Source organism: Mesocricetus auratus, unplaced genomic scaffold (genome assembly GCF_017639785.1).
Source record: "Mesocricetus auratus isolate SY011 unplaced genomic scaffold, BCM_Maur_2.0 Super-Scaffold_100008, whole genome shotgun sequence".
In the NCBI taxonomy this organism is placed as follows: Eukaryota; Metazoa; Chordata; class Mammalia; order Rodentia; family Cricetidae; genus Mesocricetus; species Mesocricetus auratus.
In genome coordinates this window covers 1,542,998-1,682,447 of record NW_024429192.1, presented here as the reverse complement: position 1 = coordinate 1,682,447, position 139,450 = coordinate 1,542,998, and the positions used below count along the sequence as shown (strand labels likewise).

The window sequence follows — 139,450 nt, the reverse complement described above, 5'->3', positions numbered from 1 at the left end:
CACCTCGTTCAGAAGGAGGACTTTGCAGATCCAGGCGAGTGAAGACCAGGAGGCCGTGCTGGAGGAGGGGTGGGCTGGCTTTCCAGCCTATGTTCCTGGCATCCTGAGGAGAAGACAGTGGGAAGACCCACCCAGGAGAAGCTGTGTGATTGCAGAGGCAGGGACAGGAGTCAGGGAGCTACAAAGCCCAGACACACTCATTATGGTGGTTTAAATGAGAGATGTCCTACACAGGCTCATGTATTCCAATACATGGTCCCCAGCTGGCTGTTTTAAGAGGTTATGGAACCTTCAGAAGGTGGAGCCTCGCCGGAGGACTTGCGTCCCTGGGAGTGGGGCTTTGAGAGTGTATAGCCTCATCCCATTTCCAGTTTGATCTCTGGGCTGTGCATTTGCAGTTGGTCTCTCAGTTTCTGGCTCTGGCCGTCGGCTGCAGCGCCTCCCACCGTGGACTCTCCCTCTGGAACCACAAGCCAAAATGACCCTTCTCTTCCATAAGTTGCTTTTAATCTTGGTGCTTATTCACAGCAGCAAGAAATGCATTAAGTGTGGCAGCTGCGTGTCAACCTGGTGGGATTTAGAGCCATCTAGGAGGGACGCCACTAGGTGTGGGTTGAGGATTTTTACCGAGATCGTACACTGAGGAGGGAAGGCTCCCCTGAGAATGGACAGCACCTTCCAGCCGGCGGCCGGATTACAAAGAGGATGGGGTAACCAAGAGACCTAACCCAGTGGCTCTCACAGAGGAAATGCATCTCGAGGAGGCTGCAAGTCACGGATCCGGGTGTCAGCAGCCAAACACACTCCAAAGCAGCCACACACGCACTCAACAGCTGCAGAGGAAGGGTTATTCTGGGCATCTTCAGGCTTCTGGTGACACAGACCTTCTTTCTAGTCTCTGTCTAGAGAAAAGCCACTGCCTGGCTTTTCTGGGGGGTCTCCCCACATGGTCTTTCCTATTCGTGTCTCCGAGGCTTGCCCTAATAACCTCGTTTGAACTCGACTAGTGGGGAATGGTTCCATTCCCAAAAAAGGAGACATCCACAGGTACTAGAGTGGTTTGTCCTATTTGAGGAGTTGTATTTCAACCCAGAACGGTCTGCTTGATGGATAACCCTGTCTGAAGCCAAAGTAAATGCAATTCTCCTCCCCAGAAACAAGAAGAGTCCCTGGGAAGCTAAGGAAAACATCTGGGGAATTTTGTTTCCTCGGCAACTAGTGGCTCTGGTGCAAGTACCTAAGGCCATAAAAGGATGGCATGCTTACTTCTCGGCCTGCATACCTGTGCAGTGGCAGTCAATGGTGTCATGCCCCAGGCAGGGTTCAACCGTAAAAAAATAGAACAGAATAAACCAGACTAGGAGGACCCAAAGGCAACTTCTGCCCCTCTCTCCTTTTGCTTTCAAAACACGTTTTGCCTTTGAAAAACCTCATGTTCTCAATTGTCAACTCTCATTTTGCTTTTTGACAAGTGTTAAGGGTATGGACTGGGTGACTTTCAGGGTAACTACCTAACGAGGGAGCTCCTGGTGTAGGGTCCCGGGGGACAGGCAGAAGTCCCCCCAAACGTAATGCATTCTCTTGGAAGACCTGGGACAAAACATAACTGCTGCTTGAACTTTTCCCCCAGAGAGGCAAAAGCAAACACCCATTCCCAAGGCGTCAGTGATAAACTAGGTGTGACTGTGCCAAATCCAACTCTGGGGAGGCCAATGAGTTCCCTGCTTACAGAGCCCAGGTGTAGGATCATCTATGCACAGGGTGACTCGCTCCACAGCAATCTCACAAAAACTCTCACCCAGCAAGGATGATGGATGGCTTCCTCCCAGGGATGACGGCTGGCCTCAAACGCAAAGATGATGTGCCTGCCTCTGCCTCCTGAGTGCTGGAGTTAAAGGCACGCGCCACCACCACCTGCCTAAATTCTTATAAGACCCTGTCTTAGTTGTGGTTACTACTGCTTCGATGATAGACCATGACCAAAAGCGACTTGGGAGGAAAGAGTTTATTTGGCTTACACTTCCACAGCCCTGTTCATCACTGAAGGAAGTCAGGGTAGGAACTCAAACAGGGCAGGACCTGGAGGCAGGAGCTGATGGACTGGACACGGAGGGTGCTGCTCACTGGCTTGCTCCTCATGGCTTGTTCAGCCTGTTTTCTTACAGAACCCAGGACCACTAGCTTAGGGATGGCACCGCCCACGATAGGCTGGGCCCGCCTCCTTCAATCACTAATTAAGGACATGTCATATGTAAAGAGCTGCGAAATGCCGCACCCTTAAGATGGTGCTGGCTTCCACCTCTGCTAGCCCGATAGCAAGTGCTCTCTGTGATAAACAACTCCTTATTTGGTCAAGGCTGGATATCAGGCTTGCTTCCTCGTATGTGGACCTATCTGCTGTCGCCACATGGCTTACCGGGGTTGGCCGCCCAAGGGCCTTTTTAAGCTGTGGGCGGGCACTCCCTGGAGTCAGAAGATTTTGTTCAAGGTCCTGAATAAAACTGCTTGTGAGAAGGATTCCTGAGTCGCGTCTTCCTTGCTGGTCGAGGTGGTCGTGACAGTCATACAGCTGGATCTTACGGAGGCATTTTTCTCAGTTGAGATGCTCTCCTTTCAGATAACTCTCGCTTGTGTTAAGTTGACATAAGACCAGCCAGCACTGACTCTGAGCGGAGGACCGAGCCACGCCAGCCTAGACTTCTGACCCCCAGAACTCGAAGCCACTGACTGGGAACTTCTGTAGCCTGGCACATTTGTGGTAGTTTGTTACCTGGCAACAGAAAACTGGGTCTGCAATGTGGAAGTCTAGCAGCTTCTACTTCATGGCTCTTAGAAGCAGGCCCTAGAGACCCAGATTCGTGCTGAGAGGGAGCTCCTGCAACCTCATGGAAGGGTCCACAAGGACAGGAACCAAGGCCCTCAGGTCACCGTAACTAAGCTTCTTGGTTGCACCAGGCTGGCTATAGTGCAATTTTTGAATGCAAACAGCTCCCATAGGCTCATATAGCTGAATGTTTGGTTCCTAGTTGGTGGAACTGTTTGGGAAGGACTACACAGTGTGGCCTTGCTGGAGGAGGTGTGTCACAGGGAGTAAGCTTTGACATTTCAAAAGCCCAAGCCAAGCCTGGCTGCAACTTCTGGATCAGACGTGTGAGCTCTCAGCTACTGCTCCAATGCCACACCCTGCCTGTCTACTGCCACCGTGTTCCCTGCCATGATGGTCATGGATTAACCCTCTGAAATGGTGGGCAAGCCCCCCCCCGCAGTTATATGCTTCCTTTTATAAACTGCCTTGGGTGTGGTCTCTTCACAGCAGCAGAAGAGCATCGAAGACACTGACACTTCAACCCCGTGACTGAGCCTCCTTAGAAATGACCCCATCCGGCACGGAAGGACATCAAGGAGTTGTCTGACGGTTGGGTTTTGATCGCCCATTTGGGAGAATTTAGAATGACTCTGAACTCCCTCCCCACTCCGTCTAGGCATACATCTGTAAAAAATCCTTTCAAGAGATTAGCCTATTGGGGAAGACCCTCCCTCCAAGCAGGCACCTTCTAATGGGTAACCTAGAGGCAAAGCGGTCCAATGAGAGAGCAGTGTGGGTCTAACTGCCCGTGCTTCTCTTGGACTTGGCCGACCTCCGACGCAGCTGTGGAGTCCATCTTCTCTGGCCTTTTTTGTTGGGTCCCATCCCCCCACGGATCTCTGCGCATTGCTTGTCAGCCAATAACCATAGGTGCATCCTGCTCTCTAGTCCTGGCTTACAGCCCCAGCCTTGCCCCACCGACATAACTCTAACACGAGGAAGACACGGACTCTCACACCCGGGGTTTCTCCACTGTGCTGTAAGTCTTTATATAAGGCTGCTCCTTCCTTGCAACAGGGACATGCACACACGCATGCATTCTCGTAGCACAAACGGCTGGACATCTTGTCTTTCATTTTAATCTCCAGGCTTTTGCTACATCTTAAGCCAGCAGTGATGTGCTGGGCTGTGTCTTCTGAGACACTACCGGGCCATTTGCTAATACAGTGGACCTCACAGTGATCAATGAAAAAATAAAATCAATTTTAGGGCTGTGGCTGTGGCTGTGGCTCAGTTGGCAGAGTGCTTGCCTAGCGAGCGTGAAGCCTGTGCTCAAACCACATAAAAGCTGGGTGGAGAGATGGAGGAGCAAGGTCGTTCCTGGCTACAAAGTCAGTTTGAGGCTAGTGTAGGCTACTGTGTGATACCCTACCTAAGAAAACCAAAAATAATCATTATTAATGGCAATAAGTTTTACGTTTTAAAACGAGTGGCTTTAGGTTCCCAGGCAAATTGAGCAAATGGCGTTGAGAGTCATAGATCTCTGTCCCCTTCACGTGCAGTTCCCACCACTGCCCTCTGAAACAGTGGGCCTGTGTGTTAGCAGCCAGTGACCCTGCATTGACTCTGATACTCACCCTGTTTACTCCAGGCCTCACTCTGGCTGTGGGACACTCTGGGTTTGGGCAAACACCTGTACTGTGTCCTGCATTCAAATTGCACCCTCCCACGGAGCAGGGAGCCCCAGTCCCAAAACCCTCCATGCTTTGCCAATTCGGCTCTCTCCAGGATCCCATCAGCTACTGAGTTTTCTATCAGCTTTGCAGCATGGGCGGCATCCCCCCCCACCCCAGAACTGACCCTACAGAAATCACTCCACTCACCTTCCTCTTTGAGATTCACTTCTTACAAGGTTCAACACCCACACAGATAAAAACTGTGAGTAAGCTGGGTGTGGTGAGTGTTAGAACTCACACTGACATCATAGGAGAGTTCCAGCCACTGGACTTTCGGGGAGAAAGTCCAGCCACTGGAACCTATGCCACTTGGACTAGCCTTGCTGCCTCTAGAGGGCAGGGTGTGCTCAATCGTTAAGAATAAGGCATTTGAGCCTGGCCAGTTGTGGACCTGTAATTCCTGTTTTACTCAGCTGGCTGAGGTTGGAAGAATCCAAGTCCAAAGTCAGCCTGGGCAACTTACAGTCTATTTAAAAATGAAAGGAAAGGAAAGGGTGGCATCACATCCCCCTCGGATCAGATGGTTGTGAGCGGCCGGGAATTGAACCCCGGGTACCTGGGTCCTCTGGAAGAGCAGCCAGTGCTAACAGCCAAACCATCTCTCCAGCTCCTGGATTATGATATGTTAAAGGGTTAGGATCTGGCCACTAAGTCACTACACCATTACATTAAAAAATATGCTGGGCTATTCATAGTGCTTTGTCAAGTGTGGTGGTCTTAATTCTGTCTCAAAAATCTCCTTCGTGGGCCAGTGATATGGCATGGTGGGTAAAGGGGCTTCTGCTAAACACAAGGACGTGAGTTCAAGCCCCAGAACCCGTGTGGTAGAAGCAGAGAAGTGACTACTACAAGTTGTCTTCTGACCTACACACACGCGCGCGCACGCACACACACACACACACACACACATACTAACTCACACTCACACACTATAAAAGAGTTTTCTTTTTTTGCTTTCATGTATTTTCTTATTTTTCTAGTATTCATTTATTTTTTTTCAAGAGAGTTTCTCTGTGTAGCCCTGGCCATCCTGGAACTCTCTGGAAACACGGCTGGCCTTGAACTTACAGAGATCCCCCTGCCTCTGCCTCCTGAGTGCTGGGATTAACAGCATGCACTGCCACTGCCTGGCTCTTTTCTTATTTTCTATAGTAAATATGTATCGCCTTTTTAATAAGGAAAATACTTAAGGCTTCTCATTAAAAATTCACGGCGCTCATTTATGTGGGGTGGAGAGAACGCTTTCACTTTCTTCTTTACATGACGTTGAGTCTGATATAAAAATTGCTGTTTCTGGGAGCTGGGGAGAGAGCTCAGTGGCTAAGAACACCTGCTACTATCATAGAGGACCTGGGTTTGGTTCCCAGCATTTTCAAGGCAGTTTACAACCAACCATCCATAATTCCTGTCCAGGGGAACTGGCTCCTTTTTCTGGCCTCTGTGGAGGGTGCAGGAGTATAGTCTACATGCAGACATGTAGGCAAACACTCATACACATAAAATTTAAAAAATGGTATTTCTGGAGGCAGGATAGAGTTGAATATTGGCTCACTTATTTAATATTTTCTAAATCTCTCCAGTGGGATCTATCTATCTATCTATCTATCTATCTATCTATCTATCTATCTATCTACCTACCTACCTACCTACCTACCTACCTATCTACCTCAAAAAAAAAAAAAAGATAAAACGATGGTTGTCTTGAAAGTCTAGAGTGGAACACATGTTGAAGATTTTATTTAACGTACCAGTTCATAAGGGAACCAGCATGATGTTGGAGCAGAGTCACCAGAGCGTTCAAAGAATGCTTGCTATTCTTGCTGTCGTCATAGATATGGTCACTGTCCTGCAGGTCTTCCTAAGAACTCAGACACCCCTACACTCCTTTCCCAGTCCAAGGTTCTCACAGTTTTGTGCCACGCGCCTCTGAATAGCCGGTTACAGAAACCAAGCCTGGCTAGGCCTGCGGGAACCCTCTGTGGGTACGTCTAAGCCCACCCCAGCTCTGCCTCTTCGCAGCCAGGGCCTTCTAACCTCTTCAGGTTCCACGGAGTCCCTGGCGTCCTGTCATTGCATGCTGCCTGATGAACATTTGTCCCTCTGCCTGAGGACTGACTGGTTGTCCCATCAGTCCAGCTGCCTCCCCTGACCATCTAGCACGTCCATATCCATCTGAACTCAGTCCTGGTTTCCTGGGGGCTTCCCTGGCGTCCCTCTATGCCTCATTTTCCTTCAGAGCCTCCCTGCCGTCGGGATTGCCTCATGAATATGAGTTATGCAGATTTGAACTTTGTGAATCTAAAAATAGCAAAGGCTAAAAATATCAGTAAAGTTTCTCTTTGGGCTCAAACTTAGGAAAGATGCAAACCTCCCAAACACGCACGACGCCTAGGGGCGGCAAACCTTCGGAGACACAGAGACGCGTTTTAAAGACCATAGATAGTGTTTTCTCGAAGGGGGGGCTCTCTGTGGGTGTATAAAGAGGTCACATGGGGGCTGTAGGAATGAGGATCACAGTCCGAATCCAGTCTTCCGGGGGGCTGGCAGGAGTGGGGGATTCTCAGTCCAGGCTCAGTCCTCTAGGGGCTGAAAGGAATAGGGTTCAACAGCGGTCCAAGTTCCTTTCTTCAGGGGCTGCTGAGGATCCTGCCTGCAGTGGTTCATTTGTACTTTGTTCTCAGACAAATGCTCCCAAGGAGAATGAGGTCTACAGGGAAAGACATCTCGAGTTCCACATCGAGTAGGGGACAGTTTATCCTGAGCCAAATGCGAGTGTCCCCTGCCCAGGAAACCAGATTCAGTTTTCCCAGGATGGCAGTTTCCATGGCAGAAGTGGCATGAACTTTTTGTAAATCATAGAACAAAAGGCATCATGGGTCAGACACACCGGTGGGACATCGGGAAGGCAGGCTAGTTGCTGCGACGCTGAAGTCTCTGTTACACGTTTCAGGTCCTACCTGGACAACACTCCCAGGTCTTAGTTTGGCGGGAGCAACGTCCGTTCTGCTGTTAATAATTCCAAAGGCTTTTGTTTGGTTTTGTTTTTTAACTTGATAAGCCAAGAGGATGTTACAGACACAGAGATGGGCGATAAGCGGGTACCAAGGGAACTAAAGGCAGCCCAAGGTAAGCTGGGTTTGGGACCTATAACACTCTCGCTTCTACAACCAGGAATTCCCTCTCTGCCAGTCAATCTGTGGTCTTCAAGGGGACGATGTCTCCAGGAACTTCAGCTCACACTCCTAAAGGATGTGAGGTCCAGCTCACCCACCCCGCTAGGACTTTTGTCTTCTCCCCAAGGCTTTGCTTCTCTGGCTGTCCTGGTTGCTTGGGGGAGGGAACCGGTTTCACCAGACCTTGGGCCTCAGCTAGAGGCAGGTGGATGGCCAGGACAAGGTATTTTGGTTCAGCCTTTGGGGACTGATGGAACCCTGCCAGACTCCAGCAGGTGGCAAAGGACCTGGGCAGCCGTGACCTCCACCCCCTCCACCCCCCAAGGACTGGAAAAGGCTCCCACTGGGAAGAGTAGAGGCTCCTCCTCTGTTTCTTCGCCTGGGCCTGGACTTCCTGTGTTTGGACTGGCTAATGGTTAACAGGGGAATGTCCCCGCAGCTAGGGGCGCTGGCACCATTCTGCACCTCCAGGTTTATAGCTTGGGCCACTGACAGGACAGGGCCACTTGGCGAGAAACTTCCTGTTGCCGGCCGGGGAGTGTCCAGTCAGAAGTGTTCCTGCGTTTGCCAGGAGTGCAGACAGCAACCAGGAAGGCCTGGGTGAATGGAATACAGAGGTTGACCTGCCTGAGGTAAGGGGGCGGGGGGGGCAGGCAAGCCCAGTGCGGCTCTCCTGGAATGAGCCCCTTTTCCGGTGGGTTTCTTCTCAGGGATCCGTGGGGTGCCTGGTAGGCCACTGGTGGGGGCTCTCCACAAACATGCCTGGAGTGTTTGCCTTCCGGCTTCCACCGGGTTGAAAATTAAACAGGGAGGCTGATCTCAAGGTTCAGAAATCCCAGTAATTTATCAATGAGCTTCCTTCTCTCACAGAGCTGTTGTAGGGGGGAGGAATTCAGAGGAGGGTCTGTCTCAGAGTCACAAGCTTTGGGAAGGCAGTCTCCTCAACTCCTCGGGCAAACTTGTAAACTGACATCATCTCCCCCGATGAGTATCTTCATTGGGGTGCCATTGGAGGTTCTGAAGAGGGCAGGGTACTAGGGAAGGCAGGGCCCCTGTCAGTGAGGAGGCAGGATCCTAGTGAGGTGAGAGAGACCCCTGGGTGGGGGGGGGAGTGGGGCCCAGGGGCACCGCAGCAAGGGAGCAGTTCCGAATGCAGGTGCACAGAGGCAGGCTCCAAAGTGTAGCAGAAACCCCGGGCCTCGCGCCGGAGGCCTGTCGGAGGAAGCCGCTTGCTCAGCTTTGCGCCGGCCAATTCTGCTGCTCCCCGAGACCGCTCTGCCTGAAACAGCACGGTTAGACCCTTTTTGGAAGGTCCAGTGTGGAATATTTCCAGCAGCTCAGTAACAAGGAGCAAGCCCGTTATGAGACAGCTACTGGGGAGACCTGTCAGGTTTTCTGAGTGTGTGTGTGTGTTCTCTCCTTGTCAGGCCAGTGAGGAGTGGGTAGGATGTTCACAAAACATAGTAAGACGTACGTCTTTGAAGAGACGTCAGGTTTTGTTTTTTATTTTCTCCCCAACTAGAAGTAGGTCATTCAAAGCATTCTTCAGCAAAATGAGAAGTTGAGTCTCAGCTTTGGGTGCAGTTTTTTTCTTTCTCTTTGCTCTTTGGGGTGGGGGATCTGCGACCCAGCTCCGAAATAATATACACGGAGACTTACTCTTACTTATGAATGCCCAGCCTTAGCTTGGCTTGTTTCTAGCCAGCTTTTCTTAAATTATCCCATCTACCTTTTGCCTCTGGGATTTTACATTTCTTTATTCTACACACCGTTCTTTACTTCTTACTACGTACGTGGTTGTGTGGCTGAGTGGCTGGGCCCCTCCTGCTTCTCTTTTTCCCATTCCTTCCTCTTTTCTCTTTCTTCTCTCTGCCTGGCAGCCCTGCCTCTCCCTCTCCTGCCTCACTATTGGCTGTCAAGCTCTTTATGAGAACCAATCAGGTGCTTTAGATAGGCAAAGCAACACAGCTTCACAGAGCTAAACAAATGCAACACCATCTTTGCATCATATATATCATATATATATAATATATGTATATTATATATATCTTGGTTTTTCGAGACAGGGTTTCTCTGTATTGTTTTGGAGGCTGTCCTGGAACTCGCTCTGTAGACCAGGCCGGCCTTGAACTCACAGAGATCCACCTGTCTCTGCCTCCCTCGTGCTGGGATTAGAGGCGTGCGCCACCAACGCCTGGCTTTGCATCGTATTTCTAAAAAAAAAAAAAATCAATGTTCTACACCACGCGAATGTAGCACATCTTAAAATAACGTTCCACAACATTTGGGCAGCCACCCTCCCCCACAGAGGTATTAGCTAAAGATTTCTGTCCCAAGTCCATATTTAATTAAGTCACAAGTGTCACGTCGGCCATCCCGTAAGTGTCCGGTTTTTCGATGACGTCACCGGCTGCCCACGCTCTCAGATGCCACGTCCATATGCCTTACGCCCTGTGGCAGCGGCCTCTCTGCCGGCTCCTGGACTCTGCTGCTGGCCTGGGAAAGCCATGGGGCAGCTGAGATGCGGCAGAGTGATACTTCCTGGGTTGAGGGATGCGCGCCCTTACTCTGTAGCCGAGCCACCGTATTTATTTATCAGTGGCTGGAGCATTTCCTCCATAGCCTTTGCTCGTCCCTCACCCCAGCTTCGCTAGTGATCAGGGGCCTCCAGTAAAGCATGCAACTTTCAGGCCTCGAATAACAGCACACACCTGTAATCTCAGCACCTGGGAGATGGAAGTAGGAGGGTCAGGAGACGGAGAACATCCTTTGCCCCACAGTGACTCTGAGTCCAGCCTGGGCTACACAAGACCCTATCCTAAAACAAGCAAACAACGAAAACAAAAAACCCAAACAAACAAACAAAACAAAACCAAAACCAAAAGTCAACCCACCAAAACAAAACAATAAAACATGCAGTGTCCAGACCTGGGCTGCTCAGTTCCCCTCCTGTTCTGCCGGCCGGACATTCCAGGTGACTGATAGAGCAATTTCCTTGCAAACTTGTGTTAATTGACCTTGAAAATTAGCAAATGATTTATTCCCCGCTTTGTAAGGCTGGATCTGGGCTCAGGGCTCAGGCTAGGAAGGTTGTGCACCTTCAAGCGGCTGTTGTGACTGCCAGATGACCCCTGTGGAGGGAGGGGGCATTTTCCAGTTCTGCCCAGTGCTTCAGGCCCAGAGCGGGGCAGAACCTTAGTGGAGGTGTTCTAACCCCGAGTAAGGTATAGGATTGTGGGTAGTTAAGGCTCAGCACGTGTGCTGAGGTTTGGAAGGTATCAGAGAGATAAAGGGGGGTAAGACAGGTACCTGGCTCCCCTTTCCTGAGCTGGGGTACCTGGGGATGAGTTTAGGTGTGAAGTCACAGGGCTCAGCATCTTCGCTGCCCAGGAATGGAAACTCACACTCTCATTTCTGGGAGGGAGTCATCTCCTCTGCGGGTTTGGACCCTTTGCTGGCTGTGGTGCTTCTGAGCCCAGCAGAGAAGGAAGGAGAGCAGAGGGCTGGACAGGTGTGTCCGCATGCTACGAAATCCCACGGCGGGGATTCAGCACCTGCTCAGCTTAGAGGGACCACCGCAGCGCAGCGCGCATGCGCGCGCGTGTGTGTGTGTGTGTGTGTGTGTGTGCGCGCGCGCGCGCGTGCGTGCGTGCGTGGGGGTGTCAGCAGGCTGTGGGGTCTGTGGAGGCCACGGTGGGCGGAAGCTCCCTGCGTGGTCTCTGCTCTGCAAACGCGTGCCGGGAAAGAATCTGGGAAACAAATCCTGTCCCCAGGGCAGGAGCTATGCTTTTGCAGGTGGCTCACGATGCTTCAGCGAGCAGCCAGTCAGTGCCACGCTCTCCAGTGGGACCCACCATGCCGGGGGTGGGGGGGAGGGAAAACAAAAGGAAACACTGAAGGATGGGGGGTGGGGTGCGGTGCGGAGCCGAGCATGAGGTCATCAGAGAAGCAGGGGTTGGAAGGAGGGTGGGACCCAAGGGGAACCCGTGGTGCCGCCAAACGGCCAACGGGAGCTCACTGCATCTGCCTCAGCCTTACCCCTGCCACTCCTCACCCCTCACCCGACCCGGGACCCTCTCCGTAGTTCCTCAGACACGCCCAGCGTGGTTCTAGCCCGGGCCCTTTGCACCTGCCATTCCCACTGCTCTTCTTCCTTCGGCTGGCTAGCAAGCACGCGTGCTCGCACATGGCTGCCGTCCACAACCTACCTGCTTGCCGTGGTGACCAACACACCCGTGCCCCACGCCTTCCTGGCTCCATTCCTCTCCCCATGCCTTGCCGCCTTCCAGTCGCCTCCGCGAGGGCATCTGCTTGCCCGAGTCCCACCTTCCCTCGTGAGGTTGTGAGCTCATGACGGGCAGGGGGGAGGTGGAAACGAGGAGCAGGCAGCCACTCCCAGTCAACTCTGAGCCAGGCCGTCCAGCACTGCTGGAGTCCTGTCAGCTGTGCATGCACGGGCTTGAGGTCAGGTCAGGTCGTGCGCTTCAGGGCTTCTCTGAGGTGAGCTGCGCCGGAGTTCTCTTGGAGCCAGAGTTCTTCTCTTGGAGGTCCGTGTGAACACAGCGACGGGGCCAGGTCCAGTTTCACACACACACACACACACACACACACACACACACACACACACACACACACACACACACACACACACCTTCTGAGGGAACACTGCCTGCCCAGATGGCGACGCTCCAGAGGTGTCTAAAGTGTCTGGGTGGTGCCGTCGACCCTTTTGGCTCTAAACATCACCTGCTCCCTTGTCTTTCAGGTAAGGAAGATCATGCTGAGATGGAGGGCAGTAGGAGAGGTGTCCTGGCTCTGCTGGTCATCCTGGCTGGGCTGACAGGTAGGTGCCGAGGGTGGGTGGACTGTTGTTTACAGGCTTCAAAAGGCAGGGCGGGAGGGAGGAAGGGTGAGCAGGAGATGCAGCAGTGTAGGCTCCAGGTGGTCTTCCTCAGGCACTCCCTCCAGATGGTCCTCCTCAGACACTCCCTCCAGGTGGTCCTCCTCAGACACTCCCCTGAATCTCTATCTCATAGTTACCCTTTCAAGATCTCTCATTCCTGTTATTGTAACTCTACCCCAAGAAGGTCCCCTCAGCGCCTCTGACCCCACATAGCTCCCATTAGGACTTTTCCTCTGATGCGGAAGTCCTGTGTATATGTCAATAAAGCACTGTTGGCCAATAGGGAACCAAGATAGGTGGGACTAGGAGTCCAGGAGGACTCTGAGTAGCAGAAACACAGGGAGTCATGATGTAGCCCGCCAGAGAAATAAGATGTCTGGAACTTTGCTCCGGTAAGAGAAATACTTAGATTAACAATTATGGGATAAATACTTAAGTCAGAGCTAGCCAGTAAGAAACAAGCAAGGCCAACAGCTTCATAATTAATACAGCCTCCTGTGTGTTTATTTGGGACTGATGCGGCTCTAGAACCAGGCTGGCAGGAAGGCTTCTCTTTACATTCCTCCTTACCCCATTAGGTACCTGAGGTCGTCACATGAGTTGTTTCACTGTTTGAGACGTCTTTCCCACTCGCTTCTGCCCTCTTCCGTCTCTCTGTATCTTTCAAGGAAAGGCTGGCTCAGGTGTCTCCTGTCCGTGTCTGCTTGACTTGGGTGATGTCTGTGGTGTGATCCCCAAGCCTCAGAAGGTGGCCCCTCTTTTCTCACCACAGCCTTGCCGACAGAAGTCCTTCAGGGCACCAGCTGGGGTGGACTCCATGTGGAGTGGGCTGGGCTGACTCTGAAGGTCTGGCAGTCCTTGGCGTCTGTTGGGTTTAATTAGTTCTGGGGCCAGGCTTCTCATGTCTCTGTTTCTCCTATTATGGCAACTCGAAGGCTTGCTGTAGCTGCAGAGTAGAAGTAATGCCGGGACACTTGCAGGCCAAGGTACCCTGGGCAGCTTGTCACAAACCCAGTCATCCTTGTGATCAACCTGGGGACAAGAACACCCGATGAACAGCTCTACCTGTCCCTCCTCTCTGCCAACCGTGTGTCGGTGGCCATGTTCAGAAGCTTGTGTGCTCTGTTCTGCATGGATAGACACCGAGCTTTAAAAGCCTGGCCGTGACAGTGTTAATGGAAGTGAAACAGACTAGGAAGCAGCAAGATATCGGATGGGCAGGCTTGTGAAGTCCCATTTTTGGGTGTACTTGCATGGGAAGTCTAGGAATACCTGACTGAGGAGTCCAGAGGTGAAGGTCTAACGGCACGCAGTTAGAAGCTTACTGCTGGGGCCCACTGGACACTGCTCAGTAGAGTGGAGAGGAAAATCAGGTCTGGGAACAGTTTAGGGACTGGGCCTGGGTCTGATGGGCCACCCTTAATCCACACTTTAGGGGCACTTTGAGGTTACAAAGATCTTTTAAAGACTGGAGAGAATTGAATGATATATATATATATATATATATAAAGTCAGAAATAGATATATAATCATTATATATATATTTATGGATATTGAGCATTAAGTACTGGTCTGAGTCAAGATGGATCTGGCTTGAAGTTCGAAGATGACTGCAGCAAGAGGCAGAGTATCATGGGCTAGTTTTAGAGTTCCCAGGGATAATTTGTGATGATACTGAACCCTTTAGATATTTCATCCAGGAAAGTCCTTGTGACTAGTTGAATCGTCGTCACTTACAGACTTAGCTCTACATGCTCACAGGGTTCTTCCAAGCCTTTTCCTCTTCTCCTCTCCTCTCCTTTCTCATCCCCTCCTTTCTGCTCCCTACCTTGCCCATAATCTCATGACTTACATAGGTCTTGGTTCCCTCTTTTATTTGCTCAGAAAATGTCTGTTGAACCCCTGTTATATGTCACATAGTTGAGGCATAGGCACCAGAGCTTAGAGCCTAGGAGGACAAACAAGCATTGAGTGAGGACAAGACAAACATAAAGCAAAAAAAGTCACTATTGTGACAGTTAGTTGCTTTGAACCCCCAGGGCATATGACTCGGCTAGGAATTTAGGAGCAAGTGAGACTAGATTCCAAACTGTTCATGTGCAAAGGCCCTGGGCCAGAAAGACAATAAATTTGGTGCTTTGAGAAGGTTCAGTGGCCCCAGGGTAGAGTTGGGATAAACTGAGGGCAGAGAAAGTTGCTGGGGGGTTGGGGGGGGATGAGTGCAAAGGGATATCTGGTCTACCTGGAGTGTGGAGGCAGGGTGGGGATGGCATACACAAACAGTTACCTGCTTTGCGATGCTCCTCTAGGCTACATGTGCAGAGATGTTTTTGGTGCAGCTGATGGCCCAGAAAGTGACATTGGCTTTTTCTGTCACCCTCCCAGAAGCTCAGCAGACAGTTCAGACCTGCCTGGCCACTCTTCTCAGGATCTCCTCTTTCTGACTCTACTCTTCCTCAGTGGGTCCCAGCACGTAACATGGTTGATTCTCTCTCCGTCTGAAGGCCCATCGCCGAGGCAGTTCTCTCTGCCTTCTTCTCTCCATCCCTTGTTTCTCTTTCCAGCTTTAGCCGGGCGTCCAGCCTGCTTTCCCGTTCACTACAAAGGGCCAAGTAAGAAAGAGGCAGCTGTAGAATGATGTGAAGAGAAGAGAGTGAGGGGAGCCACACTGGACTAGGAAAACGGAGAGGCGGTGATTATAGACTGTGAAGTTTCTTACGTCAAGGGGATTGCTTCCATCACGCGTGTTTGTGTGGGGGTGCATGCGTGTGCATGTGCGTGGAGGTCATGCTGGGGGGTGCCATTCTCCAGGATGTTATCCACCTTGTCTTCTGGAGACTCAAAGTGTCTCGGTTTTACCTGGGTCTTGCTGCTTTGGGTAGGCTGCCTGGCCAGTGAGCTCCAGGGAAACTTCCTGTCTCCACCTCCTCAATGCAGGAACTACAAACATGAACTGTCATACTATGTGGGTTCTGGGGGTTAAACCCAGACCCTCATGCTTGTATAGCAAGTGCCGTCCTGACTGAACTGCATCCTCAGCTCAAGGGTCAGTTTCAGAGGCTCAGCATGAGGTCGTCTAGCCCCGTTCCACATGAGCCATTAAAACTGCATTAACGCCCGGTGGTGGTGGCGCACACCTTTAATCCCAGCACTCAGGAGGCAGAGGCAGGTCGATCGCTGTGAGTTCGAGGCCAGGCTGGACCGACAGCCTCCAAAACAATACAGAGAAACCCTGTCTTGTAAAACCAAACCAAAACCAAACCAAACCAAACAAAACAAAACTGCAGTAACGTCAGGTTAGGGAGTGGGAAGAAAAGCCTCCCCCCTTCCCCCCGCTCAAGTTCAAGGGTGGCAGGGCAGTTACAGACACACTCTGGAGGGCAGCTCTGCCAGCTGAAGAGGGGCGGGTCCCATAAGCCTTATAGGAAAGGAAACTCCTCAAGGAATCTTGCAGACAGCAGATACCCCGGGATCGTTGTGTAACCCCTACAGAAAACTTCCAGGTGGGGGACACCCTGACTTTTCTCTGCATCCCATCCCATTATCCTCTCCAGGAAAAGAGAGAGTGGAGGAGAGGGGAGTGAGAGCGGAGGTTATGTGGCTGACCGAGTAGAGGTGTATCTTCAAGGGTTTTTCTCGCGTTTGCTTTGTGTGGGGCAAGGTCACCCGTGGCCTCCACAACTGATGGATCGCCGAGGAAGGACCAAGGTACCGTGGCTACCTGCTCCTTGTTATAGGTGCAGCTGAGCACGGTTGGTGGATCCAGAGCGAGCTGCACTTGGCAGGGGACCGTGCTTAAGGCTCACTGTCTCCTGCTTCAATGAAAGGTCAGGTGGTAGAGTGCTCACCCAGCATGCATATGTCCCCAGGTTTGTTTCCCAGAACCACACGCTGGGGTGTGGTGGCTCATGCTTGTTAATTCTGGTACCCAGGAGCTGGAGGCAGGAGGAGCAGAAGTTGTTTATTTTCTCCCTCAATATATGTTTTTATTTAAATTAGAAACGTGAATGCTTCACATGTCCATCCCAGCTCCCTCTCCTACCCCTCCTCCCTTGTCCCTCCACCAGCCCTCCCAACCCCCCCCAATCCCCACATCATTCCCCAGGGAGGGTAAGGCCCTCCTTGGGGGGGGGGATCTCCAAAGTCTGTCATTTCATCCAGGGCAGGACCTAGGCCCTTCCCCATGAGTCCAGGCTGAGAGAGCATCCTCAATTTGGAATGGGCTCCTAAAGATCATTCATACAGTGGTGCATGCAAAATCCTTCTCTCCATCTGTGAGTTCCTGAACAAGGAAGCTCTGACTCACAATTCACTCTGGGTGATCGTGAGGTGCTGTTTTTGGCTCATGCCCCGGGAACGTTCAGGACACTAATCAGTTTCCTTTAGGGACCGTCTCACCTTTATCGGTTTCCTTTAGGGACTGTCTCCCATTTGCCTTTCAATGTGAGAAGAGGAGAATGGCTGTCATTTGCTCCCTCCCCTCCCGTACATGGAGGGCTAGCATGTTGACCCACAGGGATTGTAGAACACCAAGGTAACCCATCCTGACCGATGGGCTGGAGTAAACAGAAACCAGGGCATGTGTTGTTTCCGTGGGTCTCCTGAGTGACGGGAGCCAGGGAAGAGTCTACCACTCAGGGCAGCAAGGCCCAATCTTGGGTCTGAGTCCTACTGCTGTGGCAATAAGTCCTGAGTGTCCCGTGAACGGGACAGGTCCCCTTTGGAGGCTATGGAGGAGACTTGGATTCCCTATCTGCTTCAAGGGGTTCTTTGTCCCGACTGGTCCTGCCACCCTTCAGCCTCAAATGAACACACAGATGCTATGTTAGTTATAAAACTGTTGGCAGTGGCTTGGGCTTCTTATTGGCTAGCTCTGTCTTAACTGTTAACCCATTTCTGTTAATCTATGTATTTCCACGTGGTCTTGACTTACCGGTGTGCCCTCTCTTCCCAGTATCTGCCTACCTTTCCCAGAATTCTCCTCATCTCCTAGTCCCACCTGTCTTCCTGCGTTATTGGCCAACAGTGTTTTATTCGCCAGCCAATAAGAGAAACATATACACGGAAGGTCACCTATCTTTGCTTGCTGGCTATGGCAACCCTTGGCGTTATTTTCTCCATGCACGAGACATCACCTGAGTCCCAGTTCCCATCTTCACATGGAGTTTCCCGCCGTGTGTGTCCCTGTCATCTCAGACTCCTCTGCCTTTGTCTTTTTATAAAAAGAACATGGGCTTGAACTTGAGGTCCATCCTGCATCCAGGATGATTTCATGTTAGGACCCTTGACAAGGTAGGTCTGTAGAAACTCTGTTTTAGATGCCACATTTTGTGGCGTTGGGTGACTGGGAACTTCTAGGCAATGGTGTTCAAGTTAGTGCTGCCCATGTAGAGGCAGAGTGGAAGGGTGAGTCGATTGGCCATGCATCTACCAGCAGCCCTGGCCCCAGACCTCAGGACCAACATGACACAGAGGCTGAGCCTTCAGATGGACACCGAGAGCGTGACAGTTGGCAAGAAGGGTTGGATGACGTCATTGACGTATGCCAGCTAGTTGATTTACTGCCCTGAAAATCTGGTTGCCTTCTAGCTCCTGGATCCAGTTATGAGATCACAGAAGGTCCTCAGAATGTGACAGTCCTGCAGGGCTCGGAGGCTCGCTTCAACTGCACCGTGACCCATGGCTGGAAGCTTATCATGTGGTCCCTCAACGGTGTTGTGGAGCTGAGTATCACTTCCCAGGAAACCATCATCACCAACGAGCGCTTCACCTCCGTCAATTACAACGGGAGCGACAGCTTCATTTCCGAGATGATCATCCACGATGTGCAGCCCAGCGACTCGGGGCTTGTGCAGTGTAGCCTGCAGAACAGCAACGTGGTTCGATCTGCCTTCCTCTCAGTGCAAGGTGAGCCAGCCGGGGGTCCCTCTGAGGCTCACAGCTGTGTCATGACACTTGGGGTCCACCTTCAGGTATGGTGGTACCTATTGCGATTCTTAACTGATGGCAGCTTTGTGCTTTTTTTGTTAAGTTCCCTCCATCCCTGCGTCCTGCTTGCATGCAAAGTCTAGACTTCGTTGTTCTGAACATTCCGAGAGAATGCTGCCTTAGCTTATGACTCCCTCCTCCCCACCTCTCTCCTCCCCTCCCTCCCTCTCTTCTCCCCTCCCTCCCTCTGTCCTTCCCTCCCTCTCCTTCTCTACCTCCCTTCCTCTCCTTTGCTTATATCCCCTACCTTCTTTGCTGTTAGGTTCTCTTTACTTGTCTGCTCCTCTCCCACTGTGAGACGGGTTTTGCTTCCCCATCTAATCTGCTCTGGTGTCTAGGTGTGTAAATTGCCTTTCTGAAACCATCTCCTGGAGCTCTTCTTCGGACGTAGATGGATCTTTTTTTTTTTTGCCCTGGTGATCATAGCTGTTACAGTCAAATACACCATGCCTTTGAGAGGAAAGGGTAGACACTAGGCTATACTACCCTAACATTTTTTTTCATCTGTAAAGGTAATTTGGTCTCCCGAAGATCATTACACAATAAGAAAGGCAAAAGGATGTGTTTTATGATGCTTTAGAGAGTTTTACCCAAATCACAACTCCTTTATACTTTTTGAAAGTGAGTTTATATATTATTGATAGGGGTTGTGATTAGTGGATTACAATTTCCTATCAGGGTGTGTTTTTTTTCTTTTTCCCTGGTGTTGGGGATCAAGCCCAGGTCCATGTGGTCTCTATCCAGGGCTCTCCCTTTGAGTTGAGCCTTGTCCCCAGCTTTATGGAGTTCTTATTTCTGTGACAGCATTTCTCTTGAGGACAAGTTATGCTTTTGAGATTATTTACTTATATCTACATACTTCCTCACCTCAGTGAAATCCCAGATTCTGTCTGTTGTCAAATCAAATGTGATACTATTTGGTGGGAAAAGCATGTCTACAAATTTGTGTTTAAACATTATTTTCTACTTTAGAAATTGAATTAAACTGGCGATTCTTTACTTTGGGGGTATCTCTAATTTTTGCAGTTTAATTAATGGTATAGTGATATTACCTAGAACTCTTGGCCCAGTTTGCACGCCCAGGTTCTCTGATAGTAATTCAGTTATAATGGGAAGAACACAGGACATGAGTTCTTCTTTTGCCTCTGTCAGTTGTCAGCCAGGGAAATCCCCTGCACTGGTTTCTTCCTTGCTCTGTAAGGTGGGAGGAGGCTCCTCTGCTTAGCTCACACATTTGCTGTGAGGATCAGATGACAAAACCACCAAAAACTCCAAAGCTTTGTTCCATTTAGCTTGGTGTGTATCCAGCCGGGCATCCAGAGTGGCCCAGAAGGGAGGGCTTGGGAACCTGGCTGACTGGGTTTCCATTCTGTCTTTGTTGTTCAGAGTTGCATGATCTTAGCAAAGCACACAATGACTTTGGCTCTGGGTTGCTCATCCAAAGGCTGTTGTAGCATGGGGTGAGTGGGTCAATAGAAAGCCTTTACCATAGTGTCTGGCTCATAGAAATTACCACACAAACTCTTTTTCCCCTTCAAATTCCTGGAAAAAGGATGCTATTCTAGGTACTCAGTAGGACCCGGAGATGAATAGAAGAGGGCTGGCTCAGTTGGTGAAGCGTTTGCTATGCAAACATGAGAGTGTGAGTTTGATTCCCGCCCCCCCCCCAGAACCCAAGTGGGAAATCTGGGTGTGGTTGTGCACTCTGTAATTCCAGCCGGTGGAGGCAGGCGGGTCCTTGGGGCTTGCTGGACAGCCAGACTAATCAAGTTGGTGAGCTCTAGGCTCAGTGGGAGACTCTTGTCTCAAAAAAAATAAAATGAAGAATGGTTAAGGAAGACACCTAATATTGGCCTCTACACACACACACACACACACACACACACACACACACACACACACACACACACACACATGCACGCCCACAGGCATCCCACACAGCTTCAGGACAGCAGATCATCAGAGAGAGACATTTACTTTATGAGCGTTGATGCTTTGCCTGCATATGTGTCCTGTGAGGGTGTCAGGTCCCATGAAAAACTGCAGTTACAGACAGTTGTGGGCTGCCATGGTTGGTGCTGGGAATTGAACCTGGGTCCTCTGAAAGAGCAGCCAGTGCTCTCAACCGCTGAGCCATCTCTCCAGCCCCTCAGAGACACACTTTTAAAGACCATAGATAGTGTTTTCTTGATGTGTGTGTGTGGGCATCTCTGAGAGAGTAGAAAAAGGCCATTCGGGGGCTGTAAGAGAGGGGCTTCGTACTCCTGGGCTCATGGCATGCACAGTTGAAAACTGCACACAGTTCTGAAGTGTTTCCCAGAGCCCTAAGCCCGCACATCTGTCAGAATACCTCTGGCATGCTCTCGATGCAGTTGTGGTTATAGAAGCTTTTGGTTTAATATGGAGAGAAGACCAAGCGTCCAGGGCATTGAAGCTTTCTCCGGGGTCCTGCATAAGGACAGGAGTGGGGGCAGAGCCACACTGTTGTCCCAGGAACACTAAGCGCACCTTCCCCAGGAACACAATCTTGGAGAAGGAGGGAATGCCCACAAATTATCCAAGGCCCACTTTTCCTTCCCGACTTTCAACAGAGCAGATGCAACTCCAGCGTGAGTCCTCTCACACCCATGTGGCTGTTCTAGTGACTGCTTTGGATGATGTGTTGGTCACGTTAGCGGATAAGCCAGCTAAAGCCTCCTCCACTGCGGGGAAGAGAGGCTGGGAAAAGCTGAACCCTAGCTGCACACACAGAAAACCCTCCACACGGCTACACTGGTCCAGTTGCTGCCCAACCTGCCATTGACACATGCGTACGATGCACTCTTGCTTTCGGGGGGCCAGAAGGACCTGAGCTCACGCCCCTCTGCCGTTATCTGAGGCAGCTCCATCCCTCCTAGGCCCTGCCATCATGCACACATGAGCCACAGTGTGTTTATGATCGAAAGATAACTTGTGGGAGTTGGTTCACCCTTCCCACCACGTGAGTCTCAGGTCTCAAACTCATGGTACTAGGCTTGGCAGCAAGTGACTACCTACGGAGGCGTCTGGAGGGCTAGCCACGTTCCTAGAGCTCCCATCTCCCTGTGAGTAACCTCCTGTATTCAATAAATAATCTTAGACCTCCTCCTCAGACAGCGCTCTTCCTTGTCACAAGAGTGCTCAGGTTAGCACAGACACCTTACTTGTTCTAAGATAGCATCCAGGAAGTATGACGGTTCGGAGTGAGTCACAGCAGAGCTACTCTGGTCCTCCCCAGACTCCAGGGCATGGCTTCTTGTAATGGCCTGAGAGGAGGCTGACGTGCTGGAGACCTCTCCAGTTCCATTCTCCTGCGTGCACAGGGAGCTTCGTGCTGCACACTGGAAAGATCTTCTAAGCCACAGGCCAGCACGGCCCACGTGCTCGAGTATAGAGATAGAAACAATCACACAAGGGCAAACATCCAGCCAAGTGCCAGGTAGGACCATGGTCTAGATAGAGGGAAAGCCCTCATTGTGGTTTCAGGTTCTACAGTGAGCTTACCTTCAAGAAAACACTCCTGTTTGAGTTTTGGCCTGGTGTCAAAGTGCTGTTGTAGCTGCACTTCTGTGGGAGGTCAGAGATCTTTCCATACCCTTCAAACAAAGCAATCAATCCCGTAGCATACAAATGAAGCTGCCTGCTTGGAAATCTAGCTTAACATGACAGAGAGTTGCATAGGTAAACATCGCCACTTGGTTTTTTTTTTTTAATTAGCTTAAAAATACAGTTTAACAGAAATGTGTTCATTACATCAACGTGTGATGAGCTACGGTTGTTATTTTTAAGTAAATATTTTGGAACAACTTACGTAGCTACTATCCACACAAAGGAAGTTCTTTGGAGTCTCTGGTGGCCTTGGAAGAGGAATTGAAGCTGAAGTGTTTGAAGATCATGTATTCTGGCCAAATTATCCCCTTTAGAGACAGAAAATGCAGAGACCCCAAGTTTCAGTGATTTCCTCTGAGTGTTGGAGTTGTGCTGAGGAGAGCCATGAATGAGAGCAGAATTTTCCATTCTCAGTCCTGTGTTCTTTCCATTATCTCAAGCGGCTGGGGGCGGTGCCCCCGTAGCATGTTTGAATTTGAACATTTGAATGTATATGAATGTCACTAAGGCTGTGTCTTTGCCGGGGCCAACCTTCAGGTTACTTTGGTAATGTCAGCACAAGTGAACATCATTTTCGGATGACTTCCTTGCAGTGCAAATGCTGCTGCTGGCAAGGTGGGGGGGCTCTTTAAGGAAATGTTGATCAAAGTCAATAATTCTGAAACTTGATTGGGTTAATTCAGTTCATAATTGATTTAATTTTGACGTAATTTGTAACTAGAAATGGATTTTAACGGAATATCCAAGGCAGTTCTTCTTTGAAAGTTTACTACTGGGTGCACGTGCCTGTCTTCTCTGCCCTTGGGAGCTGGAGGCAAGAGGATCTGGCGTCCGAAGCCACCTTTGGGTCCAGCTTGGGCTACATGAGACTTTGTCTCAAAACAAAACAAAAGACAAAAAAAAAGTTCATGACTCCAAATTATAAAATGAAGGTGATTGGCTCGAAGTTAAGGGAAGAGATTTGCTATTTATGAGTCTCTGGGAAAAGAATACAGATTGTTTCTTGCTTTGCTTCTGTTTCCAGGACTGCCTAAGAGAATCCTTTAGCTCCATGCTAGAGGTCATTGACTTTTATTTCTCATTATTCCCGGGAGACACATCACCTCCTTGTTATAACCCAGCATGCACATAGAGATACGGCATATGAAATCTGAACTGCGGTTTCCTGGGACAGACACAGCCTTCCTGGGGCCTGGGAAGAAAGTCTCATGAGATGTAATTTGAAGCTAACACTGGGAAAATCAGGAGGCTGTTATACTTTAGCTTGTTTCTCTCTTCTCTTTAGTTATGGGGACCCTGGACATTCCTAGCAACAGCCTTCTGGTCACAAAGGGTGAACCCTGTAATGTGACTTGCTATGCCCTGGGCTGGACCCCACTCCCAGTTATTTCCTGGGAGCTTGAGGTCCCGGTAATCAATTCCAGCTACTATTCTGTTCTGGAACCGGGCAACTTTACGAGTGCCTTGAGTATCCTGGCTCTCACACCGCTGGGCAATGGGACCTTGACTTGTGTGGCAGAGCTGAAGAACCTGCAGGCCAGCAAGTCCTTAACTGTCAACCTGACTGTGGGTCGGCCACCACCTGGTAAGTGAGCATCGCCAGCCAGAAAGCTATGGAGTAACCATTCCCAGTTCATGGGAGGGTCAGGCTCTTGGTCACTATATCTATACATGACCAACTTGGACTATGACCTGGATGTTGGGTGGAGAGGGTAATGAGGTAAATCCAGTGCTGTGAACTTAGTGAGTCTATGATATCACCTGTTCTTACAATTCCTTCTTGAGAGTTTTTCTTTTTCCTAGTTGCAAATGAACCATTGAAAAGAGTTTTTTTTCCTAGTTGCAAATGAACCATTGAAAGGCCCTGCCCACCACTTATATAAGAAGGCAGCAGGGTCAGAGACAAATACTTAATGTTTTTCAAAAATATAGCTGGGTGTGGTGGCTAATGCTTATAATCCTAGTACTCAGGAGCTGAGGCAGTAGGCTTGCTGAGAGTTTTAGGCTAACCTGGGCTATGGAATGAGTTCTAGGGAAGCCTGGTTTATGAAGTGAGATTCTGTCTTGAAAAACCAAAACAGCATCTTATTGTTTAACTTGACTAGATGGCAACAGTTTAAAGTTTTTTTTTTTTGTAATTGTAACTGCCTCCCAGTTCCCGAATAAGCACCCAGAGGCTTAATATTAATTACAAACTGTTGGGATGACGGCTCAGGCTTATTACTGACTAGCTCTCGCAATTAAATTAACCCATTTCCACTAATCTGTGTATCACCACGTAGCTGTGACTTATTGGTAATGTTCTGGCATCTTCCTTCTCCGGAGGCTGCATGGTGTCTCCCCCAACTCTGCCTTCCTTCTCTCTGTATCTCTGGATTTCCCGCCTGGCTATACTCCGCCTGGCCATTTTGGCCAAATCAGCTTCTTTATTAACCAGTGGTAATGAAACATATTCACAGCATACAGAGGGGTATCCCACATCGTGTTATCTCCCAGAAGAATATACTGTGACATAGCAGAAATGCTAACCTGGTTCATTAAAGGGCCCCGTGGAGCCTGTGAGCTCTGAGCTGGCATGGGCAGGGGTTCAGGGGTATATTGGTGATGTGGTAGGATATGAAGATTTATTTGTCTTTTATTTTTATTTTTTGGTGGAGGAAAGGGTGGTCCTGGGCATATAAACCCAGGGACTCATATGTGCCAGGTAAGGGATCTATTACTGACTGCAACTCCAGTCACTTGAGCCCTGGAGACTCACAGCAAATCCCTCTTATGGAAGAGGAAGGGAGTCCTGGAGGGAGGCGGCGGAGCGGGTGGGGGGGGAGGAATCTCTCTCTCTTCAGTTCCTGTTTCTTATTTCAGTCTTCCTTGACTCGTAGAGGTAGCTCTCTAACCCCCAAACTTCATTTTCACATGTGTTTATCCGTGTCTCGTCTCTCTGTCTGCCTGCCTATCTCTCTCGTAAGCATTCAGTTTTGCTCTGTCCATTATAATCTATTCCTGCCCTTATTCTTCTTGATGCTCAGCTTGGTCCGGGGTTTCCCTCCCCACCCCTCAGGTGTCCTTCTGACATTTTTTTACTAGCTTTTGGGCTCTTGCCCAATCAGATGCCTCCTATCCACTTTGCTTTGCCCATGTCCAACCCAGCTCTCCTATAAGCTTCTTAGGCACAACGAAATCTGGTCCAGCCATTGACCGGGAAGACTGAAAGACAAATTGCTGTTGGCAACAAATAGGCCAGAACTGACAGTTGAAAAACCCACATCTCTCCTAGATAACGAGGTAGCATGGTGCTCCGGCTTGATAGATGGCCCCTTCTAGAAATGAATCTTTACGGATTAGTTCTCTGCCGTCTTCTGAAGGGGGAAGGGGAAGGGCGCTTCATCCCCCCACCCCCAATCAGTCAATTCTTCCTTAACTGGGACTGCACCTTAATTACCGCAGCCGCAGGCCCGAGGGCTGGGAAGGAAGGCTCTGCGGGTGGGCAGCAATGAGCCTTGCTTTATTGGACTCATTTGCAAAAGGGTAATTCGTTTCTAAATTATTCATCAAGATCAGAGCAGCTGGTATCTGGCTCCATGTTGTGTGTTTTATGCAAGTTTGATTAGCTGCAGACCTCATTCAACCTTGGCTGTCAAGTTAGAGGAGCTGGGGTCAAGTTCGTGGAGGGTGGAGAGGTGAGCTCCCTGTGAGAGTTTCCAGACTCCCGAGAGGATGGGGATGTCAATTCTGTGCCCACATCTGCACTGCAAGGCTTCTTAGATTGAGCTTGGGAAGCCTAACAGACTCAGGTCACAAAGAATGCTATGCTCTAGAGAGCAGAAGCCCCTCTGAAGCAGTCACGTGGGAAGCCAATGCTTGCACTCAGAGCTGGTTTCTCAGTTACAGAAAACCCAACTTTCCTAGTTACTGAAACCTGCAGGGTAGCAGACAACCATGTTAGAAAGCAAAGCCCCTTCGTCATGTGTTGGGGGGAGATGTCAACGAATGCTTACTTATGGTGATATCTTTCTTGCACAAATAAAGCCTGCCCGGGGGTCAGAGAATGGGGCTTGCCACTATCTACCCATAGAGGTGTGGAGGTCTGGACAGACAGACAGGATAGAAGCAGGGGCAAACAGGAAATTGCTCTCTTCTCTGCTGAGATGCTGAAGAGGTAAAGTGTGCTGTGGCTTGCTCCTTCTCTGACCCAAAGGTGCAAGAAAGGTATCACCACACTTACTCCCTCCAGATAGGTAAAACATTGGTGATGTACCAAGGAGTTTATTGGGGTTACTTATAGGAGCACGAATGACTCAAAAGATTCAGGAGCACTGTATCCTTGGAACTCCCTGCCTAGCTTGCAGGACGTTCCATTGTAGGGTTTTCCTGAAATTGTTGCAGCTTATATAGCCTTTGGGAAGAACCTTGTGAGTATTGCAACTTCCCTCACCTTTCTGAGTGTTGTGATCTTCTCTCTTTGTCCCAGAGGGATAATTCATTGGGAGGAAAGAACAGCATAGCACCCGGTCATGCCCAAATCTTCAAGTGGACAGGACGGCCCCACCTGTGACCTTCTAGTAAACAAATCAACCCATATTTTATACGTGTAGAGGAACACATGTATGTGAGGCTCCAAACGACGCTGTAACGATAAGAGGCACACTTACTGAAAGTAAAACTAAGTATTTATTGTAGAAATTACTCACAAGATACCATAGTTTTCTGCTGCTGAACCGAAAGCTGAAATCCAGGAAAAGAGACCAAGACTTCCTTTGTGCTGTCTTTTATGCCTTCCCCCGTAACGCCCCCTAGCCATGCCCAAAAGTGGGCCTGGCTAGTGACGTAGTTCACCGCCTACATATGTATATGTCTTTACGTCCGTCCGTATATCTCTTTAGTCATGCTTAAAGTGGGTGTGGTTAGCGGTGTGGTAAACTGCTCTTTTATTACCTCATCTGTATGCGCCTCTAGTAAGTCACATGGTTAATGGCGGCATACAGGCTTCCTCCTACATGTATGCACATATATGTAACAAGGGATAAGTGAAGAACTGTTAAAAGAAGACACCTGTGCAGTTCCAGTAGTGACTTAGGGTTCCCGATGACCTCAACCACGATAGATTTGAGAGAGGAGACTTGAGCTGAGGTGTGAGGTTCTGAGGAAGGCTGGGCTTCCGGGAAGAACAGTCACAGCAAATAAGAAGTGAAAATGAACCACCTGGGTTCTGACACCCACACTGTTTCAGTGTGGGGCTGTTGAGCGAGGCTGGGCATGGTGGCTGAGTTAAGGAAGATGGCAGTGAGTGATACCACGAAGTCCCCCATTCCCAGTCCTCAGCCCCAAGAGGCAGCTTTCCCACTATGCACATGCATACTCAAGGAGAAAGCTGGCACGCTCTGCTCAGTTGAGGAAGGTTGTTGGATCCAGCCTGGTTTGGCAGAAGGTTGGGATGTCTAGTAGGAGGGAGAGGCCGTGGTGGGCAGGGAATGCTTGCATAGTCAATAAACATGTGGTTCTTGGTAGGGAGAATTCAAGCCTCTCTCTTATATCAGGAGTCAGGGCCTCATTCTAGCCCTAGTCAGCTCCCTTATCATGAAAACTTGTGACGTTTGCAAACTCGGGTTTGAGAAAGAGTCCATCTAACTTGATGTAGGTTTCGTACGCACACAAGTCCTGCCTCAGAAACTTTCACACACATTTCTTGAGTCAGAACAACCTGGTAGAGCAAGACTTGTGACTGGCAAATGAGCCAGAGGCCAAAGGCAACCCAGAAAGTAAACAGGGGCCACAAAAGGGAATAGGTCCTCTGGTGGGAAGTCCAATGTGGCTGGCAACTGAGAGGCTCCCATGTAGATAGAAGTCTGCTTTTCATCTGTGCTGTGAGAGTCAAGAATGTAGCTCCGAGGGAAGCATAGACATATCTCATAGTGGGGCAGAGTGGCCTGAATACTATTCCCAAAGTGTGGGTCACCAGCCACTTGCAAGTGAAGCATTTGCAGGGCCTTTGCAGACCACTTGACTCTGCCTCACTGGAGGCGATTTTGAATCTGCCTGCTCTGCATGCTCTTTCCTGGGGAAGACTATTTTTTCCTGCTCAGCATTCACCAGATGCCTATAGTTCTTTGTGTAGGGTAGTGCACCCTCTCTTTCCTATCTTATGTCAGAGAGACACTGGGTGAGGTGGCCAGAGACGGCATTAGAAAAATAGCTTGGACTTCTCACATCCTGCAGTTCTTCTCTGGACACCTCAATCTGGGGAGAAAGAAGAAGTCTAGACCTGCCTCAATGTAGTCGACTTCCCAGTACAGGAGGCAGATAAGAACTCAGCTTTTTAATCCACCTGTCCGTCCATCAGTCCGTCCATCCATCCAGCCACCTACCCATCCACCCATCCACCCATCATTGTCTATTTATCACTCATCTACCCACCACCCGTCTTTCTGTATTCCCATTTAACCATTTACCCACTTACCCATCCCCCTCTCTGTTATCCATCTATTCATCCACACACCCATCCGTCATTTATCCAGCCATTGTCCATGACACATTCATCCATCTTAACGAGTACATCCCAGGTATGTGGAGCATAAGGAATATAATACACAGCACTTGATTTGAAAGGAGTTAGGACCAGTTTAGATAGTAGAAGATGTGTAAGAAGAAATGGAGACAGCAGCAGTTTGGGATGACAGAAAGTGTAAGCTGTTAAAAATAAATAAATCATCAAAACTGCCCAACACTTTCTAATTCTCTGGAAGGAAATAAAGAAATAGAAGCAGTTCACGAAGAGCAAAAAACAGGTGTCTTTTAAGATGTCATATGATTCTTCAAAGCTCATACAGTTCCCTGGTTTGTTTTCAGACAAGTCTATGCATTCTTTGTACTTGTCTTTATTTTTGTTCTTTGAGGGTTTCACTGTCTAGCCCTGGCTGTCCTGGAACTCGCTCTATAGACCAGGCTGGCTTTGAACTAAAAAAGATCCACTTGCCTCTGCCTCCGGGGTACTTGGATTAAAAGCATGTGGCACCACCACCTGGCATCTTGTGTGTGTGTGTGTGTGTGTGTGTGTGTACACAGGAGTGCAATGCCCACAGAGGGCAGAAGAGGGCCTCAGATCCCACGGGAGCTGGAGTTACATGCATTTATGGACTCCTCTATGTGGGGGCAGAACTCTGGTCCTTTACAAGAGCAGCAAGTACTGTTAGTTGCCAAGCCACCTTTCTAGGCTTGCCTGTGGCTTCTCATATGTCTGGGCTTTTGCTTGCCTGTGGCTTTTTATGCACCTGGGTTCTTGCTTACTCTTGACTCAGAACAGGGGCAGAAGTGATCCTCTCTAAACATTCTACTCTATGTGGGGAGAGCTCCCAAGAGAGATTTTTCCCCATTAGCCTCCCCTGCCACTGGTTCCAAAGTGAACCCCACGCTCCTTCCGAGAAGCCTGTTATTTTAAACTTCCTAGAGACTAGCCTCCACTTTATTTTCACTGAGCTACAAGTGAAGCAGGCTGACAGACCTTGTAGAATACAACTCAACAGTTTCACAGATCAACATGGGTGTCTGTGTGGTTCCTGCTTGGGCACAGAGGTGTGCAAAGGTGTTTAAGGCTCCCTGGGGACCATCCATGTTCTTCCAGCAAGCCAGGATTTTCAAGGATGGTGGAAATGCTCCATCTGGGTTGATCTGGCACTTGAAATGTAGGCAGTACAACTAAGGAGCTGTGTATTTCATTACGCACATTTGTAATGAAAAATTGAATTTACATGACCACCAAAAGCTAGCAAGTCAGCGCTTCAGACATGGTTACAAATCAAACAAACAAAACAACAAAGAACCAAGGTCATTTTTAAAAAAAAATTTCCTTCCATATTTTCATTCCTATTCCCTGCTTTTTCTGCCTTAACTTACCTTTGTCTTACTTCATGCCTACTGGATAAAATAAGAAGGCAAAGTAAGGTACTAACGACATCAGCTCCACAAGGCCCGAGGAAAGCTCTCACAATTGTAGAAGAAATGCATTTAGTGTTGGGCTCTAGTGGGGCCTTAGGGAAAGCTGTGTACCCAGGGTCTTTTGCCCTCCCATAGGGCGCTCCTGCTACCTTTGGGCTATGTAATAACAGAGCATAGGAACATGGATGCCAGAACTTACCATTCTCTACTCCACAGCTTTGGCTAACCAAAGGCTGTCCCAGCATGATAATAAGGACTCTCACCCTTGCTGGCTCACCCTTACCCAGCTCTCAGGAATGTGGGAGGTTCAACCAGCTGATAATTGGACCTGGGTTACAAAGCAATTACTTGTGCCAATAGATACTGGGATAGGAGATACTGTTGGGGACTGAGTCATTAAACACACAGGAGGGAGGTTAGCGGAGAATGCCCCGCTGTAGTAGTCTGAAGAGTTGTGATATTATTGAAGACACAGGCCATTTAGATCCCACTAGAACCAGTGAGCCTACACTACAGAGCCTACACTAAGCTCTTTTTTTTTCTCTTGCAGTCGTAGAGAGTACTGGTTCATCGCTGCCAACCTGGGCCATCGTCCTGCTGGCAGTGGCCTTTTCCTTGCTCTTGATCCTGGTCATCGCCCTGGTTGTAGTATTCTGCTGCTGCGGTGTCTGCAGGAGAGAAAAAGAAGGTATCTTTTTTCGCCCCATATGCATTGCTGTGGGGTTTAGAACTTGTGGCACAGGCCGTTGAAGTGAGCTTATCTACCTTGAACGATGAGTTTCACCATAGTGAGATGTCACAGTGCAGATGGCTATCATCACATGGGCAAAGGACAAGAGCCAACAAGGGAAGCGTACACACTGTTGGCTGGAGTGTGAACGGGCATGGCCACCACAGGGAATGGCATAGAGGTTCTTTAGAGACTAGAAGTGGAATTGCGTGTGACCCAGCTGTCCCATTGCAGGCTGAATATCCATAGGGAGCGAAACAAGTGTTTCAGAGACACAGGCCCTCCCATTTCTCTGCAAAGCAGTTCATGATAGGTAGGATATCAAAACAGGCTGAGGGCCCATCCCATCAACTGATGACTTGTTATGGCAGTGCTACACACATGTGCGTGCACACATACATGAACACACATGCACACATGCGTGCACACACGTACACACACGAGTACACATGCATGCACACACATGTGCACACACGTACACACACGAGTACACATTCATGCACACACGTACACACACGAGTATACATTCATGCACACACATGAACACACATGCACACATGTACACATGCATGCACACATGCACATGCACACGAGTACACATGAACGCACACACATGAACACACATGCACACATGTACACATGCATACACACACATGTACACACATGAGTACAATGCATGCACACATGAATACAGACGTACGTACATGTGCACACATGAACACACAAACACGTATATGAACACACACATCTGTACACGCACACTTAACATTTATCCACACAAGGGGATACCATTTAGCCTTTGAAGTGTAGAAATCCTGCTAATGTGGGACGACGCGATGAAACTGAATACATTAGGAGAAATGGGTGGGTTACAGAAAGACAAGTGTGGTGGGATCTTGCATGCCTGTGGCATACTCAGCAGTTGGACACACGGAAGCAAAGTGGATTGGTGGTTTCCAGAGTTAGGGATGAGGGACTGGGGCCATGCTGGTTACAGGATACAAGGCTTTGCGCAGAGCGAGTGTGTTCTGGAGACCTGTTTTAGTCGTAATGTATCGCAGCTTGAAAATAGATCTTTTAATGTTTTTTTTATTTTATTTTCCGTTAGAAAGTGATTCATGCATGGAATGATGATTATATGTATCGGCTTCATCTAGTAATTTCCCAATGCCTACTCACATCAACTTGTCACATATATGTGTGTATATATATCTCACTCCTATTCTGCCTTAATGAGCTGAGACAGAGGTAACAGGGATGCTAAGCAAAGTAAAAATAACACTAAGAGGCAAGGGTTTCAGTCTTTGACAGGAACCATGGGTAGGGGGTAGGAAAGAGACAGCGTTCCCCTAGGGCCCAGGGAACCCCATCCAGGGACCAGACTGACCCACCTTGGAGAAGGTGGCGAATGAGACCTTCTTGCAGAGACCTGGGTTTCTTGACTTCTGAACTTGTTTGCAAGGATAGACAGCCCTGGTGACATGTCCTTTAACACACAATTGCTTTTCTAGGACAACATTGATTAGAACACGCCTTTCCTATTCTGTGGTGTTTAAAAAAAATGTCCCAGGGCAGGGTGAGGGTGACTGTGGAGATAAAAAGGAAAACAAGGCACACGCTAGGCTAGTGGGAATGTTGCTCATGTCAGGTGAATGAGTCAGCCAGCCGAGAGACACTTCCAGCCATGTGGAAGCTGCCACTGGTCTGGAGGCTGGGGTCTGGAATGAGGGGGTTTGTTACAGAGTTTGGCAGTCGAAACTTGTCACATGATTTGACAGGTGACAGCCCAGAGCTCTCTAAGTGCTGAATCTTTGTCTTTTCTCTGACTTGAACACTTTCTACCGTTAAATTATTATTTTTTTTGTAAGAGCTGAGATTTGATGTTTGGGTGCCTGTCACTTGACTTGCCTTGTTAAATTTGTGAACAGTGTGTGTGTGTGTGTGTGTGTGCGCGCGCGCGTGCGCGCGCGCCCTCCAGATGTGATCTACTGACTGTTCTCCGTTGATATCTCTCTCAGCGAGACATGCCAGGTAAATCCCGTGATCTAGCCTAAGGATGGGGTCTGGCTGTAGCTCCTTCATGGATCAGACTTTGATTTGGGGGTTAGTTTTATTCCTTGGAAAGTGGAATTGGAGACAGACCAGTGAAAGCCTATGAATTCAAGATGAGAATTTTGTACTGAGTTTTAAATTAGAATGGTTGAAATGGTCTTCCATGTTGTCAAGAAGGTACTATGGGTTGAGCAGGGCCTTCAGTTGGGGATTCTTGACGTAGCATTCATGGGATTGGTGGAGAAGTTCTGATGTTTGAGGTTTTCTCCTTTTTTGAGGCTCCTGTCTGCCCCACATTAGCCCGGTAAGAAGGTTAGTGGGTGGGTGTTGTTCTATAAATAGCCTGAGTGATTCCTTTTCCTTTTTTTAGTTTGCTTTTATGTAAATGCCATCCTATAGATTAGTTATAAAAATTAAAAATGTGAATTAAGAGTCCCGAGCCAAGAGCAGTGGCTTATGCATGTGATTCCAGTACTCAGGAAGCTGAGGCTGGAGGATTGTCACAATTTTGAGGCTGGCCTGGCTGAATTTCAGGCCAGTGTGGTTGCATAGTAAGACCCTGCCTTAAAAAAGCATTTCTGCGATGCATCTTAGATTTTGTCCCATATGAAATTTCAAGGTGAAATGCTCATACCAGTGAGCTATTTCTTTCCCTCTGTTGTCCCAACAAGTCTAAGTCTGTGAACAGAGGCCTGCCACAACCCACTTACAATTCTTGCCCTATACCACCAGGTCAGATGTGGCTTCAATGAAATTATACTAACACAGTAGCATAAAGGTAAAAAAATCAGCGACCTTCTGAGTTTTTCCAGCATGTCATAATTTCAACCCATAAAATGTATTAAGCATACCCCCCCCCTGCTAGGAGTGTTTTCTGGAACTTTGCTGGCACCCAGGAATTCTCAATGTGTCTCTGGTTAATTGAGAACTGACTGAGGATGCTGCTGATCCTGCTCATTGGCCTTGGAATGGCAGTGTGGAGAGAATGACCCAAAATCCTGTATGCATTCCCTCCTGAGTGGGAACTTGTGGCTCATCCCACCATTGGAAGGGGGTATTGATGGAAGGAGACTAGAGTTTCTTGGCTATGCAGATAAAAGAGTTTCTGAGTTTAGTTTGAGACCTGAATCAGATGATGTTATTAGAATTTAAAACAGGTGAGACTACTACCTAAAAAAATGATAATAAGGGAAAGTGATATTCTCCAGACCTCAGCAGAGACTGATTAGGAGATGTGAAGAACACAGACTTGGCACGCCGACTGGGGAGACTTGGTGTGTGGCTTGGAGTTTTAGATTCTGGAATTTCCCCCTTGTCCAAGAGTCTATTGATTGGTACCATTGGCTAGGGTAGGAATGGCAGCTTTGTTGATGTTGCTGTGTGTGTAGTGATAATGATATGAACTGACATTGTCCATGCATATAGAATTGATTGAAAATGGATCTTAGTATTAAGGAACGAAGATACATCAGCACCATGGTGTCTTTCTTGTTAGAACAGAGTAACACTAGTGTCTATATCCTGCACTGTTGCAATAGGATAGGCTTTGCATGGTTCTTCTCGGCTGGCAGACAGTAGGCAACCAATGACTAGTGTGGCTGGCTTAGTTACTTAGAGTCCTTCTTGGCGATGGAACCTAGGTATCAAATTCAATCAGCATTCACTGGGCGCACAAGGAAACCTACTATCTTTCAAGTACCTACAGAGTGTTTATTTTTCTGATACTGAACCAGTTTTCCTTGGCCTTAGTAGTTTCCCGATTCAGTGCAGGGTTACTCTGAATACAAACTGAGTCAAAGTGAGATTTGTCAAGTCAGAGAGTCAATAAAAGTTAATGAGAGTTACTTTTAGAACCACTGTCCTCGTTTGGCTAATGGGATTTTTCTTCCCCACCCTCTTTTATTTTTCAGAATCTAGTTATCAAAGTGAGATAAGGTAAGTTGGAAAACCTCTTCAGCTTTTTTTTTTCCAAAACAAAACCAAGTAACTATGGCAACGCTCAAGCATGGGACTATAGTGCTTGGGGGATTATGTTACCCAGTAAGTACTCAAATCAGACACTCTGTAAAACATATACGCCCATTACAAACCCATAAAACAACCTTGGCAAACTGTCTACAGAGGACTTGCTTAGGCTCTCTATGGAGATGGAGGTTTGCTGATCACCTGACATTTGCAGCTCTCTCCACAAGAGGATGCTGTGTACTGTGACTGTTGGTGGCTGTTGTCCTGCTTGCTTTGAGCCAATGCACCTGCAGAAATTGCCCCGGAACTTGAGGCATGTTGCAAGACAGCCAGCCGTGCCAGACTGATGCCTATGAGGCATGTGGCTTGTCCTAGCACTGAGAAAGACAGCAGTGAAACATTCCTCCCATTCTTGCATCATCTGGAGTGTCTGCAAACACTTTTGAGGGAACTAAGCACAGATTCACAGGAATTCATGCTAGCTGGTGTGTGTGTGTTCACAAGGATGCACGGCAGCCTGTGTGTTCACAGGAATGCATGGTTGGTGATGTGTTCACAGGGATGCATGGCAGCTGGAATGCTCACAGGAATACATGGCAGCCAGTGTGTTCATAGGAATACATGGTAGCTGGTATATTCACAGGAATACATTGTAGCTGGTATGTTCACAGGAATACATTGTAGCTGGTATGTTCACAGGAATACATTGTAGCTGGTATGTTCACAGGAATACATGGTAGCTAGTATATTCAGAGGAATACATTGTAGCTGGTATGTTCACAGGAATACATTGTAGCTGGTATGTTCACAGGAATACATGATAGCTAGTATATTCAGAGGAATACATTGTAGCTGGTATATTCACAGGAATACATGGTAGCTGGTATGTTCACAGGAATATTTGGTAGCCAGTGTTAATGTCTATGGTACTTTCAGAGTCACAGTCACCCAGCATGTTAACTTTGGCTGAAGGTGTCTGAAACCACATATAGAAGTCAGTGTTTATTAGATAAAATCAAGTTTCTAGGCTCTGAAATCTGAAAACCTTTTTGGCTGTGAACATTCCCGTGAGTGGATGTGTGATGGTTGCCAAATGGCAGGTTCTTTCCATTCACTGTCTGTCCCTCTCTGTGGAAAAACAAAACAAAACAAAAACCAAACCAGGTTCTGAGTGAGGCAGCTACATTCTGAGGCATCATGCAGTAACAGCCTGGAAGCTGCCCTTTGGGGCTCGATGTGAGGTGAGGGAAAGCGAGGAAACATACCCTGGTGTGTATTCTAGAATTTCTCCGCCCGTGGTCCTCAGGGGGCGGGGGTCCTAGCCTGGATTCCTCCACAGATGAGCAGGCTGATGGTTGCCACAACCTGTGGTTCCGTTCTCAGGATCTTAAAGGATTTCAAGGCACAGCGGAGCAGCCCAGAGTCATTTTATCAAAATGGTGGGGAATAACAATAGGCATGTGTAGCCATGGCAACATCTAAGGCCCCCACCCCTCACTGTCTCATTCATACCCGCCCCTAACAGATGGGTGCTGCTCTGAGCTCTGCACACGTCTCACCATGGATGTATAGGCCCTTTTGTGGCTGAGGGTTCTGAGACAGAGGTGATATTTCTAACGTTCTGCTTGTGGGGGAGTCAGGGATGTAGACAGGGCAGCTGTTGTCAGAGCCAGGCCCCTCATCTGCATGCAGCTCCTGGTTTAGAACAGATTGCCTTGTCCTGGGGGCACGATGGTGGCTCACGGCCTGTCTGCATTTCCTGGCCTTCCCATTCGTCCACATTGCTGTCTCCAGCCACTTAATTTTTTTTGTGTTAAAATAACCATACAGCTGGACATTGGTGGTGGCGCACACCTTTAGTCCCAGCACTCAAGAGGTAGAGGCAGGCAGATCTCTGAGAGTTGGAGGCCAGCCTGGTCTACAAAACTACACGGGGAAACCTTGTCTCGAACCGCCGCCCCCACAAATAACCATACATATTTTTCTTGATGGTTCGGTACATATTTAGTGTAGAAAAGAAATTAAACACAAATAGACCTGGGAAACCATGTTAATATCGCCTGTAGATCCATTGTATAGAGGTAATTACTGCTACCTATGTTTGTGTATGTTTTTATGTGCATGCGTGTGCTCACGTGTAGAAGCGGAGATACACATGCAGGCATTTTGTACAATCTGGACCCTAGCAACTGTTATCTAACAGTGTGTCCTTTTTATCTGACACTATTTTGAAGTTTCTTTTCTTTTCTACTAACAAATAGCACTTTTGTTTATAGTTTCTTTTAATTTTTTTCCAGATGATTTTAATTTCATTTTTTTATGAAAGCTGGGCATGCAGTTTTATTATTTGCCCTTTCTGCTTGAAAAAAAGAAACATAAGCAACTATATCAGCAAACGGTGTAGAAGTTAAGACAGTTTCATTAGAGGGGCTGGAGGGATGGCTTTAGAGAGTAAGAGCCCTTGCTGTTCTTGCAACAGGACCTGAAATCCAGCACCCATGCCGGGCAGCTATGACCACTCCCTTTGGGCATCTGCAGTTGGACATCGTCAAATGTTCATGCCCATGCACAGACACAGACACCGTGCACTTAAATTTTAAAACATCTTTAGACATTTTTGTTAATATACATTTGTCTTACACAGTGATGGGTCTCATTCACAAAGGTATGCAGCGTGACTGATGCTCCCAAGTACCTGGGCTATGTATGGCCTTGGCCAAGATTGAGAACTAGCCCCACAGAGCTGTCTCAGACCTGCCTTAGATCATTGTCTCCTTGTCCTCAAGGGCGACACCCTTCTGATATCTTTTCCCCACATCCTAAGATTAGACCCACGTAAATGAATCGCCACACATACTCATCCAAGCATGCCTGCCTTCCAGAGTGTCCCACAGTGAGGCCCATCCACACTGCCACGTGTGGATGGAGATATTTTTCTGATGACATAATGCCGTGTTCTAGCTATACATGGGACTTATTCCTCCTCAACTTTATGTGGGGCTTTGACTGAGCGTTCTTGTATGTCTCCATGGAGTACTTGAGTACCCATCCTGTTCAGAGTTCTGTGCATCCTCATAGCGTCAAGGGCCTGGACACATGGTAGGCATGTGTTCAGTTTTGGACGGTTGGCACTGTTGTCCACGAGCGGTCCAGTGTCCACTGTCCCCTGCAGTATGTGAGAGCTTTTTGTCTATCACATTTTTATGGACAGTATGGAAGTGCATAACTCGCTTATGTTGGCCCCTTGGGTTGTCTGTGGGATCACATATGCGCCATCTTACAGGCAAGCCTTTGCACATTTCACGATTGTTTTCTCAGCAGATACTCTTGGGAGTTGGATATGAACATTTTTTCATTCTCTGGCTATCCATCATCAAACTTTGTTCCCCTAGGGATCTGCACTGGTCTCTGCTTTATTTTTTTGGGGGGGGAAATCAACCCACTTTTTGTACAAAGGAATGCACAATAAATACTTTTGGTTTTGCCATCCATGACGTCTTTGGCACAACCGCTGTGTTCTGTTGCTGTGACACAAAGGCAGCTGCCAGAAACTGTGGTGGCAAGTGGATTTCAACAGTGATGGTGGAATAGTTGGGCTTTTGGGAGTTGAGTCCCCACACCTGCCATGATGAACGCTATCCCTCCCTCTCGCTAGCGTGCACGAATGCACAGGCTGTCTACCTCTGCTGAGCAGAAGCTGTAACTGAAATGCTTTAATTCCAGAAAGACTGCAAGCATGAAGACAAACAAAACAGATCCTGAGACCAGGTTAAAAAGTGGAAAGGAAAACTATGGGTACAGTTCAGATGAAGCAAGGGCCGCACGTGAGTACCAGGAATACCTCCAGAGGAAGACGTGTGGGTCGCCTCGACGCCAGCTTCTCAAGTAGAAAAAAATCTAGACGTTGGGGACAATCAGTGTTTGGATAATTGTTTTAGGAGAAGTTTTAGAGTTGTGAGTAGATTTAGCAGTAAAGCTCTCTCTCTTTCTGCTTAATGCTTAAATAGAATGAACGTTAAAAAAATAATTTTCAAGGCTTTTTACTCTCCTTTAAGTTACCGCTGGTGATTTCTTCCAAACTTAACCCGATTCAAGTACAACTGACTCGTAGAAGAGTCTGCGCCTGATCAGTCAGACAGGGGAGTTGTTGGAAGGCTAAACTACGCTGAGAAGTCTTTTCGCAATCTCCCTTTCTGTAGTCACAATGGGGCAGGGACTCTCTGTAGGCGGTGTCACAGCAGTAGGATTTGCAAGGATGAGGAGAGAGGGCAGGCGGCACACACCAGCCCTCAGCATCTAGAAAGGGAGTTTCAGCCCTGTGGATCAGCAAAACAAATCCCAGGGAAAGACCCCTCCCCAGCCAGCTGGCCCTTGCTAAGATTGGGGTTCTGATTTTCAGTATCCCCCTTCTTTGATGTCACCCAGGCTGCCTCCCTTGGGCACCCCAAATTCTATGTGTCACATTAAAAAGTTCCACGAAGCATGAGCTGCGGCATTTGAGGAGTCCCCAACTCCCTCGAGGATGTCTTGCTATTGTGTATTCATTAGTGTTCTGAGTGTTTTTGCGAGTAGCTTGACCAAAATCATGGCTTAAACCCAACCCTCAACGTGCCCTCGGTCGATCTACTGAAGCCATGGGTCATCTTGTGTCTAGATAAGACCAACATGTGGAGGAAGGAATTGACATTTTTGTGTCAGTTTTCCTTATTTTTGTAGCACATACATAAAGCATAAAGCATGAAGTTCTAAGCTTAGGTAATGTAATGCTATCTTCCCATCACCTGTGGGGTACTGAGCTAAACAGCCAAGACAGGCAGGAAAGGTTCATTTGGCTCACGGTTTTGAAGGCTTGGGGCTGTGGTAGGCAGACCATCATGGAGTGGAGTATTAACTAGATGGTGCTAGGAAGCAAAGAGAGAGACAGGAAGAGGCCAGGGGTTCAGCATTCTCTTTAAGGATGTCTTCTCTACCACCCAACTTCTTCTTACTAGGCTCCACCCCTTCAAGGACCCATCACTTCCAATAGCCCAAGTCTTTAGTACAAGGCCTTGAGGGACATCCCAGATCTAAACTGTAGAGATGATTTTATGCCAGAACTACATAGGAAGGCATGTTGTTTACTTAGCAATCCTAATTAATTATTAAAATATGCAACCTCTTTTCTTAAAAAGCATCATGCATTTAAAAAAAAAATCTTCTCTTCCAGAGATTGCTTCTCTGCCTCCTAAATCTGGTGAAGTCAGCCTTCCGGGACAACGCAGTCATCTCTCTCCTTATCAGGTGATGTAGAATATTTCAGACATTTAAAAATGCATACCTCGTGATAGGTACATGTTGAATATTCATGATGGAAGAAGGGTTCTTGTCTCCACCTCTGTTACAAGCAGACAGCCTACCAGGAACAGGGCTGAGAGAGGAATTATCTCTTGCTTTCTTACAGCGGTGACTGTAAGTCCAGTTGATGGAAGGATGTAACTTGTCGTTTGTTCTCTTTGACAAAGGTCTCTCGGATCTGAGTCAGCTTTGATGTTTCAGCTACCTAGAATCTGCATAGTCCACATTTACACTGGGACCTGTTGATGGAAGTTTCTGTCTCACCTGGTCCCAGAACCTCTTTGCCCACAAAGACTTATATTAAGTATAAAATGTTTGGCTGATGGCTCAGGATTCTTATTGGCTAAATCTGTCTTAATTATTAACCCATTTCTATTAATCTGTGTATTGCCACCAGTCTGTGGCTTACCTGTAATCTGACATATTACTCCTTCTGCAGCCTCTCTCTCCTCTCCCCCACACTCCCCTCATCTGGTAGCCCTGCCTATCCTTCCTGCTTGAACCAATCAGTGTGTCATTCATTGATCAATAAGAGAAACATATATACAGAAGGACAGCCTCCATCAGGGACCCTGGGTCCCTTGTCTCATGGAAGGATGCTGGGTGCTGGGTTTTGAAAAGCAGGAGAATACATGTGGTTTGCTATGTACATGAGGTCTATGGCTGAGAGGATGTCAGTGGGCAAGATCCTGTTGGGATTGGAGTTTGGGTGGAGATGGGGAGAGTCATTGGGAATTGGAGGTAGAGATTGCCGAGGGAGCGCAATATTTATGTGGAGCGTTTCTGATGTCTCCATCATGGAGAGTCTGTGTGCTGTTGAATGCATATGTCTGTAGTGTTTGATGGACAAGACGGTTAAAACTGTCAGCTGGGAACTGAACATAGTATAGAGTCAGCATGGTTATCACCAAACATGTATGAGTTGGAGCTCACATTGCAGAAAACAGTTTATATCTGAAACAGTAGTCAAAGGATAACCGGCAATCCTCTCTGACCTGTACAAGTGAAACTCCCACAGAGACACACTCCAGGGGATCCCCAACCTGGGGGCCCCAGTTAGAAGGGGCAGCCCTTCTTTCCCCTTCTGGAGAAGCTTCTTCTAGATCCCTAAGTCACTCACTGGATGGTTTTGATCTGCACAGTGTTGACTTGTGGTGACGGCATCTAGTGTGTGTGCCTCTGTGGTCCCTGGTCATTCTGTCTGGACACATGGATTGACATGGATTTCCCAGTAGCTCTGCGCTGTGGTTTTGTCCCTCTTTCTGGGATTCAGCGGCCTGCATGCATCCCATCAGTGACACAGAACTTTTAGGCTCCAAGTGGGTAGGAGACTCTGCCTGATGCTTAGTTAGGGACTCAGACGATGTTAGGGGAGCATGGGAAGCCAGTGGAGAAGACTCATGGGGGGTATTGCAGCACAAATGAAGATGTGTCTCAGTGACAGACAACTACACACTGTAGTCGCTCCCGCGGGCGAAGGAGCAGGAAAACAAAGAGGTCAGTTTTTTTTTTTTTTTTTTTAAGTAAAGCAGGTTCTTGGCTTGTGTATCTTTGGATGGATCTGAAGCTCTGGAAGTGGAGGGGAAAAGGAGGCCGGCTTTCCTGAGGATCACTGGTGACCAACGGGTGGCAGAATTAAAATGAGCAAGGGGCCGGCTGTGGCGGTGGGTGGGGCGGTATCGTACGCCCAGTCTCGATGGCTCTACCTTGGTGAGGTCACAGGTTGATGAGGACGCAGGTGCCTGAGGGGCTCCCTGCCACCCAGCTGCAAGCATGGTGTGTGTAAGTTGCGACTCTTGTTGCTGTGACAAGATGCCCTGCGAAAGTAACGCCAAGAAGGAGCAGTGTCTTCTGGTTCACGGTCTGGAAACGCGGTCCCTGACAGTCTCGGGGAGCAGAGAGAGGTGGGCGCTGCTGTGCCACCTCCTTTCTCCCTTTGAATTAGTATGGGACCCCCTGCCCACGGGATGGTCCTCTCACATTCAGGGTGGCTCTTCCCCCCTCCTAAGCCTCCCTGGGAGCACCTCATAGATAGGTTCAGAAGCGTGTCTTTTCTTGGTGATTTCAGATCCAGCCGTGTTGACAGTGAGGAGAAGCCATCCTGCATGGGTACCCCCAAGAGCAACACTTCAGATGTGCCCCCGCCTCCCCAAGTTCTTTTCTGGTTGTCTTTTCCCTGCTGTAGACAAGCCCAAGCGTTTGCCTAGGAAGAGATCTGAATAGGGCTCACTAGATCCAAATAGGGTCCACTAGGTAATTTCGTCTGGAATGTATCTGCTGTGAGTGAGGAAAATGGGAATGTCAGTGACTGGACAAGAGAATGGAGAATGGTATTTCAAGAACTACAAGAGGATGCTTCTTAAGGCTGTCCTGAAAATACTCAGGGAAAGAAATTGAGAGTTTCGGACTACTAACACACACGGCCAGTTAAGCAATCTATTGGTGGAAAAAAAATAAGGTAGTGGCCATGGTGCTGAATCTGATTATTGGGTCCCAGCCCCCACGGATTTCTGTGCAGCTGATAACCACAGGTGCATCCTGCTCTCTAGTCCTGGCTTACAACCCCGGCCTTGCCCCATCTGACATCAACATCTAGCACGAGGAGAACACGGGCTTTCACACCGGGGGTTTCTCTACTGTGCTGTAAGCTTGCTCCCTCCTTACGACAGGGACACACACACACACACACAAACACACACACACACACACACACATTCCCCTGGCAATAAATGTATGGACACATTTTCTTAGCAGAGGCAGGCAGACATGGGGGAGGGGGCGCGGACACACGTGCACTCCCCTCTTCTTGCAATAGGGACACACGAATTCTCGTAGCACAAACGGACGGACGTCTTGACTTTCATTTCCTGATACCTCGGACTTGCTCATGGTGCAGGTATCACATCTGATGATGGTGATGGTGTGTGCTGTGTTTCCTGGGGGAGGGGTTTGCAAGCTTCAAGGTGAGCTGAGCATTGGCACAGAGTGTTGATGTCCACACAACACCAATCAGACCCCAGAGAGAACTGTCTTTGCCTAGCTAGAAACTTAGTGTAGTTACTAAAGAGCTGGTTCTTTCTGTTCTGTGTGTGTGTGTGTGTGTGTGTGTGTGTGTGTGTGTGTGTGTGTGTGTTTTAGGGAAGGCATACCTTGAAGAGGGCAGTCAAGTTCAACCAAAGGGTGCCTGTGTAGATGTGGCTGTGTTTTCTGGAAGTCACATTGAGTAGCCAATGAGCTGGAGGGAAGGGTTGTAGCCAGGTGCATAGCTATTCCCCGTGTTGGGTTCGAAGAGGACATAGTCTTTGTGTGGACATGGGAAAGTTTCCGGTGTGGCTGCATCCATTTCTTACAGCAATGGTTCAGGTGACCCTTAAACCCAGAGGCTCCTTTGTAGAGCTTCCTGAAGGCCAGACGCCCATATCAGTCTATTCTGGGAGCCTTTAGGGGGCGATGGGCTCTTGTCTCCTGTAAGGATGTTATAGCCCGTTCTCTTCTACCCTGCACTGATCCGTGCTCCTGGAAGGTGGGAGAGGTGGCTGAGTGTGTATCCTTTGTCTCTCTAGCCTACCTCCTACTGCCTCTGTGTGGCTCCAGTTCATCACAGGCCACCCCACATCGGCATGGGATCATTTCTGTACTCGCGTGCCCCTTAGGGTCAGAGCTGGCTCCCCCTGTCTCCCAGCTCAAGATAACGGCCAGTTAAGAGTCCAGGGTTACCGACTACAAGCTGTGCCTCCTGCTTCGAAGACCCCTCCCTCCCTCCCACCCGCCCAGCTCACAGTCTGAAAAGACCGTAGACTAAACGGAGCTCTCTAGCTGTGAGCCAGTCTGCAGCTGGTGCTCTTCCTAGCCTAGGTTGCTGAGGAGCTCATTGGGGGCAGATAAATGGCCTATCCATAGAGACACAGGGTGCCACCAGCAACTGAGGCGCCTCCTTGGTGCTAATAGGCCACGGAAGTGGCAAAGCTTAGTTCTTTAAATAGCACAGCAACTGCCAAGCAGGACCTGGGGCTATGCAGAGCTTAAGAAACAGCAGCATTCAGGGGAGAGGGGGCTTTCCAGAGGTTTCCTGTCAATGCCCCAGCCTCTAGTACCTCTGAGCTCTACACACACACACACACACACACACACACACACACACACACACACACACACACAAGTCTTCATCCCAGGGTCCTGTGGCACGATTCTAGTTACAGCATTCTAGATCTGGCAGTTACCCTGCAGGAGGCTCAGTTTTGGAAGGCTAGGAGACCCCCAAATCCCATAACCCTTTACCTACTCCATGTCTTTCCAGGCAAGGTCTAGAGTGCTGGTGTCCGTGTTGCCATGGCGACGTCATGTGATGGTGATGCTCTTGGGTCAGACCCTTCTTCATCTGCCGATAGTTTCGGTAGAGTCCTTGTACGTCTTCAGAAGGGTGAGGGATAGCCACAGGGACAGAGTCTTAGGGGACAGGTGGTGCCTGTAGGAGTGCCCCACAGAAGAAGCAGCCATTGTGACTAGAAGCTTCAGGAGGACGGTGGCTGCTGTGGGCCAGTCACCACAGAAGATGGTGAGATCTGTTAATGTGAGAAGATGCTGGCTCCCGGAACCACTTAACCCTCCGTTGCCTGGAGCTCTCTTTTGCCCAATCCCTTTCTAGCCCTTTTCCCCCTGTGGGGTCTTCCCTAAGCATTGGGGTATTAAATATTTATTTCATGTGTATGAGTGATTTGCCCACATGTAAGTGTGTCTGTGTGTATGCACGTTTGTATGCGTTCTCATGTGTGCAGTACCATGAGGGACAAGAAGAGGGCGTCAGGAACCCCAGAAGTGAAGCTGTGGACGGTTATGAGCCACCATGTGCTTTCTAGGAATGAGAGCAGCACGTGGTCTTAACCGCTGTGCCATCTCTTCAGCCCCAGGGGGGATTTTGACTTAGGAGTGTATATCCCAATTCATGCCATACCCTGATAGAAACTTAGATGCTTGGATTCCTGAAGAATACTTGCTGAATATGATGAGGCACACGTGGAACCTGTAGAAACCCATGTCTCGTTCCCTGGCATCTCAGTGCAGCCCATCCCAGAAGTATTTGGGTACTTGTGCAAGCTCTTAGGGGGTTCTCCCAGACTGTCTAGACAAGATCAGATCTAAGAAACAGTGTTTTCAAAGGTCTCCCAGGTGATCTGCTTGGGGACAGAGTTTGTGTAGACACAGGCCTGTTTCTAAGGCAGCGTTTTCTCTGACTTCCAGGAGGCTGCCTAAACTGTGCCTCATGTGTCCACCATGGTGCAGCGAGCTTCCGGCATCACAGGAAGAGCCTGAGATGTCTCTGGGGCCATCGTCGGCACCAAGTGCAAGGATGGGAGGCTCAAATATTCTGACCTCTTGGTCTCTGGTGTTTTAGACGCATCCTAAGACACACCGTGTTCAACGTGGGTGGAAGACTAAGACTTTTAGGCTGCAGAGCCCAGCCCAGGCATTAAATGTCTAGGATAGTTAGAAGGAAAAAAAGGTTACTGAATGGACACATGCCAAGCGTGACCGCTCTTCACCGCTGGCTTCTGTCATGATGGGGTGTTTGATTAGGGCATGGATTAGGCCATTGGCTACTAGATTAGAGCTTGTTAGGTGGTAGAAGGAGCTCAGATGTGTCAAGGTCACATCTTAGGACAGAGCTCACAAGAATTTAATTTTTTTCTTTTTTCTTTTTTTGCTACAAATCACAGCCAGCTCATGGGACAAATGAACCCTTTCTGTTTTGGTTTAAAACCCTGGGCTTTACGAATGATTTATACCTAGATGAATATTTAACACAAATTCCACCCTTCCTTCTTCTCTTCTGGGCCTTCACTTTCTGTCAGTCAATTCTTCTTCTTTTTTTTTTTTCCTTTTTGCAATTCCATGTCTTTACCATTCAGTTTTCGAGGGCATATGAATGTTTCATAACCCTGCTTGAGCCTTGCCTGCTAATCCATTCCTCCTGTTGAGATAAACAGAAATAAACCCGTGATAAATTTAGAAAGCGGCAGCGCATTCATGCAGCCCAGCAGAGCAAACAGAAGCAAACAACTGCAAAACCCTCCAGCATCTCCCGGCAGAAGGCACCCTCCAGAGAGACCCTGGCATAGACAGCTCCATCCGCCAAGGGGGGGGTGCGCCTTTCCTTCGCGGGTGCCTGTAAATGGAAGCCACACAGCAGCTTGAGACTATTCCCCACTCAAGATCCGCAACGTTCCACCCGAGGCTGAATAATTCATCCCGCCCCGCTGCATTATTTAAGACATTTGATACGCTTGCTGCGCCCCGAAGTCTGAACTGCTACCCCTCAGGGCTGGCAGGGAAAATGGGTTGCACACAACTTCTTGGCTTTTGAGACGGAGTCTCCCTGTGCGGCTCAGGTTAACTTGAACTCATGATCCTCCTGCCTCTGTCTCCCAGGTGCTTGGCTTATGGGCACGTGTTAGGCTTGTGCTCACATCTTCCTAGGGTGAAGTCACTGGCTTTGTAGAGGAGCCTAGGTTAGCTTGGAAGGTTTCTGAATGAGAAGCCAGCCACTACACAATGCCACAGGAGACACGGGGGCGGTGGATTTCCACGGCTTTGCTTTTGCTCTTTTAGAAGGAATGTGTGTTATTTGTGAAGACATCCACAAATACCTTACTTTTTTTTTAAAAACAGAGAACCACCCTACCAGGTAAAGCAAGAACTTCCACAGGAAAAAAATTGGAAAACAAAGCAAAACAGGGGATCTCGGCATCTGTAATTTGGTTTGGTAAAAGCGGGTCCTGGATTCTCGCAATGAGTTTGTCCTCTGGGCTTTGGAAAAAGCACCCAGAGTGTGTGTTGCTGAAGAAAAAGGAGGAGAGGGTTGTGCCTCTCTGTACAGTGGTTCATCCCTGTTCCCGGCGCTTCTCAGGGGAGCAGGCTGACCCTTCTGCTTTTGTCAACAGGAACAGAAAACACGGCAGCCCAGGGCAGCAAGTCATCCGAGGGTTTCCTTCGACACCGCCAGTCCTCAGAAGGTCAGAAATGCAACGTTAGTATAGCAGAGACTTCTCACGCCTGCGCTTTGCACATCTTCCCTCCATCCTGAGACTGGGCCCCGGCTTTGCCCACGAGGCCGCCTCGGAAGTCACCGAGCTGATGTTTCACAGTGACGGGATGAATCGGTTTTCCTCTACCCCAAGAAAGAATTTGGTTTTGAAATGCCTCACGGTTTCAGAGAATTCCTTAAAGCTACCGAGTAAAACCTGAGGGTCTGTCATGGAGATAACCCCCATGGATTGACACTCCTGCTTGCTAATCCCACACAGGGCAGAGAGGACTGGATTCTGCCATGACCTTCAAAATGTTGTTGTCCTAGATCATGGTAATATGCTATTTATGTGTGTTTTATAGATGGGACACCGAATCAAGAGCTTAAACAATTAGCATCAACTGGATCTCTTTAAGTGGACTGGCCATTCGGAGCCCAGCCAGTTAAATAGAAGGAAAGGCAATGCCAAGGTGCATGTTTAGATGACAGTTACTGGTTGTTCCCTTATCCTTTTCTCCATGGTTTTGGGTGAATGAGGTGTGGCTTCTGCCTGATAAGGGAACAAAGCTCATGTTCTGCCAGTAGCATGAAAGAACTGGAAGGATATATATATTATATATAAATAAAAGTGTATGTATATATGTATGTATATACATCCTTTAATAAACAAAGAGAAAACAAAACACCTTGTACTATCTTTTCCTGTGGCTGGATTTTTTAAATTGATCCCCTGAGAACTTCACAGATGCACACAATGTGTTTTGATCCATTCTGTGATCTCAGCACCTCCTCCAACGTCTCCCAGACAGCCAACATCTGCCCCCCCCACACTAACTTCATGTCCTCTTCTTTTTCAGTCAGTGTTACCATATGTGGACGGGTGTGGGGCTGTCCGCTGGAGTATGAAGAGCCTACTGGGGCCACACCACATAAGGAAAAAAAGGATTTCCCCTTTGTTGGGGAAGTCCTGTGCATTTGTCAATAAAGCACTGTCTGGCCAATAGGGAATCTAGATAGGTGGGACTAGGAGTCCAGGAAAACTCTGGGAAGGAGAAACACAGGAGAGTTGAGAAATAACGCCATGGGGTAGGAAGCCCGGAAACGTCTCCGGTAAGAGAAATACATAGATTAACAATTATGGGGTAATTACTTAAGTCAGAGCTAGCCAGGAAGAAACAAGCAAGGCCAACAGCTTCATAATTAATATAGCCTCCTGTGTGTTTATTTGGGACTGATGTGGCTCTAGAACCAGGACAGTGGGAAGGCTTCTCTCAAGGAAAAGGTTTCTCTTTACACCCCTTCCTCCCAGCAGTTATCAACTGTAAGCTCTTCTGTTTATGGGTGGGGTCTTGTGAGCCCCTCCCCCTATCCCACTTAGGGTTACCATGGCTGTGATGAAACACTGCGACCAAAGGAACCTGGGAAGGAAAGGGTTTATTTGACTTGCACTTCCACGTCGCCGTTCACCATCAAAGGAAGTCAAGGCAGGGACTCAAATAGGGAAGGAACCTGGAGGCAGGAACCGATGCAGAAGCCATGAAAAGGGGAGCAGCTTCCTGGCGTGCTCCCCACGGCTTGCTCAGCTTGCTTTCTTACGGAACCCATGACCACCCAGCCCAGGGATGGCCCCATCTACAATGGGCTGGGTCCTCTCTCATCATTCACTAATTTAAAAAATGCCCTACAGGTTTGTCCACAGCCTGAGATTATGGAGGCATTTTCTCAATCGAGATTTCTTCCTCCTGGATGACTCTAGCTGGTGTTAAGTTGACATGAAACTGCCCAGCACACCCTCCATGCCCGGATGGTGACTGGCTTGGTCACGGGTGCTGAGTTCTTGAGTGCAGTGTCTAAAAGGTATTGGTTTTTTACCAGCCTTCCTTGACCTCTGGCTCTTAACAGTCTCTCTGTCCCCTCTTCTGCCATGGCTCCTGAGCCTTTGTTGGGGAGGGGCTGATGCAGTTGTCCATTTAGGGCTGAGCACTCTGCAGTCACTTATTTTTTTTTTTTGTGCTTTGACCTATTGTGAGCCTCTGATTAACTGCTGTCCACTGCATGTGGAGGTGTCTCTGGTGGGCTGAGAGTTGGGGCTGCCTTTTTAATTATTTTATGTGTATGTGTGTTTTGCCTGCATTACTGTATGTGTACAGTAGAGGGCACTAGACCCTCCGGAAGTGGAGTTAAAGATGGCTGTGAGCCACCGTGTGGATGCTGGGAACTGAACCTAGGTCCTCTGGGAAAAGAATCAATGCTGTTAACCACAGAGCCATCTCTCTAGCCCTCATGCTGCCTTTCTTTTCCTCCTCCTCCTCCTCCTTCTTCTTGTTTTTCGAGACAGGGTTTCTCTGTATTGTTTTGGAGGCTGTCCTGAAACTCGCTCTGTAGACCAGGCTGTCCTCAAACTCACAGAGATCCGCCTGCCTCTGCCTTCCGCATGCTGGGATCAAAGGCATGCAGCCACCAATGCCCGGTTTCCGTGCTGTCTTTCTTAATGCTAAGATTTGGGTGGTACTCCAAACAATCATAGTGGTTCATCTTCTCATGGGTCTTCTCATCCTGTGTAAAACCAACATGGATGTTAGGATCCAGGATGAAATTCCCGCCCTTCCCAAATCCCTCTTACACCTAGGTTTTCTCAGTGAACTTCACTTCCCGAACTTGGTACACTCACCCCAGAGACATGACAATTGTCGTCTCAAGTTCCAAACTGGTTGGTACAGATTTCTCTTGTGGTTAGTAATTAATCTCATGTTTAACTATGCTACGGCTAAGGTAGAATTTGGCTTTTAACAAATGTCAAGACTGTTTCTGTGAAGACCGGAACAAATGTTTATTGTCCCCTGAGATAGCAAGCCTATGACAGATCAAGGTATGGATACTACCCAAGTCCAACTTGGCGATCCATGAGTTTTATTGGAGTTACTTACAGGAGCAGAAACCACTCAAGGGCAGTTCCATCATCAAAGTCCACTTTGGCATGGGGGGCAGCTCACACATCTGGAAACATGGGGCATACATCACAACCCACAGGCAGCTCATCAGGTTGCAAAGTATGATTTCCAGGTTTTTTTCGGTTGGTCTAAGTGTAGGCATTTTGACGGATCAGATGTGATGGACAGGAATGGATTATGGCACTCAGGAGCCAAAGGATACTGAATGTTCCATAGCTCAGATGGAAAGGTATCCTGGAGCTTGGGAGCCAAGGACTACCACAGGTCATAGTAAGCATAGCAGCTTACAGCCCTGCTTCAGGGAAAGGCTTCCCACTGGGAAGTTCTGCTCCAGCAGGAGAGGGTTTTCCAGCTGGGGATGTTTTCCCAGTGTAGTAGTTTTGCTCCGGAAGGAGGTTTCCTGGGTGAAGTTGCTACAATTGAGCTCTGTTCCAGTGAGTGGAGAGAGGGAGTGTAACTACTCTGCTCTGCCGCCAAAAGTGTTACAGCCGGCTCGCTCTGCTCTGTCCAGGGTCCTCTCTGCTCTGCTGCAAATGAAGGTCTTCACCCAAAGATCATTCAAAAGGTTTATTGGGAGAGAATCCAGGAAGAGTGACTGCCCTTTGCCAGAATGGCAGAGGACAGCCAGGCAGCATGAACAGCCACAAGCTGAAGACACAGCGTTTATATAGGGCTTCTTAGGGTGGGTGGGGGGAGTTTTCCATGGTGGGGATTGGTCAGATTTCAATCCTGAGTTTAAGATGGCTAAATCTCTTGCTCAGGGATTAGTTAGTTTTCTGCATAGGCTTAGGGTCAGATTTAGCGCTCCTTTCAGGGTCAATGTGTGTTTCTTGCACTGGTCCTTTTTAGCCTTTTGCCTTTAGTTTTAGGGCCAGGGTACATTTCTTTCACTGGTTCTGATTCCAGGGACAAAGTGTGTTTCTTTGGCACTGGTTTCAGGGTCCGGGTACATTTCTTTGGTTCTGGTTGCAGGGCCAAAGTGTGTTTCTTTGGCTGGTCCCTTTTCCCTACACTAAGCCTCTTCCAGGCAGCCCGACTTGTCTAAGAGTGACTCTTGGTAGTCTTTACTGCTTATATACTCATGGGAAGGGGTCGATTTCAGGGACTCCTTGGAACTATTTTGAGTTGTTTACTTCCTGTCTTAAAAGCTTCCCTGCAGGATGGAATGTTTCACCTTCCTGTAAATATCCTGTCCTTAGAAAGTTTCCTTCTAAAATGGAAGGTTTTAATCTTGGAGGAGACTGCTACACAACCTTAGACTCTAGCGGATTCTGTTAATTATTAAATAAAAGATCAAGATGGCATTCCTTGTCACTCAGCCCTCCTGCTCCTACAGAGCCACCTAGCACTACTTAAACTTAGGTTATTTAAGCTAAATAGGATGCAAGATCTTTTCCCTCAATTACACTAGCCCCATTTCAAACGTTCAGTGGTCCCTTGTGGGCAGTGGCTACTGTATGTAGACAGTCAGATGACAAGTTTTTATTGCTGAAGAAAACTCTGTTGGACAGAACAGAGAGCTACTCAGGAATGACCTTGACATGTCATGGGCACTTTCACACAAACATGATCTATGTTTTCTTCCGTGTGAAAGCCTGCAGTAAAATGGTTTCTATTTAGGGATTCTGCAAACCCCAAGGCAGCTCTCAGCTCAACATGGTATTTTGATGATGTGATAAAAGTGTCTTTCTCCCTGCGGTGCAGACAGCTGAGGCATGCTCAGGAGGATGGGGTGTGAGGAGGCAGTCGGCAAATGACATGGACAAGGCTGTTTCTCCAGAACACAGATGAGGGTCTCTGGTGATGGAGACTCATGAGCCTGCAAACACAGTTAGACAAGCACCCCTCAAAGCCCGTGCCATCCGGTCCTGGCTAGAGAAATGCCCCTGTTACCTTCCTCACACCTCTGCCTCCCGAGTGCTGGGATTAAAGGAGTGCGCCACCAACGCCCGGCCAGCATTATTCTCTTAAACACAATGCTCACCTAGTGTGACATCTACCAGGACAGGCCTTTTAAAGCCTGAGCACCCAGGGAGTCTTGTGATGACACCATTAGGAAAGACACGTGCTGGACATACATGCCCGCTACACACATATACACACATACAACACAACGCAGTCACATAACCACACACCACACACACATATGTAATAGATACTCACAAATGGGCATGTACATGCATGCCACACATATCACATACACTACACAGATATAATTGCATATACACCTACACACAGGCACACATATGTGATGGGGAAGTTCTGTGTATATGTCAATAAAGCACTGTTGGCCAATAGGGAAGCAAGATAGGTGGAACTAGGAGTCAAGGAGTACCCTGGGAAGGAGAAACACAGGGAGTCACGATGTAGCCCACCAGAGAAGTAAGAGAAATACTTAGATTAACAATTATGGCTTAAATACTTAAGTCAGAGCTAGCCAGTAAGAAACAAGCAAGGCCAACAACTTTATAATTAATATAGTGTCTGTGTGTTATTGGGGACTGCAATGCAGCAGAGCCCAGGTGACTGGTGGGGAAAAACCAAAGCAGCTGGCAAGGAAAAGGCTCTCTCTACACATATGCATACCAGCACACTCCACACAGACACATGTATGTATCACACATGTGTGCATGCACAGACACACATATCACACAAACAGACCCAAAGTCCCTCACACAGGTGAGTATGGAAGTAGATTTAGCTTCTTTAGCTAGGGGATTAGCTGAGGCAGGATGAGGCAGACAAGGCTGACCCCTACAGATAGCCCTGGGAATTTACCACACAGCTGCAGTCTCATGGGGAATGTTCCTCTGTGTATATGTTTCTCTTATTGGTTAATGGATAAAACTCTGATTGGCTGATTGGCCAGATAGGAAGTGATGTAGCTGGGCAGAAACTTGCCACTAGCTAACCACAGAGGTCTGGAGGTCTGTACAGACAGACAGGAAGTGACATAGCTGGGCAGAATCAGGATATAAGCAGGTACAAACAGGAAGCCGCTCTCTTCTCTGCAGAGATGCTTAGCAGATACCATGTGAGACCTCAAAGGGATAAGAGGTCTGGATCTTTCTTCGGTAAGGTAAGACCATGGGGAAATACTTAGGTTAATAGGAATGGCTTAATAATTAAGACAGAGCTAGCCAATAAGAAGCCCTAGTCATCAGCCAACATTTTGTAATTAATACAAGTCTCTGTGTGCTTATTTGGGGCTCAAGTGGTTGTGGGACCAGGCTGGTGGGACGGAAACTTTCATTCAACAAACCTCACGCTACAGTAGTCATACCTGGATCCTACCCCTCCAGCCCGGGGCTAGGAAGCCCTCCCTGCAAGAGCCCCCCTCAATCTCTGCTGGGTCTTGCAGACACTGTGCCTCTGAAGATCCAGATAGTGTGTGAGATCCTAGAGCCAATGCTGGAGGCCTGCACATGTGCGTCTGTTCTTAACCTGTCCCCTGCTCCCTTCTCAGCTCTGGGTATTCCTAGCGTGCCGCATGGGTTCTCCCTGAAGGTTTCAATGTGCCTGTCCTTGATATGGGCATCAGAATAGCAGGCTCTGACTGGGGAGTCTTGAAATAGTTTTCTTCCAGACACGCGGGACTGGGTCCATGGAGAGGCCACAGGATCCACACAATGGCTGCGGTCAGGTAGAGCCATTCTCCTGGTGGTTGGAAAAGCCTGACATGGAGGTGTCCTCTGTGTAGGAGCCACAGGGATGGGGTCCCTAGTCACCACTTGGCTCCTGGGAGGCCTCTGCTCATGGGGGGGGTTCTTCAGCTCCTAATAAGCTGTCTCTGGGGACTTCTCTGGCAGACACGCCGCAGTCTGGTGCTGCTTCATCTCCTGACTCAGCTCCCTGGAGAAAGTGGAGTGACCTGTGTCTGACTGTCCTCGCACGCACAGGGGTTGTATCTCAGTCCTGTGTGCCGGATACGCTTGCTCTCAGCAGCTACAAGGTAGGGGCGGGGCCTGGCAGCGATGAAGGGATCTCATGGAGAGACGCGGACCAGCAGGAGGAATAAGGAAGGATTCCCCAGCATGTCAAGGATGGGTCGGGATCCAGGGGCCACTGGGCAGGGGGCTGCTCTGGCAAGTTCATGCTCCAGATGTGGTGAGGTCTGGCTTCAGGCATGAGCACCAGACAGAGAGAGCAGCGACTCTTGAAGAAAACAGCACAGCTCAGCTGGTCCCCTCCTCTCTTCCCGCCTGCCTCCACCCTTCTCTGACGTCAGACTGCAGATTTCTTCAGCCTTTCAATGTGGGTGGAAGACCAGCGTCTTCTCAGCCTCTCCAGTGTATAGATGGCTATCGAGCTCCCACTGTGTAAATCGATCTAATAAATTCCTTTTTACAGCATAGATTCATATCCCGCTGGTTATTTTCCCCTCAAGAGCCATGGCTGACATAACAGAGTATATGGTGTCCCGGGTACACTTTGAAACATCATTACGATTTTTGGCCACTGAGGCGTAGGTCCCAAAGAGTCAATAAACACAGTATTTAGGAGATCCCCAGAATTACAACTGATGATCAAACCCAAAGGAGTTCATTTTCTTGCAGTTATGTAAATGGTCACAGTTTCCATTTCATAAAACCATGTGCTTACAAGACTACTTGTTTCCTTTTTTTCCTTTTTCTTGTGCTCAGATTTTATGACTTAACTCAGTTTGAGTCCTCAGACCTTTGTTTTTTTTCCAGGACAAGGTTTCTCTGTGGCTTTGGAGGCTGTCCTGGAACTCGCTCCGTAGACCAGGCTGGTCTCAAACTCACAGAGATCCGCCAGCCTCTGCCTCCCGAGTTCTGGGATTAAAGCCACTGCCCGGCTTATTTCCAAACTTTTAATTTTTCTTTCATGCTTTATGAAATGATGGGCCAAGGTCCAAACCCTGATAAGATTCTGCAGTTTTTATGTTAACACATTGCATTGTTGTTGTTGAATGTATACTCTCTCATAGAGAATTAAAATATAAAATAAGGACATTAAAATTAAGCCCTAGAAAGAAACTGTCTACCTCTCTATCAATCTGTCTGTACGTCTGTCTGCCTATCTATCTATCTATCTATCTATCTATCTATCTACCTACCTATCATCTATCATTTAGTAATCAATCTATCATCTATCTGTCTATCTAACTATCATCTATCCTTTCTTTGCTAACACAGCCCTTCCATGCACTCTGTAGTTTTGTAGATATGGTAACTGAGCCTGCTTATATACCTTTCTGCTAGTAAGGATATCATAGGAAGCAGAATGGTTAGTGATTCAGTGAAGTTCCCTCTTCACATGGCTGCAATGTTGATTTGTGTTAGTCACCTGTGCTGTTTAGTTTTTTTAGTCAGCTTGACAGAAGCTAGAGTCATGGGGAAGAGGGGAACCTCAACTGAGAAAATGCTCCCATCAGATTGCCTGGAGGCAAGTTTGTGGGGTCATTTCCTTGATTAATGATTAGATGTGGGTGGACCAGCCCACTGTGGGCGGTACCACCCCTAGGCAGGTGGTCCTGAGTGGTAAAAGAAAGTAGGCTGATCAAACTGTAAGCATTCAGGTTCCTGTCTTCAGTTCTTGCCCTGACTTTACTTAGCAATGGGGTGTGACCTGAGCTGAAACAAACCCTTTCCTCCTAAAGTTGCCTCTGGCCAGTGTCTTATCACAGAAGCAGAGAATAAACCAGAGTAGATATTGGTACCAGAGAGTGGACTATTACTGTGACACACATGACCGTGCTGTTTTGCAGACAATTCTGGAAGCATTTGGAATTTTGGACTGGAAGACCCACTACTACTCGAAGCTTAGCGGGCTGTTTGTTGGAGCTTGGAAGGTAACACTGAGAACATTCCAGACGGTGGAGGCCTGGCTTGGGAAGCTTATGAGAGATGTTTGAGAGTTTCCCTGAAGACTCTTATCAGGGCCATTTGTCTTCTATTTTAAATTAAGAATGTGGTTTCTGGTCAGCTGGAGTTGAGGGGGGGGGCTCAGCTGGGATTAAGAAGAAACCAGAACTGCTAAAATGAAACCTTTGCTTTACGGGAGCAGCCAGTGTTGGTCGGCTGGAGCTGAGGAGAAATTAGTGGTGATTAAGAAGAGACCAGCATCACTGAGGTGAAATCTTCTGGGGGGGGGTGTTTTCTCAGGGTCAGCACACAGAAACTGAAGTCCCAGGACTTCATGGCTGCATCTTGAGCTGGCATAAGACTCGGTCAAATGTAAGAGTCTCCCAGGTGGTCCTGGTTTTGAAGGCATGAAGGGGTCATGGAGAGCAGCTGAGGCTTGGCACTGTGTGGCAGCATGATTGTCCCTGAGTGTCCCTGTTTTGGAGGCATTGGGACCTGGGGGATTGGAGCTGATAATCTAGGGGGCTAAAATCTCATGCAAGAGCCAACTTCATTCAGGGCCTCAGGCAACTTATACTCTGAGGGTTAAGACGGTCACTTGAATAAGGTTTTCATGAGTGCAAGCTGTGTACAGTCACAAGAACAAGCGACACATGGCAAAACCACGTTTTGTTTTGTTTTGTTTTCACAGAGGCATAGAAAGGGTAGCTTAAACACTCCTATTCCTCCCTACACCTGGGAGGAGCACGAAACACACTCCAAGAGCAATCTGTGTTTTGAAGAAACTGAGGTTCCCAATACTCTTGTTTTCTGGGAGTTTTTTTTTCCCACAGATACTGAGAATCTCCCCTCGCATAAATCCATTCCTGGACCACGTTCTGACACGGAGGACAGGCTGGGCGAGGGAAACATGGTAAAATGAAGAAGCCTCAGTTGCAGCGACAACTAAAAGAATTTGGAGGTATCTGGACAGCAGCATTTGTGGGGTGAACTCATCCCTAGCCTGTGAGGTGAAATCGGCAGAACCAGAGAGGCGGCATCATCAAAAAATCTTCGCAGCCACTCAGAGGATCTTGAGTAAGTACCAGGCATCAAATGCTAAGCTGTTTGCAATGCTGGGTTTCGGTTTTTGCTTCCATTTGACTGTGACTATGTCCTGACTCTTCCCTACTGAAATAAGGAATGCATAGCTTACTTTCAATTTTAGTTACAGTTCAGAGACTTTGGACTTTTAAAGAGATACTGTAAAGAGGCTAAACATTCGAAGTGCTTGAATTTTTAAAAGTGTCGAGTTTTCCACTTTACTATGTTTTATATTATGATATTAAATATGAGGTCTCGGGTATAAACAATAAATAAAAAGTTATGGTCTGATAGTGATGCTTTTGAGTTTCAAGCAGACATGGGGTCAATTGTAATGGCTACCTTTGTTTATTTTTGTTGACTTGACACAAGCTAGAGTCATCTGGGAGGAAGAAATCTCAGTGAGATGTTGCCACCATATTGCCTTGATTAATGGCTGATGTGGGAGGATCCAGCTCACTGTGGCGGGTTGCTGTTTTGCTGCAGCTGCGGGCAATGCGCAAAACTCAACAAACCCCACGAGTTTATTGGGGGAAGGGAGCGAAGGAAGGGGTAGGTGTTGGCCAACGGGGAATAGAGATGAGAGGGGAAGGGGACGAACAGGTGGGAGGCTCTCAGTTAAAAGGGAAAGCTTGCACATGCCTATAGAGTCATTTCGCAGCCACACGAAGTAGCCATGCAACACAGGGCCCTTTGAGCCGCCTAAGTATCTGCCTGAAAACCGGTGTGCCTTATCCTGCAGGTTGTCAGGGGGCGGGGTCAGCATAATGCCTGAATCCTTACCGTGGTCAGTGCCACCCCTGATCAGGTGGTGCTGGACCGAATTAAAAAAAAAAAAAAGCAAGCTGAGCGAACCACAGAGAGCGCAAGCTAGTGAGCAGCAATCCCCGGTGGCCTCCGCTTCAGTTCCTTTTCCAGGTTTCTGTCTGTCCTGACTTCCCTCAGTGATGGGATATTAGTTGAAGTATATGATAAAGACATGCCCCGCCCCTTCCCCCATTTGCTTTCGGCCAGTGTTTTATCACGGCAATAGAAAGAAAACTAAGATACCAGCTTTGCGTTGTTATGATAAAATACTGGGGCGGGGCAGGGAGGGGGGGACGAAGAACCCAACTTAAATGAGAAAAGATTTATTCTGGCTCATGTTTTCAGAGGTTTCTGTCTGTGGCCACCTGGCTTGGTTGTGCTTAGGTCCGTGATGGGCAGAACCTGGTAAAAATCCACTTACCTCCTAGAATGCTGCTAATGGGGGGTTGGGGGAGAGGGAGAGAGGGAAGAGGGGGCAGAGGGGGGGTAGATGCGAGAGAGGCCAATGATGAGTTAGACTACCCAGGGCCCACTCCTCTGAATTGGGAGCCATTCTCTGAATTCCCATCAACTTCCCTGGACCCCACACAATCCAACCCTACCAAGATGCCCGCCAGCTGATGAGGAGAGACCCACTATGACCCAATCGTTTTCCTAAAGTGCCACCTTTGTTGCTCTGGGGGGGACCAAACCTTCTAGGCACGCACGGGCCTTTGGAGCAGCTTAGCACTAAGCCGACGAGATTTCAAAGACGTCAATATCCAGCCACCATCCTCTGGCCCCTTTACCGGGTACAGACCACCCATGGGCTTTTTGTTTCTTCTGTGACGTTGACCTTCATGGACGACTCCCTCTTTTGTTAGACGCTGGCTGGCATTTCTCTGAAGTCCTTCTCAAGGTTTTATCTTTAAAGCAGGCGATGTGTCCCTGGAGAGCTGCGAGCTTACTGGTGCTGCGCATGCGCATGCGCATGCTGCGAGAGGAATGGTGGGAGCCAAGCACGCCGAAATTCAGTGAAGTTGCATGCTTTAATTTAACATTTTATTTGTAATTTGAATACTAATCGTTTTCTCCTAGTTGTTTTGTTATAATTTATCTTTCTCCAACTTCCAAGCATTCTTGAGGCTCTGGAATTTGCTTGTGTGTTTGAGAAACACTGGGGAACCTTTTCTGGGCGGGCCCACAGTGTCAAGAGCAGAGGTTAGCACGGCCTAATTGAGTGCTGCTCCTGTGAGAGCAAAGACCAGACTATCCAGAAACTGACGGTTTCTTTGATTATGGATGCAACTCTAACCCCACTGGCTCCTTGCAGCACCTCGGACATTAAGGGGTGTGAAGAGACCCATGCCTAAACCCACCCAAGCCTGACCCTCATGTAGATCTTTTTTGGGGGTGTATTTCCTAACGTAAAACATCAAATTCAGCGTCGGAGTCTCATTTCCCATCTTCAAATGCTGTTTCCTCCCTGAGGGTTCCTTTATGACCTCAGCTAGAGACAGATTTCCCTCCGCAAATGCTTGCACAGTAAGAAAACAGAGCAAAAGGGAAGGAAAAGATGGAATTGGGTGGAAGAAATGGAATCGGGTGGTCGGCAATAGAACCAGACAACCATTATGGGGGGAGGGGGAGGGGAGCATCATAACTGAAGCAGGTGAAACTTAAGGGCTGCAAAATTATTGGGGCACAAAAACAGTCACATGGCCTTAGAGCATCCCTCCCCCACACACTGCTGATCAATTGCTATATGAAGCTTCCCGTGTCAGGGGACAGGCCTGGGTGACAGCCAGTGCTGCCACTGGTCCACATGACGGTCACTGGAGATCTTGACAACACGGGCAACCCACTCTGATGGGCGCAGGGCTTAGCATAAAATATTCAAGACCCTGTGTTCAAATCATCCCAGGCTCAAATCGGGTACACATGGTGCTTATCCTGAGTTTGACAGTAAGGCCTCCATCAGGAACCAGGCACTGCAGAGCACTCACCAAAACAACCGAGAGAACTCTCCAAAAAAAGAGAAAATCTGTTACAACACACAAAGAAAGCAAACGACTACAAAAACAACGAAGATGTAGCCAAAAGATTATTGTAAGTGGAAGATTAAAGACCGGCAAGGACTTGGTGCTGCCTTGGATAACTGTCATTTAAACACAGACTCACATATCTGACAAGATCATCTATTGGCCCATGTTAGCTTTCTTGGGTGAAATAAAAAGTATCAGTTTTCTTAGAACAATAATTCTGGGATAAGGTGTTATTGGTAATGATTTCAACTAACTTCCAAGGGATTTAGCCAGCAAAGGGGAAGGAGGGAAGAGGCAGGGGCGAGAGCCAACAAGCAAATAAGGGAACACTGTTAACAAATCAAGGGACCACAGACAATCGTTGCCTTAGCCTTCTGTAGGCTTGATGTCCTTCAGATTTCTGCAGTAAAGAAAATCTACACAGCGGCACACCTATGTACCCCGCCCTGTTCTGAGACTTCAGCCTGTGCCCTCTGCCCTGGAGACTTCTAGCCCAGGCTGGTCTTTGGTTCTCTGGCCTCAGAACCTGCTGGTGGTTGGTGCCTCTGTTGTAGGAGGAAACTTAACACCAGAGTCCTTCAAATGGGAGGAGAAGAAAACCCGTTATTTTTTTTTTCCTGTAATTCTTGTCTGAAGCGTTACCTGTTCCTGGGTCCTGTGACCTCGTGGCATGCCACCCATCGGCTGTAGCGGTCTCTGAGAGATGTTTAATCTGAGGGGCTTAAAGCATTTTGATTCTATTCTACTTTCCACTGGCAGTGGCTGAATAGTTCAAGCAGGCATCACCCAGGAAGGCAGGCAGGCAAAGAACTGGTCTGGAAACGAGTCTGAGAATATCTCAGAAGGAGATCTATCGTTTAAAGTGTGTTTACACAGCCCAGTTTTAATTTGCACGTTGGTAGGGTTCCTCTTGTTCCCAGGTTGTACCAGGCACCGTGCTGGGGTGTTCCTTGGAACCGTGCGAACTGGAAAATAGTCAGATGTCTACCCATAAAAGCAGGGGATAGCCAGAATTCATAAACAAGGCAACGGGGGCCTGGACAAACCAAAGCGGGCCACCAAGAAATTCTGCCTCGGTGACGATCTAGCACCTCTGAAAGACCCCCAGAGTGGGGAGACCCTCACTCAAGTCTCGGGATAAGCCGATGCCCCAATAATTCAAGAGAGACCGTTCTTGAAGCAAGCACATGAGGTTTATTCAGGGAATCAGTGCACTGGGGCCGAGCTCATGACCCTTGCAGGGGCAGAGATCGACCCCTAATAGCTGCAGTCGGGGTTTTTAAAAGGGAAAAACTGAATGGGGGAGTTAGGCAAACATCATAAACATAAAGGATGAGGAAATTAAATGATAGCTTATGTCTTAACAGGAAGGTTAACTCAAGCAAGCATTGTTTGGGCATTGTACAGTTAAATATTGAGCAGGAATGTGGTGAGCTAGTTCCTGGATCAGGGAGGGTTATCTTTTAAGTTTATCTTGAGGTCTCCAGTTTCTCAGGAGAGGGCAGAAGGACAAGTCACTCTGTGATGGGCTAGTCACTAGGGGTCTAAAAATGTTGAGTTGGGGTCTCTCACCTCCTCTCCTCCTTGGAAACTCCTTTGCTTTATATTGACTCTTCCTTTTTATTCTTTCTTTTTTTTTTTCTTGGCAAATAGCATTTGCACCGATATCCACCGTGCAAATGCCTGATTTGATTCACGTATCACATACTGACCCTCCCAGGGAAACTTCCATATTCATTTCTTCAAAGGTTTACCTGTACTGTGAATACTTTCAAAAATCCCATCTTCTAGTCTGAGATTTGTAAGTCATTGTTATACTCTCAATCTCCGCCCCTGCCCTTCCTTCGCCTCCAGGGTCTTGTACATGTTAGGCAAGTACTGTACCGCTGAGCTTTGCCCGCGCTTCCCTGAAATGTTGAATGTGAGCAAACCCATGTGGTAGGGGTGAGCAGGGCGAGTCACAGCCATCTGGGCTTAGGGAGTTGAACTGAGGAAGAGGAAGACAGGAGTGAAACACAGGAGGGGATCTGGCTCAGAGACCACGCTTATAGATAGGCTTTTAATCTTCGCTCCCTCTCTAAACTTCAAGAAATAATTATTGAGGCCTTTAAAAAACTCATTAATTCCCTCATCTGCATAGAGATTGGAATTTATTAGCTGATCATTAATGCGTCCCCCCCCCCTTTAATTAAATTTCATCGCCAGAGGAGAGTACGGGGTATTCTGGGGCAATGCCTCAAAGACAGAAAAGTGATTTAGTATCCCCGTTGACAGTGGTGTTTTGGGGGGGGGCTTTCTGTAGTGAGCAGGTGGGCTTGGAGTCCTAAGCATCCTGCAGTGTGTGGGACATCCCTGCTGAGGAGCAATTGTCTGTTCCCGGTGCCCAGCGCTGCCTGTCTGGCAAACATCCACACACTCCTAGACTTCCTCAGACAGTACAAATGAAATGTGAGCAGCCTTCACTGAGCTCCCACCAGGCCTGGGAAGTGATTTCCATGAACTTCCAGGGGCTCGGGTCTGGCTGCTGTATGTCTTTGAGGCTCAGGTAAAGCCCACTGGCTGCAGATGGGCAGCTCAGCACACCAGCCTAAGTTCTGGGTAACCTTAACAGACGCTTACATGAAAACCATCACCCAGGAGCTCCCTCGCCTATGCAGCATCAAGCCTAAGTGCTTGAGATGACCATGTGGTGACAGGCATTCATGAGTTCTCCTGGATCCCCAGGATGCTCAGGCCAAGCCCAGACAGCCCAGTGGTCCCCTGCTATCCTCTGCTTGGCTCCTGTCTGGCAGCCCTGCCTCCCTGCAGTCACCTGTCATTTCCCTCTTCTCTTTGGCTGAAGTCAGGTGGGGAATGCTTGCTGGGTTTGAAATCAGAGCGCACCTAGGTGAGGTTACCCCCGTGCCCTGATCTCGCTCACATGTCATAGAGTGTGGGCCCAGAGCCAGGCTTCAGCGCCTCTTTCAGAAAATGAAATTAAGCAACTTGACACTTCACACAAATGTGAAGCTGCCCCTCTTAATTTGACTCCACAGTTGTGTGTGTGTGTGTGTGTGTGTGTGTGTGTGTGTAGAGAGAGAGAGAGAGAGAGAGAGAGAGAGAGAGAGAGAGAGAGAGAGAGAGAGAGAGAGAGAGAGAGAGAGAGAGAGATTTTGAAGCAGGAAAATACAGATTTTTTTTGTTCAGGGTCAATTTTTGATAATTAAAAAAATGAAAATTATCAGTGAAGCCAAAAGCTGTTGTTAATTAAAAATTTTCCTCTTCCTTTCTTCCCTCCCTGCCTCCCTCCCTCCCCCTTCCTTCCTTCTCCTCCTCTCCCCACAAGTACTGAGAACTGAAGTAGAGCCTCAAACATGTAAGGGGGCGGGACAAGTACTAAGTGATCTACTACTGATCTATATACCAAGGCCACATTTTACCTTTTTTTTTCTTTCTATTAATTGAAAAAAATTGAGACAGAGTTCCACTAGATTGCTCGGGTTGTCTTTGTTACTTTGTGGCCCAGGCTGCTGCTGAATTTATGATCTTCCTGCCTCCTGAGCGGTGGTGGTTATAGGCTTGCAACACCAGGCTCTGATAGCCTAATTTAGAATCAATCTTCTTTCACTCCTACTTTGAAACTGGTCTTATCGTGTTCCTGGAAACATTACCAGGATCTACTTTTTATTGAGCATCTGGGTTTTATAATGTTTTAAAGTTAGAACACGGGCTGTTGTTGTGCCATATACCCCTCATTGTGAATGCTTTTACCCTTCATCTTCTTCATGGGTGGTGAAGATAGCTGCTTTCCTTCCTTGTGTTTGGATTGCCAAGTTGGGCTATGTCAGATGGATGGATTAGCGGCAATGTTTTATCTCCATCGAGGATACAATTGCTTCAGCCTAGACTATCAGAATTAGGCTCGAGAGGAAGCCCCAGCCCTCAAAGCTGAAAGGAACCTTGACAGCAGCAGACATCCAGCTGCGGTCCTTTAGTTGTGTGTGTGTGTGTGTGTGTGTGTGTGTGTGTGTTAGATATCATCAATGTGATTTAACTTATTAGAAAGAAAATACGCTATGCCTGTTACACAGTGAAAATCAGATTCTCAGCTCATCAGACACTTAGGGTAATTATTTGAGATGAAAGAGTTTCCCATAACTTTCCTCGCCAAAGCTGACTTCCAAGCTGACTCATGAACATAATAGGAAACCTCAAACTCTTTGGAGATATAACCCTGCTCTTGGGGACTACTGGCCTTGCATTGACCTTGGCCTAAATTATTCATGGCCAACATTCTTCTGTGCTGGCTTTTGTTGTTGTTGTCTTTTTAATTTTATAAACTTGATGCAAGCTAGAGTCATCTAGGAAGAGGGGACCTCAACCGAGAAAATGCCTCCATCAGACTGTCCCGTAAGCAAGGCTTTTGGGTGTATTTTCTGAATTAATGCTTGATGTGGGAGGGCCCAACACACTGGGTGATGGCACCATGGGCAGCTGGTCCTGGAAGGTTTAAGAAAGGTATCTGAGTGTGAGCCTGGAGGGCAAGCCAGCAAGCAGCATCCTCCAGAGTCCAGTTCCTGCCTCTGGGCTTCAGTTTGACTTCCTTTCATGATGAACTGTAAGCTGTTAGATGAAAATCAATCCTTTCTTCCCAGGTCGCTTTAGGTGGTGTTGCTTGTCACGGCAATAGAAAGCAAGCGAGAATAACTTCACTGGTTTTCCCTTGTACTTCTTGGGCAGAGAAGGGGGCCTACTCAATAACACTGTAGTCTATAGCTCATTGGCTATGTGTGTGTGTGTGAGTCGGCCTGCTGTGTGTGTGTGTGTGTGTGTGTGAGAGGGAGAGAGAGAGGGAGAGAGAGAGGGAGAGAGAGAGGGAGAGAGAGAGGGAGAGAGAGAGGGAGAGAGAGAGGGAGAGAGAGAAACAGACACACACACACAGAGATAGATAGATAGAGACAGAGAGGGAGACAGAGAGATGGGGAGGTAGAGAGGGCTATGCAGGAGGTGGGATGGTGGTGGTGCTGCCAGACACCGTGGTACATTCCCCTCTTTGCAGACACCTTCTCAAGCGTTAGGGCTTTGGGTTATTGTCGCTATTTCTCCAGCATTTTCACCTTTGAGTTGTGTGACGTGGGCAGAGTGGTAGGGAGAATAATAGCTTCCTCAAATCTATCTGTGTCCCGATCCCTGGAACTCATGGGTATGCCATGTGCCATGGTGAGAATTTATAATCGTAATTAAGTAAAGGATTTGGGGGCGGGCAGAGTGCCCTCGATTATCCAGGTAGGTCCCATGCCTCTCTAGGGTACTTTAATGATACAAGGGGGGACAGGAGGGTGAGATGAGGTGATGGAGCAGCAGAAACGGAGGACACTGGATACAAGACGGAGGCCAAAGAACGAGGATAGCCTCAGGACGCTGGGAACCCCAGCAGGAGGAGTGCAGTCCCATGACCCACTTGAGACTAGGGGTGTCTGGGACTCCAAGGAGACACCATGGCAAGGAGCTAAGCTGTGTTGACCTGTAATAGCCACAAAGGGAAGCTGACAATTTGCTAAATTAAAAGGGGATATACATTTAAAATGGAGCTACTTATGCCTAGATTCTTTCAGGGATGAATGTTGTCACGAGAGCGTTTTAAAAGCAAATGCAAGGTGTCTATTAGCGGAAGCCTCCATGGCCTCCTGATCTCTGTGGCAAGGGGAACAACTGTAATTGATAACTTTTGATTTCCATGTCTAAATCCCCTCTTGGGTTTCCAGAGACTCACATCCTGAAGTCAAGCAGGCCAGGACAAGGGCTGCTTGGGTGCTGATAAGTGTCCCACAATAGTGCCCCTGGGAGATGGTGGCAGCTTTCATAGGCAGGGTCTGGTTGGAGGTTTTTCTGGTCACGGGTTGGGGAGGAGGGCAGTCTTTGAAAGGGATATTGTGACCCCTGCCCTTACCCTAGGTGGTCAGTGAATGAGCTGGGATTACTCTTAGAACACTGACATGTGATGAAAGAGAAACACCACACTCCCAGATAGACAAAGCCAAGAGCCTGCAGAGCAGCACAGGAGAGAGAATACTCTGTCCCCTTTCCTGGAGAAGAGTCCAGTGAAGAAAAATAAACACACACACACACACACACACACACACACACACACACACACACACACACCTTTTTCCAGTGTCTGTTAAGAAATGTGTGTCCTGGGGCTGGAGAGGTAGCTCAGTGGTTAAGAGCACTGGCTGTTCTTCCAGAGGACCTGGGTTCAGTTCCCAGCACCCACATGGCATCTTACAACCGTCTCTAACTCCAGTTTCAGGGGATCGGACACTTTCACACAAACAAAACATAAATGTGCATGAAATAAAATAAATAATTTATTTTAAAAAAAGAAATTCATGTTCCAGGCAGAGGGAGTAGTGAGCTTGCCCATATTTTGATGTCCTCAGGAGAGGTGAAGCCACAGGTGAATTTGGTGCTAGAGAATTCTCAAGTCAGATTAGGCTGCGGAATAGAACATTATCCCCACGAACACCTGTGGCTGCAATTCCATTCTTAGGAGAGGAAGGAAGGCTTTGGCTTTGGCTCATTTCTGCACAGGATGAAAACAGCCTTATGGGTTCCAAATACGCAGCGGCATTTACACAGTTTTAAACTGCATCCTCCAGGCCGTGTATGAGCTGGGGCTTCTCACAGATGGGACACAATGTGCTATTGCTCCGGCGGGACCTTGTCCTCACGTCTTGGCTGCTTAATTAGGAAACTGAATCTTTCTGAAGAGTCTCAGTTCACTGAATCTGACTGACTGTGGTTTTTTCTAATCTTACCATATTGGTGATAATGTTCGCTAGCATGATTCAGTAGCTAAGAACTGCTTAAAGCAGGGTATTCACAGTCGATGGAACGAACCTGCCACTCTTTATGCTAATACCTTTTTATTCTTGAAACAGTGAAAAGGGTATGAATTCTTTTTGGGGGACATCATTTTTAGGCATTGTGTTTGGGAAGATTTTAGTGTAGCTTCCCAGCGTATCACTGGCATATGGAGCAGGACTGGAGAGTGATAATTGTCTAGCATTCTCTGGTGTCCCCATTGCTCAAGGCAGTGCCATTAGATATGTTACGTACGGAAGGCACTCCAGACTTGTTTAGGTTCTATCAACCCCCTTCTTGTTCCTCTACTCCTCATCTCCCGTGAACCCAGGGACAACCAGACACTCAGATATCGTAACCCTTTCCCCTCAATCTTTGCTTTGTCCATTTGCCTGATGTAACCACCAATTCTCTCCCATGGCTGTGAGAAAACAGTGCCTTTTACATCATGGAAACAAGAAAATAAAACAGAATTAAACGTTTTTATCTTGGACCATAGAAACTATGCCCCCTGGAGGGAGATAGTGGTGTGATGATGTCTCGCTTGCGCAAATAAAGCCTGTCGGAGGGTCAGAGAATGGAGCTTGCCGCTGGCTAACTACAGAGGTCTGGAGGTCTGCACAGACAGACAGGAAGTGAGGTAGCCGGGCAGAGACAGGATGGACTGTGTTCCCCCTTAAACTCTTCCTCCCTTGAGTTGCCTTTTTTTTTTTTTTTTTTTTTTTTTGCCCTAGCAGCAGGAATGCTCCCTGGATGCTAATGCTGTCACCTCTGCTGCTTTACAGTCAGGCGGGCACAGGGAGCTTTAAGAACAACTCCTTCTAAATTCAAGGGTGCCAACCAAGAGCTGCAAACCCGCTGAGGTGGTGTACAATGTTCATTTGTTAGTTGAGGCATTATTACTTTCTAGAGCTGTGTCACCTTCTCCACTCTTGGGACTCAGTCCATGGGACAGTGTGGAGGTTCTGCCCCACAGGTTGCATTTTTTATTTTTATTTTTGGGTGGGCTCACTGTGCTAGCCTCAGGCCGGGATGCCACCTGTACTTGCCTCCTGCATCCTTTCGCCCAAGCAGGGAGGATAATGTTTATGTTTAGATATCTTTTCTGTCTCCCATGGTCCCACAGCTATTTAGTCCCAAATAAACACACACAGAGGCTTATATTAATTATTATTATTATTATTATTTTGGTTTTTTGAGACAGGGTTTCTCTGTATTGTTTTGGAGGCTGTCCTGGAACTCGCTTGGTAGATCAAGCTGCCCTCGAACTCACAGAGATCCTCCTGCCTCTGCCTCCTGAGTGCTGGGACTAAAGGTAAGCACTACCAACAACCAGCTTTAATTATAATTTTTTTGGCCCATCATTCAGGCTTCTTATTGGTTAGGACTCTCAATTATTAACCCATTTCTATTCATCTGTGTATCTCCACATAGTCTTGGCTTGCTGGAGAATGTGCAGGTGTCCCATCTTCACGGCAGCTACATGGTGTCTCTCCTTTAGAGGCTCACTCTCCATTCCTCTTCCCAGAATTCCCCTAGTCTGGTAGCCCCACCTATACTCCCTGCCTGGTTACATCCTGCCTGTCCATTGGCTGGAACAGCTTTATTCATCAACCAGTAAGAGAAACATATATTCACAGCACACTCAAGGACAACCCCCTATCAATGATGGTCTATGCCCTTCTTTGTACCTGAACTCTTGTTGTGCGAGGAGCAGCTGAGTGGACAGGGGACATTCTTGGACCTGTTGGTCTACCTGCAAGTTGGTCACCCATGTTAGCGCAGGCTTTTCAGTGGTGTGGCTGCTTTTGAGTCATCTCTGCTCCTGTTGGTAACTTCAGGGTCCTTCCTGCAGGTAGAGCAGGGGAAGGGTCAGTCCAGCCGGTCTCTTCCAGGGGCTGAGCGGGATGGTGAGTGTTGAAGACTTAGATGCTCACCCCATTAGTTACCAGGGGAAAAAAAACATACAATGAGTTGGGAGTCTGTAGAAGCAGGATCTCGATTTATTCCAACAGGCAGGAACTTATATAGGACTGAGGTAGGGGATGGGAATCTTAGGATGGGGCAAGGTGACATGAGGAGTTAAGGGCCAATAGTATTCCACCAAGCAGGCAGGCAGATAGGCAGGGGGCAATCTTGCATCAGGTCTGGCTGAATCACCCCACGTGGAGGTTACAGGTCAGAGACAGGTTGCCAAAATCTAGCCAGGCTCAGGAAGTTACACTGGGCCTCACATCTGAGCCCTAAATTCAAGTCAGGCTCAGGAGCTTACGCTGGGCCTTGCATCTGAGCCTTTCTTAGGTGCAATAGGTAACTCCAGTGAGAACTCATTGACTCCCCAGGACTTTAATGCTGTTGTTACATCTGTCTGTTTTTCCCTTCCGGGGGCATCTTCTTGGGAAGACTCTCTCACACAGCTCTAGAGTTGGCAGCCTTCAAAATGTTTCGCCATCAAAATGTCTCTCCCAGTCTACTGTTATTCCAGGAAATTATGGCCACTGGTCATCTGAGGGATGGTTGGAAGCATCGATGCTGTGTGCTAGTGGATTCTGTGGGATGGGGTTGGCCCATCTTTAAGCTAACTACCTCTGGGTCTGCCAACGGCATCCAACCCTAAAACTGGACAAGGAAGCTTAAGCCTTCTTTTCGTGTGTGTTTTCTCTGAAGAATTTACTAATAATAGCACAGAAAAACAAACAAACAAACAAACAGGAACACCTTGAAAAGAGTTTTTGGCTCTACTTCCCTCTACCTCCCCACCTCAGAAAAGAGCAGGCCTCCCAGGGACATCAACCGAAGACAGCATAACAAGCTCCAACAAGACTTGGCATAAATCCTCACATCAAGGTTGGGTGAGGCAACCCAGTAGGAAGAAAAGGGTCCCAAGAGCAGGTAAAAGAGTCAGAGACATGTTCATTCCCACTGTCAAGAGTCTCCCCTGACTGCAAACACTAAGCCATGAAGCTTAGCTTTTTGTTGCTGCGGTCAGTCTCTGTACCACCCACCTGTGGATTCTCATGCAATTTCATACGGAGCTCTGTATGCATATCCTTACAGATCAGTGTTTCTCAACTTGGCACTGTTGACATCATTTTGAGCCAGAAAATCCTTCCTTCATTTTTTTTTTTTTTGTTTTATGAGACAGGGTTTCTTTGATTGTTTTGGAGGCTCTCGGTCCAGCCTGGCCTCGAACTCACAGAGATCCGCCTGCCTCTGCCTTCCGAGTGCTGGGATTAAAGGTGTGCGCCACCACCACCTGGCTGCTTTTTTTTGGTTTTATGAGTGTGAGTGTTATGTGTCTGCATGTATGTATGCATATCATGTGCATGCCTGGTACCTGAAGAGGGGCCAGAAGAGAGGGTGTCAGATCCCTTGAAACTGAGTTACGGATGTGTCTAAGCTGGCATAAGGATGCTGGAAACCAAACCCATGTCATCTCCCACACCCCCAGATAATTTTTGGTTGTGAGGGCTTCTTTGATACTGCAGAATATTTTATAGCATCCTGGTCTCTGTGTATTAGATCTATGTAAGACCTCTGATCTGTTTAGGTTGTGACAACTGAAAAATATCTCCCCTACTATGACAACCAAAGTGTCTCCAGATGTTGCTAAAAATCCCTTGGGCGTGGGGTGGGCAGAGGGTAACTTTGCTCTTCCTCTGAGACCTACTTGTCTTGACTCCATGTTCTTCCTGATGGTCACCCCCTACATCACACTCTGTGGCGTCTGTGTCCTGTTAGTGTCTATTAACAGCTGTGGCCATCCCAGGGCACTGGCTGCCTCCTATCCTTCACTCATTTTGAAGGGCTTTTAATGGTTGACTGTTGTCCCTGGCCTCTGGTATTCCCAAGTCTTTATATGCCTATTGCCATGAGGAAGCGAGTTCTGCAACGGCCTTCCCTTGTATCCCAGTCATGGCTGCAGAAGACAGACACCTGAGAGCTTCATGAGAACATGGGGTTCTCTCACCAGCACATTCTTTTTTTAAAATTTAATTTAAATTAGAAACAAGTTTGCTTCACATGTCAATTTTAGCTCCTTCGCCCTCCCTTCCTGTCCTATCCCTTTTCAACCCACCCTTAACCCCTTCCCCAGTCTCCAATACCCACTCCACTCTCCAAGAAGGGTAAGGCCCTTCTTGGGGGATCTGGAAAGTCTGTCATATGACCTAGGGCAGGGCCTAGGCCCTCCCCCATGTGTCCTGGCGGAGACAGCATCCCTCCATGTGGAGTGGGCTCCCAAAGTCCATCTGGATGACAGGGCTAAATGCTGATATATTGCCTGAGGCCACAGAGGATGCTGAGGCCTCCTCACTGACACCCACGTTCAGGGGGTCTGGATCAGTCCCATGCTGGTGTCTCAGCTATCAGTCTGGGGTCTATGAGCTCCCCCTTGTTCAGCTCAGCTGATTCTGTGGGTTTCACCCGCCAATCACCAGTGCATTCTTAATGTTTCAGGAAGGGCAGAGACCTGTGAATGCTTGCCGGTTTGCTAGAATCTCTGGGATTTATTCTGGAGCTCGATTCTCTAGAAACTCTGGGATTTATTCTGGAGCACGATTCTCTAGAAACTCTGGGATTTATTCTGGAGCTCGATTCTCTAGAAACTCTGGGATTTATTCTGGAGCTCTTCCCCATGTCCTTTGAGTCTTCTTCCACCTTGGCTTCAGGGAGTTTCCTGGTTAGATCGATACGTAGTCAAAGACTCCAGTGAATCCTTTGCAAATATCCAAAACTCTCTCTGCAACTGTCCTGCTCCTGGTCTTTGTTCTTCCAACCCTTGGTGTCTCTGGTGACTCCCGGTGAAGGCGATGCCTTCCTTCACTGTGTTTTCTAGACTTGTTTATCCACCCCAGCAGCATGCCCTCTGCCTTTGTGTTGGTTTGGAATGGGTCCCTTCACATTCCCATTGTCCTCAGACTTCTTCTTTCCTCCCTTGAGGAAAACACCTTAACCATCCCTCTGCTGCGTCCACCAAGGGGTCCATGTGGCCTACACACTGTGCCTGTGACTATTGAGGGGTCCACGTGGCCTGCACACTATACCTGTGGCCACCGATGGGTCCACGTGGACTTCACATTGTACTGTGACCACTGAGGGGTCCACGTGGCCTGCACACTGTACCTATGGGCACCAACAGGTCCATCTGGTCTGCTACTGGGTTGATGGCTCAGATTTGGAATCTGCTTTTTCTCTCTGCTCTTGGTACCCCGTTTCAGTATTGGTCAAGTTTGCCTGGAAGGTGAGACACAGTGAAGACCAGACGACAGAGAAATATCACAAGGGTCTTGATCCATAGCCCCAGGGGAATGAGAGGGTAGGATGGAGCAAATGGGCTGACTCTGGAAGAACAGTTATATTTCCTGTGGAGGTTTTGGTGCCCAGGTGGATAATAGGGTTGTCTTGAACTGGGACAAGAGAGCCAGGCTTCCAGGGGGAAAGACACCTCTTCTACCTGGCACTGCTGGCGACAGCCTGCTGCTGCTGAGCACAGTCTTTGGGGACACTGAACTGAGCACGGAGTCCACTGCTCGTGTTGTCAATAGTTGAAAGAACATGTCCTTGGTATGTGAGGTGGGGATTAGAGTCTATGACAGAAACCGTCCTTGCCGGGACCAGGTGGCATTGCCAGCTTGGAAAGTTGCAATAGAAAACTACAGATAAGAGGATAAACAGCTGGGATTTACTGACAGCTGCAAGTCCAAGGTCTAGTTCCTCTGAGGCCCCCTCCTTGGCTTGCAGACAGCATGGTCTCATGATGGCTTCATCACTCTGGGCATGTTTGTGTCCCAATCTCCTCTTATGACCGACCTGTCATACTGGATTGGGGCCTTTCTTATGTACTTGTTTGATCTTGCTCATCTGTTTGAAGCCCTGGTTCTAAAAGAAGGCTGGGGGCTAGGTCTTTGACATATCAAATCCAGAGGAGCATATATAAACAGGTGCTGTCCCCAGCCCCAGCTGAGCAGGTTTGGGGCACTGTGCAGAGTGGACAGGAAGACTCTACCTGATCCACAATGGCAAATAATTCAGAACACAACAAAGCACAATTCTGTGAGCTACCCTGGATACCTGGGATCGAGGCTCCTGCCGGAAGGCCCGCAGTGCAGCCCTTGGCAATCGTCACTGGCCTTTGTGTCACAGAGAAGGCTGTAGGGGTGACAAGCGGGTTCTGTGAGCCTCACAGACAGCCCTAGTCCCCAGGACAGGCTCACTCTGTTAATTGGGCTGAAAGAGACCGAGGGTTATAAAATGACCTTTTCCTGTATAAACAGGGAGTAAGTCAAAGCTTATGAAGACGGCAGCTCCAGGTAAGTCTGCCGCACTCCGAGCTGGGAAGGGGAGCCATGTTCCTCCCCCGTCAGCTGCCGCACCAGACCCTTCTCTCCTGACCCTGGTAGGTCGGGAAAGACACAGTGACCCCGACGAGCATCATCAAGGTGGGATAGAAGGCTGAGGGCGTAAAACACACATGGCTTTTGGCTAAGAGAGAGCCATAGAGGAGGAAGAGGAGGAGGAAGAGGAGGAGGAAGAGGAGGAGACAGGGGTGGGGAAGGCAGGGGTGGAGGGGGTGGAGAGAAGAGGTGAAGAGGACAGAGGAGGCAAAGCACAACAAACTCTTAGGAACATCAGTGAACAGTAAGGCGTATGCACATCCATTGCACGGAGCAGCTACATAGATGCAGCCACTAGTGTGTGGAGATGAGGGACCGGGCAGGACAGCAGGACTGCCAAGCCACATCGTCTGCCAAGCCCCCCACGAGGCCACAGATTCCTGTTTTTGCCCATCCACTTGTCCCCTAGAGGCAGCAGAGCCCAGTGACCTAGGGTTGGAAGAAGTTCGATTTGCTAGAATTAAAAAAAAAAAGTTCTAGAAAGCAGGCTTGAAACCAGCAGAAGAGAGATTTTTTGTTTTTCTTTTTTCGAGACAGGGTTTCTCTGTATTGTTTTGGAAAGTGTCCTGGAACTCGCTCTGTAGACCAGGCTGGTCTCAAACTCAGAGATCCACCTGCCTCTGCCTCCCGAGTGCTGGGATCAAAGGCGTGTGCCACCACCGCCCAGCTAGCAGAGAGATTTTTGAAAGACCCTTTATCACTAGCAGAAGAAAGAATCCCGGCATGTCCTTGGGAAGCCTGTCTGGAACTTGCGTTCTCGCGTTAGCCTTTCGCGATTGGTGGCTGCTGGAACGTTTGCGTGTTCTGAAGTAGTTCTGGGTGCCCGTTCCTTGCTGGGCTCTGCGACTGGTACGAGCAGCAGAAGCCCCTCCCTCTTCCAAAGGGTGTGAAGCCCAGATAGGCAGTGGCACCCGTTGGTACGCCGTGGCCACTGCCACATACTAGGAGAACTCCACGGAGTCGTCGGAACCGGAGGCTCCCCTGGCTTGGAGCCCAGTGACACCCAGCTGGTTGGTAGTGCTCAAAGCCACCGAAAGATGAGAAACCGGGGAGGAGCCATGGACCCCTGTTAGGGTCAGGGGTGCTGGGGGCCCAGGGACCGCAGAGGTGCAGCGGAGGGCTGGCCTAAAAGCTGACTAGGGAGCAGCTGAGGCGGGAAAAGAAGGGGCATCATGGGAGCTGGAAGCCATAGTCAAGCCCTCTGAGGGATGGACTGCTTTCTTTGTCAGTGCCAAAGCTTCCTGTTCAGGGATCGAGTGTGCCGCGTGGGCGTGTAGTGGTACCTGGGCTGTAAAACACGAAGATGCCGGGGAGCAAAATCAGGAGAAGCAAGAGGGAGGCTGAGGGTGGTTCCTTCCTCCCTCCCTCCGTCCCTCTGTCCCTCCCTCCCTCCTTTCCTCCCTCCCTCTCTCTTTCTCTCCTATCCATTCATCCTTCATTCCTTCCTAGCTCTCTGGGGATCATACCTGGGCCCTTGCACATGCCGGGCTAGGTATCTCCTGCTGAACAATATTCTGACTCCTTTCCCCATTTTATTTTGGGACAGAGGTTCACTAAGTTGTCCAGGTTGGTTTTGAAACTGATGTCCTCTTGCCTCAGCCTCCCAAGTAGCTAGGATTCCAACAGGCCTTCAGGTAGCTGGGATTACACAAGGCCAATCCTTCTCCTCCATGTCTAAAGATGATGCATTTGACATACAAGTTTGGTTTAAAGCCCCCAGTGAAAAATAGAGTGTGCCTATGGTTTCATCAGTTTCTTGGCTGAGCTCTGCCACCTAGGCAAGGGCATGTGTCTACTGCATGAGTACACACACACACACACACACTCAGTGCACTGTTTTCATAAATTACAAATTACAAAAGCTGCCTATATTTTAATGCAGCAAGAGTGAAACTTGAACTGAGACATGATATGAAAACCCATAAATCTGACTCTCAACATTTATTTCCTAGCTCAACTCAATATACTTAGTACACACACACACACACACACACACACACACACACACATAGAGACACACACAGAGACACATACACACACACACATACAGAGCTTACATCAGCAGAGGCAAAGTCTTTATATTTTTGTTACCTGTGGAGAAAATTGGACATGGAGGAGCAGACAGACTTTTGCACACCCTGGACTCAGGTTCTGGGTTCCTGTTCCATGTGGCATCTACTGCATGATGCAGTGTGTGATCTGTGGGAAGCTTCTGGTTGCATATCCAGGGACTCCCCTGCAGAATCAGATGAAGAAGCATTGCACCCTAAGGGAGGCTTTTTTTTCCTTGTTATTTTCTAAGCATTTCTGTACAACTGTCACAGTGTACAAGTGACCCAGGGATGGTAGAAAGGACATAGGGTCCTCTGCCAAGATTTTGGCATCCGTGGGAGATCCTGGAATGGTTCCCCTCAGATAGGGAAGGACATCAGGATATAAAAGCAGACAATAACCAAGATGACCCTAAAAGAGGGAGAACGGGCTAGGCAGGAATGGGAAAAGAAAGTCTGGAGGGTTTGGGTGGAGTCAGTGATGGGTGTGTGTGTGTGTGTGTGTGTGTGTGTGTACATGTATGTGTGTTCATGTGTATACATATGTATGTGTATATGTGTGCAAGCATTTGTATGTGTTTGCATGTATGTGTGTACATATATATGTCTACAGGCACATGTATATGTGTGTGTACGCATGCATGTGCACACGTGTGTTTGTCTGTCCCCATCACTGTCTCAAGTGGTTCTCAACTGACTGCTTATCAGAAACACTCAGAAAGTCTAGAGATCAGCCCCAGGGTCAGAGATTCTGAGATATTGGCTATGGAGTTCTTTTAATTCCCAGGCTGATGGCTGGTTCTCCAGGGACCCTACAGCCCCGAGGATTCACTGGCCACCTTAGGAGATGATGGCTGTGTGCTTGGTGCCCATGGGCAAGTGTCCCTTGCCACTAGCATTTGGAGGTAGGGCAGCTATGTGCTTGGTGCCTACTTAGAAGCATGCGCCTCCACATTCACAGGTTGAGTGTGACCGTGCCTTTGTGGGCACACTTGATTTTGCTTGTGTGTGTTTGCATGTACATGTGTCTTGAAGACAACAGGTGTTACTCCACACTTACATGATAGGGCTTATACCGAAGGCACTGAGTGAGGGTGGATGTTTGGAATCAAGACCCCTGTGGTCCCTCCTTGGTGTGTAGACTTCTCTCTGTTGTGCTTGTGTCCCGATCTCAATGAGGACACCAGGAACTTTGAACTAGCCATCCTTGCAGCCCATCTTTCCACGATGACTGTGCCCAGATATCCACGGTTCAAGTTGCTGGAAATTAGTAAATTTGGAAGTGGTGACCAACTCAGGCCATGACAGCTCCCAACTCCTCTTCCGTATTAATTCCCAACAATTGTACATTCGACTCACTAACGCTGCAGCCCAGCCTGGAGTGTCCAACCTAAGTCCTTTCACTTGGAATCCTAGCATGCTTCTTCTTCCCCAAGCCCCAGGGTGTTATAAGCACACACATACTGTGGTGTGTGTGTGTGTGTGTGTGTGTGTGTGTGTTAGTAGGAAATTCAGGTCTGCTGTAGCCTTTGGTGAGCAAGTAAGAACTGGAACTTGGTGGCTTCTCTAGTTTTCCTCTCTGAAGGAGCTCAGGCTGTAAAAACCCACACGGAACTCTGAAGTTTGCCACCGAAGGGTTGTGGCCACACCGTATGGCACCCGGGGTTGTTATTCCCAAGTCAGGCATCCCCCAAGAGGGAGGGTGTGTTTGTATTTCAGAAGCTATATGGTCCTCCTCTGGGGGTGAGTGAGATTCCTTTTATCTGGGCTGTCTGCAGAGCAGACATCACTGTGGTCCAGGATCTACTTCCAGGGCCTGGGGGATACCTAAGGACATCATGATACTGAGCCTTCATAAGGGTGAGTTGGGAATGCAGAGGGGAAGAGGATGCTCTCTTTACTAGTTTATATGGTTAGGACACATAACTAATTTGTATATACTATGCACAGTAGCATATGTGTATGTACATACTGTATATCATGCTGCCCACATCTTTCACTCTGTGAAATGTATACCCTGGTGAATATCCAATGCTTCCATTTGGAAGACATGATACCCACTATAATGAGTTAGGCTGGATAGCAATAGGCTGTAGGTAAGGCTCTGGCATTCTGCATTCTGCTCCCATTCACACCCATACACATGGACTAGCGCTCTTTATCGTTTGTTTGTTTTGTGTTTTGTTTTTCAAGACAGGGTTTCTCTGTGGCTTTGGAGGCTGTCCTGGAACTAGCTCTTGTAGACCAGACTGGCCTCAAACTCACAGAAATCCTCCTGCCTCTGCCTCCGGAGTGCTGGGATTAAAGGCGTGCGCCACCACCATGGACTAGAGCTCTTAGCACCGGGCCTGGCTTTGCTCTTTTCCATTTGGAGACACATGGAAGATGCCTGCGCTACTGGTATTGGGCACATAAGACCGACAACTTGGGGGGGGCACATCTTGAGCTGAGAAGAAGAAGTCAGTACAGAGGGGTGTCATGAACCTTCTGGGTGCCGGGACAGGTACGGCGGGGCGCTTGACCTGGTCTTTCTGGTCATGTTGATACTCAGTGGGATCACCTAGAGTGCTTCTCATCCCGCAAGATGCACATCTCCAGTGTGGCTCCCAAGGCCAGGACTGAAGGGAAAAAAGAGCTTCTAACTCCTAAGGCTACATGGGACTAGGGTGAAGATCCCAGGCTGGGGAGCCCTTTCATGGGGTCCTGTTTGCTAGGTGGGGCTGTGAGAACCCTCAGTGAAAACAGCTGCTCTCCCCCCCCCCGTTGCTGCCAAGTTGGGTCCTCGGGGTTGTTAGATTCCAAAGGTCATAACACACAGCTGTTTGTGTTATTCCACCATAGGGGCCAAGCAGGCAGACAGGTAGGGGTGAGGGACAGGGGCCAGAAATGGCAAACCCTAAAGTCCAAGGCTGGAGCCCCCGAAGGGAGGGAGGAGACAGTTGCTGTAAGCCCAGGAGGGACAACAGTCACTTCATACAGGGTTCCCTTTGCTCTTCATTTGGAAACAATATCCATAAATTACGGACACGTGAGATATTGTTCCCCCAGAGCGTGAAACTCATACCTCCCAGTACATCAGTAGTGATAGTCCTGTGGCGAGCTGTGTTCCGGCGACTGATGTGTTTATCTCTCCTTTAGATGAAAAGAAAAAAAAATCCTTTCAAAGCAACAGGTTTCCTCTTGTGGCGTTTTCATACATTCTTCGTCTTGGCTGGCCCTCCCCATCCCCTCTTCTCTCCCATGTCCTTGCCCCTCTTCCTCATTTATGCCCTCCCATCCCCAATATTTCCATATCACAGGGTTTTTATCTTACCCTCCTCATCCCTGTCCCGTGGAACCTAACCCTCATTCCTACAAACATGCAGTGAGTTGAAGTCAGGATCCCCGTATGAGCAGGGATGTTTGTCCTTTTGAGTCCAGCTTACCTCACTTGCTACAGGATTTCCAACTTTCGTCCATGTCACTGCAAATGCCGCGATTTCTTCTGTGGCTGAATAAAGCCGACTGTGCTGCAATTTAGTTACCCAACTCGTCTGCTGGTGGGGAACTAGGCCGATTCTCTTTCCTTGCCATGGTGACCAGAGCAGCCATGAACACGGATGAAGCAAGTATTTCTGTGGTAGGGTGTAGTATCTTTTTCAGGGTGGATACACCGGTGTGCGGTAAATTTCCTGGGTTCCTGGATGGAAGCTGAGCAGAGACCTGCCACGCAGTTCCGCTTTGGTCCACTAGGTGGCTCTTTGCACTCTCAGATATCTGCAGGCGCTCAGACAGGTGAATGCATCTCATTGGCTGGCGGGAAGCATGATGCCACCCAGCAGCTCTTTTTAAGAGGAAAGCCAGGACCAGAGAAACAGCCACCCCTGAGCACTGCCTTCTGTTGCCGTTCTGTGGGACCTAGCTGCGGAGTCAGGCCAACATGAGTGAGGTGAGCGATGCTTGCACTAGCACAGGGAAGCCGGGGAGTGAGATGGTTCTGTACCCCTAAGAGTCTCAGAAACACGAAGGGTTCCCAGTGGGGCTGAGGGGATAAAAAGATCCTGTCATTATTTGCTTTGAGGATAGAGCCTCCTGGTAGCTTGGTTTGAATGGTAGTGTAGAAATTGGTTAAGTTTACAACTTTGGAAATTAGCCTTAGGAAGAAAAAGGGATAGGTATATTGTTTCTGATCTGTGACTTTGGGTTTTGCACCTCTGAAGAGAAAGACAGTTGTTTCTCTCATGAGGGTATGTGCTTCCTCCAGGGAGTGTGTACTCACGTGTTTCTCGGGGACACAATCCGAGTGTTAGCAGACAGAGCTAGCAACCTGGGAAATCCAGCCCCAGGAGAGAGGTGGGGAAGGGGGTGAGGATTTGTGTTGGGGTGACAGTTCCTGCAGAATCGTTGCCCGTGACAGAGAGGGCTTGGCATTAATCAGTTAATCAGAGCCCCCGGAAACATGCAAAGTCCAAGTCTGAGTGTGTGTGTGTGTGTGTGAGAGAGAGAGAGAGACAGACAGACAGACAGTCAGAGAAGACAGACAGACAGGCAGACAGACAGACAGAGAGACTGCTACCTCTGAGGTGCCAGGGGGCATTGGCAGAAGAGCTCGTTTCAAACTGAAGGCCCTTATCTGATTATGTGTATATAGAACATGTTATGCTGGGGCAAACTGGTGGTTTACATATTTTTCTTTCAAGAAGAGATTCTGATCTCTCCCCCCATGAAGGTCTGGGGTTATACAATTCTATCCTCTTTCAACTTGAAGCCCAGGCAGGCAAATTTTTCATTTCCCCTGGGTTGATACTTAATTACTTTGAGGGATATGTTATCTTCTTTTTATTTTATGTTTTTTTTTTAAATTGCTTGACAGATGGGCGATCTCTTTTTTTTTTTTTTTTTGGAAGTCTAGAGTAGAATTAACAACTTCGGAAATCAAATGCCCCCCCCTTCACGGCTCTCCCCTCTTTGGACCGGCGGCTTTGGCTACAAACGGCAGGAAGAAGGGCGAGGTGGTGCGGTACCGCACCGAGGCACAGGACGTGGGACAGAGCCAAGAGCTTGGGGGAGGAGGGTGTGGGTCTGGACTGGGAGATGGGAGTCTCCTGGCAACCCTGGGAACAGGAGCCACAGCCATTGGTCGCCTCCATGGTGTAAATGCCGAGAGCAGTGCCAGGCACTCCCACACGTGTCCCCTTATGTGAGCCTCTCAATGCTCTGGGCAGTCTCTGACAGATGGGGAGACTGAGGCACAGAGAAGCAGACTGACTGATTCAAGGCCAGCAGCTAGCCATCAGGAGAGACACACGGATTGGACGTAGTTTGGTACCCGGTTCCTGGTGGTGTCCGAATGCCCATGGGGCTCTTTGAACAGCTGGGGTAGGGAGGAGCAGAAGGAGGTGAGCATCCTAGGAGGGGAAACTTGGGCTTGGAAGAGCAAGGGCATTGAGGACACGGTCTCTTCCCCCCTCTTTCCCCGCCCCCGTATGTGTGGAGGAGGGGCTTCTGGGCTTCAGTGAGACTTCAGAAGCAAGTGTCTTAGGGAAACCTCTCCTTGCTTACCGTAAGAAGGGATGGCTGTGCGGTTGGCTCTCCCCAGACACAACTCAACTGGATTCTCATCAAGGAGGGGCCTAGCGATCTGGGGCCTCCTGGTCCTGCTGCAGGGGGCCCCTTTCCTGCATCCAGTTAGCAACCTGGGGCTGTGCCCTTCCAATCTTTTCCCGCTGAGGCTCATACCCAGGGAGGTCCCCCGCCCCTCGCCTCCTTGCTTGGTCACTCAGCAGATCTCTTCACTGCGTGGGTCTCCAGGGAGGAGCTTTATCCCAGAGCTCAGCCCACAATTAGGACTTCAGCCTCCTTTCTGCTTCACCTATAATTAGGGCAGTGTCACACCCAGCTGTCCCTGATGGTGGTGTCACAGCCTGAGTGCTCATTCCTTTAATCCCCGTGGGTAAAAGTCCCTAAGGTGCAGACTCTGTTACTGTGTCCCCAGTCTTTCAACACCCCAACTTTCCCTTGCACCCATCTTGGCTTCTCATCCACACCACTGCTCCTGATCTCCCCCTGCTGGCCGGGCTCCAAGTCCCTGGGTGGTGGTTTTCCTTGGAAAAGAGGAATTTCGTCCTTTCAATAAAACTTAAATCTGCTGTAAAATTTGATAAAGGGGGCAAGCAGCTAAGGAACTGGGAAGGGCTCTGAGTCCCAAAGGTTTTCTTTAGTTGAATGAACTGCATCCATGGGTTCTAGTATCAATAATTCCCTGGCAGGACTGGAGGCTGATGGTCACTAATGCGCTTGCATGACTAGTTGTCATGAATCAGTCAAAGCGGAAAGTGGAGCCATTGATTCCCTCTGCCATCAGGATTATTTGGGGTGTGTGTGTGTGTGTGTGTGTGTAAGTGTAAGTCTCCTTCTGCAGCCCTCAGGGTTTGCTGCAACTGCAGAAACTCCAGAGATCTTTAGACTATTCGAGTGAATACAAACCGGGGCTGGACAGAAAAGACCCCCAAAAGTCCAAAGGTTCCCTGGGGTCAGCACTTTGGGGACTTTTAGGCTTGAAGGGGAAGGGACAACGGTAAACTGGTCTTGAAGCTGGCTTTAAAGTGGACAGCTTACCACAATGTGGTTTACATGCCTCAGACCCATTATCTATCTATCTCTATATCATCTATCTATCTATCTATCTATCTATCTATCTATCTATCTATCTATCTATCATCTATCAACTGCAGGGGGATTGGTGTGTGGCCAAGTAGGACAGTTTAAATATATCAAGGAACTTGATATGCCATGTTTTGTTGATACTCACGGGAGACCTGCCCTTTCCTAAACAGAAATGGAGGAGGAGTGGACTGGGAGGGGGACTCAGAGGAGAGAAGGGAGGGAAACTGCAACCTGGATGTAAAATAAAAAATATTTTTAAAAATCAGAGCAACAAAAAACTAAGTGCATCAAGGAAATAAAGTCCAAATTTAGGGCAGTATGAGAGAGGGTGGAGGTGGTTTTGGGGGGGGGGCATCTGCTTTTCATCTGTGTGAAATCATGTCAGATGTGCTTGGGGCAATCTAGGAGACGGATTGGGAGGTAATTGTGTAGGACTCTAAATGTAGGCCTAAGTGTAGCAACCACATTTGAAATTTTCCCAGCAGAGCCCAAGTATACAAGGTACCATGTACAAGAAGGAAAAGCGTCCCTTTGCTAAAAGTGATTCCTGGGAGTAATATAGAGTCCTAGGTTCTCATCTGGGGGTTTGTTTTCAAGTGGATTTTCAAAAAACAAACCAAACCAAACAAAAACTCATTTAGGAGAGCCCCCAGTGAGATTTTAATGGAGAATGGATTTAAAACATGACATGGCCTATCACCCTGTTTGGAAAGTGTTCGGGGGGGAGGGGGGGAAGACAATCCCATTGTATAATATATCAGACAGCAGCTGATAATTAGACATGAAGACCCTAAGCCATCCAAGAGCCCTGTCCTGGGCTCTCTGGCTGTTTTGGCTTAGGTGGGAAGGGTTAGCCAGAGCTGAGGGCCTTTGGTCCCCTTAGACCCTGGCTGAAGTGAAAGGGCTAAACCTGTGTGAAGACGTGTGTGGTTGGGACAGGATCAAAGACATCCAAGGTCACACGTGTGCACATACACCTGTCTCCCAAGCACTGAAACAATCCCATCGCCTCTCACTGAAAACAGTGATCTGGAAGGAAAAACTGGAGCAGGGATTGACCGTCCCCCAGGAGGCTCCTTGCACCGGAACACTGGGGAGGAGGCATAGAAGATTCAGGGGCGTTAGGATTACAAGTAGACACCTGTGAAAGATACGCAACATTTGGTGATGGGGAATGTGTGCTCTCAGGGGAACTTAGTGATTGGGTTTGGGGAAGGGCTGTGTAGCCTAGACCAGTGGTTAAGCATGGATTCTGAGAGTTACAGGCAGATACGGTGTTTGCCAAGGAAGGCAGAATGGTAATTTGATCTCTTACGTAATTCTATCCTCCTTTAGGTGAGCATATTGAAGTAGGTCTGTGGAAAGATCTAGTGAGATCCTCTTACTGAACTTTTATTACCATGCATTATTTGTACAAAGTAATGGATTTCACGATGTCGCTTTCAAATGTGGGCTCTGCTCGTGGTTTTAAGCCACGCAATGGTGGACGTTATTCTCCCCATTCAAATGGGGGGATATTAAGGCTTCTTGGATAGTGATTACAAGGTGGGCTCCAAGGCTAGGCACAAAAGCATGTTTTCAGGGCCGGCCTTCATAGTGGGTCACCAATAAAACTTGCTTGCCCGGCCTGCATCTCTTTAACCAAGCTCAAGATTAAAATCACCCAGTGTTTTCTCTTTTGAATTCTAAGAATGAACCAAAGCAAGGTGCATTGTTAGTTTTTTTTTCCAGAGAGAAAAGCTGAATAAATGACTCACCATTAGTTTTATTAAAGATTTAGTGGAGGTAGTATGATCAGCATGAAAAAAAGACCCAATCTGTGTCAGGCAAGCCTCTTGAGTCTAGGATGGACACAGCCCCTGCGCTGGCACTTAGGTTGTAATTTCTTCCTTCAGTGCTCTGGGAGGTCTTATTCTAGTGAAATTTGTGCTTCCCCAGGTCTCAGTCTGCAGGGTGTAGGAACCATTTAAGCACAAACAGAACTTCAGGCTCAGGGTTCCTCACTAATTTCTGCAAGGAGTTTAAAGGCTGCCGGAGTGTAGGCTTGTATTTCTTTTGTGCACTGGCTTCCTAAACCCAGCTCAAGCCAGCATGCTTTTGAGACCCACGAAGGTATACTGTGTGGACTGAGGCATCCTTTCCGGCCTGTCAGTCTGCTGAAGGGGAAAGGCTGGCTCCAGCAACTAAACGAATTAGTGGAATTCCAGTGTGAATTATCAGCTGCTCTGACTGATGCACCAGGGCTCATTCTCCAGGCATTCACATTGATATAGGATGTGTCAGCAGGGGACAGAGCCTGCATTTTGTTCTTTGCTCCATGTCTAAACACTCCCCTCTCCCCCCTGCCCCCCCCACCGCTGTGTGTACTCCTCAGATCTTTGTAAGTGGGAAATGGGGGTCTGGTCACACATGCTCCCATAGAAGCAAATGACAAGGAGAAAAGATGGGGAGCCCTCAAGAGGAAGAATACTGGGCATTTGGGAAACACCAGGGAATTCGTAGAACTGAGGGAGGGTTCGGCTCAGACAGAACGAATCTCTGTTAGCCTCCCCTGAGACCGGCTCACTTCAGGAGAGTTTTGCTTATGGAACCTAAGCAAAAAGAACATGGACAGAAAGAGCCCGGGTCCGGCTGGAAACTGGCTCTACTGTATCGACACAGGGTAGTTTGGCTGTGTGAGAGGAGGAAGTCTAGGCAGATCTTTCATAGTAGGGCTTCTGGCATGGAGACAGACATGTAAATCGCAGCATATTGTCGGAGGAAAAATATGTCTAAACAGACGGGAAGCGGGTTGTAGATGTAAATATTTTAATCAGCACACTTCAGATGAACTATCAATAATTATAAAATTGTAACAGCGATGGGAACAGGTATCTTAATTAAAACGTTTGATTGGTTTATTGTTTTCTTATGATTAGTGTTGTTATTTTTGTGTGTTCGCATGTGGGTGGGTGGGTGTGTGCGTGTGTACTTGTGTGTGCCCAGGGGACTATCTCTGGTTGTACTCTTCAGTTGTCCACATTTCTTCTGAGAATGGGTTGGAGCTTATGAGTTGTCTATGCTGGCTGGCCAGTGAACTCCAGGGATCTGCCTGCCTCTGCCTCCTGGTGCTGGATTACAGGTACCTACTGCCCCGTGTCTGGCTTTTTAATGTGAGTACTTGGGATTTGCATTGGGCTTCTCATGCCTGCTTGCAAAGTATTTTGCTGACTGAGTCATCTGCCCAGCCCCACATTTTGGCTACCTGGGGCTACCAAAATATGTTTGGCTGTTTAAATCTCTTAAACAGGACTGTATTAGTACACGGAAGGTGACCAGCTCAAATGCATTTTCTTGGGGTGCTCCCCTGCCCTGTTGGCCTCGGCTTTGCAAATTGGCTATCCTGCTTGCGGTCTCTGAACTGAAGTGAGGTACGTAGACACACTTCCCTTCAGCTGAGTAGAAACACGAGAAAATTTGTAGGTACGGCAAACAAAACCAGCCTGCCACACCCCTCAGCGCTCCAGACCCATAAATCTTAACACCCATTTCCAGGGTTGCTTTACACGACCAGTTCAGCCTAAGTCACACACGTTGGGCATTAATCTGCTTGTTATTGTTTGTGCGTCACAAAGAGTTCTAAATCTCTGCCTCTGGACCTCATGGCATGACTTGTCATTCAGTTTCTGAGAGGGAAAAGCTCTTGCCCAGATTTACGGCATTGCCAGAGGGGAGACATCAATCACCCACTAAACTCCCTGTGTCTTCTGTTTTGTTCTTAACCTGCTGCCTTCTAAATGAAACAGAGACAAATTAGAATTACAGGGCATGGAAGCGAGTCTCCATGGACAGCAGGACCCCTGCACAGAGCATCTGGTTGGGGAACAGGCTGGATTGTTTATACCACACAGAGGAAGCCATTTTCACAGTGTAAAGTACAGGGGGAGTAGGTCTTTCTATATGGTTTCTGCTTTCGTTTTAGACAGCCTTGCCTATAACAAGACTCGGATGTCCCCAACCACTGGCCTGTTTCTAACCCTGCAGTAACCGGGCTGGGATTCTGGCTGGCTTGAGAGAACGTTCCTCCTGACACTAAAATCCAAACCTGTTGTAGTGAGGTGTGACCAAAGAAACAGTCACGTGACCCCCGGAGCGCCACACCCGTGTCTCAGCCAAATGCTTAGCAAAGTGACCAGCTACTGTTTTTTTTTAAAAAATAATTTCTGGAAACAACAATGTACATGAACATCCATCTAAATCAAATAAGAGTAAAAATATAACAAGAAAACATATCCCCCACTTTTCCTAATATCTTTCTCAAAAGCTGATACGCAAGTCTGTCATGTGACTGGATTCCAATGCAGAGAAGTCAACTGGACTTCAGTTGGCAGAGTCCTTGACTAGTGTGCACCCAGCTATGGTATAAACACATAAATGGGACATGGTGGTGCACATCCGTACTGCCAGCCCTGGGCAGACAGACGGAAGCATGAAGACCACACGTTCAAAGTCATCTTTGCTTACGTAGCAAGTTGGAGGCCGGCAAACAAATCATTAAAGAATTTTATCTACTCTAACACAGGTTTCCTGCATGTATAATATTCTTACTAGGCAATACTGTTTCATTTGGGGTTATTTTCTACAGCCCGGAAGACAGGCCCGTTGTACCTAGGGTTTCCTTGTTCTGATTGTACACACAGAGGCATTCCTGAGTCCATGAACTGGTCACATGCGGAGCCTGAGAGCGGCCGTGTTCAGGGCTGATGAGGAGTGAGGGCTCCAATACTGTAGCAGACACAGAAACACCCGTGTGGGGCAAGGGCTCGGAGAGTTCCTTTAGAGATTCTGTTCTGCTTCGGCATTTCAAAGACATCACACCTGAGTTGTTACAGCCAGTGGTTTGCTACCATTCTTGTCCCTGTGTCCGAGGACCTCTCTGTTGGCGTCACCCAAATTTCCCCTCCCGACTCCAACTTTGCACTTAGCTCATTGCCCTTAACATTGATGCTCTCAGGCCTCTTGTAGATATTGACAGGACAATAGAGTAATGTCTCCCAAGGACCTTGGGGCCTCTAACATTCTGTCTGGTTAAACCCCATCATTGGCACAATTTTTTGTACATGTGTGCACACACCGCTTTGTGTCTCTTGCAACTATGCTTACGTGCTAATACAGTTTTGCTGTGCCCGTGGCTTGTGTGTATTAAAAGGCGCTTACCTGGGGTAGGGAGGTGCAACCAGTTAAAGACAGATGGTGTGATCTGGGTCCTCTTCGTGGGGCATGAGGCATCTGGTGTGGCCTGGTAACACTTGCAAGGCATGCCATTAGTGAGGGTATCAAGGGCAATTTCAAGCTATGAGAGTCTCATGACACCCCTAGAGAGGGGGAAAAAATCCGTATCAGTCCAGGTATTAGCTACGTATGAAACCCAGCCTTTAAATGGCTCTCACAGTAAGCGTATCCAAACATAAACCCTCAATTCTCTTCACTCTGTGTGATTCCCACAGTGTCTCACCTGACAGCCTCAGAGGTATTCGTGCAGCGGTCTGGGTCAGTGAAGCTCCAAGAACTGTGCTGTGTACATGTACAGCTGAACACGGTAGCTCTGCTCCCGATGGCTTGGTGTCAGCTTGTTTAAGAATGGTTGGCACAGGGGAAGACTATAGCCACACACAGAAGTCAAAGGCTGAAGGATACTGTGTTAGTCACGATATTCAAAGTGGTCGTTTTCATTTTTCATTTGTTATCTGTCATCTATCTACTTACCTACCATCTAGTTACCATTTGTCTATCATCCATCTATTTATCATCTGTCTGTCTATCATCTATCATCAATCTATCATATATATATGTATATATATATATGTCTGTCTTTCTGTCTGTCTACTTCTATCCATCTACCTATCAGTCTTCAAGGCAGGTCCTTTCCTTTCAGTATCCCACACAGGCTAGCCTCCTGGGGACAAATGACCCTCCTGCTGCAGCCTTTCAAATATCTGGGACTTACTGGCACCTTTTACTGCCTTGAAAACATTCATTTTTTTCATTAGGGGACTGAGTGACCTGAAATTAATCTTGTTGAAAATCCCAGAGCTCTTGAGGGAAAAGCTGGTCTTGTTTTTCTCTTCCATACTTCTCATCCTATTAAATTTCTCATTTTCTGTCATATTCTGGAAGCTACCCATTACCTTTTATACTGGTCTCACATCCACTTAAGTCTCTGCAAGAAATAATTGGAAACAGCATAGTCCTGGGTATTTTTTTTCAGTCTCTAGCAAAAAGAGCCCCGTAGAAGTCTGGACAAAGCCAACTTTACCTCCCAGGTCTCTTCCTGGCTCCCCAGGGATTTATTTTCTGTTCTTATTTCTTCTCTCCCATGTCCCAATCGTGTTGACATTGCCATCCCCCATGGAATAGTTTGTGGAGACTCTGTGGGCAGAGTTTATTCTGGTCTTGTCTTGTTTTCTTGACTATGACTTTAGACCAAACATTTCCAAGCCTCATTCACCTCCGGGGGTGGGGGGCTCTGAAGAACCAAGAACGTTCTATTTCTCAGAGAATTCTGGCCCTTGTCCTGGTCAAAGCTGTTGTATATATGATTGACAAGTCACATTGCTTTCTGTCCTCCAGGAGTGTGACATTATAAGTGATTGTGTCTTCCATACTTTCCAATCCCTAGCACATACAGTGTTGAACTCCCACTGGTGAACATCTGGTTACCTGTCACACACTGCCGAGGGAATGGAAACACACTTTCCCTGCCCCTTAGAGTGTCAGTGAAGAGACAGAGCCACATTCTATTATGGTTTCCATGTGGAGTACAAGTGTCAGGGAAGTAGTAGGTGATTTGTCATTGTACAGAAGGAGAAGTAAGACAGGGTTCAGTGGAGCCTACCAAAGGAGGGAAGACTTGGTTACAGATGAGGATCACAATAACAGTTAGTAGATCTTGGAGCCAACGGAGAAGTTACCAGTAGTCATGTTGCATGAGTGGGTACACACTTATTGCCATGCTATACTTAATTTTAAGCTCCCTGTCTTAGTCTTTTCCTGTTGTCATGATGCAGGGCTCCAACAGAGGCAACTTAAGGGAGAAAGGGTTTCTCTCCAGGTACAGTTCGTCATGACAGGGAAGTTATAGTGGCAGAAACTCAAGGGAGTTGGTGGCACCATGTCCCAGGTCAAGACACAGTAGGGGAAGAAAGCTAAGGAGATTGTCTCCTTTTTATGGAATCTGGGACTCCCTACCTAGGCAATGGTCCCTCTCCATGTTGGGTTCAAGATGGGTTTTCCCACATGAACATAATCAAATGACCATCCATAGGCAGAGCAGAGACTCCATCCAGGAGGTTCTAGGTTTCTGTCAGCTTGACACTAGCCATCATGTGTCCCAGTGTCAAGAATGCCCTAAAACATACAGGACACATTGGCTCCAATGATTTCCCTACCTCATGAAAAACACGAAGAGGGCAAAAATTCCCTATGATGCACTGGAAAGAGGTCACCAGAGTGCAGTCAACAATATCTTTATTTTCTTGGAATTTTACACATCGCTCTATTTTGTGAAGTTTACACATTCTAATTGTGAGAAATCTGGTGAATTTAGACCTGTCTGCAATTCATCTTCCAGGAACGCTCCTGCTGATTCATGATGGCATATGGTTGCTTTCTCTGAGCCTTAGGGCCCCAGGTGGCTTCATGACCACCATTATTATTCCGTTCTTTTTAGACTTTGCCCTCGGATGGACTCAGCTTCTATTTATAACCCGGTTCCCACATCTGCATTAGTCCTGTGAAATCTCTAGCTAATACAGGGCTATCTCTCAAAAAAATTTTTTTCCCTGTCAGTATTCTCCACATTAGAAATGTAGGCTATTTTGCCCCTTTTTGAAGAATATTTCTTAAAATAGCTGTAGCAATTTGTCAAGACACCTCCACCAAGTGCCTCCTTCAAGTTCATAGCTGTTTCCCCACACCCTCCCCATTGGGGGTTTCATCTCTCTCCCATCTTCCAAACTGGCCTGTTTCATTCTAGGGGGCCACCTCTTATTTTTTTTTTTTAAATAAATTCTCGTGCCATCATTTCTCTGCTTAGTTCTTGCCGAGAGAGAGCCAGTTCTGGGGGAGGCTCATGATGTGAGCATTTCCCTACAGCTGAATTCTGGATGAAGACCACACACACACACACACACACACACACACACACACACACACACACACACAGATGCAGCCTAAAGTGACTTCATGGCTGTGAGAAGTGGCATTGGGGACCCCTGTTCTGGCTGGCTGGGTCCCTTCGGAATCACAGTGCAGAATGGAGATATGGGCTGTGGATGGAAGTGACCAGCAGATCTAGTAGAGAGTAGGAGATTTAAAGACGGTCAACTGTTAAGCCCCCTCCTTCCCTTTACTCCTCTCCCGTGGCTCTTTGGAAGTGTTGTAGCTCAAGGTTGGGACATCTAAGGAGACTGGGATCAGGGTGGTGACAATTTATGAAAACAGAAACAACCCAAATTTCCTTGTTAAACTTTCTTAAGAATATTAAGATGTGACAAACAACCGAGGTCCTTTTTCAGGGTGTGGTCTGACAGAGTTGCAGAGGTCATTTTACTCTGTGGACAGCCCTGGTAAATATAGGAGCCCTGGTAGCTTTTAGATGAAAACAAACAGAAATTAAAAAGAAAATGAAAGAAATGAGAAACGAAATGCGATTCTGTCATCCTGGTGGGGTATTTGGCTTTAGACACGTAGTCTATTATTTCCATGCGAACCAGAAGGCTTTGATATGGCCCATGCCTGACCCTAGAAGCAGGTGTACTGGGTCTTTCTCCCAAGTCTGGAGAACCTTCTGGGCCAACGCTGAGGACCCTAGTGTGTGATGCTCAAATGAGAAATTCATTTATTCAGGGGTCAATTGGCTGACCCCGAGAATTGTCTGACTAATGAGGTTATGAAACTGACTAATAATACTGTGTGTGAGCGTGTGTGTGTGTGTGTGTGTGTGTGTGTGTGTGTGTGTATGTGTGGAGGCTAGAAGACATCCGTGGGTGCCATCCTCAGGAATGCTGTCTATTTCCTTTGAGACAGGGTTTCTTGTTGAATTCAAAGTCTACCAATTATGCTAGGCTGGGGGGCTAGTGAGTCCCCCAAATCCTCCAGCACCGGGATTAAACATACACTGTCACAGCTAGCTTTCCCACGTGGGTTCCAGGGACCTGAACTCATGTCCTCATGCCTTCTTTGTTACCGTTTTACCAGCTGAGTTATTTTCCTGGCCTTTGGCCTGTCCTCTAATCTGCCTTGATTTTTAAGTACCGAGCTCCGATAGCTAATTTAGGACAAGGCATTCTCCTTTCTTCCAAAAGTATACAACCTCAGCCTTCTACCATTTTGTGAAGTTATTTTCATTTAAGTGGGGGAAAGAAATCTGGCAATTTTTTTTCAATACTGAAAAAGAAAGTCTCCTGCTTTGGAAGCTTGGCACGCCCTTCTGAGAGAAGCTCATTTAGCACCACACGATGCTAAAAAAGCATCTGCATTTAGCAAGAGATCGGGCAGCTTGGCTCCGTAGGAATGGCGTTCACGTGGGAGTTATGGAGTTCACGACCATGTGACCCCATAGGTTGGGAGTCGCCAAGGGCGTTTCCCGCTCTCAGAGCCCTGTTCTCACAGGTGCCTGGCACAGGCCTGTGAATGCGCCCTCTCGCACGGACTCCGCCCACAGATGTTTTCACCATCAGGTTCCCAGGCGAGCTTGTGAAATGTGCGTATCCCATCTTGTCCCCTAAAAACGCCCTGGGTACCACCCCAGGTGGAACTGAGTGTGACATCGTCGGTGTCCTTCTGCAGTGGCTTCATTCTTCAAATAAGGGGGGGGGGGGGGGGGGAAAGATGACCCCAGTCTGCCTGCTGCTGGACCGAGTGACCTGTACCATAGGCCAAGTCCTTCATCTTCTAAGTCAGGGCTTTTCCCCTGCAAAGAGGCAAGGTTAAGGGTCAAGTGCTGGACTCCCAAGCTGCCCTGTTTAAACCCCACCGATACACCACTTGGTGGTCACATCCGTGTGTGTGTGTGTGTGTGTGTGTGCTTCCAAAGCCCTTCCCTCCTCAAGCTTTGCATCTGTCAGCTGGAACCTCCGTGTTGGACCTTTGGACTATGAGCGGTGCTGAGTCGATGCTCTTGCAGAGGGGAGCACGCAGCCATTTGCGTTTGAAGACAGAGCCTCGAACTGACAGAGGAGATGGAAATGTGCTGGCCAGACTTGAGGTAGCATCCATTCACTCAGCCCTTACTCCGGGGTTCTCCTGGGCGACAGTGGATGCAGCATGTGTCTTTCTTTCCCTCATATTCCTGTGTGTTCACTTGAAGAAGTTGAGCATAGCAGTCGGTCTTTATTGAGTTGGGCACACGAGAGTTTATACAGCCAGGTGTGGATCTGTCGGCAACCCAGGTAGGTGGGCACTCCGGGAGCAGCAGAGAAAGATTCTCCCAGTTGTGTGATTTCATTCAGAAATGATGATGGCTGGTTTTTGGTTGCCAACCTGATGACGTGTAGAGTTGCTATGGAAACGGAATGACGGACACACCTGGGAGGGAATTTCTGGGTCAGCTAAGGTAGGAAGACTGTTGGTGACATCCTCCCATGGGCTGAGGTCTCTGAATAAAAGGGAGAAAGTGCACTGAGCACCAGTGTTTATCTGCTTCTCTCTCTCTCTCTCTCTCTCTCTCTCTCTCTCTCTCTCTCTCTCTCTCTCTTCTCCTCTCCTCTCCTCTCCTCTCCTCTCCTCCTTCCTTCCTTCCTTCCTTCCTTCCTTCCTTCCTTCCTTCCTTCCTTCCTTCCTTCCTTCCTTCCTTGAGACAGGGTTTATCCGTGTAACCACTCTGGTTGTCCTACAGACCACACTGGCCTTGAACTCACAGAGAACCACCTGCCTCTGCCTCCCTGAGTACTGGGATTAAGGGTGTGCACCACCCCTGCCCAGCCGTTTCCTGCTTCTTGACCATGGCTGCATCCTAACCAGCTACCTCACGCCCTCACCACCACGCCCCGGCCACCACGATGGACTGTACCCTCCCACTGTAAGCCCTGACCCTGTGAGCCAAAAATAGATCCTTCCTCCCGCTGTTTCTGTCAAGCTAGCAATGGGAACGGTGACTAACGCCGCAGCCTCCAGTTATTCCTTGTCCCTCTTTGAGTGCGCCCAGCCCCACACTTTACAGGGTGTATCTACGGGGCAGTGCATGATGGGAGAAGGGAATGATCTCGTCACTGTTGACAGCGGTGAAATAGGTGCCTTCCTCTGTGGCCAGTGTCTGAAATCTCAGTTACCCCCATGGGAATTTTCTGCGCCTCTAGCCTTGGGGTGTAAAAGAACTGAAGGAAATCACACCTTACAGGAGGGACAAGGCAGACTTTACGCTTTTCTTTTTTTTGGTTTTTACGAGACAGGGTTTCTCTGTATTGTTTTGGAGGCTGTCGGTCCAGCCCGGCCTCCAACTCACAGAGATCCGCCTGCCTCTGCCTCCCGAGTGCTGGGATTAAAGGTGTGCGCCACCACCGCCCGGCTGACTTTACGCTTTTCTTAATTGCCTTACAGCGTGGCTTTCATTCAGCCCTTGGAAGCTGGCTCTGCCTGTTGTCCCCCCTCCCCCTTGTCTATCATCTTCACACAGTAAACGTCCTCAAATGAGCAGCCTTGTGTTCCTGTGGCTGCGTTTATCTTTGCACTGACAGTTGTGCAGCCTCTTTCTTGCTCCCACCCTCTGGCTGGTCATCCATTACTTCTGGGAGCAGGGAGAGAATCAAATACCTCCTACTCGTGCTCTTGCTCCTCTCTGTGGGTGTCAGGTGCGTTCCTCGTGTTCTGTGACAATGCACTCGTAAACTTCTGGGTATCCCGAGTCCCTCTGTCTTCTCTGTCATGCACAGAAACCTCGGCCAGCATGTGGATGGTCTTTACCCCCCAGTGGCCTTCGTCGTGAGGGTAATCTAAGGAAATGACTCAAAAAAAAAAAAAAAAGAGCAGGCAGTCGGTGGTCGGTGGGGGAGATGGGTGGGAAGGAGTGGGGTCTCTTCGGATGAAGAAAGTGTGGTATTACACAACTTGGGTGTTTTCAAGGAGGGGCCCTAGGGTGGATCAGTCTGACAGTCCATGTGACCTTCATCCAACCTCAGTCTTGAAGGGATCGAGCCCAACGTACAGGTGAGATGGGACTATTGAGTTCTCCCAGTTTTCCACCCTCAACTATGTTCTGGCAATAGTTCTCCCAGTTTCCTACTCCTAACTGTTTTCTGGCCATCAGCGCCTCTCCCTCCTGCATTTTTCCAGGAAAAAAAATATAATCTGTAATTTGTACCAAAAATCAAAAAAGTGTATCTGTGGCAGAATCAGGGGTCCAGGAAACCTTCACTGGGACCAACGACTGGGTAACCGACCCAGGCAGAGGCTGCAGCTTAAAACTGGCATTCTACCTCTGGGTTCTCACAGTAGCCGTGGGGACACGCTGAATTTCATGCTTTTCGGGTCCCCTCAAGTAAGTTGGCTAGGCACAGTGACCACAATGCTGAGGCACACACACAAAACATCATTCAGCCATGACAAGACCATGTCTAGGCTCCCTGTGGACCAACTTTTTTTTTTTTTTTTTACTTCTAGTCATGGACTTATCTTCTCGCCTCAGCCGCTCCAATAGTGGGATCACAGGGGCATGCCACCATGCCTGTTCCCTCCCCTCCATATTAAACCTCATGACCTGCCCCTGCTCCAGAGTCTGTGTAATTACATTTTGGGGGCTCTGTGGAGAAACATCAGACTCCTTAGAGCAGACAGGAAGTGAGCCTTGGGGCTAGCACCGGGCTTGGTTCTATGGGGATGGTGCCCTCTCTCTGTAACTGTGTCTGTGTCCAAATCGTCCTTCTCACAAGGACAGAGTCACACTGGATTAGGACTCAAGAGTAGCCCAGTCTTAGATCAATTACCCTGTGAAGGCCTCGGACTAAACCAGCTTACAGTTGAGGTGCACAGCACCCAACACGCCCAGCATGAAGGAACATCCAAAACCATCTGTGCCATCTCTTTCCAGGGTTGATGACAATGGTGTGCTCATCACTGTGGATCTTTGTCAAGCTAAGCCGAATAAACAAAGCCAAGTGGTTTTACTGGGGACATAGATCGTACATGGCCACGGTAGATTAGGGCTGTGCCTTCCAAATGAGCTCTACGACGTGGTCCAGCCTCTTCCCACGATCAGATCTGTGCAGTTAGAGAGTTCCACACAGACACGTTGACTTGTATTATGTTCTTTTACGTGGCGGCGTACACCTCTGACAAAATTACACCTATGTGGCATGCAACCTCTTCTATAAAGCAGATGGTGTGTGTGCTCACAAAAAACAAAACATGAAAAGAATAGATACTGAGATGTCCACAGGGCTTCGCCGTGATTGTGGTCGGTTGGCTTGTAAGTGAGATTTTTGCTTTCTCCCTTGTGCATGAAGAAAACCAGGAAGTTCTAGATGACCATTCCCACTTTTACAAATAGAAAACTGTATTCGCTGAAGATAGGCAAAATGAAGGCTTTTTTGGGGGGAGGAAATACTAGTTTTTTTTTAATTTTTCATATCTCTGATAGTACTAATTAAAAATTACACAACTGTGAGAGAATACACAGTGAATTTCACCGTGGTAACCCTTGAGTGCCTGTACATAGGGGGTCTCTTTGGAGGTTTCTGCTGTGACATTTAATTCCCTTACACTAAGGTCAGCTGCGGGTGCTTGGAACAGAATCCGTGCTCCAGTCGAGTTTCTGAGTTGGGAACCAGGACACAGAGGAAGGGAAGGCGAAGGTGGAAGTGTTTGCCTTAAAAAAAAAAAAAACTCATCGCTTTTTTTCTTTTTTAAAAATCCTTTCTAGCTGAAGTTTTCTTTTGACATTAATTTCTGCTCCTTCAGGGATTAAATTAGCAGAGCTTTTAATGCTCAAAAATTGGAATGTTGCTAGAGGAAAATTATGACTTAAAAATATCAGCAGCGAGAAATTAAGGCTGTCCTCTTCTTGTCATAAAAACGCAGGCATCAAAGTCTCTTCTGCTCTTCAGGCAAACCCAGGGACTTTGATTGGAAAGGTGCCTTTAATGACACGTCTTTGATGCTCCCTGAGAAGCCCCTTGCCTAATGATCGCAGTGGCCCCAAGCACTCATCAGCAACCTGCTGGCCGACCCAGCTGTCTCCTGCTTCCCTGCTCGTTCAGACTGAACATCTAAGGGGCTCCTGGTCCTCCATCAATAAAACATTAAGCGTAATACTGCAGAAACAAACCTTTTTTTTTGTTTCCTTATAAACACGGGGATCGAGAGCAAGCAGGGGAGAACTTTTAGAAGGGCCTGCTGTGATAATTGGGGAGGCTTCTCATTTGATTTTTCTCCTGTGTGGGGGTTTGACTCTGCAGAGAGGGAGGCTGCAATATCCGAACCTTCATTGCCCTCAGAGTGCAACCTGGTGTAATAGCTTGCAGATTCAAGCTCCTCGGGGTTGTTTATGACAGGTCGGAGGAGGCATGCCTTACGGAGACGCTGCTATTATAGGGGAGCTAGGGACCCTGAAGCCGTCAGGATGACTATTAAGGCTCTGTAACATGAAGGAAGACAGCGCCACAGAGAAGAATGGCAAAAGAGAAGGCGCATCATGGCTTGGGAGGTGGGGTGGGGCTGGATGGTACAAAGCCTGCTCTGCTAGCAGGAACTTCCAAGCCGTCGGGGGCAATGATGTGCATGGTTCTTCCCTTTTCTTTGTGGATCCCCTGAAGCTGGTTGGTAGGCGGGAGCCAACAGAGGAGACCAGAGACCCGGGAGGGAAGGTGAAATGCTAAAGAAATACCTTGCAACCACGACTCACACGCTCTTTACATGGGGAAGTCATCTACTGGACAGGCCTTGCTGATGGCTCTTGGAGAGATACCATCACAGATGACCCTAGAAAAGCAGGAATCAAGGTCCAGGTCCCTGAAGTGTGTCCAGCAGGGGCCTGCTATGAATATCTTTCATCCCTCGAGGGTGGGGACTGAGACTGAGGGGTGGGGGTAGCCCTCTGTGTTGTAGTCAGAGACAGACAGGAGTCCCTGTGAATGAGGAGCCTATCCCCAGACCTTAGATCTTAAATACTCTGGGCTCAGAACTCTTCTCCCATGTTAGGCTGATTGCTTTTGTCTCTTTGACTCCTCTAGATCGTGAGCCGGCCAAGGTGGGGGAATCTCTAGGACCCAGCCCTAGGCCTGGCTCGCTGAAGGCAAAAGCAACTGATGTTGGAAAGAATCACTACCTAGGGTGGGCTCTTGGCTGCTGACCAGCTTTGGCTTTGCACACCAGTATAAATGGACTTGATTGTCATAATCTCTTGGCTTGTGTGTATAGCCTTCCCCACCATCCGCTTGGGCCCTGCCACAGCTGTAGTCCCCAAATAAACACATGAGGCACTGTATTAATTATGAAGCTGTTGGCCGTTTGCTTGGTTTCTTACTGGCTAGCTCTGACTTAAGTATTTAACCCATAATTGTTAACCTAAGTATTTCTTTTACTGGAGTAAAGGGGTCCGGAACTCTTACTCCTCTGGTGGGCTACATTGTGTCTCTCTGCGTCTCTCTTTCCCAGAATCCTCCTTGACTCCTACTCCCACCTATCTTGTTTCCCTATTGGCCAACAGTGCTTTATTCAACAACCTTTAAGAGACAGATTTACAGAATGACATCTCCCATCACTTGTGTGTATGCCTTTGGGAGTGTGGGGTGTGTGTGTGTGTGTGTGTGTGTGTGTGTGTGTGTGTGCGCGCGTGCGTGCGTGTGCACAGGTGCCTGCAGAGGGCAAAATAGGGTGTTAAAAACAGGAGTTTCAGGCAGTTTCGAGCCACTTGGTGTAGGTGCTGGGCATGAAAGCAGGGTCCTCTACATGATCTGTGCTCCCTCTTAACGGCTGAGCCTTCTCTCCGACTCCTGGCGGCTTGCATTTAAAACGATCCTTTTATTTTTGAGCCAGGAGGACTCTAAAGTCCTCAGACTAGGGATTTCCTAGTTAATCACCTGTGGGAAGCTGACACCTGCACCATGAGGACCTGTTTCCTTCCACCCATGGAAGAGCTTGGCCACGCGACTGAGAAGAGATTTCTCTGTGAGTCGAGGGCTCTGCGTTACACTTTCCTCTTCCCCTTAAACCCCAAGACCCCTGTACAAGGGTCATTTGCTATTTTCCAAAATTGTCAGACTCAGATGAAATCCTCTTCCAGTGTTTGGTGGCTGAGGAGAAGACAGGACACATGAGTGTGTGTGTGTGTGTGTGTGTGTGTGTGTGTGTGTGTGTGTGTGCAGCCTAGAGGAGGTTAGGAATGGCCTGTGCACTTAGATCTCCAAGAGGCTCCTTGTTTCTTAATAAAGTGGCTTTTGAAAGGGATGATTGTCCAGGCAAATGGTATCTTACAAAATTAGATAGCAAACTAATGGATTCAGGTTTGTCCACAAGTGCTTTAGACTCATCTTCAGAGATTATCCCTAGATTCCCATAAAAGTTCCTCCTCCTCTTCCTCCTTCTCCTCCATAGTCGTGGTCATCGTCTTCATCTTCCTCCTTTCCTTCTCCTCCTTCTCTTCCTCCCCTCACCCCTGTGTGTGTGTGTGTGTGTGTACGCGCGCGTGCATGTGCGCACACTTGATAGTGCACTTGTGTAGGTCAGGGGACAACTTTCAAGAGTCTGTTCTCTCCTTTCATAGTGTAGGTTCTGGGGTCAAAGTCAGAGCATCAGGCCTGGCAGATGCCCTTTACCTGCTAAGATGTCCTTGCACGTCCCTCCTCCACTTTTTTTTTCTCTTTTTGAGACAAGGTCTCATGCACTTCAACTCACTATGTAGACCAGGCTAGCCTTGGATTTGTAATCCTCCTGCCTCAGTCTACTAAGTGCTTGTTTTGTAGGGGTGTGGGACTGTATCCAAAGTTTGACCAGTGGGAACTCACACTATGTTTCATACTCTTCGAAGTATTGAAGATGCCATTTCCTGAGGATGTACTTCTCATTCTAGAGGGCAGTTGTGTGTGCACACTCAGACAGATGGGTTTCCAAGCGAGCCCTGTGTCTCAGGTTGGAAATTAGCATGAATAATGACACCGCTTTTGCTCATGTGGCCTCTTTCGTGTAATGCAAATGGATGCTGTTGTCACAGGCCTGGATGGTAAAGCGGTGGGTGGTCCTGTGACTTCAGGAGTCTAGAAGTCATATAACAAAACCCAGGAGGCAACAACATCCATTCTTAACCCGTAGCTTGGTTCACGATGAAATGACAGCTTTAACAGTTGCTCTGCATTGGGATAACTTTCTAAACGGTGGTTACAATTGGCTTTCTTATTTTTTTTTTTTTTGGTTGTGAACCTAGCCTTTAATGGCTGAACCATCTTTCTAGACCATAACTGGGACTTGTGTTGTCTTGGCCATATGGGATCCCAAGGCAGAAGAACATAATCTGACTTTAAAATTGTAGGGTCTTTGCTGGTGCCAACTTAAGCACCGCATTCAAGTATCCATCTTGATTACTGAGTTTCGTAGTGTGCCCATGCATCATTATTATTATTATTATTATTATTATTATTATTATTATTATTTTGGTTTTTTGAGACAGGGTTTCTCTGTATTGTCTTGGAGGCTGTCCTGGAACTTGCTCTGTAGACCAGGCTGGCCTCGAACTCACAGAGATCCACCTGCCTCTGCCTCCCGAGTGCTGGCATTAAAGGCGTGCGCTGCCAACGGCCGGCTATGCCTGTGCATTTTATCCCCCAGGGCAAATTCCAGGCTCTTCATCTTGCGCCAGGGTGGCTATTTCTTATAAGCATGGCGGTTTTGTTGGAAGAGTTCTCAGGGAAGAATAGAAGACCGAGATGCCGTTAAGTCCATTATGCTCGAAGGAAACATAATCGGGGTCCTCAAGAGATGTCGTTAGGAAGTTGCTGAGTGTGCTAATGATGTTTCGGGCACTTTTCCTGCTCAATATGGTGCTGTGCTGTCAATAGGTGTGTGCTCCTGGCTGTGGCTCGGAAGTGGTCAGACCTATATCAATACTCATTATTAGCTCAAGCTACATGGTGGATAAATAAACCCAGTGCCAGCTATTTCCTGGAAACTGATGTGATCCGTCCAGCCAGTGGACATCTACTGTGAAGCAATCATTCACGGTTTTGTAAGCAGGCTACAAACAGTTCACCCTGTTAAGCTTATGTGCCAAGTCATTTGCATTCTTCCCGTGTGCCCTTCTCTGTGAGGAACTCTGTGGCCAACAGTTCTGTGTGGGCTTTGGGCACATGCACAGTTGCAGCTCATCATCTCTTGTCCACTCCAAACACCTCCATCTCCATCTCCCTACCCCCTGGCACCTCCCCATCAGCCCAGGTCCATGCCAGGGGTGAAACTTCACAGTCAGAGGCATTGGGGATTGATGCTCTATGGGGCATCTTAGATCAGTGAGAGACGGACGTGCTGGTAACTCCCCTGCATCTCCCCTGCCCCTCATCCTCACTCATAGCCTGCACAGCTCTTGAAGGTGACCTGCACCTACCCATGGCTAGGAAGCATCCTAATAGTGGATGCCTCTGTCTACTGCCTCTCACCCATTCATTCACTCCCAGAATCACCCTGGCTAAAAGATATAGCATGGACAATGTTTGCCTCAGGCTCTGTTTTTTGGGAAATCCAGACTAAGACACAAACATACCTCATAGACACACACACACATACACACACCCACACACACCATAAACACACCACCCACATACATACCATATGCAACAACATACACATACACACATACACACATACGTACACATACACACACCATATACACGCACACCACTTACACACTACACAAACACACACCATATACATAGCACACACACACATACACACACACCACATACATATACACCACATAGCATTGAGCCACTTCTTATTTCCTAGAAAAGGGACAGAATCCCTGAATGTTAAACCAGGGTTTTCCTGTTGATCATGTGCGTTTCCTTTAGCACTTGATGTAATTACAATAGATTATATTCTTAATGTTTTATTCAGTGGGCAATGGTAGTATCAGGATGATGACACCATAGTTGCTGGTGGAGGGTGGAGAGAAGAGCTAGCTCTTCACTTGCCTTGGGGTAAGAGCTGGGGTGGAATGAAAAGGCAGCCTCTTTCCCAAGGGTAAGGGGCTTCTATCATTTCATTAAAAATAACATTTTCCCTAATTCTTCATTAGAGAATGACATTTGTCTGTTCATCCGTTCACTCACCCACCTGCCCATCTGCTTATCTGTAATTCATCCACCAATATCTGTCCATCTACCCATCATCCATTGACCTATCCACCCCCATCCATCCATCCATCCATTCATCCATCCATCTATTGACCAATCTACCCATTGATCCATCCATCCATTTATCCATCCACAAACTGACCTATCTACTCATATACTCACCCATCCATCCATCCATCCATCCATCCACCCACCCATCCATCTATCCATTCATCTATTGACAATCCACCCATTGATCCATCCATCCATCAATCCATCCATCCATCCATCTATTGACCAATCTACCCATTGATCCATTGATCCATCCATCTATCTGTCTATCCACAAACTGACCTATCTACTCATATACTCACCCATCCATTCATCTACCCATCCATCCATCCATCCATCCACCCACCCACCCACCCACCCATCCATCCATCCATTCATCTATTGACCAATCCACCCATTGATCCATCCATCCATCAATCCATCCATCCATCAATCAATCCATCCATCCATCCATCCATCCATCCATCCATCCATCCACAAACTGACCTGTCTACTCATATACTCACCCATCCATTGATCTACCTATTAAATGATCCATCCATCCATCCATCCTCCAACACCCCATTAGCCTATCTATTTATCGATTCATCCATTTATTCATCGACCCATCAATCCATTCTTCCAGCCCCATATTTCAGCATGGTTCTTGTGCTATATATAAACTTTAAAAAACCCTCACTACCATCCAAAATTCAACCCTTATCTTTGGTCTGACTACTTCTTCCTATAATCCAAGTGTTCTTCACACTTGAGACCCGTAGGTGCCAATGAGGTCTCCTTAGCCATGAACTCCCTTCTTTGGTTTCCCTAGCTGTGGTGGTGGGTCAGGAGACATAGTGGGAAGAGACATTCCTGCACAGTGGCTAAGACCAGGACCTGAGTGCCTGGTCTTGGGGTTTTATAATCCTGGCTCGGCACTTGTCAGCTGTGTGGCCTTGTGCAAAGCTCTGCTCTGTGTCTTAGTATGCAATGGGTAAACTGAGGCTGCTGAAGGTGACAGGGACACGTACTTCAGTAAAGGCTCTGCCAGGATTCAGAGTCGGTGGTATTCGACAGCCCCAGGGACTGGCCTGGACCTTCTACTCCTTAGTCCAGTAGCGGGGCAGTAAAGTATACGTGTGTGAGGAGCAGACTCTGGGGATCTGGAAGCTTCCGGGAACCCTCCACGGCACTCAGTCTTCTTTTTAAAATGTCACCGGGTCTTTGAAAACAAGAAGCCTTCACTGATGTACCTTTTCCTCTCAGGCCTATTTTCCGATCTGAGGTGGCGTCTCCCACGACAGCCATCACCTCCATTTTGTCCCTATCACACAAGGGCCGGCATAAAAACCCGGTCTTAGAAATCCTGAGAGAATGACTCTTTTTCTCCACTGTGAACATCTCATTCGGTCCTCCTCTGGCTTCTAAAGCGTGATCTTTTATGGAGCTGGGTGGCATTTATGGCTTCTGTGAAAGGTATTGGTGTTTAAGGCATTTAAAGATGACGGGGCCAGACCCTTTACACTTACACCCCATTTAATTTGTCTTTATTCAGCCCTGGAAAAGAAATCTCACCTTTCATTCTGCACAATTTCTCTTTTTATCCTCAATCTATGAATTATTCAAGGAAGGGCTTAGACAGTGGGCTTGCTCATACCCAGGGTGGCAGCTGCAGCTCTGATTTGGGTGGTTCAGTTACCTTCAGGAACCACACATTTTTCTTTTTTACCAGCTTTGTATGACAGAGGACGAGGGATGGCATCAAATTAAGGGCAGACAAAAAGAAATAGCCATTGGTACCTATACATTTGCTCTAGGCAAGGAGTGTGCTATCTGGCTCAAATTAAGCTGGCTATGTTACAGCCTCCTCTGGGTAGGAGATGAGTGCCACAGTTGATGTCTGGCTGGGGTCGAACACGGGCAAGTCTATCATCCAAAGGTTCCAGATTGAATACGAAGAAGGGGCCGATTTTTTGTGGGCTTGACTGTCACCTTGCCTTTCCTCCCTGTCCCTTCTGGAGAAGTGCTTGTCTCAGTGGGTGGAGCACAATATCTCTTGACCAAGTAGTTGTTTGCTTTCAACTTGGCATGGATGTGGGCTGAGGGTGTTGGTAATATACTGGGAGGGGGTGCCCTTTGGTGTTCTCTCTTGGGTAATCATTTCCCCATTCTTGGGGCAGTCAACTATACTGGTATCCATTTTTGTCATTGACTTTATTTGTTTACACTCTTAGAACCTGGATGATCCACGTTCATGAGTCACCGTTGACTAATGACCCCAAAATTCCTTATGACAACCTTGAGCACTGAAGGGCACTGATTCGTTTCCTAGCAGATGGTTTGTAGGCTGGCCTAGGACCCATGCGTGAACTCTGAAGGCATCGTTATTTCTTAGGGGGTCACTTATGGCGGCTCGTCCCTTCTGGTGGCTGTCTGTCTTTCCAAGACCCCTTTGCTGTGATTATGTCACAGTGGTGACTTCCACAGGACACCATTGGCTCCATGATTCCTACTGGCCCCATTTCCTTCTCCTGGAAATTAGAGTCATTGCAACTTCTCCCTGTCTTCTCAAACTGACGCTTCCTGACAACTGTCAGACACTTGGTTTGACAAGATACATCTTCCTCCATGGGTCGGAATAACTGCACAGGCCATGCATGATAAGCTTTGAGGGTACATGCTTTCTGTTTATGTGTGTGTGTGTGTTATATTTCACATGTATCTTGAGGACTCTCAGGGGAATCTCCCAGCCTGATGCAAATCCAACCTTAAAAGTTATTTCTTCATACTGAGTTTATTTAGGGACGACTAAAAGTCACTGTATACCTGAACAAAAATGTCAAGAATAAAAAAAAAGATATTAAAGATAGCTGGTGATGTTTTTCATACATCTTGCCAAACTGGACACATGGAAACACCCAGGAAAGGCATAGACAATGTTATATAAAGTGGACCAGCAGTTGGAGGAATGATCAATATAAGAGTCCTTACAATTAAGAGTCCCTTGTGTCTGGTGTGAGAACAGAGTGGTGTGAGGCCGGCCTTGGCAGCCCTGGGGTTGGCACGCAGCCTTGACCACTTCTCTCCTATATGGACGAGGTTGTGCTCAGTCAATAACCCTCACCATCTGGGTTCTCATGAAGCTTCTGAGTTGTGTTCCGGCTAGCGGTGGGCACCCAAACAGGAGACAGTAGGCATCTTCAGCAGGTCCTGGCTGGGAGTCACTATTTCCTGGTCTCGCCAGCACTGTGCTTTGACTTGCTAAGCTATAGTAACTCCGAACTTACTGTGATTGGAGAGGTATTTGCACTAGCAGAAAAGACAAAAATTGTCCTAAATACATCTGACCATTTCTTTTCCTTTTCTTAAAATGTGTGTGTGTTTTTTTTCAGAGACAAAGTGCTGGAGCGACCAATGGAAAAGACAAGACATCGGGAGATAACGGTAAGATGGCAGGAAAGGCCCTGCTGCCCACCCCACCCCCATCCGCATCTCTGTGGGCAAGCGTAACCCAGAACCATCCCTTCCACCCAAAGAAAGCAACTTGCTGTTTGCTCCCGTGCTTCAGTTTAGGGTGGCTTTTAGCAACTCACAGCGAGACAGACCCGTGGTCCGGCTTTACAAAGAAAAATCGCACAAGCTAGATGTGACGCCGAGAGCAGTTTCCCTCCCGGAAGAGGACTCCCATTTTGGGCAACATGTTAATTACAATGCAAATATAGTTTTCTGCTTTCCCCATTAGGGTTGGTGAGAATCCACCCGAGTTGTTGTAAGGCACAAATGAGATAAGCTCTCTGAAAACTGTGAAACGCTCAACTCCTGGAAGGAGGGCTGGAAAGCTGGGTTCTGCCCTTGGGAGCACTCAGAAACCAGTGCTGGTCTCAGGGGTGGTGCTGAGGCAGGAGTCTTGCTTTTAGGGCAGAGAGCTGCCCACGAATAAAACCATAGGGTCCCGGGGACACACACTTCCCCTTCTCTCCATGCTCCACTGGGAACAATCTTTTTTTTTTTTGGTTTTACGAGACAGGGTTTCTCTGTATTGTTTTGGAGGCTGTCGGACCAGCCCGGCCTTGAACTCACAGAGATCCGCCTGCCTCTGCCTCCCGAGTGCTGGGATTAAAGGTGTGCGCCACCACCGCCCGTCTCCAGGCTCCATTGGGAACCGTCTTCGGTTGCAGGAGCGAGTGTCATATTTTTATGGAAACTTAAGACTGGTTTGGAAGAGATGGATTTGGGACAGAGCACACCTCGCACTACCCGGGGACTGCGTTAGGTTCTGGATGTTCTTAAAATTTTAGGAATTACAAAATGTGTTCTCCTTTTGTGGAAAAACCCCTACTTACCTCTATCTGGGTGGGACGGACGCCCGTGTCCACCCATCAATGTGTGGATAGCAGATGAGACTCAAGTAGAGAATGTTCCGAGGTGCGGTCCTGGTCAGGGCCAGAGCTGCTGAGGCGACAATGGCCTTATCAGAGTGGGGGATGGGAAGGGAGGACGGTGGGTCTCTCTGTACTGGAGGGTGCCTCATTCATTTTATGTCCAGAAAATTTGTGTCTCCCGTGCAGAACTGAGGGAGCATGTGGGACACTAGGATATCAGAAAGCCAAGGAAAGGGCAAGAAGGGGCTTAAAAGGGAGGAGGACGGTTGGGAGCTGTTAGTTCTAAGTGAGGGAGGGGGTGTCTGTCTGTCTTTCTGTCTGTCACACCGGACGATCCCTCATTGAGGCTCCCATTGCTTTTCCTGGTCACACAGTTTATATCCACAATCTCTCCCAGCATGAGGAAGTATGCCTTTTATAGTTCAACTACTCCTCAGAGTCCCCAACTTGTTACTATAGCTTTCCTGCAACCTTCGGAATGCCGGAAGACCTCACAGAGTGTTAGTGCGCATTGGCTTAACTAGAGATGGTTCCTTCTCTGGAAGTGGCAAGTGGAGCGAGTTTTAAAAGTTTTCTTATTACCAAACAGGGATAAATACATGTGAACCCAATGAATTTTCATTCATGTAAACCTTCTATTTTCAAAGCATCAGATGTGTCTAGTGCAAAGAGCAGAGGTGTTTTGCATCTCTTGCTGATGATGACTGCTGACAGACATTTTCCTGTCTGCCTATGCATGTCTGTTGCAACGGCCCATGACATACAGATTTTGGAAAATTCCGCCATGTACCTGGGAGAGAACGAGATTTTAAAGAAGGGAATAAAACCCTTTACGATCCAACTGCATCGTTTATGATATCGTTTATGAGATTGTCCCTGGCCCACACTTTGAGCCTCCTGTTCCAGGCTGAGCCCTGGGTAGCTGAGGTAGCCTGGAGCCTGATGGGGAGGCACGGTGTCACCAGGTCTCCTGTGACCCCTGCTGCTGTACACTGGCTTTCTCCTGCCGCTGGCCCTTCGTGGCATGTCTGCGTGCTCTGGCTTTGCACCCACAGGTGTGATTGGCGCTTGTGGAGGATTCACCTTTCTGCCACTCAAAAGCTGGAATTTCTGCCAGACAGCTTTAAAAATATTTTTTATTATTTAATTTTTAATTGTTCAAAATTATTTACTGTTTTGAATCGAAAGTTGGTTCTCATCAGTAGACATGGAGTGAACCTCTTTTTGGTGGTATAAAAATTAATCAAATGGAAAAAGTCAGGACGCTGTGAATAAGGCTTTTCATTATAGAAGCATAGATATTAAAAGAGATTTGCTTGTAAGTGGCAAAAGGAATTAGAGAATATTTGATAATTATAGGGTAATGGCACTGTTTAAATCCATGGAGTTATAAACAAGATACACGGCATACCTTACTTTGAGGAAAAAAACTACTTATATATAATGTATTTGTGTAGGATCCATTCATGTATTAGCAAGCCCTTTGGAGGCTTTTATCTCTAAAAATTAACAAAGACAAAGGCTAGAAATAGTTCAAAAGAGGCTGTGTTAAAATGTTCCAGAAGTAGAGCAGAATACGTTTTCCTAAAGAATCTAAGTTAACTAATTTCTTATTCTCAAATTTCTGGATCTTGGAATTTGTGTTTTAGCATAATATTAAATCACATTAAAATCCAACTTATTCTATCCTGTCAGAGCAATTATCAAGGGAGATCTATTATGCTAATGTATGTCTCCTGTTAATATCAAATGAAGCTGCCTGCACGTGTTAAAGGAGCAAGGACCCGTGAGAACAGACACGTGCCGCACCAAACCCTGAAAGGCTGTGAGAGATGCATAGCTGTCCTTAACATTAAAAGCAGGGCTTCCCAGTTCTTAGTGTCTACAAGCCAACATGCTATTATTATTCTAAATGTGGATTTAGCTGAGGCCTCTGTTTGGAATATAAAGCCATGACAACTATGGGAAGTGACCTGTGGGTCTTGGAACGGTTTGCGTCTCGAAACACGGGCGTCTCAAAGCATCAGAAGGGGATTGGCTTCTGGGTTCTGCTGGCATGGTGTAACTGAGGCTTCCCCTAGAGGGCTGTTGGCTAGGGATAACGTTTTTTCAGCGATTCTTGTTGTAGCTGTCATCACGGCATCTATTGACACAAAGACAAGACTCCTATCCATTTTCTTACTGTCCTGGACACTCTCTTGAGTTACCAGCCCAGTGCAGGCCCTGTATTTGTACTGTCATTTAAAGTATGGCAGTAAATTTGAAAATTTAAAAATGTTTATTTTTATTATTTTTAATTGTGTGTGTGTGTGTGTGTGTTGGGAGTTGTGAACATGAGTACAGGCGCCTGCAGAGGCAGAGGCAAGAGATTCCCCTGGAGTTGGAGTTACAGGTGGTTGGAACCACCTGATGTAGGTCCTAGGAATTTAACTCAGGTCATCTGGGAGAACAGTAAGTGCTCTTAACCACCTTGACATCTCCCTTGCCCATGGTTGACAGTTTTTTTTCAAATATTAGGATTATTATTTCTTTGGTGTGTATATATGCGCCTGTGTGTGCAAGTACACATTTGTGCATGTGTGTGTGGAAGATATCTTCCTCCATCTTCTTCTTCTTCTTTTTTTTTTTTTGGAGACAAAGAGTTTATCACTGAACCTAGAGCCTCCCTGATTTTGCTAGGCTAACTGACCAATGGATGCAGGATATCTACCTGTTTCCTTCTCCCCAGAACACTGTGTACACGATTGCACCACCATGCCTCAAATTTTCACATGGGTCCTGTGTATTGAGCTGAGTCCCTCACAATTGCTACCAATTGCAGCCATCTTTTCAGCCCTGACAATGGAGTGTGGGTGACCTAGAGATATCCAGGGCTCCGTAGACAGAGCTCCTGGGCTGTCTGCTGAATCAGGCGCTGGGAATCACTCCTCCTGATGTAATTTTCCACTTCAGTGAAACAATAGTTCATGGCCCCAGTGACGGATCTTTGCTGTCTGGACAGCAAAATTAGATCCAAACGTGTTTATAAATACAGATGCCGTCTGAATGCACGTAACTCATTACTAATCACCTGCCTATTCTTGCAAAAATAATGTCTCTTCCCTGGGTGTTTGATGTGTAACCTGGTATTGGTCGCTCAGAGAGACTCGGTGAAGTGTCTGAGTTGACAAATGGAAGAGGAGAGATACCGAGAGAAGAGCATCTGCAGGGGGACTTCCCATCGAAGGAGAGATTCATGAGCGATAGCCCCTTTGGAAGGCTCTGCTGCTTGCCCAAGCTAAATTGAGTTTCTAAAACTGGGACAGAATTCTCCTGACTTACTGAGCTATGATAAATTGTTCCTAAAGATTCCTCTCTGAGAGTGAAAGGCAGATAAACCCACCTGGTTCAAGGAAAGAGCAGCTCCCTGATCTGAAGGGCAAGGTCGTGTCACTACTAGGGGGTCACCCTAGAACTGGGGTTCCTGTAATGAGAGAGAACAGTGCAATGCAACCTCAGGCTTGTAACCCAGAGGTGTGTCTCTTCTTTGGGTCTCACGCTGTCGTGGAGAAGTTTCTAGTAGCTGTGAGGATATTCAGGGAGAAGGTCAGATTTTCCAAGATTGCATGGTCGCTGACAATGAAGGGAGCACTCTATTGTATTAGGTCCTGTCCTCTGTCTATTTTGAATACAATCCAGATACTAGGGTCTCAAGTTTATTTTACCTCTACCTTTGAGAGGATCCACCCACTGGTACACAAAAGAATACTTTTCTTGTTTTTCTTCTATCGCACAGGTGGGGAGAGTGACTGCGGAATCACCTCATTGCGCGCGCACACACACACAGACAACGTATACTACCATGAAACAGAGTGTAAGGGCTAAAAATAAGAAATGGGATCCAAACGTGCATGCCCAGCACACTTTGGCCTCTCTACACCTTAGCTTTAATGTCGCCCACTAGCCACCAACAGTCTTTTCTTGGTTCTTGGTGCGTGACACATTATCAAGACCCACATACTGATGTGGGCTGAGAGTGCCTGGCTTGATTTGTGCAAGCATGTGGTGTGAGGTCACATGTGCAGGTCACATGTGCAGGGGTGGGCAAGAGGTGACAGAGGCCCCATTTCCATGCTTAGGAGGGAAGACCGTTGTTGGCAGGTACTGCCGAGGTGATGTTGCATTTGCGTCTAGGATGGCTGGCATGGAAGCCAGAGGAAAAGAGTTAATTTCAAGAAACACTACTGGATGTCCCTAAAAGTAATGTGGCTATTCTCGACTCTACGTAAGGCATGGAGACAGGGAGGCACAAGCTGCTTGGGATGCAGTGTTAGGAGTCAGGGAGGAAGCATATCAGTGCATTCGAGAGGTGGGTGGAGGTTGAACCTCTAGTTCTCACTGAGGATCTGACTCCACGCACCATGTCACCTCAGTGCCGAGATCTGAGCTTCTTCAAAAGGAGCAGTGCCAACCTTAAGCACACCTCAGAAACATGTTACTTATAGCACAGATTGCACCTGGCTATGGAAAACTCCCCTCCACAAAGTCATCGATTTCCACAATGTGTGACGTCTCCCAGGCTACTGAGCCTTTTCTGTCTTTGCTACTGCAGTAAATCCTGCACTGCAGAAGCCAGGAGCCCCTGCAGGAGGACTGAGTGCAGCTGTGCATACCATTAAAAAAAAACACCGTCAAGTATTCGGGGTGAGAAATCAAAGCTCCCTGGTCTCCTCCATCTAGGTTCTCTTATTGCATTTCCTTCTCTTTTCTTATTTGAAACAATCAGTTTACACACACACACACACACACACACACACACACACACACACACAGAGAGAGAGAGAGAGAGAGAGAGAGAGAGAGAGAGAGAGAGAGAGAGAGAGAGAGAGAGAGAGAGAGAGAGTGTGTTTCTGCAATCCAGGGATGAGTCCTTTGTGCTGTTGGCTCCGAGCCCACTACAGAATCAGTATTCCAGGAGGAAGGGATGGATGTCCAAGGCTGCTTCTAATATTGATCCAGATGGGGGAAAGAATGAAATTGGAATTGCTTATTAAGCCAGGCCTTTGAGCCATCAGGGTTTGCAAGATAGCCTGCTTCATGTGTAGTAGTTTTGAGCGACTGGCTGATTTTGTGTGAAGGTCGTCTCGGGTTAGCGCTGACCGGGTTTATTGCCATCAATCTGAGCAGGCAGAATGACTTTTAAAAAGCCATTTTTGCCCTTTGAGTTGTGCAATGTAGTGACTTTGATACAAGGAGCATCTCAGGGAAACTTGATGTCTCTCTTCTTTGGAATGAGTGCATTTGACATGTGGTTGGCCACATGGAGGGATGTGCTGGCCCCTCGTCCTCCATTCTCCCTCTCTCTTCCATCTTCGTTCCTGTCTTCCTCTCCTATTCCTTCCCTCGCTCACCAACTTCCTTGTTTCCCTTCTGTCCTCCCTTCTTTCTTTATCTTTTCCCTTGTGACATTGAACATTGTATATCCACCCTTTTCCTTTTTTTCTTTCTGGTCTTTCGAGACAGGGTTTCTCTGTGTAGCTCCATAGACCAGGCTGGCCTCGAACTCACGGAGAGCCCCCTGCCTCTGTCTCCCGAGTGCTGGGATTAAAGGTGTGAGCCGCCACTGCCCACATCCTTTCCCTTTCGACATTGAACATGGTATATCTTTCCCCTTTTGACAATGAACGTTGTAAGAGAAGACTGGACCAGCTGAATATCAAACCACATTTCACATCATGCGCCTTAATGAAAACCTGAAGTGATAAGTGATGCCCAAGAATGCCGTTGGAGATCTCTCTAAGCCCACAAAAATACTATGACCTGGGAAGATACTGACCTCTGCCCTTTGGAGCTCTTTCTCTAACAGGAGACAGAGCAGGTTCAAGTTCCACTTATCAATTACTTGCTCATATGAGAAAAACGCAATAATTTGGACATTTCAGTGGACTTCCATTTGTAGCTCTAGGGTTGGGCACCACCTCTGTCTATGAAGCAGCACATGTCTTTAAATGAGCTGACCCATTTTGTAGACAGAAGGGCATTTGAACGCAGAACAGATGGTGGCTTGGTTGCTTTAAATTTCATTTCCCCATAAGGGTCAGAACAGAGGGGACTCTTAGTTTTGCACTCCGAACTGGTCTGCTAGGGGACTTTACCACTGTCCCTCTCCTCATCTGGGGTCAGATGATGCCTTAGCCTTGCTTGTGACATGGATGGAGGCATGCTGGGTTATAGCAGGTGCCCTATCCAGACCAGTGCCTCCTCTGCATCTGATCCCACAATCTGTATGGAAACAGTATTTCCTGTGTGCTTGCAAATCTCTCTCTCTCTCTCTCTCTCTCTCTCTCTCTCTCTCTCTCTCTCTCTCTCTCTCTCTCTCTCTCTCTCTCTCTCTCTCTCTCTTCAGTAGACGAAGCAATCCTAATCTTATTTAGAGAATTGATTTTTTTTTTTGCAGGCAGCAGTTTCCCAGAGGTAAGAAGCAGTCTGTATTCCAGCCTGGGCTATGTGATAAGGTGGCTCAGATGAGTAGCTTCACGCAAGGGAGGTTTGGCAGGGAACAGCAGGCTTGTGGGAATGCTAGGGTGCCCCCTGCAATGTCAGCTCTCAGCTGTCCTTAGAGAGTGGGTCTCCCTTATGAACTGGATCTGTGTCCCCACCTAACTATGCTGGACTGGATGGAAGCCTGGCCACTGCAGTGTCTTGGGGGGGAGGTGGATGGAATCTGGTCTACTCCTGCTTCAGGCTCCAGGAAGGAAGGTCCAGAAATTCTAAGAGAAAGCTCTTTAAATATACCTCTGGGGGGAAAGCCCCTGGGAAATGTTGGGAGCTTATGTAAATTCCTCTCAACGAAGTGGCTGGCTTCTATAGCACTCACAATGAGTAGCAAGTCAGTTTTTGATCAATACTAATTAATCATGAAGACTGGACTCAATGTTTTGCTCTACCCAATCAAGAAGTGGTAGATTTCGCTCTTCTGCAATCATATTCTCCCCTAAAAGGGGGATCTCCCTGATTCAGAAAGTGACCAGTTTTCACTAGCTTTAGGCAGGCCAAGAACAAAATTATCGGTCAATCATATTTTTAATAATTGCTAATTAATAATTACTATTTAATTTAGCAATTAGTAAGTGGTAGAGTCTTTGGCCCTGTGTTAAAATCGAGCCCAGTGGACCTTGGCTCTGTCTTGTAGGTGGCAGGGGTGTGCAGGTGTCCACACACCTCTTACAGGTATCCGGATTGCAGAGACCATGGGAAGCACAGAGCAGGGTTTGTCCTGAGAGTCCGGGAAGTCCACCCTGGCTCCAATTCCGGAACAACCCAGGCAAGCTTATTCCTGCTTGTTCCACTTAGCCCCTATCTCTCCCTCTCTCTTGTTTATGAAGGACACGGCCAGCAGCATTCATTGTAGGTCTCGGTGAGGAATGGGAGCTTGTCCCTTGTTTTATTTTATTTTTTAAATATATTTTATTTAAATTAGAAACTTATTTTACATATCAATCCCAGTTCCCTCTCCCTCCCATCCGCTCATGCCCCCCACCAACACCTCCCCAATCCCATCACCCATCCACTCTCCAGGGAGGGTGAGGCCTTCCGTGGGGGCATCATTAAAGTCTGTCAAGTCATTTGAGGCAGGGCCTAGGCCCTCCTCCGTGTATCTAAGCTGAGAGAGTATCCCTCCATGGGGAATGGACTCCCAATGTCCATTCATGCATTAGAGATAAATATTGGTTCCACTTCCAGAGCTCCTGTAGACTGCCTAAGTCTCCTAGCTGATGCCCATGTTCAAAGGGCCTGGTTCAGTCATATGTTGGTTCCCCAGGTGTCAGACTAGGGTCTGTGAGCTCCCATTTACTCAGGTCAGTTGTTTCTGTTGGTTTCCCCAGCCTGGTCTTGACCTCTTTGCTCATCATTCCTCTCTCCCTCTACAACTGGATTCCAGGAGTGTGGCTCAGAGCTTAGCTGTGGGTGTCTGCTTCTGCTTCCATCAGCTATTGGACGAAGGCTCTAGGATTAAGCAGAACATCAAATTGCATCCTCTGGGTAGAGGTGCTTTTCACAGCCCTGCTGTCTGCTCATGAGGCCAGCTGACGACGGGCATCATATCCAAGTTTTATTTTTAAGAAAGTTGATTAATCACTCAGTGTTTGTTTCAGAATCTGTTTTTCCTGCACCCCTGCTAGTTTGCTATCTTGGTTCAACACAGAGATAACTAGAAATTTCTTGGCATTAACAAGCAACCCAAGGACTTGAAATGGATGGTAGAAATAGTTTGTTATTCACTCAGAAAACTGCACCAAAGTGAGCGGCTCAAGAAATTCAAACCCTGGGTTCACTTAGGACACCTTTGAATCATCATGGACTATGTAAAACATCACAGAGTGGGGTGCATGAGACTCTGTCTTAACAAACAAAACATAAAAACAAGCAAGAGGCTGGGAGACAGTTCAGCCAGTAAGATGCTTAGAACACCTCCATGAAGACCTGAGTTTGGATCCAGAATATCCATGTAAAAGCTGGGTGTTGCAGCATGTACCTGTAACTCCAGCACTGAGACAGAGACAGGGAGCTCCCTGGGGTTTGCTGGCATGGCCAAATTGGTGAGCTCCGGGTTCACTGGGACACCCCATCTCAAGAAATAAGGTGGAGAGTAACCAAGGAAAACACTGACCCCTGATATTCATATACTTGTGTGCATACATGCATGTGTTCCTCCCACACACACTTCTAAGGAGTGTCATATACGCATACAAGCATGCATATATGTATGCAACACACACACACACACACACACACACACCTGCATGCACACTTGTTGCAGTGGTGGAATTTGTAGGCATACCCAGGCTTGACTGGGTGAGTAGAAGGATTACAAAGGGTTGCTAGTGAGCTTAAGGAAGCAGAGAGGAAGACTAAACTTCAAGTTTGGATGCTGATTCTCTGGCCACTGATCACACCTAGATAGACAAGACACTCACAATACACCTGGTGCTTACAGAGCTCAGGGTTAAGTCGATGCCTGCATGAGCACTCCCTGCCACACTGAGGGGACTCTCCCTGAAGAGGGACAAGTGGCTTCTAAGCCGGAATCGAATGCTACTCAGACAAGAGCTTTCCCAGAAGGCTCTTAAAAGAAACTCACAAAGTAGGAATGTGTTCAGCATAGGAAAAAGCCAAATCAAGGAAAATGAAAGGAAATATTAATTGGGTTCTCATTAATTTCCCAAATGAGGCGCAGAAAGCCTGTCTGCTATTTTCGTTTTAATGAGCTTGGCCAAGGCTCCTGGATCCCTGTAGGTACTGGTTGTCGCTTTCTTTGATTTCTTGCTTGGATCACACCTTGTGGTAGATTGAAAACGGCTACCAATTATTTGACACCTGGCAAAGTTTGCATCTGGATGAGTTCTGTACCTCGTCAGACCCTAAGAAGCCAGCAAAGTGGATGCCCACTTGTTTCGGGGCCCAGCTTTAGGATTGGCAGCATCCATTGTCATGATTGTGAGTCATCCATGGAAAAAGCCAGTTGCCATGTAAGAAACCCAGCTACTCTGGATTTCCAGGCTCTGAGAAGGCCCGGGATAGCAATACGGAGTGACTACATGTATAAAAACCATCTCTTCATGGCTATCCCGGCCATGGATGAAAAGCCATGGTCTGACGGCCCATTTTACCTCTTTCATCTCCTCCTCTCTCCCCTCCCTTCCACTCCTTTCTTCCCTACCTTTCTCTCCCTTCCCCTCCCCCTCTCCTTTTATATATTCTCCCCTTCTCTGCCCTCTCCTCATATCTTTCCTTCTCTTCTTTTATTCTCTTCATCCACTCATTTATCCATTCAATATTCCATTACCTACTGTGTAACCCTCTAATCAGACCTGGTGATGAGTTGTTGTAAGAGAGCCGCCGTGTGTGTGTGTGTGTGTGTGTGTGTGTGTGTGTGTGTGTGTGTGTGATCTGTAATGGGTCCATGAAAACACTGGGAACATGTAGGGAGAGATTTTATGTACCCATAGCACTGACCACGCCCGTTTGGGCGTGGTCACAGATATGTAGAATTAAGAGGGATGAAAGAGCTAGGGGGAGAAGACTCTCTTTGGGTTCCGGTTGCGGCCTGGAGAGCAGTATTGGGACCTTTGGTTCTCGACTTTGTTGGCTTCTCACGTGAGTGATTTTTCTCTCAATAAAGTATCATAGGACATCCCTATTTTGTGTAGCTTAATATTTCCACATTAGGAACACTCTTCATGGATAATCCAAAGCACCTCTACTATGAAGGAACTATCTGCAAAGGCATGTGGTGGAGCTTAGGGAAACACAGAGGAGAGCGTGTGTCATCTAAGACTTGCCATGAGGTTTTGCAGTGAGAACCCAGAACCCTGGGGCGGGGGCAGGGGTGTTTATTAGGACTTTGGGCACAGCAGCACTGCAGCTACAAGACTTACCAAATCAAAGAACAGCATGTTCCCTCAAATTTCAATTTCAGATAAGCTTAAACAAAACGTTTTTAGGATGCACCTCATGCAGTGTTTGGGATATAGTTCTATCGAAAACATTTTACATCTAAAATTAAAGTTTTGCTACACATTCTGTCTGGCAGCCCCAGGTTAGAAGGAAGTGGGGTTTTCTGATCACAGCGAGGGCCACCCACTATAAAACCCCAGCTAACAGCTCAGAGCCACTGTCAGGAGGAGCAGAGACAGTGTTGGAGAGCCAGCGAACAGAGGACACAGGAATGGTTGTGTGGGCCCAGGGTCCACGTTTAGTTTCCCACAATGCATTTCTCCCTTTCAGTGTTAGGCTAGGCTACTCTAATTAAACAATGGAGGTGTCTGCATGTATGCGTGTACTTCACAGAGGCAAAGCAGGCATGCTGATGTCACCCAACCTCAGAAAGAAAAAAAAAACCACTTTCCTCCTTATGTGTGGATCCCAGCCTTTAATGCACCCATGCATGCAAACAGCTGTAGGTGTGAGTCTGGTGTGACATTCAGAAAAGCGGTAACAGTGATCAGCAAGGCTGAATGCAGGCAAAGGGTCACAAGCCCTGAAGAGGACACAAAGCTGACTGCTTTTCTGGTTTTGGTTCTGCCATGTTATTTCTCTCTCTCTCTCTCTATTTTTTGTGGATAAGTGCATATAAATACATACTTGATAGTGACAATGTGAAATCCTGGTCAAGCTCCATGGTTTCTGAATGTCTTTTCGAACTGTAAGGAGTTTATTGGGATGTGTGGGGTTGGAAATGGGCAAGTGTTTGTTTAGAGGCTACGTTAGTCTAGCTGCATGACGTTTCTCTAACGTTGCTTATTTAACGTGTGTGTGTGTGTTTGTGTATGTGTGTGTGTGTCTGAGTATATGCGTGGACCATGTGTGTGCTACATGATGCTTTTAATTGATGAATTCATTACAATAAAATGACTAATTTATATTTCTGTCTATCATCTATCTATTGTCAATCTATCTATAATCTCTCTATCATCTATTTTATATCTCTATCTATCTATCTATCTATCTATCTATCTATCTATCTATCTATCTATCTATCTGTCTGTCTGTCTGTCTTTCTATATCGTCAATCTATCTATCATCTATCTATCTATCTATCTATCTGTCTGTCTGTCTGTCTGTCTGTCTGTCTATCTAGTCAGGGATGATTATCTTCCTATACAAATATAGCAAAAAAGCAAGTAAATCCAGTCAATAGGCGATCTCCTTCTGTTTAAACTATGTGATGTTCCTGGCTGGCTTGATACCCTCAAAGGAAGGCACTACTAGGTTTGTTTTAGAAGGCGACATCTTGATGTTCCCAGGATGTTAGTCCATCCCCATGTAGACGACTGTGCATGACTTGCATTCACTTTGATCCCTCATACCCCACTGATGGGTTATTCAGGAACAAAAGGGCAAGGCGGCCTGAACAACAGACCCTAGTGGATCCCCAGGCAACTGAGAAACAGAGAAGGGCAGAGAAAAACATGGCCCCATCAGATCAGATTCCTCAGAGTCCGGAGGAAAAGAAGAGCAGCTTCTAGACTTCTATGGCTGAGAACCACAGGGACTAAACATCCTATATGCTTGGAGAGCCCACAACCAGCATGCCACAGATTTCTAGGAAAGGTGCCTTCCCATGGGCTGATAGAGAGCTTGAGGACTGCTCCCACTGAAGGGCTCTTGTGGGTAAGCTGTGCCGGCCTACGAGGAAGCAGGAGGGGACTCCATTGGCTGCTGTAGAGACCACTGCCATGTGTCCTGTGCATAGCATGGGGTGCACAAGGCTGAGCTGGGGTGTATTCAGCACTGATCTCTCCCAGTCTGCTGTTCAGGGAAGAGATGTTAACATTGGCTTTGACCTTGCTGGGGAGGATGGAGGAGCCATCTGCTCTCCTTCAAGTCTTTCTTGGCTGCCTAAGCTTTGGAACCCTGATTTAAACTTCTAATTAAACTGAAAGATCTGCAGCTTAAAAGCATGATAAATGACCACATCTCTCTGTTAATCAAATATATCTTCTTTTAATCTCATCTCTCCTTTCACCATGTAGCTTAGAATTGTTTCTCCCTATGCCACAGCGAGGATAAAAGGAACCAGGATCTTGTTTGTTATAAATGATGCCTGGGAGGTTCAGAAAGGAAGAGTGACAGAGGTGACAAGTGAACTAAAAAGACCGTTTGACTTTTCCAAGCATTAATTCGAAGGTGTTTATTAGTATTGCAGTCATATTTCAGAAATTGTGGGTTGATATTCTGTCTTTCACTATTTGTCCCTCTGCAGGTAGGTTTGCAGATCTCTAGATTTCTATGGCTGAGAACCATAGGTGTTGCTGGAGTTTCTTTTTTTTTAATTTTAATTTTTAATTTGTTTTTTGAGACAGGGTTTCTCTGTATTGTTTTGGAGGCTGTCCTGGAACTTGCTCTGTAGATCAGGCTGGCCTCGAACTCACAGGGATCTGCCTGCCTCTGCCTCCCTAGTGCTGGGATTAAAGGTGTGCGTCACCAACACCCGGCTGCTGGAGTTTCTTTTCCTCCAGGCCCTGCCCATCTTCAACCTCCAAATAAGCACACAAAGACATATATTAATATATAAACTGTTGACCGATGACTAGGGCTTCTTTTTTTATTTTTTATTTTTTTTACGAGACAGGGTTTCTCTGTATTGTTTCGGAGGCCATCGGTCCAGCCCGGCCTCGAACTCACAGAGATCCGCCTGCCTCTGCCTCCCGAGTGCTGAGATTAAAGGCATGCACCACCAACGCCCGGCGACTAGGGCTTCTTATTGGCTTAATTATTAACCCATTTCTATTAATCTAGGGATTTCCACGTGGTCTTGGCTTACCGGAGAATGCCTGGACCTGTTACTCCTTTGGTGGCCACATGGTGTACCCTCGCGGTCCCTCTCTGCCTACCTTTCCCAGGATTCTCTTCATCTCCTAGTCTCGCCCATCTTCCTGCCTCTATTGGCTAAACAGTGTTTTATTCATCAACCAATAAGAGAAGCATATATACAAAAGGACATGCCCCATCACACAAAGACTAAACACCCTGTATGCTTGGACAGCTCAGTGGCTGTGACAGCCCCTCTACTCGTGGTACACTGTGTCGGGTGACTCCTTTTCCTATCACATCCCTTTGGGCATAATCAGCATGAACAAGAAGACTCGTTATTTGCATATTGCTAGGTTTCATTTAATAAAGTTTAAGAAATTATATTCCCCGGGTGACAGCCCAGTCAGTAAAATACCTGTCTTGCAAGCATGAAGACCCAACTTCCATTCTCTGAACCCATGACAAAAGAAAAAAATAATAAAGCCAGGCATAGTAGTACTTGCTTTCATGTTAGCGCTGATGGTGGAGACAGGAGGCTTTTGGGGATTCACTGTTGATCTGGTTAATCTTACTGCTTAAGTCCCGAGTCAAAGAGAGACTCAGCCTCAAAGAAACAACGTGGCTAGGACCCGAGGAATGGCCTCCGATCCACATGCATGCACATGCACCCACACATATACCTGTACTCAGGAGCACACAAATGACTATATCTCCCTTGTACGTTATCTTTCTCCCAGTAACTAAATATGAGCTGCTTCTTAGAAACTCTAGAGGTTCCTTTGGATTCCAGATATGATTTTCCTGATAGGCTAACCTTTTCCCCTTTCTGGTTGAGATCTGTGCAGACCATGGCTTAGCTGGCATACAGATGGCTGGGAATGGATTCAGATCAGCAAACAGAGAAATCATCAGTTCACATGGGTTTGGAAAACACTCCTAACAATCTCTGGTTATGTTGCATGTGATCCCATTGTGTGAGATGACTGCCTTCTTCAGTGTTTCTAAGCACATTCTTCCCTCCCTACTGTTCTACCACTGCAGACCCTGCAGATCACTGAAAACTGAGCCACGCTCTGGCATTCATTTAGGAAACAGTCTCCTCAGATATCAGAGATATGTTTTCTTCTGCAGCTAATGCTGACGGGAGCAGAGTGGTTTTGGCTCCAGCGCTTTCCACTGCCGCCAGTTTACAGAGCCAAGTGTCTCCAGGAAGGTTCTACACGCATCAACAGAGCCCACCCCTGGGCTCACACAGCATCATAAAGAAGCTTGGACCAGCAATTAGCTGGTGGCTTCTGGGACTTCTTGTTGCCATGTTTGAGTGCGGACATAAACTCTTTGGCAGTTTGAATTGATAAGTGCTCAGCAAAGCGCAATTTCCCCACCAGTCCATAAAACAGAACGGATTTTTATAGTGAGCTTTGATGATGTCTGGGACACCAGAAATGGCTTGTGAAATCATTTTTTTTTGCTGATTATCAGGTACCTGCTGGTCACCGACAGAGCCCTGGCTGCTCTGAGCTCTGCAATCGTTACCTAAGACTTTCTCAGAGACAAATGTCAGCGCAGACCTCTTCTAGTCTATCTGTGGATTAGCTGTCACCATACTGTCCCCTCCTTGCCAATGCAGGTGCACTTCAGCAGATGGCTCTCAAGTCCCTCTTTCCTTCTTTGGTTATTACCCTAACTATAGCAAGCTGAGCCTGCTTGTTCTGGGGCCTGGCCAGACCACCACATCTGACTCTTGATTGGCATCCAAAGGGATAATACATCAGGATCCAAAGGCTTGTTTGTCCTGGTCATTCCATGCCACAGTAACTTGCTCTGGGTTCTCCTGTGATAGACCACGTATCCCTCAAGTCTTCATTTTCTTCACAGTGGGACCATTCTGTCTCCTTTCTTATTCTGATACTTCATGAGTTTGTGTCTGGCTCTCCTCTTTCTCAGAACACTCTAGAATATTGTAATCTCCCTTCCCTTATTTTTCATGTGCACACATATGGGTATCTACGTTTTTACGTGTGGCGACACATGTGTGTGTGTGCACTCATGAGTGTGTACATGTGGAGACGCCAGGTTGATGTCAGAAATCTTCCTCAGTTTCCCTCCACCTTGTGGAGCGCCAATCAAGCTCAGGTCTCAAGTTCAGATCTCACTGCTAAGGTTGGTCTAGCTAGCGAACCTTAGGGGTCCTGCTTCTGACTTTAAGGCTGTAATTATAGGTAAGCCTCCGCATCCACAGGCATTTTATCTGGGCTCTGGTGATCTTAATTCTGGTTCCCTTTCAAGTATAGCAAGTGCTTTAGCTGCTGAGCCATCTCCCAGCCCCTGAATTATCTTTATTTTTCTTTTTCATGCATCAAGAGAATGATAGATGTGAACCCAAATAAGAGAGATGGCAGAGGCAGTGGAGGGGAAATAAGTGGGGGCCAGGGAATGCCTAGCTGGGGCTCTCAGTGAACACACAATGACAACTAGTTATTTTTGTAAGTATTTCAACAAAACGGGGGAAATGGGAGAATTTGGTCTAATTTTTTAAAAGAAAAAATTGTTAATCTTTTTGTTATTTGAGAATTGCATACAATACATTTTAATTATATTCTTTTTACCAACACCCATACACACACACACACATACACACACAAGCACACCACTATCATGGAATCTGTTTCCTGTTGGCCAGCTATTCCTGAGCATGGGGGCTGCCCTGAAGTGTGTTGATGTACCCATGACACTCCCCTGAAGAAAACTGGTTAACTGGTTTTTCCTGCTAGCAGCTGTCAATCACAAACAGCATCTAGGGTGGGACTTTGTGCCGTTTTCCTCTTGAGTCTGTCTGACTCAAACTTGCAGTAAAATGACCCCCAGTGTCCACCGGTCAATGCATCCATCACTCGACCCTCATCAGAAAAGCCGCTTGCAGTAGATGGTTAGCACAGAGACCCACAAACAAACCGTGTGCAGGCAGTGAGAACGTCTGTAGCACGCAGACATAAATGGGAGGACTTTGTCAAGCCTCTCCCATCAGGGATCAGGGTTCCACCTGGAAGATGAGGCAGGAAGATTGTAAGAGCCAGAGGTGATGAATGACTTGCAAGGAAACAGTGCCTTTCATACACAACAGGACTGATACACATGAGACTATGAGAGCATGCATAAGAATTCAATATTTTATCTGCAAAAATTGCATTCCCAACTAGCTGACTGTTGACTGTGAAAAGGGGTTTGTTTTCCTGAACATTACTCTGCTCTGCATGCAGTTTTTCAGGGTGTAGACAGCCATGTCCCACATATCGCAGGTGGAGGGGGCTCCTCCCACGCCAGTGATATGGACACCTACAATTAAATTATTGCTGTTTTTCAGCCAGAATATTTGTATTGTCTTTTATAGTTCTATAGTAGCTTTACCTGTCAACCAAGGCGGTGCCTAGTGCCTCCAAGCTTTATTGAGCATGTAGGTACCTGGAGGGGTCACAGTCTGCCTGGCCCAGTTCTGGTCACTGACTTCAAGTGAGAATTACTTGTTGAAAGATTATCATTTGTCTCTTTTGTTGACACTTAGATTATGGTTCTGTATGGAAGAGCAGGGTATAATTTTGAAGTTAGCAGCAAGATATGCTTATGTGAGAGTAAGCTAAGGTCTTAGAAGACATTGTGAACCACACATACATACAAACTCCAGTCTTTTTTTTTCCTGTTGGAAAAAAACCCACAAAATCCTGCCAGTTACATGCCTGGGCTTGAAATAGCCCATGAGGTTACCTCGGTCATTCACAGTGGGTGAAATGTAATTCCCTGCTGTACTTTTCCAGGTCCAGCTTAAAATGACTCTTGCCAGTTGGGTGGTGGCGATGCATGCTTTTAATCCCAGCACTTGGAAGGCAGAGCCAGGTGAATCTCTGTGAGTTTGAGGCCAGCTTGCTCTACACAGCTGAGTTCCAGGACAGCCAGGGCTACACAGAGAAACCCTGACACCAAGCAAACAAACAAACAAACAAACGCCAAAAACTCCCAGCAAAAATGGCTTTGCAAAAGGTGGGCTGTAACTGCTCTTGGGAGATGTTTCCATTTCATAGCATACTAACGTTAGATGCATTTCAAAGGGTTCTGTCTAAATTGCAGCTCTTGCCAGTTCCTTGGTTGCTGTCTCCTGAGCACCCACAGTCACTGCTTACACTTTGTATCTAGACAGAAAAGCTCCCATTACCTCTGTTGATAATTACAATGTTTCAAAGGGTCGGGTTTTAACAATCTGTTGAAAAATATGTGTTTAAGTTTTTAAAATTTATTTATTTTTATTTTATGCTTGTGGATGTTTTGTCTGCTTGCCTGTCTATATACTACATGCACGAGTTATTTACATAGGCCAGAAGAGAGGACATCAAATCCCTTGGAAATGGAGTTGCTAGCCACCATGTGGGTGCTGAGAATCGAACCCAGGTCCTCTGGAAGAGCAGCCAGTGCTCTTAACCTCTGAGCCATCTTTCCAACTTCTAAATGCAGATCGCATCACATTGCCCGGTATGTTAGTTTATTTTCTGTGGCGATGATGAATGCCACGACCAAAAGCTGCTTGGGAGAAGGTAAGGGTCCATTTTAATTTACCACCCTCCGGGCACAATCCATCACTGAGGGAAGTCACCCATCGAAGCCTGAACCACGGAGGAATGCTACTTCCAGCTCATCTACTCTCAGCCGGCTTTATTGCGCAACTCACAACCATGTGCCTAGGTGTGGTCCACAAAGAGTAGGCTTGGGCCCTCCCACGTCAACATCAGTCAAGACAACCTCTCACTGACACAGGCCAGTCTGATGTGGGCAATCCCCGAGAGTTTCCCTCTTCCCATGCTTGGCTCCAGGCTTTGTCAAGTTGAGATTAAAACTAACTGGCAAGTGGTGATGGAAAATTTCCTTCCCCTTTATGGAATTCTTGAGAGGACTGAAATGACTTTGTCTTTGTTTTGGTCTGTAAGAGTGAACAGGCTTCAGGGGCACTCATAGTGTCATACATAGTCCCCTGCCTGCAGGCCACGTTGTGTGATGGCAAAGTAGCTGGTTTTCCTTGTTCATCCACCTGCCCCAATGTGAAAGAAGCCTGGAGCTCACCAGCCCTGGAATTGGTTATTGGAAGTTCTTATGTGATGCTTAAAGCTGACTCTAAAACCACACAATCAGCCTTTCTGAGCCCAGGGTACCGCCTTGCCTAGAGTAGTATTTTGTTTCTTCTTATATTTCTCTCTGTCTCTCTCTCTCTTTCTCCCTCTCTCTCTATCTCTATATCTCTGTATGTATGTATGTATGCCTATGGTGTGTGTGCCTGTGTGTGAGTTTGTATGGAGGCCAAACTGTGACCTTAAGTGTTATTCCTCAGGCTCTGTGACACTGTCCACCTTATTATTATTATTATTATTATTATTATTTTAATTTTTGTTTTGGAGACAGGACCTCTTTCATTGATCAAGATCTCTCTGCAACGTAAGCTAGGCTGGCATCAGGGGTCTATGTTTCTACCTGTCTGGTGCCAAGATTACAAGCACATACCGCTCTGCCCGACTTTTGTCCCCAGGGTGTGTTCAGGGGGTCCAGCACAGGTCTTCAGGCTGGTAAGGTGAGCTCCTCTCTTGCTGAGCCACCTCCCCAGCTCAGCATCAGCGTCCCCTCCTACGTCATCGTTTGTAGCATCTGGGCCCACATCCCTGGTAACTAGAACGAGGCTTCGGCTTCAGGTGACCATCTCCAAAGAGTGATTTTCCAGCCCATCATATGGTGTTTATCTGGACTCTGGAGCCAGGCTTTCATACAAGCAGACAGCACACAGATGTCTTCATTCCAGACGTAGGCCAGTGGAAGTCGGGAGATGTGGGCCTGGAGGCCAGAGCGTGATGCTCAGTTGCCAAGGACAATTTCTGGTAGTCAACACGCATCTTTGCATGGAGGGAGGCGTGCGTTATTGATCCAACTCCCGTTGTTTGTCCTTTCTGAATTGTTATGCAAATATTCAGCCATGTCTATTTTTTAATATGCAAGTATTCAGCCATGTCTATTGTTTTAAGAACATATAGAGAGGGTAGGCATTTTCCACAGCCACGTCGACTTTTGCTTTCTGCTTCATCAAAAACAGATTAAAAAGCCAAGCAGGTGAGATTTGAGACTGGTGAAGGTCCAGGTGGCACGCACCTCTGCTCCTCTCTGCTCAGCCTTGATGGGCTTGCCTCTGGCTGGCTGCTTTGTGGCTCCTCTTTCGGAATTTCATTCAGAGATGTGTACCTGAAGTCAAATTCTGCACCAACGGGGCTTGTCTGTTTGCATCCGGAAGAGACAGTACGGTAGTCTTTGACAACATTGCAAAGGAAAACAGCTGTCTGCCTGGATTGGAGGCACCAAGCTGGAAAGCAGGGACAAAGGTGTCCTATGAGATAGGGCCAGGCTTGGCAATAGTGAGGGCCACAGGGAACAAGGCATTATCAACCAAGGAAAACATTTTAACCAGGTAGATGTGAAGGGACGGGAGTGGGGAGGGGAAATAGTTTTTCCTGGTACTTTGGATGTGTGCGCGCGCACACACACACACACACACACACACACACACACACACACACACACACACACACACACGCACCCGCACATGTAACTGTTATGCTGAGGTTTGATTCTAACATCTTGATAAGGTCCCAGAGCTCTTCAGCCCCAAACATGCAGAGACATATTAATTATAGAACTGTTGGTCAATAGCTAGGGCTTCTTATTGGCTAGCTCTGTGTGACTCATTATCCCATTTCTACTAATCTAAGTATTTCCACGTGGTCTTATCTTACAGGAAAAGGGTTTGAACCTGTTACTCCTTCCTCTGCTACATGGCATCTCCTTACGGGGTCTCTCTCTGCCCACCTTTCCCAGAATTCTCTTCATCTCCTAGCCCCGCCTATCTTCCTGCCTCTATTGGTCAAATAGTGTTGTATCCATCACCCGATAAGAGAAACATATATACATCAATAAGCCTCTTACCCTTCTGAGCCCTGGGGCATGGATCCTATTTGCCCTATTTCTCCCTTTCCTCTTTCATGTCAACTGCTCTGTGGACTAGGAGACGGAGAGAGTTACAGACACTTGGTGGACTCCCTGATGGGCGTTAGTGAGGCTAGCAGATGCTCTTTACAGGCTGAAGGTGGCCTTCAGCTCTGATGGGATCTGACCATCCTTCCTACTGAAAACAAGAGAGGTGTGTCCGCTCCTCTGAGACTTGCGTCTGGAAGTTTGGAAGCTCAAGCATTGGTGAGGTTTGTGTGACAAGGGACACTTGATGCCTGGGAGACCTACACAGGATCAGAGACAGGAAAAAGATGGCCCAGTCGAAAGCCTTGGGAAGGATTTAAAATGAGACCCAAGGCAGAAAGGAGACAGTATAGGCAAACCCTCTTCCTCATTGCTGCACCTGCCCAGCCCACTTTTCCTGCAGTCAAGTCCCGGGAGAGCCACGCCCTTTCAACAGTTTAAAACGCATTGTTAAGCGAGAAGTGGATTGCTACACACTCTGCAGAGCAAAAGATCACAGGAATCGGGCCTTGCCCGCAGCTGATGCCCGGTAACGGGTATGGATGCCGAGGGAACGTCGCTATGAAGCATCATGGGAGATAGTCCAGTGCTCGGAGTGGAACCCAGAGCCGGACACGTGGCAGGAAAGGATGCTGCCCCTGAGAATTATTCATGGCCCCTTTAAGAAGAGCTTTTCATTTGAGATGAGGTCTTAAAGCCAAGGTGCGTGGGTTGGCCTTGAACCGATCTTCCTGCCTCAGCCTCCGGTGCAGCTGGGATCATAGTCCCGCACCTCCAGTCCTGCCCCGAACTGAATTCCTTAGAGGATAACACTGTGAAGAAACGTCCACCCATATCAGAAAGTGAGTGGATGCGCAGTAGAAAAGGCAGGGTAGAATAATAACCCACCGTGGTGTGCCTTTGGATGTCCATTGTTAACCTTAAATCCAGTGTGTCCAGGTATGTTGTACTCTGGCTGGGACATGTGTGGGAGTAGGTGAGAACTACCATTGGACGCTGAAAGCCCACGTAGCAACAACTTTAATAATAATAAGACGATTCTTCTCTCGTCAAAAGGAGTCTGGAGTTCAGTATTTTCCAGGGGACACCGACAGTCCCTATAACTATTCTTCCTTCCTCAGGGTTAGAACTCTCCCCTCTTGTTAGAGCAGTGTATGCTCAATAATCCTTGTCCCTGTATGAACCCAACCTAGATTCCTGCTCATGTCATTTTCCAACACAGGGAGGGACATGAAGGGACCACAGTAAAACCTCAGAGCATGTACAGTCTCTGGCTCTTCCCTGCCAAGCTGTTTCTCACCGTGTATGACTGTAGCGTGTCTTTCTTCTTAACAAAGGGATGGGTTTTGACTAGTCCTGTGCCCTAAATATAGAGGCAGGAGGCTTGACCTCTGGTCCCTTCAGAGTGTGACTGTCTAGTGACAGGCTCTTTGAAAGTGGTGATTGGGATAAACTCGGGTGGGACGTATACTTTTAAGAGGAGATCAGAACACAAGGTACATCTGGTAGCCTGGTCCTCTGAGGACACAGGAAGGGTGCAGGGCATCAGGGGAAACCCACTTCATTGAATCTTGATCTGGGCTTCAAGGCCCAAGGGTGGGGTGGGTGTGGGGCAATCGGTGTATGTTTCTTAAGCCCCTGGCTTCACTTCCGCATTATTTTGTCATAACATCTAGATCAGAAGTGAGTTTTTGCCTTTCCAGTGCAAAATTGTTTTTGAGCAATGCATAGATTGGATTTTTGGGGGATGGGCTTGAGGGACATTCTATCCTGTGATGTCTCTTCTTTTCAATGCCTCTAGGTTTACACATACTCGACTACATAAGAGCACACAGCTCTCTCTCTGTCTCTCTGTGTCTCTCTGTCTCTCTCTCTGTCTCTCTCTCTCTCTGTCTCTCTCTCTCTCTCTCTCTCTCTCTCTCTCTCTGTGTGTGTGTGTGTGTGTGTGTGTGTGTGTGGTTATATAAGCCAGACACAGATCCATGGAGCTGGAGATGGGATGGTGGTCACGGGAAGCCCAGAGTAAACTGTCCTTTTCAGATGACCAAATTAGGCTTCCCATCCTCCAGAAGCCAAGCCACTCAGCACTGGACAGCAGGTCTCAGGGTACCTCTATTTTAGGACAAAGAATCACTCTCCCTCGGGAAAAGGCTGCATGTACCAAAGAAGGGGCTAGCCTGGTAAGCAGGGAGTTTTCAGGGATGCAGAACCTTGCTTTTGTGTTTGTGTGTGTGCACGAAACCACAGAGGAGGAAGTCCACTGGCCTGTTGTGATCGATGCTTGACCTTGCACTTTATAATCTCTGCTTCTCTGCAGAGACCATGGGGGGAGTTGCAATTGCTCACACCTGCTGCAATAAACACAGAGGTGGCTGTGGGAGCCAGCAGGAGCCCTGTGGCTTGTGATTACACCTCCTGCTCAGGGAGGAGGGGATGGCCCTTTCTCAATGTCTCACTGAGGGAACCCTGTGGAGCTCTATGATGTGCCCTGTTTCCAGTTTTTTAGAACACTTTGTCCTTTTTTTTTTTTAATGGGCACTCCATACAATACAGTGTTAAATGTTCAGTGTGTCAGTACTGTAATCCACTTACATGCAAATTATTTCTTTTTGTTATTATTTTTAGTTTTGAGGAAGAGGATGGCTTTGTCTTCTCCAAGCTGGCTGCCTTACTGTGTCTGAGTATGTCTTCATCCGTACTGAGGTTTAAGGAATTGAAACTCCCAAATCCTGTGTGTTTTCTTTGCCATTTTGACTTTCACCCTCCCAAGGGCAAGGTTGGGTCCTCAGAAAGAATCCACACTGGCTCCCTATGGCTTTGATAAGAGAGAGGTGTGGATTCAGCTCAGGTTCCCCCAACTGCTCTGTGTGGACTAGCTTAATTGTATCAAGGGCAACACAAGTCATAGACTAATTCTTTTGCAGTTAATATTGTACTCTGAAAGATGGTAAGACACCCTGTGAACCTTGGCATCCACATACCCTCCTCGTGGGGTGTGCTTAAGTTAAATTCCTCTTATTTCCTGATGGAGTGCTAAGATTTTAGTCCTTTTATAGTACACTATGTGCTTCGGCTCCTAAGGAAGGGAAACTCCCACTCAGGACAATTATATCCCAATTTACTGCTTATGTACCGATTTCTGATCTACAGGATTAGGCCTTAGGAGGTAATTAGTTTCTGTCAAATAAAGCTCAAACTGCAGAGAGCTGTGATTATGTAAATAGAAGCCTTTGCGTGTGTGTGTGTGTGTGTGTGTGTGTGTGTGTGTGTGTGAGCGCGTGCATGTACACGGGTGTGTGTGGTGTGGGGTGTGTCACAGCTGAAAGCTGTGTGCTCTTAACTGTTAGCACCAGGAGACAGTGGTGTTAGGTTATCATAAACCTGGAAACAGGGTATCCATGGGCTTTCTGAGGTCAGGGGTAAGTGTGTGTGTGTGTGTGTGTGTGTGTGTGTGTGTGTGTGTGTGTTTAGTGGTAGGGACCAAACCTAGGGTCTTGGACATGCTAAGCGTTGCTCTACTGCTGTACCACACCCCCCATCTCATATTATACTTCTGAATTCTGCTGCATTTTAAATGGTTCATCCTTTCTTGCACTGGGGCAGGATCTCTGAATAGCTCTGTCATGCTCTGGGTGACTTTTCACGGCTGTTAATTTCTAAGGAATTAATGTTAGTTATTTGAAGTCTGCTACTGCTTCTCTGTTTTAGGAGGGTTTGGATTGTCCCTCCCACACTGACTCCTTCCTGGTGGCCTACCTGAGAAACTCTCTCTCTCTCTCTCTCTCACACACACACACACATATTACACACATATACCACACACCGTATACACACATCGCAAACCATATACACATCTACCATACACCATAGCACATGTACACACACCATACTACATACCACAAACATATACACACACCACACACATACAACATAGATATATACACACACTACACACCACAAACACATATACATATACCCCACATACATATATGCCACACACATACACACACACACGTATATACCACACACACACACCATACACCATAGACACCCACCCACATACTACACACTATAAATATATATACACACATACCACACACAGACATATACTACACACCATATACACACATCACAAACGCACATATACATATGCCACACACACATACTACACACCACAACACATGCACACACATGCCACCCACACAGACATACTATACACCACAAACACACACACCACACACACAAACTACATACCACACACAGATACCATACACATACATACACACACACACCACAACACACACCATATATACACACCACAAACACACACACTATACATATACTACACAACACAAACACATATACATACACACTCACACACATACCATATATACACACCACACACATAAACACCACACACCATACACATACACACACCACACATACTATACCCCACACATATACCCAAACCACACACCATATATGCATATCACAAACACACACAGCACACACACACATATACCATACACACACCCCACATCATATATACACACACACCCACTCACATACCACATCATATACATACACCACAAACACCCTGCCCCACGCACAATCCCCCAACATGACATACAGATCCACCACAAATGCCACACTTTTTTTTTTGCTCTGATTTGGGATTCTCTAAAATTCTACATTTAATGAGCATATTTATCTATTTTCTGCCTTTCTCTGGGAATCAGGGGCTTGAATGTCTTCTCTGCTGCTCTCCAGGTCCCAGAGCAGTGACAGCTCATTGTGGACCCACTGCTAAAAGATAACAAATCCTGGCACACCACACCTGGTCAGCCTGGTGGACTATTGCAAGCTGGTTGATTGAATCATACGTTCAGACTGGGAGCTCAGAGGTCATGATTTCTCCCAGAGCTATGCTAATTGCTGCATGCAGGAGTCCGTTATCCTGACCTGAAATAGTGCAGCATTTCAACAGACCCAAATGATGCAGAGTAAAACATCATTTGGAGTGTACTTACCAGGTGATCTTGGGTGACATACATAGTTACCTTCTGATCTTTGCAAGATGATGACAACAGACATTCCCCCACAGCAGCATACACAAATACAGAAACCAAACAGCAAAGTGACTTGAAAATCCACAAAGCCCAGAGTTAGGTGAGGGATCATCAATGGCTGGGTCATGACTCCCTCCCATAACTCGAGTTGAAACACTCACCTCTTGTACCTCAAAATGTGACTCCATGTGGGGGGGCAGCATCTTCAAGGAGGTGACTAGCCCTCACTGAGGCCATTAGGGTCCTATTAGGAAGGGGGTGTCTAAGTATGCAGTCACAGGGACATTCTTCACCATACAGGGACACAGTCGGAAGGCTGGCATCTGAAGACTGAACGAGAGGACTCAGGAGAAACCAGCCTTTCTGACACCTCTGTTTCAGATTCCTCCAGATGACAGGAAACACGTCTAAGCTGTGGGGTCCTGCCACAGTGACATCATCTGGCTGATGGTACTCGTATGGTCTTGTTGGTGACGGGCGGGAAAACCGAAGGACCACCACTACCACACCAGACTCGATGTCTGTTAGAACCCATAAATGTTCAAGCTGAGCTGTGAGTTTTCATAACACTACCAGAGGCTCAAGATATTCTTTTTTTGGTATTTTCTTCGGTTGGTAGCAGTTCTGTAACTTGGTAAATTAGATTACTTTCCTTACCTTTGCCCATCAAATGATCTGTACAAGAAAACCCATGGAAGCATGTGAAGGAAGACCTATTTCATGCTCCATAAACAAAGACTCTGGTTAGAAGGAGGTCTTTTGACAGGGTTGCCTGAATGCCACCATGACAAGGTCAGACATATTGCCGGAGGCCACTATCTGCCTGGATTTCTGCAAGGGGGAGCTGTGTTTTAGGAGAGCGGCATCAGAAATATCTGTAGCCAAGTATAAACGGTGACTAGGACCATTGCTTTCTAACTGAACCTTAGGGGGACAGAACAGAAGCAAAAGATATCCTGGCACTCAGGGAAAGCAGTTTCTTCATAATGCTTGTGGCATTTGCAGGTTTCTGTGACATGTCCTGCTTGTGTGTTAATGTTTCTGTTTAGAGGGAAAGGCTTAACTGGCTAGGGTTATTTTCCAAGTTTTGTGGTCTTGTGTGTGTGTGTTCCCATGTGTAAGAGAGAGAAGAGAAGACATACATTGATAGGTAGAAATATATATATGATATATGATATATATATATGATAAATGATGAGCAAAACTATGACTAGGTGGGGAGACAGATGGATAAGTTAATGGATAGATAAATTAATGGAATAGTATATAGATGAGTGGGTGGGCGGGCGGATGGATGGATACGTAGATGAAGTGATAGAAGATTGGATAGAATGATGGACAGATGGCTGGATCAATGGACAGATGGACAGACAAATAGCAAAACAGAGAAATAGACAGATAGTGAGAGATATAGATGATAGAGAAATGATAGATAGGTTATAGGTAGGTAGATAATGCCCAGATAGATAATGTAGTAGTTAAGTCAGTTGCCCAACCTGGTAAATTTTGATTTTTACTTTCTGTAAGACAAGGTCTTCCAAGTGATGAACTCAAGACTATAAGTCTTCAGGATTGGTGGAGGATTGTGCTCCATGGTTCACAGGAGACATTATGGCTACAGGAGTCTTTGCTTTCTTGAGGAAATGATCAGGAAGTCAGGGTTGTCTTCATTTTCTCACGGAGCTGCTGACTTTTACACAGCATCTGCTGAGTAGTGTGGGCACGTCCCTGGTCTTGACCACTCTGTGATCAGATCCAGCATTTTATTGCCCATGCAGAAGGAAATGGCATTCTTTCAGAACTCCAAATAATGTCTGTGCAATCCTAGGCTGGAGTGTTGTGGAAAAATACTTCTTATTCGGAGTGATAAAAAGCCACTGTTGGAGGTGACTGATGTAGGTTTTTCCAACTCAGGCAGTAGAATCCTAAATAAAAGTGTCAGGTGGAGCCCGCCCAGTCCAGACACAAGCCTTCAAACATCTTTATGAGACAGGCAATGGAGATGAAAGGAAAGGGTTGAGCTGCCAGATGGGAAGGACAATGGCACTTTTTTTTACCTGCTGCTAATATAGACATATCACTCTCTCATGGATAGAGCATCTGTGTAGAGAGGCCCCTGCTGTGTTCAGGATCCTCCTAGCTATGGTGACTGGGCTGGGTCCTACAGCGTCCAGTCTGTCTGCATACTCTGGCCTGTGTGTTGTACCCAGCCCTGGGTGGTGTGGGTGGTTGGTCCTTGCTGACTGTGTTTTGAATATGCTTCCCATGGTTTGAACTACACAACTAGCACCATTTCTGTAACAAGTCAGATATACTTAGCTGCCTAGACTGACCATGAAACATCCATGATGTCATGTGTCTGGTTTTTTTCTCTGAATTGGGGCACAAGTAACCTGTGAATCATGCTAATAAATAGGTGCAGAGACCTCAGGGCTTAACTACTTCGTGGTTGCCTATACCCCTTATACCTACCTCTGAAGTTCTGGTCACATATAGCCTGATGTTGTTTAAAGTTTAACTTATAACAAGGCATTGAACTGCATAACTGGGGTCCAGAGAAGGAAGTGATCTGTCTTCCAGTTTAAAAAAGGAAGCCCAGACCTGTGTTAGCTACAAACCGTCATTACGGTATTGGTTGTTAGAGACGATCCTCATTGTCACTCTTACCTAAACTTCTGTTGTGGGGTAGTTTTACACAGGAAGATGCAAGCAAACATCTATTCACCCCTGGAACGCAAGGACAGATTAAAAAAATGTTCCACCCAAGTGTAGCTTTGTCAACCTGTGTGGTTTACCGAGTGTGCTTACAGAGGCCTGAGCGAGGGATAACATAGAGGGCAGAGGCTTCATCAAAAAGCCTCACTCAGGATAAGAGAGAACCCAGGAAAACCATATCCCCGGCGGATACCTCTGTGCAAGAGCCTTCCTGCCCTAGAAACTGTCTACTGCCTTTGCAACTCTGGGAAGGGCCTGGTGAATTCTGAACTTCCCATGAGTTTTGAGTCTCCTTCCTCCTCCCTGGATGGGATTGTTCAGTTTGGATGGATCAGCTGCTCAGTACCCCATTCCGCATCGGTCTGTCCATGACACTGGGGGCTAGGAAAATACATTACTTTATTTCTATATTCTTAAAAAGGAAAGCCAAGAACCAAGGTGGTTAAGAACCTCGCCCTAGGGTCACAGCCACTGAAGTGATCCCCGAGTCAGACTCTAGTTGGGCTCCACACCTCAAGAGCTTCTGGGGAGGGACTCACAGGTAGGAGAAGCCAGTGTCTCACTGCAAAGAGGCTAAGGGCATTGTGGGAACCCAATGCACATGTTTTGCTTATTCCCTGGCCAGATGAGAGTAGCAGCCCGTGTGGGTTGGGGTTGAGAAACCTGCACACCATTCCCCATTGTCAGTGGGGAATGCTTGGACTACTTTACCCTTGCCCAAGCTTTCTCTGTTGTACCCTTACCCTCCTCCAGGCCCCAGGCCCCTAGGGTCAGTGATATGAGGTTACACCCGTGCCTTCATGATCCTTCTCTGGGTATCTGTGTCTAGATGCCTGCATCCTGTTTTCCTCCACCTCTTCTCTGAGGCCCACCTCTTTGAGAATCAATGCTTTCTGTGCCATTCCCCTCTGTGGCCACATCTCTGTCTTCACAGTTTCTGTCATCTGTGAACCAGGCACCTGTGGCTGACCCCACGGTGGCTTTGACTACACACTTCCCAGACACACTTCCTTAGAGACCGGTTGTGAATCCGTAATAGAGGTGGAGGTGACAATAACAAGGTCCCACTGGCCAACAGAAATTACTTGCTGCTGGTGTCTTAGACCTCAGGCTAGGCTAGAGGTGTACGGTCGCTTGGCAGAGTCGTTCACAACCAGCGGCTGCTAATTGAACAGCCATTTGGTGTCAGGCCCTAGGAGAGCTGCTGGAACAAGGCAAGCAGAGCCAGCCCCTTCCCTCCCAGGCTCACACCGTGGAAAGGGAAGTGACAGTGAGGACAAACCAGGGATGTAAAGAAAGTAATGGAAGTAATGGACACTAAAGGCTACAGCAAATCACAATGTGGACCTGTGTGTGTGTGTGTGTGTGTGTGTGTGTGTGTGTGTGTGTGTTCATGACATGTATAGTGTGTTTTCAATGGACATATACACATGGAAAACAAACCCTAGGGTCTTTGGCCTTCCTGTCTACAATGCTGAGAACTTCTATGATATCAACAGCAAAACAAAGCAAAGCAAAACAGTGTGCCCTAAGCTCTGCTCTGGAGTGAAGGAGAAGGGAGGATTTCCCCAGAATCCCTGCAGCTGAGCGTGTATTGTCAATAGGGACACTCAAAGGGGACCTTGTGAGGTTCCAAAGATGGGAGAGGCTCTGGAGATGGGAACCCCGATGTGGGACTCTGCAACTTCTGTGGCCACTGTTTGCTGTTGTTGTTTGGGCACTCAGAGCTGGTCGGTCCTGGCTGCCAGGACTCCCTGCAACCATTGCAAGCCTTCACTGGAACCAACTCTTTGCCATCAGATTGAATGAGCTGTCTGCCCTCCTCCTCTCCTTTCCACCACTCTGGTCCCTGAACGCCTTGGAGTATGGAGCTCATTGCTTCTCCTGTGACAATGCAGACTTTTCCCTGAGGGAAGGCAAGGCTCTGAAGTGAACAGAAAGTGACAAGTCCTTAAATATCAGAAGTTGCTTTGCAAAGCTTTGTAATATTTCTCAGACGTGGGTGGGATCGATAAATCACTTTTGGTGGAAGATATTAGTTTAAGATGTAATTGTAAAATTGATTTTTATGACCTGTCCTTACTACTGTGTCTCGGATTCCCTAAATATACACAATTTTCTGCATCTTCATTTATCATTTGTCAAAACGTAAAATTATTGTTTTTTCCCCCATTATTACAAAAGGGAGAAGATGGATCGGGCCCTTCAAAAATTGTGGGCTGCAGCAACATTTTTTAATCTGAAAAAAAAACCCTCTCTCAAACTCCCCTGAATTGCAACTAATTTCCCTCATTGCCATCACTCTACGGTGGATGTAGGGTCTCCTTTGGGAGGGGAAGGATCAGAAGTATGAAACTCCTGTGACAAATGACAACTCACAGAGCTGCAGAGTCAGGCAGTGTCGATGTCAGCTCAGAGCCAGGGCCACTGTGTCTGTCATTCTTGCCTTTCAGTTCAATTTCATATTTCCCAGCATCTACTTGGGTTGCAGGCAACTCCCATCATTTCCTATGGCCCCGCCCATTGTATTCACTGCAGTGTGGATCCATATGCCAAGGAGGAATGTAGCTGAAGAATTCCACCATTCTCTGTCTACTGGGGCCCCAATGGATCATGAAGGACGCCCCTCGACATTTCCCTCTACAATGCACCATGTCTCAGCTCCTGCAGTCATGGCAGTGAGTTAAAAAGAAAAGTTAATTGATTTAGGTCACAAACCCATTACGCTAACAAGGCTCACAAGGCCAGAGGCAGATCACTCACTCCCACAGATGGAAGAGTGTCCCAGGATGCCCCAGGCAAAGCCTGCTTAGTCTCTAAGAAAATCGGAAAGGAGACCGCTGAAGGATCTGAAATGGAAATGTTGTGCAAGAGAAATCTGAAATAAGTGTGGGTTCTCCCGCATGTCTGCTATCTATCATCTATCTGTCTGTCTATCTAACCACCTACCATCCCTCTGTCGATTTATCATCTGTCTATCATCTATCATCATCTATCTATCTATATCTATCTATCTATCTATCTATCTATCTATCTATCTATCTATCATCTATCTACCACCTACCATCTATCTGTCTGTCTGTCTATCTAACCACCTACCATCTGTCGATTTATCATCTGTCTGTCTATCATCTATCTATCTATCTATCTATCATCATCATTATCATTATATTATCTATCATGTAGATATCATTATTATCTATCTATCATCTATCTTCCATCTACTTACTTAATTGTCATCGTTCTATTAATAGTCTATCTTATCTGTTTTCTATCTATTATATATATTTATCATCTATCAGTTCTATCATCTCCTCCCCTCCCTACTCTCTGTTTTATCTGTCTAGCCTCTCTGCTCATTATGCAAGTCCAGTGAGGCTTTTGCACAGGTACTGGGAAGGTGGGAGCTGCTGCTGGTTCCAGCTCTGACTTGTATTAACCTTAGTTCCTTTTGACTACCTCCTCTGTCGATAGAAGTTTGGGTTTCAACTCAACTTCCCTTTTTTTTCTTTTGTTTTTTTGTTTGTTTTTTACGAGACAGGGTTTCTCTGTATTGTTTCGAAGGCTATCGGTCCAGCCCGGCCTCGAACTCACAGAGATCCACCTGCCTCTGCCTCCCAAGTGCTGGGACTAAAGGCGTGCACCACCACTGCCCGGCTGTTTGTTTTTTGAGACAGGGTTTCTCTGTATTGTTTTGGAGCCTGTCTTGGAGCTTGCTCTGTATGTAGACCAAGCTGGCCTCGAACTCACAGAGACCTGCCTGCTTCTGCCTCCGGAGTGCTGGGATTAAAGGTGTGTGCCACCAACGCCCGGTTTTCAACTTCCTTTTAAAAAGGAGTGACAACCTGGCCTCTCCCTAGGCTTAACAAACGACCAGGCTTTTGCCCTTATAAGCACCTGCCATTCAATTACATAAGAAGCCACCTCTAGTCTGGGCTGGGGCCCTAGTGTCTGCATTCAAAAACAACAAAGAGGTGATTCTTTTGATAAGTCCAGCCTTCCCTGGGTTGGAGGATTGAAAAAAAGATATCACCTCTCCTTTCTCTGGCAGGAGGGTTTTGCTTATTTATTTACCACCTTCGGCCACTGCTCAGGAAGTGCCCAGCCAAAAAGGCACAGTCACCTCAAGTCGTCGCTGGTGCTGACTTGTGTCCTGTTCTCGGCAACCATACCAGCGTAAGCTAGCTGGCCCCTCTACCTTAGTAGACACACCACCCAGCTTGCCTTGCAGAATCACAACGCATGATTCATGGAAGTGCAGCCTCATGGCGATGGTCAGATAAGGTCATTTGGTTATGAGAATGACCACTACTGGAACCTGTAAAGCAATGCGCAAGTGTCATTCGCAGCACAAGTATCCAAAAATGCCACCCTGTCAGCTTTGGACACGGTGACTGTCAGCTAGCATTGCAGAAAGTGTCAAGACCGCGTCCTTGACGTTCACCATCCTGCTTGTGGGCAGGGTTCAGAAAGCCAGAGCACTGCAGATTCTGAATGTCTAGAACTTTACACCATGCGTCCCTGGATTTTGCTTTACCAGCAGGGCCTTGTCTTTGGGGGGGATGGGGGGTGTGAATGAATACCCGAGCGTTCACCGTGGTGGGGCCACCCTGCCTCACGAATCTAGACTCCTGCCTGCTCTTCTGTTTTCAGCTAGGTGGTCACCTTATATGTCTGTTTTTTTGTTTGTTTGTGTGTTTGTTTCGCTACAGATGGGCAGAAGAAAGTCCAAGAGGAATTCGACATCGACATGGATGCCCCAGAGACAGAGCGCGCGGCGGTGGCCATTCAGTCTCAGTTCAGGAAATTCCAGAAGAAAAAGGCCGGATCACAGTCCTAGTGGGGAAGCTGCTTCCTAGTCCACCCGAGGACACCAAGTTCAACTGCCATCCATCAAGAGACGAAAAGAACAATGCCCTAGAGAGGAGTCATCCACACAGTTAACACCCCGCTGCAAACCTGAAATGCATGTACAGAGACCCGTAGTATTTATGCCCCTATAGAAAGGTGTACACAATGGAATTGTGGGTAGCTTAATCTGATTATCTCCATTACAATTCCCCTGCAACTGTTTTCCTTGACGTTGTAATAAAAAGGAGGTAAGATGAGCGATTCAAGTGTCTGCCTTCATTTCTCCCGTTAGACGAGGCCGGGGAAGTGTTCTTAGATTAAAGGCAACTTGAAGCCAGGTGTCTTTTGTATTCTTAAAGCTTAGAGGTGCAACAGAGTAACTTGTTAGGGTAGAGCTACTTATCCTCAGCCTAGCAGCAGCACCTGGCATCTCATTTATAGAGTGCTAGTTGCCAACAGGTGGCTGTATTTTCTTAGGACGGGAGTGTAGTCTGTACCCTTGACTGCCCTGGATTCAGAATACATAACCTATCCAGGAGCACACAAGGCACAGGAGGGCCGCGCATCTGTGTTTGGAGTGTTGCACAGGTGCACCTAGCAAGTGCGTTTCAGATCAGCAAAGGGTCGCCTCACCCCACATGGGCCGTCTTTGCGCCTGTGTAGCTCCAAGCAGCAAGCACATGCTCCAGGCTCCTCACTCGGTGCTCATGGTGGTTTCTTCTCACTGGTCAAACGTGTGTTCATCAAACTCTGCAGTGTGGAGGAGATGCCCGGCTTTTCTCCAGAGCAAACCTTGCAGGCACGTGGCTTCATATGCCTCAGAGAGCTCCTCTGGGTAGCAAAA

At 47.6% G+C, this 139,450-nt stretch overlaps 2 protein-coding genes and 1 long non-coding RNA gene across 4 annotated transcripts; 2 read left to right on the top strand and 1 right to left on the bottom strand.

Moving 5' to 3' along the window:
- Positions 1 to 8,117: 8,117 nt before the first annotated feature.
- Positions 8,118 to 47,950, top strand: Igsf5 (immunoglobulin superfamily member 5). 2 transcript variants are annotated; one of them, XM_040750392.1, is made up of 9 exons: positions 8,118 to 8,347; positions 12,481 to 12,558; positions 18,208 to 18,525; positions 23,519 to 23,818; positions 30,713 to 30,850; positions 34,855 to 34,879; positions 38,633 to 38,733; positions 40,116 to 40,189; positions 47,182 to 47,950. In XM_040750392.1, exons 2-9 carry the CDS (start codon positions 12,501 to 12,503, stop codon positions 47,275 to 47,277), a joined length of 1,110 nt encoding a protein of 369 aa, XP_040606326.1. In that variant the 5' UTR covers positions 8,118 to 8,347; positions 12,481 to 12,500; the 3' UTR covers positions 47,278 to 47,950. The 2 variants fall into 2 exon arrangements, with proteins under 2 accessions (XP_040606326.1, XP_040606328.1); XM_040750394.1 differs by lacking the exons at positions 8,118 to 8,347; positions 23,519 to 23,818.
- Positions 10,040 to 12,451, bottom strand: LOC121141850. Its single transcript, XR_005878774.1, has 3 exons — positions 11,924 to 12,451; positions 10,644 to 10,732; positions 10,040 to 10,441 (listed from the first exon to the last, which is right to left on the bottom strand). It is a non-coding gene; the product is annotated as an uncharacterized LOC121141850 (long non-coding RNA).
- Positions 47,951 to 79,036: 31,086 nt separating the features above from the next.
- Positions 79,037 to 138,867, top strand: Pcp4 (Purkinje cell protein 4). Its single transcript, XM_005073786.4, has 3 exons — positions 79,037 to 79,180; positions 104,633 to 104,684; positions 138,468 to 138,867. The coding sequence occupies exons 1-3, from the start codon at positions 79,172 to 79,174 to the stop codon at positions 138,593 to 138,595; spliced, it is 189 nt and encodes a 62-aa protein (XP_005073843.1). The 5' UTR covers positions 79,037 to 79,171; the 3' UTR covers positions 138,596 to 138,867.
- The last annotated feature ends 583 nt before the right edge of the window (positions 138,868 to 139,450 follow it).

What these genes read in the sequence shown, in the direction of transcription:
- Igsf5 (XM_040750392.1), top strand. Translation starts at nt 12,501, where the DNA reads ATGGAGGGCAGTAGGAGAGGTGTCCTGGCTCTGCTGGTCATCCTGGCT. An exon ending in CTGCAGGAGAGAAAAAGAAG is followed by an intron (nt 30,851 to 34,854) that starts GTATCTTTTTTC and finishes TTTATTTTTCAG; the next exon opens with AATCTAGTTATCAAAGTGAG. An exon ending in AGATGAAGCAAGGGCCGCAC is followed by an intron (nt 38,734 to 40,115) that starts GTGAGTACCAGG and finishes CTTCTCTTCCAG; the next exon opens with AGATTGCTTCTCTGCCTCCT.
- Pcp4 (XM_005073786.4), top strand. An exon ending in CAAGACATCGGGAGATAACG is followed by an intron (nt 104,685 to 138,467) that starts GTAAGATGGCAG and finishes GTTTCGCTACAG; the next exon opens with ATGGGCAGAAGAAAGTCCAA.